General features: G+C 51.2%; 5 protein-coding genes across 7 annotated transcripts in view; 1 reads left to right on the top strand and 4 right to left on the bottom strand.

Annotated features, from left to right (window-relative positions):
- Nucleotides 1–29,068: 29,068 nt before the first annotated feature.
- LOC133339073 (E3 ubiquitin/ISG15 ligase TRIM25-like) lies at nucleotides 29,069–59,141 on the bottom strand. Its single transcript, XM_061547195.1, has 6 exons — nucleotides 58,575–59,141; nucleotides 54,461–54,556; nucleotides 32,568–32,801; nucleotides 31,436–31,458; nucleotides 30,930–31,024; nucleotides 29,069–29,633 (listed from the first exon to the last, which is right to left on the bottom strand). The coding sequence occupies exons 1-6, from the start codon at nucleotides 59,139–59,141 to the stop codon at nucleotides 29,083–29,085; spliced, it is 1,566 nt and encodes a 521-aa protein (XP_061403179.1). The 3' UTR covers nucleotides 29,069–29,082.
- A 6,641-nt stretch (nucleotides 59,142–65,782) lies between these two features.
- LOC133339123 (E3 ubiquitin/ISG15 ligase TRIM25-like) lies at nucleotides 65,783–87,494 on the bottom strand. The gene is made up of 6 exons (XM_061547250.1): nucleotides 86,886–87,494; nucleotides 70,209–70,304; nucleotides 69,154–69,387; nucleotides 67,982–68,004; nucleotides 67,538–67,632; nucleotides 65,783–66,404 (listed from the first exon to the last, which is right to left on the bottom strand). Exons 1-6 carry the CDS (start codon nucleotides 87,435–87,437, stop codon nucleotides 65,854–65,856), a joined length of 1,551 nt encoding a protein of 516 aa, XP_061403234.1. The 5' UTR covers nucleotides 87,438–87,494; the 3' UTR covers nucleotides 65,783–65,853.
- A 4,520-nt stretch (nucleotides 87,495–92,014) lies between these two features.
- LOC133339113 (E3 ubiquitin/ISG15 ligase TRIM25-like) lies at nucleotides 92,015–123,258 on the bottom strand. 3 transcript variants are annotated; one of them, XM_061547237.1, is made up of 8 exons: nucleotides 123,142–123,198; nucleotides 107,675–107,742; nucleotides 106,785–107,422; nucleotides 104,670–104,765; nucleotides 102,967–103,200; nucleotides 102,625–102,647; nucleotides 97,607–97,701; nucleotides 92,015–96,475 (listed from the first exon to the last, which is right to left on the bottom strand). In XM_061547237.1, exons 3-8 carry the CDS (start codon nucleotides 107,343–107,345, stop codon nucleotides 95,925–95,927), a joined length of 1,560 nt encoding a protein of 519 aa, XP_061403221.1. In that variant the 5' UTR covers nucleotides 107,346–107,422; nucleotides 107,675–107,742; nucleotides 123,142–123,198; the 3' UTR covers nucleotides 92,015–95,924. The 3 variants fall into 3 exon arrangements, with proteins under 3 accessions (XP_061403221.1, XP_061403222.1, XP_061403223.1); XM_061547238.1 differs by lacking the exon at nucleotides 107,675–107,742 and having other exon boundaries at nucleotides 123,142–123,258; XM_061547239.1 differs by lacking the exon at nucleotides 123,142–123,198 and having other exon boundaries at nucleotides 106,785–107,418; nucleotides 107,675–107,735.
- Nucleotides 123,259–123,640: 382 nt separating this feature from the next.
- On the bottom strand, nucleotides 123,641–126,017 carry LOC133339130 (zinc finger MYM-type protein 1-like). The gene is made up of 3 exons (XM_061547256.1): nucleotides 124,809–126,017; nucleotides 124,606–124,705; nucleotides 123,641–124,174 (listed from the first exon to the last, which is right to left on the bottom strand). The coding sequence occupies exons 1-3, from the start codon at nucleotides 125,630–125,632 to the stop codon at nucleotides 123,725–123,727; spliced, it is 1,374 nt and encodes a 457-aa protein (XP_061403240.1). The 5' UTR covers nucleotides 125,633–126,017; the 3' UTR covers nucleotides 123,641–123,724.
- Nucleotides 126,018–134,969: 8,952 nt separating this feature from the next.
- Nucleotides 134,970–143,535, top strand: part of LOC133339072 (E3 ubiquitin-protein ligase TRIM36-like) — a 20,777-nt gene continuing 12,211 nt past the window's right edge. Inside the window, exons 1-6 of the mRNA XM_061547194.1 lie at nucleotides 134,970–135,757; nucleotides 138,025–138,120; nucleotides 138,952–139,185; nucleotides 140,303–140,325; nucleotides 140,670–140,789; nucleotides 142,503–142,578. Of these exons, the coding sequence (XP_061403178.1) occupies nucleotides 135,191–135,757; nucleotides 138,025–138,120; nucleotides 138,952–139,185; nucleotides 140,303–140,325; nucleotides 140,670–140,789; nucleotides 142,503–142,578 (1,116 nt within the window). The 5' untranslated portion in view covers nucleotides 134,970–135,190. The remainder of the gene's footprint in view (nucleotides 135,758–138,024; nucleotides 138,121–138,951; nucleotides 139,186–140,302; nucleotides 140,326–140,669; nucleotides 140,790–142,502; nucleotides 142,579–143,535) is intronic.

Below are 143,535 nucleotides of genomic sequence, written 5' to 3'. Positions count from 1 at the left end.
GTAGTTGCGTATGGCAGCCGCGTCTTGTCCATCGCAGAACAGCGGTACGGTGTCACCTGCAGGGAACTCTTGGCCATGGTGTACTTTGTACAACAGTACAGGCCTTATCTCTATGCAGGGATTTTGTTAGTTTAACACGTAGGCTTTCGCGACCAATATTATTCAAAATACACGTTTTTGGGTTAGATCGCGTTATTTATAAAAGTGTCGTAAACCTCCCATTCTGGCGAATTGCCGGATGATGCTGGATGCAATTACAGTGAGGGAAAAAAGTATTTGATCCCCTGCTGATTTTGTACGTTTGCCCACTGACAAAGAAATCATCAGTCTATAATTTTAATGGTAGGTTTATTTGAACAGTGAGAGACAGAATAACAACAACAAAATCCAGAAAAACGCATGTCAAAAATGTTATAAATAGATATGCATTTTAATGAGGGAAATAAGTATTTATTCTAGATCTGAAGCTTTCGTGACTGCAAGGATTCATATTCTTAGGTTTTTTTGGTAAAGTCACGTAGGTAAAAAATTAAAATTAATAAAAGTGAAATAAATAAAAATCACGACGTTTCGGAGGCAACACAAGCTTCCGTCTTCAGGTGGAACCGTCACAGCCCCCAAGATTTGACGGTACATGGCCCCGTCCATCGTCCCTTTGATGCGGTGAAGTTGTCCTGTCCCCTTAGCAGAAAAACACCCCCAAAGCATAATGTTTCCACCTCCATGTTTGACGGTGGGGGATGGTGTTCTGGGGGTCATCGGCAGCATTCCTCCTCCAAACACCTCGAGTTGAGTTGATGCCAAAGAGCTCCATTTTGGTCTCATCTGACCACAACACTTTCACCCAGTTGCCCTCTGAATCATTCAGATGTTCATTGGCAAACTTCAGACGGGCATGTATATGTGCTTTCTTGAGCAGGGGGACCTTGCGGGCGCTGCAGGATTTCAGTCCTTCACGGCGTAGTGTGTTACCAACTGTTTTCTTGGTCACTATGGTCCCAGCTGCCTTGAGATCATTGACAAGATTCTCCCGTGTAGTTCTGGGCTGATTCCTCACCTTTCTCATGATCATTGCAACTCCACGAGGTGAGATCTTGCATGGAGCCCCAGGCCGAGGGAGATTGACAGTTCTTTTGTGTTTCTTCCATTTGCGGATAATCGCACCAACTGTTGTCACCTTCTCACCAAGCTGCTTGGCGATGGTCTTGTAGCCCATTCCAGCCTTGTGTAGGTCTAAAATCTTGTCCCTGACATCCTTGGAGAGCTCTTTGGTCTTGGCCATGGTGGAGAGTTTGGAATCTGATTGATTGATTGCGTCTGTGAACAGGTGTCTTTTATACAGGTAACAAGCTGAGATTAGGAGCACTCCCTTTAAGAGTGTGCTCCTAATCTCAGCTCGTTACCTGTATAAAAGACACCTGGGAGCCAGAAATCTTTCTGATTGAGAGGGGGTCAAACACTTATTTCCCTCATTAAAATGCTAATCAATTTATAACATTTTTGACATGCGTTTTTCTGGATGTTTTTGTTGTTATTCTGTCTCTCACTGTTCAAATAAACCTACCATTAAAATTATAGACTGATCATTTCTTTGTCAGTGGGCCAACGTACAAAATCAGCAGGGGATAAAATACTTTTTTCCCTCACTGTACCAGCAAAACGTCGTACTCAAAAATTGTAAATGTTGTGGTTTCACTCTTCAACACACTAGTGGGCTAAAGTAGTGAACTATTTGTCTTTTGTCAACGTGACGCTTTTTTGCTGATTGGCCGTGTCGGGTGGTGGAGGGTTACGACACATTTATAAAGAACGCGATCTAACCCAAAAACGTTTATTATGAAGAGATTTTGTTGTTCACACGGATCACGCGGCCCTTCAGTACTCCCTGCGAGTGGACCAACCTTCCGGCCAGCTCTTACGCTGGCTGGAAATACTTCTGTACTCATTTCGAGTGATATACTGTAAAGCGGTGCAACATTGTAAAGCTGACGCATTAATTCTAGATTTGAAGTTTTCGTGACTGCAAGGATTCATACTCTTTGGTTCTTTGGATAAAGTCACGCAAGTGGAAAAAAAAAGATGAAAAAACAACTAAATTACATCACGACGTTTCGGGCGCAACACAAGCGTCCGTCATTGTCTAGCCTGCCCCCGGGGGTGTGTTGTGCGTGACCGTCAGGCGCGGGCCAATATAAACCTCTGGTGGCGGGGTCTGCAGCCGTCATAGCAGCGCTCGATGATGGGGAGCCCGCCAAGGTGGTCGCACCGGGGGACAGCACTTTGAATCTCACGAGTGCCGAGTGGGGGCGGTTACAAATGGAGGATGTATCCCTTATGGCGTTGCGGCGTCACACTGGATAAGGGAGTCCCCGAGCAGCTTCTCACGGATCAGGGTCAGAATTTCTCATCGAAGCCGCTGCGCAAAGTGTGTGACGCGCTAGGCTCTAACAAAATTAGAACATCACCATACCACCCCCAAACGGATGGTATGGTGTAATGCCTGCACTGAACCCTGACATCCATGCTGTGTCAGGCGGTTTGTGGGGCTCAAACCGATTGGGATCCGCATGTTCTGGGGGACTTGGCGGCATACAGAATGGCTCCCCACGCTTCCACGGGATTCTCGCCATTTTTCCTCATGTATGGGAGAGAAAATGAACCCCCCATTGAGGTTCAATTGGCCCTGTCAGAGGGCAGGGGGAAAACGACCTTGCCCACGCCCCTGCAAGTTACACTAAATCACATGTTGGCAGCACGCAAAGCAGCCAAAGTAAACACTGCCAGAGCTTAGGCGGCTAGTGAAAAGAATGGGGGGAGGTATAACCATGTGCTGCCATGGGTCATAGGGTGCTGGGCATGGTAACACTGCCCGCAGGTACCACTGGGAACGTCTCCTAAATTGCATCGGCCATGGCAGAGTCCCGTGGAGGTAGTGGAAGTCAAACGGCCACAGTGCGTACGTAATCAGGTGGGCCGTCGCCGTTTTTTTGTCCATCAATCACGATTGAAACCATATGTTCCTCCCCATACTGACACCTCATCTCCAAGCACTATACAGCCGGTGTCTGATGTGTCCGACGAGCCGGGGGAATCGGCCACGGAGAGCATGGGTCAGAAGGATTGTGTTGTGCCGCCCACAGTTTCCGAGTCTCTGAAGACTGGGGAGTCACGAGATCCCGCCGAATGCGAGGGACGGCCGGCTACAACACGGCCCACATCATCGAAGGAGTTAGAGGGGGAACCGACCCCTTCCAGGCTTTTATGCGAGCCCACATCGCCTGGAAAGAAGATGAAGTTCGTCCCCAAAAATGGACCGGCATCGACGACCTGGTCAAAATGTGCTATATTCCGCTAATAGGAATCTCCCTGTGTGCGATATGTGTTGGGAATGTTTTTTAGCTTCTCTTTTTTCTCTTCTCTCTGCTCCCTACCTCTACCTTTCTGAGTTTTGGAAGTTGCGATTCTTTCTTTATTATTATATTTTTGACTGTCTTTTCCTTTGCGGATTGTTCCGCCCCAAGAAAAAACAAATGTTACTTTCGGGTTTGTATTTTAGAGTGTTCTTGATTGCGAAATTATTTTACCTGACTTCTATTGCTTTTGTTAGTATTAGCCGGGACGGCTATCTTGAACATGGTGGGGGGAGGAGGTGATGTAGTGACAGGGTGACCTCTGTTGACCATGAAGGGTAACTACGGGTATTGGTGCCCTATATAACAACCAACCATAAGGGGGGTGTAACTGGTCCAAGGGTCAGGGGCGGGGATCAGTCAGGAAGCTCCTGGAACCTGCATGAGAGATCTATAAACGGGGCGTGGCCAGAGGTGGGGCTTGGCCACGCTAAGGAGAATATAAAAGGGAGGTAACCGGAGGTTCGGGGCTGTCGTGGGGGTTCGGGTACTGGCTGCCATCGCTGTCTTCGCCGTCATCTCTTCATCATCGTTCGGCCGTATGGCCGATCCACTGTACGGTCCCCATCATCGTCATCGCTGTATTAGTCAGCCAGCTATATAGATAGATGCCAGCGATGTGGCTGTATGAGTGGGTAGTTGCTACTGTAGAGTCGGTAGATATTACTACAGTCAGTAGTCACTACTGTAGACTCAGTAGTTACGACTGTAGAGTCACTAGATACTACTATAGAATCACTAGATGATACTTAAGAGTCAGTAGATACTACTGTAGTGTCATTGGATACTACTACAGTCAGTAGATACTACTACAGTCAGTTTATACTCTTTGGTTCTTTCGGTAAAGTCACGTAGGTAGAATAATTAAATAAAAAATGATATATTATGACGTTTCGATCGCAACACAAGCGGTCGTCCTCAGGCGGAAAAAAAAATCCAGCAGTGGAACTGCTGAACCAGCGAGAAAACTGTTACAACAAGAGGCCTATTCTCGATCAAAACATCCAGGAATGGTAGCTTGCCATCATTTTCCACTTCCATGGTGAATTTAATGGATGGGTGTATGGAATTGATGTGGTTGAAAAATTGGTTCAGTGCTGGCTGGCCATGTGGCCAGATGACAAAAGTGTCATCCACGTATCTCTTCCACAGCGAATGAAGCCATCCAGATATATAAACACAGAGATCATTTCAACCGAGAAGATGGATATAAGCTGAGCAATCATTGGAAGGACGTTATTAACCAAGCAAAGTCGTAACTTGCTGTGGTGCTTCCATTCTCCCCTGCCGTTTGGCTGTTATCTCCGACTTTATGAGTTGCATTGCCCTGTTAGGTGCCTCTGCATTGACGGGCTGGGGTCTCACTAACATGACCACCTCTGCTCCCTTAGCTTCGATGTATCAATGGTTCCGGATGTGTAATGGGCTGTGAGTCTCACTGGCGGGACCACCGTTGCGGTGGTTCTCTTGCGTGGACGCGCTTGCCTCACAGCGCAGTTGGCAGCGCCACAGCTTGTGTTACACGTAGACATTACATTAACTTGCTAATCCCCCTAATCTCTCTGCCTAATCTCTCCCATCAACATAGTGCTAATCTCCAATTAACGCTGCTGTTGTGCACATATGCGCAGACGATACTCTTATGCGGCGACGGAAGCTCATTTCATGCTAATCTCTGTCCCTAATCTCTCTCTCCCTAAGCTCCCCCATTAACACAACTGACGTGCTTATGTCCGAGGATGGAATTCCTTTCCAGCTCAGACCCCACCTGCTTGCCCTTTGCCACATATTTAACCTCTTGTTGTAACAGCTCTCTCGCTGGTTCAGCAGTTCCACTGCTGGATTATTTTTTCTGCCTGAGGACGACCGCTTATGTTGCAATCGAAACGTCGTAATATATCATTTTTTATTTAATTTTACTACCTACGTGACTTTACCGAAAGAACCAAAGAGTATGGATTCCTGCAGTCACGAAAGCTTCAAATCAAGATTAGTCAGTAGATACTACTATACAGTCAGTAGATACGTCTGTAGTGTCAGTAGTTACAATTGATTAGTCGGAGATACTACTATAGGGTCGATCCATATTACTACAGTCAGTAGATACCACTATAGTCAGTATATACTGTTGCAGAGTCAGTAGATAAGACTAGAGAGTCATTAGACACTGCTATAACGGCAGCAGATACTACTATAGTTAATAGTTACTGCTATAGAGTTGGTAAATAATACCGCACAGTCTGTAGTTACGACTATAGAGTCAGTACTTCTATAGAGTCAGCAGATATTGCTATAGAGTCACAAGATACTGCTATAGAGTGAGTAGTTACTAGTGTAGTGGCGTAACGTGTGCAGGGTTTGCAAACAGCAGTTGCATTCATGTACGGGGTTGCAAACAGTGAGGTCAAGTTAGGACGAGCAGGTGCGAGCGTGTGGCCTCTGAGACAGCAGACAGAGAGAGGCCAGCAATTAGGGAAAGAGGCAGTGAATGGCTGGCTGCAAATGCAAACATAGGGTAGATGCCACAGAGGCAAGAGATAGAGGCGATAAGGGGGAGAATACGTGCAAGAGACGCCAGAAGGACGCCGGCTTAATGAGGGCCATCTGAGGGCACTTAATGAGGAGGGGGATATCAGGGGAACATGTGAAGCAATGTGGCGAGTTGGTTGGAGATGAAGCAGTGAGCAGTATTCAAGACAAGTCCGGGACATCGCCCTCCACACCTTGTCCTCCCCAGCGGTGATGGCTGATCCCCCGCTGGGGGCACGGGCGAGGTTGGAGGTGCGGGAATAGACACGCTAGCGGAGGAGAGGCTAGCGGAATCTTGAGTCTGACTGTTATAGGCTCGCGGGGTGAGAAGCTAGCGGAGTATACGGAGAGAGAGTCCGTGACAGGCTAGGAGAAAGGGGAGTAACAGGCGAGCGCAGCAAGAGAGGATAAGCTCGAAGTAGCAGGCTAACGGAGGAAGAGAGGAAGAGTTCGCGACAGGAGTACGTGGTGTTCAACGTGAGGAGCATCCATGTGGGATGCTGCGAATAAAGTGACACAGGAGAAATAGACGAAGTTGTCTGCGTGAATAAACACCATACTACACTATTATAGTCAGTGGATACTACTATACAGTCAGTAGATACTACAATAGAGTCAGTAGATACTACTACAGTCAGTAGATATCACAAGTCAGTAAATACTGCTGCAGAGTCAGTACATACGACTATAGAGTCAGTAGTTACTTCTTTTGAGTCAGCAGTTACTGCTTTAGAGTCAGCAGGTACTACTATAGAGTTAGTAGTTACTACTATCGTCAGTGGATACTACTGTAATAAAACACATCGACGACGATCTGTGACTTGTGTCTTCTTTTATTACTTATTTCTCGTCGGCTGGACAGCTCCGCGTTTCTCCCATGTAACTACCGTTCGCTCCGCGTTGCGCGGCGTGAGTTGATGTTGTCCCGCGTGCGGCTCGCTCACTCTTCCCGCTCCCGCGTACCGCTGGCAGACGGCGCGCAGGGAGACCGCCTCCGGACCGCCACGTGGCCGATGGCGTTCCGGAGGCGCGAGGCGTGGTCCCGCTTCCAGATTTCCCACACTGATGCCGAGTCCCTTCCTGCTTCCCCTTATAACCCCCTTCCACGTCACCAAGCCCCGCCTCTAGCCACGCTCCCTTACGAACCTTCCAAATGGTTCCGCATGAGCACCCTTGAGCTCCGCCCTTGAATTCTGGCCCAAGCGGCGAAGCCTATCCCACCGATCGGAGACCGTCGATGTACGCTCGCATTACACTATTATACAGTCAGTAGATACTACTATAGAGTGAGTACAAATTAATAATGTCAGTAGATACTACTACTGTCAGTAGATCCTCCTATACAGTCAATAGATAATACTGTAGAGTCAGCGGATACTACTATAGAGTCAGTCAGAGGTGTGGACTCGAGTCATGTGACTTGGACTCGAGTCAGACTCGAGTCATGAATTTGATGACTTCAGACTCGACTCGGCAAAATGTACAAAGACTTGCAACTCGACTTGGACTTGCATAACAATGACTTTGTCCCACCTCTGAGGTGTGGACTCGAGTCATGTGACTTGGACTCGAGTCAGACTCGAGTCATGAATTTGATGACTTCAGACTCGACTCGGCAAAATGTACAAAGACTTGCAACTCGACTTGGACTTGCATAACAATGACTTTGTCCCACCTCTGGAGTCAGTAGATACAACTGTAGCGCCAGATACTTCTGTAGCGTCCATATATATGACTGTAGAGTCAGTACATACTACCTTAGAGTCACTAGATACTACTGTACTGACATAGATGAAGTAGTGTAGCAGCATAGTGCTGGCTGCTGGCGGGGAAGGGGATCTGCGGCTTACAGCATCCCTGACATCTGCAAGCCAGGTGATACACCACAGGGAATATCTGGGGGAAAGTTTAAAGAAGGGGCACAGGGGATGCCCCGAGAAACTGCTGGTAGGTTCTAGAGAGGGGGCGTGGCTGGGGCGGAGCGAGGACATGCTGGGAGCAAAAGAGGAGTTCCTGAGTGAGAGCTCAGAGCTGTCGTATGGAGTGGGATCCCTGTCGTACTGTTGAAGATCGTCGCCATTGTCGCTATCGTCTCGTCGCTGTCGTCGTCACTCAATATTGCGCTGCTAGATGGTAGATGGCTGTCTCGGTTCAGCACCGTCAGTGTTAGACAGCTAGTGTTGTGTATAGGCTAGCAACCCAAGTAGAGTTGTGTATAAACGAGCGACAGAAGAGTGTGAATCAGCGTTGGGTGTGTATTGTGTAAAGGGTGCTCGGTTAAATAAAAGTGCCTCCAAGTCTTAGCGTCTCTGAGTTAAGTCACTACACTACTGTAGTGCTGAACTTTACGCGGACAACTTCTTCTTTTTCCGTCGTCACTTTATCTTACAAAAACTCAGCACATCCCACAACCAAGACTTCAGCGTGTTCTCTGCTCGCTCGCCGCGCTCTGCTGGCCTTGCTCGCTCCGTTCCCTCCCTCTCTCTCTCCGTCTCTCTCTCCCCGACTCTGCTCTCTGCTTTGCCCATCTCGGCTTCGACTGTCTCGCTCTCCCTCTCATCTCCGTCTCACTCCAACTGTCGCTCTCTCTCAGGTTCTCCGTCTCACTCCGACTGTCTCTCTCCCTCTCTCGTGTCTTCTCTGTTCCCGTTCCACTGCTATCCCATCCTATCTCTCATATCTTCTTCTTCTCCTGCTCCACTGCTAACCTAGTCTATCTCTCATATATTCTTCTTCTCCGTCTCTACTGCTAACGTATTCTATCTCTCATATCTTCTTCTCTATCTCTACTGCTAACCTATTCTATCTCTCATGTCTTCTTCTTCTCTATCTATACTGCTAACCTAGTATATCTCATATCTTCTTCTTCTCCGTCTCTACTGCTAACCTATTCTTCTTCTTCTGCTCCGACTGTCTCCGTCCAGCTCCCAGCACAACTCCCCATCTCACTCTCACGCTCCCGTATTTATCCCCGTCCTCATTTATTTCCAATTAATTAACCGGCGTCCCCACCGACGCCCCGTGCCCACGGCCCCCACCACCACCTGCTCCCATCCCCAGACTTGCTGGCGCCACCTTGTCCCTGACAACAACAACCGGCATCCCATAATCACCTAACGAGCCGTCTCTCTCCGGCCTTATCCCCCAGCAACACTGACTTGTCCTGATGCAACCCCACTGTCCATAACCCACAGGTGTTTACAATTTCTCCCCTTGGCACGCGTTAATCCACTACACTACTATAGAATCACTAGATGCTACTTTACAGTCAGTTGGTACTACTATAGAGTCACTAGGTACTACTGACTCTATTGTATGAGGGTGTGTAGGTATATATGCCTACAAAATAAAAATTTACTGGGGGGGGGTTAAAATATTTTTGAAGGGGGGGGGGTTGACAATTTTCAGAAACCTTGTAGATCAACTATTTACCCCCCACATACTATTACATTCAGGACTTCTGCAAACATCTTATAATTTTGTTGAAGGACAAATGGACATACAAACGGAACGCCGGGCTTTCACGATAGCTTAGTATTTGCCTATGTATATGTTGTGTTTTTTAAGATAAGACAAGTTTGAAATATATTTTTCCCCCGAGCAAAGATGGATACTTTCTTCTGGTAAGATATATACAATGTTACTTGAAATAATATCCAGGAATAACGAGACTTTAACTCTAACATATACATGATTGGATTAAGCTCATAGAGGTACTGTAAAGCGCACCTGCTCTTGGCACATCACATGACATGGGGATAACTCATGAACAGGGGGACACTGAGACTCAGAGGGACACATGGGCACACATGGAGACACTGAGACTCAGAGGGACACATGGGCACACATGGAGACACAGACTCAGAGGGATACATGGGGACACGTGGAGACAGTGGCGTAGCTAGGATATTTTGCGCCCGGGGACGAACTATAAAATTGGCGCCCCCCCCCCCCCCGTTTAATCACATACCAAAATGTAATTACATGACATGTAGGCTGTGTGTGTCGGGATATATAAACTTTTAGGTTGAGGTGTTAATTTGTGCAGTAGTTTCAGGCTGCCGCGCCCGCCGCAATAAGTTATAATGTAACGTTGTAAGCCGCATTTTAGCGCCTCTTTACCTTGGCGCCCGGGGACATATGTACCCCCCTGCCCCCCCGATCTACGCCTCTGCGTGGAGACACTGAGACTCAGAGGGACACGTGGGGACACTGCATTTATATGTAATGTCCAAGTACTATGAATCTACCCTTCAAACACTCGTTTTAAAAATAAATTGACGGTCATGTAAAATATTAAATCCACTTTAAAATGAGTCTGAGCCACTCGCTGTGGTTTCGTTATAATTAGATGTTGCTGTTGACAGCCAGTGAGAGTTCATCAGCTGATGCTGCGGTATTGTGGGTACTACTCGGTGACCGTGAGAACCTCCTCACCTTTCGTTTGTCGTGCTCCACCTTCAGAGTGACGAGCTCGTGCCCTCGATGATTCACAGTGACGGTGCAGTCTCTGCAGATGAGGCGTCCATCGTTAATGCAGTAGAAGCAGTACTCGTCTCCATGCTCCACGCACCGTCGATTCTCCAGGTTCACACCGGGTGACACCAGGACGTGGTCACTAAACTTTTCCAACTTTCGGTGGGGCGCGACGTGGGTCATACAGAACGACGTCTCACACTTGAGGCAAGTCTTCACTGCGGGCTTCCTGCAATGATCGCAGCAAACAGCAGAAGCAGCAGCATCGGCAGCCATGGGCTCAGCCACTCCCAGCTGCTCGATGAGGTTGGTGAGCGTCACGCTCTTGTTCAGCTTGGGCCTCCGAGGGAAAGTCACTCGGCACTGTGGGCAGGAGAAGGACTCGGCCGCATCCCAGGCGCCCTCCACGCACTTGAGGCAGAACGAGTGGCCGCAGCTGAGCGTGCAGGGGCAGCGAAAGGCGTCCAGGCAGATGGGGCAGGTCAACTCCCCTGGAGCCTCGCTACCACTGGGAGCCGCACTCGCCATGGCCCCGTGGCTTCACTCAGAGACAGGCGCTGGCTGGAGCTCAGGCAGTCTCTGTCTGTAGCTCAGGCAGTCTCTGTCTATATCTCAGTCAGTCTCTGTCTGTTTCACAGGCAGTCTCTGTCTGTAGCTCAGGCAGTCTCTGTCTGTTTCTCAGTCAGTCTCTGTATCTCAATCAGTCTCTGCCTGTATCTCAGACAGTCTTTGTCTGTAGCTCAGGCAGTCTCTGTCTATATCTCAGGCAGTCTCTGTAGCTCAGGCAGTCTCTGTCTATATCTCAGACAGTCGCTGGCTGCGTCTGAGACGCTAAACGAGGAACAAGCCACGTAAATGGGCAACAAGGAAGTAGAAAGTCTTTCAGTTTGATTTGCATATCACGAGGCGTGCCATGGAATGTGTTGACGTGTGAGCGAGTACAAACGTCTCCACTCCAGGGGTGCCTGAAAAAATAAAACTCAGATGACCTCGTCTCAAATTCTCATCCTCACCTCAACTCACCTCATCACAACTCACCTTACCTCATCACAACTCAACACAACTCACCTCAACTCACCTCACCAAGTCAACTCACCTCACTTCAACTCACCTCACCCCAACTTGCCTCACCTCAACTAACCTCACCCCAACTCACGTTATCTTAACTCACCTTAACTCACCTCACCTCAACTCACCTGAACTCAACTCACCTCAACTGACCTAATCTCAATCACCTCACCAACTCACCTCACCTCAATTCGTCCTCGACAGATGGCGCCTCAGCCAAAAACTCAGAAGGGGTGGATACTTCTGCCAATATTTGAGGCACTGCATCCCTGGCAGGGTCATCCCCACCTTGCCCCAAGATGTTGTCTGGGCTGAGATAATTCCCCAACCCTAAGACCTCACATAAATGCTCTGCAACCCTGCAGACATGTTTTTGAGGGTCTGAGATGGGATCACTGTTCTGTCCCCTAAGGATGGTGATAGGTGAGGCACTGCAAGTTACTTTTCTGATGGAATGAAATAGTGATTTGTGATTGCGGGGTACTGAAGCAGATTCCCACTCAGTAACCCGTGCCCACCACTCAACATTGCAGTACCGCACAGCTCTCTGAATGTCCGTGTGAAGGCTGCGCTAAGCTTCCTCAATTTCCGATGGTGGATGTTGTAGACGACAGGAGTGGGCCTGTCATTTTCTCTCACCCAGCGGGAACACGTCCTTCTTCAGCCAGGGTCTCTGGGGAGGTCTGGAGGTCGCATACACAATGCACTTATTACAGCTGCATGAGCCACAGTTCTGAATCTTACTTGTTTCCTATGGGCATCAGAAGAAGGTGGGAACGATGCCAACCGCAGCTTTAACTGATGTTGATATTCCTGCTTGCAACTATCCTCAGCTAGCTGGGACCAGGCCACTGTGGGTTTGAATGGGATCCTAGTTGAACACCCACCACTGGAGTGGAGGAATGGCAGGGGCATCTTATAGATGACAAGTCGATGGTCAGTGGGCAGATCCGCTCCATGGTACGTCTTGGTGTCAAGGACATGGCCCCGCATCCGCTGGTCCATAATTATATATTTCAGCAGATGTTCTTACTTAGACCCGGCGTGCATACATGATGTTGTATGGATGCGCTGATACCGGGGTTGCACAGAATTCTAGCAGCCCCCTCCTGTATTATTGAGTTAGTCTGGACCATGCCTTCCGATGACTCCAACCCAGGTGTATGCTTCATGACCCACTCGGGCATTAAAGTTACCCAACAGGATGACTCTATCCTGAGCGGCCACTTTAGCTACCACATGGGACAGCAGATAATAGAAGGCGTCTGACTCATCAGCCTTGTATGCATTCCTCCACTGATGTTCCTCTTCGGTGGGAGCTTAAGCGACCATCACCACCACCACCATTCCTCGCATCTTGTTGATGGGGAGGCAAGCCCACAGTAGCCTTGGCCTTACAGCTTCCCACACCTCACCGCCACACTCCCAAACCACCTTCGCTATTTTGCTAAAAATAAGTGCCACTCCCTGTTGTTTCCTGCCCCGAGTGGAGAACTGTCCACCCGTCATGATGACTGGAGCCAGAACCGGTCCACCGGACCTCCTGTATACCACAGAGGTCCAGGCATTACCGGTCCATCTTCCAGCAGTGCAGTGGCAGCCTCTCTCCCACAACGAGAGTCCGAACATTCCACGTAGCCAATCGCAGTGTTCTCCTGCTCCTGGAGAAACTCTGATGGGAGAGGGCGATGGGTTCAGTCTGGCTCTACCAGATTGGAGTGTCCCCCTGGTCTCTGGCATAAGCCTTTCGGTGTTTCCGTCGTGGTGCTTGATAGAAATAGTGTCAGGAGAAAGGGTTACCAGCCCCTCGCACGCAATAATCTAGCTACATACACAACCCCGCACTCATACCACTATGGCTCACACACACACAGCCTGCAGCACACTCACAACACATGACCCGCACTGTAAACACTGTAGTGCACTACATGCTGTGCTATACAAGCTACAATGGACCAGAGACTACAGTCAACCACTACAGTACGCCACGCTTCTCGAACACTGTACAGTAATCCACATGAAGGTGTATCGCACAATAATGTATAAAGTACACCACGTTAAAAAGGAAACCATGCACACGTAAACACACATATACACAAACACACATATACACAAACACAGGGACACACAAACACACAGATACACAACAACAACAACCACCATTCGCCACTAAGTGGCGGTGACGCCACCACGATGCTTGTGCCAGGGTATGTGCACCTTGAGGCCACGTGAAGTGTCGAACGCCCGCTGGCAGGAGGTCACGGGGCAGACCCGGGTGCCACGGGTCGACTTATTGGGATGACTGGATGATGCACCACCTGTGCCCCCTACTGTGCCAACTTGCTGTGCTTTAGCCAAACGGCGCTCCGCTCGTTCTTGTGAGCGTCGCCCCACTGCCCTCTGTTGTTATTGGAGTTCGACTGCTATCAACTGCCCAGTAGCGTTTTTCACGAGCCTCCTTCACAGAGACCGATCTTGACACCGCTGGTACCAATCATCGGCATGTCCACTCAGCTCCACATCCTCCTGTACCACATCATTCTATCTCTTCTCTAGTACGTGCCACGCCCGTTTAGCCCCCTCTATCCAGCCGAACAAAAGCTGTTTAGGCATGCGGTGACTGGGCATGCGGGCTACATGACCCAGCCAATGCAGCCTTGCCTGCCTGAGGAGCTCACCGATGGGACTTTGCCCAGATCTTTCAAGGATTTGTGAGCTCCTCACACAATCCAACCTGGTTAAACTCAGGATGGATAGTAGGCAGGCCAGCCTAAATGTTTCTAACCGGCGAAGACCTTACATTAGGGGGGGGGGGGTGGTCCACGTTTCGCAAGCGTAGAGAAGGGAAGGAATGACTGTGGCTGAGAAGACCTGAAGCTTCGTGCGGAGCGACAGACCAGATAGCTTCCACACATCGTTCCACAACTGATGAAAAGAAAATGCCACTCGACTGATTCGGAGTGAGACCTCTGCTGTCAAACCGGAGCCAGTCATGAGCACACTGCCCAGGTATGAAAAATTCTCCACTCTCTCCACAACTGCCCCCTCACCAATTGGGAGTTGTCGGGGTGGAGTGTCAGATGGTACAAAATACCCAGGCAGGTGCTTAGTTTTGGTGGGGCTGATGGTAAGGTCCCACCTCTTAGTGGCATGCTCCAGTCTCAGCAGCAGCGTCTCCATCTCCTCCTCTGAATGAGCAGCTATTACCAAATCATCGGCATACATAATGTGGTTGACCAATAGGGAGCCATCCCTTGACCGCACCCGGGCATCGATCTGCCTCCCATTATATCTGTACCAGATGGAAATTCTTCTGGTACAGCCATCGGAGGCTTCACGAACTACGTGGTCGAAAAAATTGTTAAATATTGTGGGAGTTAGAGGACATCCCTGTCACACCCTAAGGTGAACAGGGAATGGCTCCGACTTCCGGCCACATAGTTTTACCCGGGCAAATCATCTCTGCCCGGTGCCTTTCCTGGTCTCAGGCTGGATCACCTTTAGTACTTCCTCAACAGATGGCATCTCAGCCAGCTACTCACAGGGGGTGACTTCTTCTTCCAATATTTGAGACACCACAGCCTCAGCAGGGTCATCCCCACTTTGTCCCATGATGTTTTCCATGCCGAGGGATTTCGCCTCTCCCAGGACTTCAAAAAAATTCTCAGCAAATCTGCAAACCTGTTCCTGGGGGTCGGAGATTGGATCACCGTTTTTTTACCTGAATTATGGTAATAGGTGTGGCGCTGCAGGTAACTTTTTTGATGGAGTTAAATAGCAATTTGTGATCGCGGGCCATTGAGGCAGACTCCATCTCCTTGGTAACCCGCGACCACCACCCATACTTGCAGCGCCTCACAGCTCTCCGAACCTCGAAGGCTGCGGTAAGCCTCCTCATTCTCTGACGTGGGATGCTTTAGACGATGAGAGTGAGCCTATCGCTTTTTCTGAGCCAGCCTGAACACGTAGTCTGTCAGCCACGGTATCTGTGGAGGTCTGGACCATGTACCCAAAGCAGTCATTGCAGCTGCATGAGCCTCAGTCCTAAACCTCGCCCATTTCCCCTCGACATCTGGAGGAGTGGGGGACAATGCCAACCCCAACCGCACCCGATGATTAAATTCTCGCTTGCAATTTTCATCAGCTCGCTGAGACCAGGCCACCTTAGTTTTGAATGGGGCCCTGGGTGTACACCCACCACTGGAGTGGAAGAATGGCAGGCGCTTCTTACAGATCACAAGTTGATGGTCAGTGTTCAGATCAGCTCCATGGTACGTCCTGGTGTCAAGGACATGGGCCCACACCCGCTGTTCCGTCACTCTGTAGTCCAGCAGATGTTCTTGCTTGGACACGGCAGGCATTCCATGATGTTGTGTTTATGCACCAATGCCAGAACAGCGTGTTGGTAATTACAAGCCCATGGGCTGCACAAAAATCTAGCACCTTTATTATTAAGCTGATATGGCCCATGCCTTCAAATCACTCCAGACCAGGTGACAGCATCATGACCAACTCGGGCATTGAAGTCACCCAACAAGATGCCTCTCTCCCGAGGGGCCACTTTAGCTAGCACCTGTGACAGGAGGTCATAGAAGCCATCTGACTCATCGGCCTTGCCTGCATCCCTCCACGAATGTTCGCCTTTCGTGGGGGCATAAGTGACCATGACCTCGCCTCCAGTTGATGGGAAGGTGAGCCTAAAGTAGTCTTGGGTTTACTGCTTCCCACACCTCACTGCCACGTGCCCATGCCCCCTTCATTATTTTGTTCAGAAGAAGAGCCACTCCCTGTTGTTTGGTAGTCTCCTGCCCTGAATAAAGGACTGTCCATTCCTCATGGTGGCAGGAGCCAGAGCCGGTCCACTGGACCTCCTGAATACCACAGAGATCTAAGCAATACCAGTCCAGCTCCCGACAGAGGAGTGGCAGCCTCTCCTCTGTAGTGAGCGTTGGAACATTCCACGTGGCCACCCTCAGTGGTTTTTTTGTTGGTTCTGGAGGAGCCCCGAGGGTAAAGATTCAATCTCCTGGCTCCGCCAAATGGGGTTTGGCCAGGAGACGTCAGAGACGCCTGTGCCCCCGGGGCCTCTGGCACAAGCTTAATTAGATATTTTAGACGTGGGTGTGTGGCAATTAATTGAAGGTGGAGGGGTTACTAGCCCCTCGCACTCGTCCAGAGCTGCCATTTGGCCGCTGTGGTGGCTACAAATGCCATGAGGGGAATGGCCAATCTAAATTGGCCCTCCCCCCATTGCACTGCCCACCACAGCGTTGCCATCCGGAACCACGAGGGAGGGGGTTGTTTTTGCCAGACTGTACACCACATCAATATACACTACAATGTGTTACTTTGGTTCTTGCCTACTTCTCCAGGCTCACCTTTATCGCTGCCACTATAATATTTTTGGAAAACCAAGTCATGCCCGTGTATAGTGTGGGTCGAGTCTAGTGAGATCAAAATTTGATACCAAAACTTTGAGACAATTCTAGAGGGTTAATTTGTCTTTAATTCGTAGACCAGCGTTCATGCCGCAGTGGATCTCTTGGCAAACGCGGTGCGCTCACGACACACCACAGGATGACCCCTTCATCCCGACACTCACACCCGAGCCAGCGCGTTCCCCAACACTCACTCATCCTGAAGGCCTCAGATGTCGTTTACCGTCTGCTTTGGGCTACATTCACGAGCAACCCGACGTCAGTGTGAAGCTCGATGCCGCGCATCGTGCACCACCACCGGCCTGACACCGTCGTCGTCAGAAAGGAAGCGATCCGGCGCCTGCTGGCTCCTTTCCGCCATAGGGAGGTGTCAGAGGCAGCCTCCTTGTGCTCCTCTGCCCCTTCCCTGCTCCCCACTGGGTGTCCAAGCTGGAAACGTGGCAGGTTTCTGGGTACCACTCTCGTTCCACAGCACCAGCAACGTGTGCAGGGAAGCCGTCTCTAGCCCTGACCCACGATGGACGGAGGCCTCAACATCCCCGTGGAACGACATCAACAACAACCACAATAACAACTACAGCAACCACAACTACAGCAGCAGTGGCGGCATAACCGACTGTGGTTCTCTGTGTGAGTGTATATATCTCTTTGTGAGTCTATGGGTCTCTGTGTAAGGGAGTCTATGGGTCTCTGTCTGAGTCTATAGGTCTCTGTGTGACGGAGTCTATGCGTCCCTTTGTGTGAGTCTGTGTCTCTGTGCGGTGAGTCTATGGGTCTGAGTGAATCTATCAAAGTGCTAATGCATGAACTCTTTCATGTTCACCATGCAGCAGACTTGGCACATTTTTGTTAATAGACAGAACGAGCACTACAAAAGGATTTGTATTGAATCAGACAGCGAATACTGGTCTGGTCACACACAAACTCACGTCAAACTCGTCCGTGTCGCTGTACGTGTGTAGTGACATAGGACGTGACGACTGTGTCGGCCCGTACGAGGGCTGGGGGCCCCAAGGGGGTGCCTGGGGGGTCACGTGGTGGAGGGACCCAGACCTCCCGTGAGGTGGGGGAAGGGAGTCGTGGCCTGGGAAGAGAGGCGTGGCCTGGGCAGAGCCGGCCACGCCTGGGCGGAGCTGGCCACGCCAGAGCGGATATAAGCGTGGTGTGAACGCAGAGCGGGGCTGTTGAACTCCGAAGTGAAGACGATATCATCGGTCCTCAAGTCCCGGGTTGTCGTCCTGGACCAGCCAGCCCGTTGGCTGCCTGGTCCACTCTGTGTCGTGTTCCAGAGTGTTAGTGAGTTGAGGAAGTTAGTCATCACCTCATGTAAAGTGTTATATTACTTACCGTTTAATAAATAGTGTTGCCTCCAAGCTGTGTGTATGTGTGCACCTAATTCAAACCCACTACATTAGGCGTCAGAAGTGTTGGAAAAATAAATATTGCTAGGTGTTATCCTAGAGAAGTAAAATGGGCACACGAAAAACAAAAATAAAACTCACCTGGATGCCTTCGTACAACGGGGACGGCGTGACGACCATCCTTCGGACAGCCCCGGGGATGACAGCCCCGGTGACAGAGAGAGATGGTGCTGCATGCAGAGCGGCGGGAAGGGCATCACACCGCTGCTTCGCCGCCATCAGGAACGGAGCGACGGAGCCGCGGGGAAAGGACACCGTCGTCGCTGCGGGGGCTGGCGGGAGAGGCCCGGGCATGCGGGCCACGCGGTGGGGCCCCCATTTCGGCGGCTGGCCGTGGCGCTGTTCCCGCCAAAATCCCGCTCCCGCCAACTCGGCGGCTGGTCGTGGCGCTGTTCCTGCCAAAATCCCGCTCCCGTTTACTCGGCGGCTGGTCGTGGCGCTGTTCCCGCCAAAATCCCGCTCCCACCAACTCGGCGGCTGGTCGTAGCGCTGTTCCCGCCGGAATGCCGCTCCCACCAAATTGGTGGCTGGTCGTGGCGCTGTTCCCGTGGGAATTCCGCTCCCGCCAAATCGGCGGCTGCTCGTGGCACTGTTCCCGCCAAAATGCCGCTCCCGCCAAATCGGCGGCTGGTCAGGGCGCTGTTCCTGCTGCCGAAATGCCGTTCCCACCGACATCAATGCCTGCGGAGGGGGAGTTCCACACGTTCGGGTGGCGCCCCCATCTTCTGCTCGAGCGCGAGAGGTAGATGGGTTCGCAAAAGGAGGCCGTATTCACCATGCAAGATTCTTCGGGGCGTCCCAGTGCTCCACCTTGCCGCCCTCCACTATTCACAGTTTGCCAGGCGAGTCGTGACATAAGCACCCGGCCCCAAGAAAAATAATAATAATAATAACTTCACCCATCTTGCGGGCGCCGGGTTGCGAGTGTTTTTTTTTACTCGCTGGTTTGCGGAGCGTGTTCGTCCGGTTGTGTGCGTGAGAAATTTACGCGGCGTCCGCGCGGGTGTCTGCTTGTAACAGTGTTTGTTGTTAATTACGTCGTCGAGATCGTTATCTTCAGGGTGTAGTTAATGATTAAGTCGTTGTTGGGTGTCCCGAACTCCGTTGATATCCTGTGGGTTGCCGTGTTAATGACTCGTGTTGTTACATCCTTTTGTTGCGAAATCGCCATTGTTATTGTGTATTCTGTATGGAGTTTCGCTCGTGATTGTTCACGTGTAACTGTCAGAAACTTTGATCGTCATTGTTGCCAAGGTACAGACCGCATGGATCTTTGCTCGAGAGTGTTAACGGTGTATGGACTGTTGGGTACTTGCTTGTGATTATTTACTATGTACGGATTGTCTGGAGTATTGATTGTGTGCGTTGCCATGTAGGGACTGGATGGAGCATTGCTCCAAATGATTGACTGTACGAACTGCGTATACTGCATATACTGTATTAATCAATTCGGCGATTCTTGGGTTTTGTCTAGTTTTTTTTTGCTCTCAAAATTCGAATCCCCTGAGTCGCATGGTTAATGTTGAAAGGAATTTTGAAATGACAGGTTCGGTGTGTTTCAAACTCACTGGTTGGTTCCTGTCCGTTGTTGCGCAGATGATGTCTTTTGTGGGGGATTGCCCCTTGTGTTCCACATGGAATAGGGGGTGCGTTTCAGTTAATTTCCGCCAAATTGCGTTGCTCTCTCAACTCGGTTGGTACAGCTGCATGCTGCAATGCGAGTCTCGGAGATGATGTGTACGGATACGGGATGTGAGGTGTATTGTTGTGACCATTGAATATTCGGGATCGTCACAAATTGTGCCTACCTTTTCGGCATTGGATCAGTTCAGTGGGGGATCCTAATTCAAATTGTATGTGTTGTGATGGTGTTAAATTGCGATTGTGTGGGGGATGACTGCCTTGGTTTGTGGCTCTGCCGTCATTGGTATGGAGCATTTCAATTGCGATGGTGACATGCTGCCAGGGATTTGGAATTGTGGTGCTGGCTGTCACCTATCTTGGGGCGCAACTCCTGACCAGGGTGGCCCAATAAGTGTTGCGTGTCTGACACGAACGGTGTGGTCCCGTCATGCTGTGTCTAACGGCTTGACCTGACAGCCCGGAGATCGAGACACTCCGTGGCTTGTCTAGCCTATTGGGTTGTACGCTCACATGGCTCAGAGAGTGTGGTCCCATCATGCTATGGCTGACGGCTTGACCTGACGGCTCGGAGGTTGAGACCCTCCGTGGTGCGTTTGGAGCTGTAGGCTCGCCCTGACGGCCCAGAGATTGAGACACTCCGAGGCGGTTTAAAACAGTGGGCTAGAGATTCATAGTGTTCAGGTGTAGTTGTCCCATTACGTTGGGACTGTATCCCTTCAGTTGTTAGGGTGCATGTTGTGCAGTGAGTGAACGATGGGTCGTCTCAGCTCGGTCGGTACAGCTATATGCTGCGGTGCGAATCTTGGAGAGAGACTGGGTTAAAATTCCCCCGATACGGCCGACGCATGCTACTAGTTGTGATGCCGCGTCCGAAAGGCGGTGGGGTGGTAACATGGAAATTTCTCCCCCCCCGATATGGCCGACGTGCACGGTTTTGGGATGCCACGTTGGAAAGGCAGGGGGTGCTAAGGGATGACGTGTAATGTTTGTGGTGGTCCTCGGTGAGGGTTGCTGGGACGCAAGCACAGGTAGCCTTGGAGATGCCGTTCGCGCGTGCGGCCGCCATTTCTGGACAAGAGCAGGCAGATTTATTTTGTTTGTGTCATGTCAATTTTATATATATTTTTTCAAATGTAGATACTGGAGCAGCCCTGAAGTGCGACTTCTTTGCCCAGTACATGTGTAGTGGTGATACGCGCTGGGATTAGGGATCGTATGCCAGCGCGTAATGATTGGCTGTGTAGGTGGTGACGCGCGCTGACGGTGGAGGATCGGGGGTCAGCGCGGGGTTGTGGGTTACGGGGTAATGATTGGCTGTGGGCCGGTGACGCGCTGAGAGGGAGTGATCAGGTGGCAGCGCGGTGTGATTGGTGGAGTAATGTTAACACGCGCTGGGGAAAACGGATCGTAGAGAGAGTGCGTCGTGATTGGTTCACTAAGGAACGATGCTCACGTCGACGTCCGCATCAGCTCCGTCTCTCGTGAGCAGGGGCTATAAAAGGGGATGCACACAGGCGTGAGGGCAGTGTGTAACCAGCGAAGAATGAAGACGGGGATGAAGACCTAGGGCCCTGCGGTACCTAGCCCCGCTGTCCTAACGGGACCGGAACTCTGTGTAACCCAGAGGCGAGTGTAGTGTGTGTAGCCATAGGCATAAGGTCTACACGAGCCGAATGCATTGTGTGTAGCCAGGGCATAGGGTCTACACGAGTCGAGTGTATTGTGTAGCCAGAGGCATAGGGTTACACGAGTCGAGTATATTGTGTGTAGCCAGAGGCATAGGGTCTACACAAGTCAAGTGTATCGTGTGTAGCCAGAGGCCTAGAGTTTACACGAGATTAGTGGAGTGTGTAGTCGGAAGAAGGGAGACCACACGTTGTATTGTGACACGTAAAGATTTAATAAAAGTGTGTTACCCGTCAAGAAGTTCCTGCCGTCAATTCCAATACTTCAACTGGCGTCAGAAGTGAAACGGTCCTCCAAGCATGGATACAAGGAGGAGCCGTCGGACCCACAGGATTGACCACGGGGACAACCTCGACGACGCGGGCCAGCTGGCATCAGGGGGTGAGGAAGAGGAGTTGCCCACGGGGCAGGATCCGCCGACGGCGCCGGACGAGCGACGGGGGACTGACGCCGTGCTCCGCGAGGCGCACTCCCGTCTGGCGGAGCTGCTGCTCGCCGCCGCGTCCATCCTGGCGGAGATCAGCTCGTCGGGAGGAGCGGGGACGGCGGCCGACGTTCTACAGGGTCGCCCTGCAGATTCCCGCCAAAACGATTTGGCGATTCCCGCCATTTCATCTGCACCGACTTTTGGCAGGAACGGCCATCACCACGTGGCAGCGGTTTTCCATGCGCGCCCGCTGACGTCACCAACGCGCGCGGCGGGCCGCCATCACACACCCGCCACTGGGGCCGCCATCTTACACACCGACGGGGCGGCAGAGAGGAAGCACAAGGAGGAGGACGACTTCATCTTTCAGCAGCGCCTTCCCACGTTGTCAGCCTTCAAGGCGGAAGGCGGGGATTGGAGCCAATTTCAGCGCAGATTTTTGGCGCATCAGGAGATGTCCGCCTGGTCCGACGCTACAGCACTGCGGGCACTGCCTGCCATGCTGGACGACAACGCGCTCGCGGCCTTCACGTCCGCACGCAGGTCGGACCGCTCCACGCTCAAGGATGCGCTGGCTCTCATGGCCAAGGTCTATGGTCTTCCCTCGGTGTGCCGCCATCATTTTTATGCAAGACGGAAGGCGGACACGGAGACCGTGCTCGCCTACCGCACGGCGTTGCTTGCTCTCGCCGACGCCGCGTTCCCTCGTATGGACGAGGAGGGCCAAGATGCGATGGTTTTGGAGCAGCTGCTCAAGTTGGCGCAGGACCTGGGGGTCCCCATCAACACGGCCGACGAGACTGATATTTCTTCCTTACGGGTCGCCACGAGCATACAAGCGCACGAGGTCCTTCAACGTAAGCAGGGGGTCGTCTGCAACGCTGCCGTGGCCTCAACTCCGGGTCCGGTTGTCACCGTGCCCCAAGTCATCAGCCCACGAGAGGAGGCGTTCATCGCGGGACGACCGGGGGACTGGAGGTCGGGGGGTCGTTCGCCTCTGCGAGCGGCCCGCAAGCTGGAGCAACCGAGATCTCCGACAACTGTCATCACGTGCTATAACTGCGGCCTCCGGGGCCACGTGGCCTCCGGTTGCCGCGCCCCACGTCAGCGCGCCATGGGACCTCGGCTGGACGACGAACAAGGCCCCAAGTCATCCCTGCAAACCCCGGTGTCTCGGAACTGACAGCTGCCGACCACCGGCGGCCGGATCTTCACGGCGGGGCCGGTCCTTCCAGGCCCGATCCGCGCCGTCTAGAGCTGCCGGAGCCACCGGACGGTCGCCAACGTCCCGTCCCATACGACAGACCGGCCAGACGGACTCGCGCTAGGTCGCGCTACTTTGTGTAACCTACCACGTGAGGAGTCGAGGCAGCCGGAGCGCCTCGGCACTGTGTTTAGTCACAGTGACACTTGGCGCGTTCGTTTTACGGTGTTCGCTTTTATTGTGTTGTTCGTCGGGCTGTATATTGCTTCGTATTTAAGTGTTGTTGTTGTTGTGTTACGGGGCACACTGGGAAGTGGAGTTTCTTTGTTACTGCGTTGACGTTAGGTTGTGTTGTTGGTTAACAGCCGGGCCGGCTGCAAGCTATGTGGGAGGGGGTGATGTAGTGGTGATACGCGCTGGGAATAGGGATCGTATGCCAGCGCGTAATGATTGGCTGTGTAGGTGGTGACGCGCGCTGACGGTGGAGGATCGGGGGTCAGCGCGGGGTCGTGGGTTACGGGGTAATGATTGGCTGTGGGCCGGTGACGCGCTGAGAGGGAGTGATCAGGTGGCAGCGCGGTGTGATTGGTGGAGTAATGTTAACACGCGCTGGGGAAAACGGATCGTAGAGAGAGTGCGTCGTGATTGGTTCACTAAGGAACGATGCTCACGTCGACGTCCGCATCAGCTCCGTCTCTCGTGAGCAGGGGCTATAAAAGGGGATGCACACAGGCGTAAGGGCAGTGTGTAACCAGCGAAGAATGAAGACGGGGATGAAGACCTAGGGCCCTGCGGTACCTAGCCCCGCTGTCCTAACGGGACCGGGACTCTGTGTAACCCAGAGGCGAGTGTAGTGTGTGTAGCCATAGGCATAAGGTCTACACGAGCCGAATGCATTGTGTGTAGCCAGGGCATAGGGTCTACACGAGTCGAGTGTATTGTGTAGCCAGAGGCATAGGGTTACACGAGTCGAGTATATTGTGTGTAGCCAGAGGCATAGGGTCTACACAAGTCAAGTGTATCGTGTGTAGCCAGAGGCCTAGAGTTTACACGAGATTAGTGGAGTGTGTAGTCGGAAGAAGGGAGACCACACGTTGTATTGTGACACGTAAAGATTTAATAAAAGTGTGTTACCCGTCAAGAAGTTCCTGCCGTCAATTCCAATACTTCACATGGGTCGACCCTGAAGTACGACTTCTCGACCCGGGACGTAGACAGACGTCCAGAATATTAATTATTGTGTGTAGAGGGGTGCTAGACATGTTGGTCTTCACCTTCTCACCACCTGACGGATGGGACGGTGGTAGGGTGGTGTGGAACCCTGCCATCCATGGGGTGGTTGTGTTATTTCGGTTCGATTACCGGTGTTGGTTGTGCATCCAACGCGTCGGAATCTGTATATTTTTGTTTTATTTTCTCCCGCCGGTTAGTATACAATCATCTCCACTACCCTGGGCCCGGGTGACTGTCATGTCCGAAGAGCGGAGGCGAGTGTTCGTTGAGTGATGCCTCAGGAGGGTTTGTTTCTCATCACAGGAGGCAGTATCTACCTGGCACCTTGGAGTCGCCGGTTATGCCGACCGGCTATGGACTGGGGGGGGTGTGTGCACCTCCCCTGGGGGGCCGTGTGCACCTCCCCTGGGGGGCCCGGCCACATGGACTCGTGGAAGACTGGCTGCTCTACATAGTTCTCAGACGCCTTGCTCATTGCCTACGCCTTCGTTCCAATTGCCACACTCACATGTCGGTGCATGCGTGATTCTCACGGGGATGCTGTGCTGGAGCGTAAGTGGGTTAGCCAGTTTTCATGTATATTTGTTGTTAATTCCCCGTTTTCTATGCGGTTCCTTCCTTTTACCCTCGTCGATTCTGTGTATATTACGTGATTGTATTTCTTATCGGTCGCCGGTCATTTATTGATGTTGCTGGTTCGGAGGCACACCCTTTCGATGTTTCACAGTTGTGTTACAGCCGGGGACGGCTGTGTGTTTATACAGGGGGGGGGGGTGATGTAGTGACATAGGACGTCACTACTGTGTTGGCCCGTAAGAGGGCTGGGGGCCCCAAGGGGGTGCCTGGGAGGTCACGTGGTGGAGGGACCCAGACCTCCCGTGAGGTGGAGGAAGGGCGGCGTGGCCTGGGCAGAGCCGGCCACGCCTGGGCGGAGCCGGCCACGCCAAAGCGGATATAAGCGTGGTGTGAACGCAGAGCGGGGCTGTTGAACTCCGAAGTGAAGACGATATCATCGGTCCTCAAGTCCCGGGTCGTCGTCCTGGACCAGGCAGCCCGTTGGCTGCCTGGTCCACTCTGTGTCGTGTTCCAGAGTGTTAGTGAGTTGAGGAAGGTGGTCACCACCTCATGTACAGTGTTATATTACTTACCATTTAATAGTGTTGCCTCCAAGCTGTGTGTGTGTGCACCTAATTCGAACCCACTACACGTGTATTGCTTTCTATAGACTCTAGGTTAAAGTTGCTTTGTATAAAAAAATAATACTCAAGACAATAATACGTGCCGTGTTTTTTTTTTACCTTCGATTTTTAATTGAACATTTTTATTTTCTAATCAAACACGACCAGCCCGCATGGCCTTTGTACCTGACTGTCCGTCCCTCCATATCTCGCTCCAGCCATCCAACCAGAAAAAATCATTTTCCTAATGTAGTTTGCTAGTATGATGATCTGAATATGATATGATAACTTGATGACGCATTCCACTCATTTGCGTGGGATGAACGCTCTGGGGTGAATGGTGGATTGGGAGGGAGGGAGGTTGTGACGTCAGCACCACGCATGAACCCGGCTCAATGCTGTGGGGTGCGGTGGTGACGTCATCCCGCAGATGCGCGCCGTGACGTTACCACTTGCTCGCCCGCTCGCCAAGAAGCCAGGCAGGCAGCCATGAATTCAGTCATCAAAACTTATAAACATTTCCGTACAGTAATGGTTATAGTCCTATTGCAGGATTGAACAAAGACGGTCACGGTATTGTGTGGCGCTGTTAGAGGTGCTGCTTCTGCAGCCGTCTGGAACGCCTTTCCTTGCATAATTATGAAGCCACTGGAGCTCTTCACTATTAAATCATCTAAATTTACAAACTATTTATTTATTTATTTTTGTGTTTAGTTTGTTGTCCTTCCCCCGCACCTCCGATTAGCCCAGTTGGTTACATACATTGCAATATAATTTCAACATATATACAGTATATACAGGCAGGCGGCCAGGAATGCAGTCGGCAAAACTTTGTGAGCCTTGGTTTAAGCAACGACTGGCTTTGCTGCTGATGAGACACTGAATGTCGAAACCGACCCAGAGTGTTGCTTGCGTTGAACCAAATACAGCTTCAATTACGCACTCCCAGAAGGCCATGCCTGCGACTGATGGAATGAGTAAAACGTTATGTGGTGTGTATTATGTCTTTAATGTTTCATGTGGAGATAAGGGATTTGCGAAGGGGGGGGGGTGATGATGATAGTAATGGTGATGATGATGGTGATGATTGTGATGAAGGTGGTAGTGGTGGTAATAATGGTGAAATGGTGATGGTGGTTTTCACGGTGATGATAATGACAGTGTGATGCCGCCGCCACGAAGCCGTTCAGCAGGCGCCCCATCTACGACCTCGCCACCACCAAGCGACGGAGCCGACCCCGCGTCCCCCTCACCTCACCTCACATGAACACACCCGCACGCATTTCCCCCCCCCATAGAGCTCCGAGGGGAGGTCACCTGGCCGACCGGTTTTTATCCGAGAAGCCCTTATCGGGATGAAACTTTCACGGTTTCCGGCGACCAGGGAATTGGACGACCTCCCCGGACGCTACTTTGCACCGCGGCGCTGCGACCGGCCTTAAGATTGCAAGGTTGCAGCGAGGGGCCACTCGGCCACCGTGGGTGAAACGCATCCCACACACCCCACCCACGCAAGTATCGACGGGGCAGGCAGAGGGAATAAGCATTGTGATGGAGGAGCATCATTAGAAAACACGCAGCGCATCTGAATTGCATAATCAGGCACCCCCGCACAGGCAGCGGAGGGACGGCATAATTACGCTCGGGCACGCAGGCACCATTGTTAGGGGAGTTAAAGGATAAGGCTGTTAGTATGAATAATCGGGAGAGCGGGGTCACGCGGGGAGCCGTGCACAAATTCCCACGGCGCACCTTTGTAATGGACGCCGCCGCATAATCTGCAATAACAAAGGCATGCGTGAGAAAGGAATTTACTTGCGGAACGTCGCACTTGCGGAACATCCGATTAGCACATCGAAGACGCACGGTACGTGGGAAGGGGGTAGGGGCCTGAGTCCGGGAATTAGGATAAAAGGGAGCGTAGCGAGGTAGAGCTCTCTCTTACTCCGAGAAGCCAACGTCCAAGTCGGCCCCCAGCTCTGCCCTCCGGACGTCCGTGCGACGTGTCGAGGCAAGCAGCGAGGAAAACCCACGGAACGTCGAGTGCCTCAAACCGTGAGTAAGGAGGTAAAAGTTTTTCGTGAACGATAAATAGGGAATAGGTCCCGGGATAGTAGATTAGGCAGCCTCGTCGATTCATACTGACTCAACAACCAGTCCCAGGTAGCAGACAATAAATCATTAACAGCTGATCGTGGCCTCGTGTGATCTCGTATTATAAGTGTGAACGCGTGTGGTACTGTGTATGCGTAAGCTCGCGGCGTGCGTAATCGGCGTACCCCAGGTGCGCGATCATAACGTGAGCGGCCAGCGGGCGGCGAGCACTGCGCAGAGCGGCGCAAGAGTGGGTATCGCGTGTGGAGCTGTATGCGTGTGTGCGCGCACGTTCACTACGTGTATAATACAGGTGCGCGATCCTAACGTGAGTGGTCAGTGAGTGAGTGCCGCGCAGAGCTGTGTGTGGGTGTGCGCGTACGTAATTAACCATGCCTACTACGCGGACCCGCGGGGGAGGAGAATCCTCGAGCGACGGCCATCACCCCATGGGTGAAGAACCCAGCAGCGGTTCGCCTAGTAGCGAGGGGGCGAGTAATGAGGTTAACCCGGCCGTTAGCGGTACAGAGGGAGGGATCTCGGGGGCCAGCGACCCCCACAACAGTGTTGGTGGTGGTGATGATAGTGATCGTGGTGATGATGGTTATGGTCATGATGGTTATGGTGATGATGGTGGTGGTGGTGGTGATGATAGTGATGATTATGATGGATGTGATTATGGTGTTTTTTTGGGTGTTGATAGTGATGGTGGTGATGATGGTTGATGGTGGTGATCGTGGTGATGATGGGGATAATGATGTTAATGATGTTGGTGATGATGTTGATGATAGTGATGATGATGGGTTGGTGGTGATGATAGTGATGATAATGGAGTGATGGTAATGATGAAGATGATGATCATGATGATGGTAATGATTAAGGTGATGACAGTGGTGGGGATGGTGATGATGGTGATGATGGTGAATCGCAGGGATGAGGAGGCATGGTGACGCGAGCGCGCAACTGCAGGTGAATGAGCGGCCACACAGACTCTGGCACTGCGCTGATTCCCCACTCAGATTTCATTCAAATCCCTCAAACTTCCGCACCCGCGATTGGTACTGCATTGGTGACATCGCTCACGCACACCAACCTGAACCTCACCCTCCCCCCTCACCCTCCCCTTATCATGCTCACCTCACCCTTCCCTCAATTTTCACCTCGCCCTCCCCTCACCTTACCTCGCCCTCCATTCCACCTTCCCCTCACCCTCACTTTACCCTCTCCTCGCCATCCCCCCTCTCCGTTTCTTGGCTTTCTATCTCTCCTCATCCTCAGGATGCGCGACTCAGATCCACGATCTCCAATCGATCATTACAACTCCGCACCAACATTCCAGGGTAGAGAGGCTGCAAAAATCTCTGCCGAACCTCGCGGATCACCTCCATGGAGTCGGCGCGGTAAAACACCAGGAGCCCCCCCTCCCAGTACAGGTGAAGCCCGATTCTGCGGGGGGGCGGGGCCCCCCTCACCGACAGTGCAGTCTCCACTCCACCATGAAATACTGAGAAGTTTTCGCCAAATTTTTCTAAACACCAGGACGCGTCGTTCCCTCCCAGCTGCTGTGCAGCACGATCCCCTTTCCGTGGGGTCGTCCGGTACGCGACTCCAACCCGCCACCGCTGCGCGTCCCCCACGTCCACCTCCCAGTAGTGGTTGCCAGACGAGAAGCTCTCACAGCACAGAGCTTGAACACAGCAATCAAACCGGTGTGGGTGATGGGGGTGAAACTGGGAGACACCGGTCCACGTCATCGTCCTGAGATCCGAGGAGATCAGGAGTTTGTTATGAGCTGAGTTTATGTCGAGAGTCGGTGAGCGTCGGTCTGTGACAACAGCGATGACAACATTAATACAGAACACTGTTATCACCATTAGACACCATCACCACCATCAACATCACCATCACCAAGCATCCTCACCATCAATATCAATGACAACATAAACATCATCATCAACACTACGAACATCAACATCACTATCACAATAAGCAACATCACAACCATCATCACCACAACTAGCACCATCACAAACAATCACCACCACCATCACTACCATCACAACTATCCCCATCACCACCATCATCACCACTATGACCAACATCACCAACACGACCAGCATCATTATAACCATTACAACGACCATCAAAGCCAACATCACCACCATCACTACCATGACCACTATCACCACCAATATCATCACTACTACCATCAGCGCCATCAGCAAAACCATCACCACCTATATTATCACCAATGTCACCATCATTACCATCACCACGACCATCACTGCCATCACCACGACCAACACCATCACCAAACCCATTACCATTCCCATCACTCACATTATCACTAACATCAGCATCATTACCAACATCCTCATCACGACCACTATAAAAAATAATTACGACCATTACCAGCATCAGGAACTCATTTGAGGTTGAAACTGCCTAGCAGAGACCCAGGACTGGATCAGATATCACCTGCCACTGATGTTAGCCATGGCGCGTAATCAAACCCAGGTAAATGGGTTTGCAGTGCAGTGTGCTAACCACTATGCCACCGCTCCCCCCATGCACAAATGCACAGACACATTCACAGGCACACATTGCATCTCAACATCACAATTACCCCTGACTCGTAATGCTGATTATTTACCCAAGAACACCACACTAAGTTTCATGGCTCTTCAGTAGGGTCCTGGAATGGGATGTGAACAAAGACCAAGATTCCCTGTGTAGCCTTCACAGACTATTGGGACAAGTGCTGTTCGTGAGAGTCTATGAAGGCTGGCCTGGCACACGAGGTGGGTGGCCAGCACCACGCCCGACCACCTTTGTCTCGCTTGTGGCGATTATTTTTACACACCTCATCAGGTTTCAGGATGTATACAAAGACATATCCCCCGTGTAGCCTTGTCAGACTGTTGGGGCAAATCAGCACAGTTGAAGGCTGGCACGACACACGAGGGGGTGGGTGGCTTGTACTACGCCTGGCCGCCTTTGTCTCCCTAGTGGTGATGTTTATAAAACTCGAGGTAATTATTTGAGGGTGAGTCGATCTCGTGCACACACATTTTACTGTCAAGATGGCCCCATCACCCATGATTCACACTGAAGAACTCACACAAGAGTTTGACTGCAGGTGTCTCCAGGACTTGAAGCGAGGCAATGTCCTCTTGTCTGCGAGCTGAGGGTGGAGCTGCTGTAACCCTCCCTGTCCTGTGAAAGCAGAGCAGACATGGCTACTGTCTCACATAGAGCATCGTCACTCAGCTCCATCACATGGACACTCATCACAGCATCTTCATGCGTGGGATCGTCACAGCTCCATCACACAGGCACTCGTCAAGCAAAGCATCATCACTCGTCTCACAATTACAGCATCACCACACAGAATTACTATTACCACACAGTATCAACATGTAGCATAATCACACAGCACACAGCATCACCACACAGCATTACTATTACCACACATAGCATCATCACATACAGCACCATCACACAGCATCACCATCACACGGCATCACCACACAGCATCCCCACATACAGCCAATATCTCACTGCCCGCACCCCACACTCAGTTCCATGTTGTCGTGTGTCGAGTCGTGAGTGAAAGTCGTATTTTACCTGCGCGTCTCCTCCAGGTGCCCCTGTGGGAGAGAGAGATGCGTTACTGTGACTCTACCTCCAATCCCTTGTGATCAGTGGAGTTCCCACTGCAACACCGTGGAATATAAACACCAAAGTCTTGGCTTATCACCCTATGATCATCAACACTGACTTACGGGGCAAATATTTCAGTGAGACCGGTTGATAGTCAACCATAAACTATTTTTTATTTTTGCAGGTAAGGTCCACGGAGCTATTTAGCTCTTTTTCAGCAGCGACCTGGCCACAAATAATAGCTCAACGAAGTGGTTCTTCACGTGCAAATTTATAGCAGCCCCATACTCGAAACGCACGTTTACAAATGTGGAGTGAAAAACTGGAGGACCAGGAGAAAAATCCATGTGACCATGGAGAGAGACATGAAAACTCCAAATATATAAGGAAGTCAGGTTTGGGATCAAATCCACGACTTCCGGCATACCAGGCGAGGTAGTTAACATCTCGCCACCTTAATGAGGACCAACACTGATTTGCTGGGCAAATATTTCAGAGTGAGACCGGTTGATATTGATCTGTGTTGAGAGTAACTTCAGACTGGTAATATCTGGAGTTACCGATGCACATGGTGCAGGTCTTGTAGAAGTGATGTTCAAGACACAATGATATCATTAATACGCGTATGAGACCTCGTATTTATTTTATCATCCCTAATATGAACAATGCAGGTAGCGCATCCAAGTGGAGGTACACAAAGTAGGAAGCAGAGATGACATCGGCTCGTGAGCAGGCGCTGGTGGATTGTTGCATCGCGACATCATGAGATGTGGCAATGGCTTGAGGAGGCCTTCATCCATCCGTGGATAGATCATGGCTGATGATAATCATGACTTCCGTGTACATTGTTGTTGTATAGTTGATTTAAAAAGTTAAATTCCATTAAATTCACAATGAAACAAACTGAATGGGAATTAATTTAACTGAGAAAATATGAGCTGGCCTTCCACGTGGCAGCCACTGGAGCTGTGATGCGAATCTATGAGTGGAGCTGTGTTCTCAAGCCCAGTGGATGCCAGCTCTCATTCAGGAGCCTCCCTTTGCTGTTGGTGAGAGGGCTCTTTGCCAATAGCGACACTGGAGACTCATCGCTCACCTGCAGGAACGCGAGCGAGTCCCTCTCCTGCGCTAGGGCCTGCAGGCGAGTGGCTGCTGCCTGGAGCTCGCTGATCTCGCGCTGGTAGTGAGCGATCTTCTTCTTGATCTGGGACAGCAGGTCACGCCCTTTCTGCTCCGCTTGCTCTAAAGCCGCCTTTTCCTCCCCATCCAACGCTGCTCTCGCGCGGGCGAATCGGACCGAAATTGAGGCCTTTTCATCTGTCACGGTTCCCTGCAAAGAGAAAGAAATGCCACCTCTGTTCATTAAATGTCTAGTCCTTTGTGAAATTCAGGTCCGTGCGACCCGAGTGCAACTGTGAAGGTGCCCAGACAGTAATACGAGTCTGCAACACTGAGGCCTCCTTCTTCCTCTACCACTGATAACGCCACTGTGTATTTTCACTACCACACGACTCGCCATAAATGGCGGGGCCTGTGAGGCAATGAAATTATCAAATACCATCATGAGTACATTTAGCATCCGTGCCATTCTCATTGCTCAAGGCTATCAGGACAATGCTTTGTTTACCGTCGCATGAAGCGAAGGGAAATCTGTAATTCGCCTTCCACAATTTGAGCCTTAATGAATTGGGAAGTTAATCTAGAATCGAAGCTTTCGTGACTGCAGGAATATCATACTCTTTGGTTGTTTCGGTAAAGTCACGTAGGTAGAAATAAAATAAAACAAATCACGACGTTTCGACTGCAACACAAGCATCCGTCATCACCACACAAAGAGAAACAAAGAGCCATACACACAACCTAGAATATGGATGCAAAAACAATTTAGCAATCTATTAAAATACATCATCAACCAGTTTTAGTGTTTAATTGTGTTGTTGGCCGACTCTGGGTTGCATCGCATTATATTTATAAGTTCAGCTAGGTTCGCGTCTCCCATCTTCTTGCTGTCTTTACCTCCTTGCAGTTTGTCGTTCTCGGTGTGCTTTACCACCGTCCTCTTCCTCGATGTACATGTCTATTACTTTTCCCTGCCCCCTCTCCCCCTTCTCTACAGCCTATATAAGTTCCCCCCCTCAGTTTACGTGTTTCGCTCTCTCGCACACATGGCTTGCCTCTGTGTATCCCTGTATCTCCATGTGTGTATGTCTCTTTGCGTGGTGTCCCTCTGTGTGTTCCCTCTCTGCGTGATTCTCACCTGATGACGGCTGCTTGTGTTGCAGTCGAAACGTCGTGATTTGTTTTATTTTAATTTTATTTCTATCTACGTGACTTTACCGAAAAGAACAAAGAGTAAAGGCTAATTCCTCTTTAAATGAATGTTTTGCATGTGAGAGAAAACCACATATGTGTAGTGGTGATACGCGCTGGGGTGGGGATCGTATGCCAGCGCGTAGTGATTGGCTGTGTGTGTTGGTGACGCGCGCTGACGGTGAAGGATCAGGGGTCAGCGCGGGGTCGGGGGTTACGAGGCAGTGATTGGCTGGGTATCGGTGACGCGCGCTGACAGCGATGGGATCCTGGGGCAAGCGCGCGGGGATTGGTCAACTAAGGGGGGTGCTCACGTCGAGGTCCGCATACGCTCCGTCTCCCGAGAGCGGGGGCTATATAAGGTGGTGCGCACAGGCGCACGGGGAGTTGGTGACCAGCGAAGACTGAAGACGGAGGAGGAAGAGATAGGGCCCTGCGGCACCTAGTCCCGCTGTCCTTGTAAGGGCCGGGGCTCTGTGTGACCCAGAGGCGGGACCCTGGGATCCGGGGCCGAACGTCCGTGGGAGGGCCGGCCCTCGGGACCCAGAGGTTGTGACCCACGCCCAAGCTGGGGTGGGCCTGGAGTCTCCACGGACGTTACGGGGCTGGAGTGCAGTGCGAGCATGCAGTGTGAGCATGCAGCGTGAGCCATAGTAACTACACGTGTCAAGAGGAGTGTGTAGTGGAAAAGGTAGTAACTACACGTGTCAAGTGGAGTGTGTAGTGGGAAAGGTAGTGACCACACGTGTCAAGTGAAGTGTGTGTAGTTTGAGAAATAGTGACCACACGTGTCAAGTGAAGTGTGTGTAGTGTGAGGAATAGTGACCACACGTTGTATCGTGACAAGTCAAGGTTTAATAAAAAGTGTGCTACCCGTCAAGTGGTTTCCTGCCGTCATTCCGAAAACTTCAACTGGCGTCAGAAGTGAAACAGTCTTCCAGGCATGGATACAAGGAAGACCCGTCGGACTCACGGGATTGACCGCGAGGATAACCTCGACGACTCGGGCCAGCTGGCATCGGGGGGAGAGGACGAGGAAATGCCGATGCCGCAGGACCCGCCGAGTGCGTCGGACGAGCGACTGGGGACCGATGCCGTACTCCGCGAGGCGCACTCCCGTCTGGCAGAGCTGCTGCTCGCCGCCGCGTCCATCCTGGCAGAAATCAACACGTCAGGAGGAGCGGGGACGTCGGCGGACATTCAACAGGGTCGCCCCGCAGATTCCCGCCAAAATGACTTGGCGATTCCCGCCATTTCAACTGCGCGGACATCTTTTGGCGGGAACGGCGAGCGACACGTGGCGGCGGTTCTCCAAGCGCGCCCGCTTACGTCTTCAACGCGCGCTGCGGACCGCCATCAGCCATCCGCCATTGGGGCCGCCATCTTGCAGACCGACGGTGCGGCGGAGAGGAACCACGTGGCAGAGGACGACTTCATCTTCCAGCAGCGCCTTCCCACATTGTCAGCCTTCAAGGCGGAAGGCGGGGACTGGGGCGCATTCCAGCGCAGGTTTCTGGCGCATCAGGAAATGTCCGCCTGGTCCGACGCTACGGCGCTGCGGGCACTGCCTGCCATGTTGGACGACGACGCGCTCGCGGCCTTCAGGTCCGCACAGAGGTCGGACCGCTCCACGCTTAAGGCTGCGCTGGGTCTCATGGCCAAGGTCTACGGTCCTCCCTCGGCGTGTCGCCATCACTTTTACGCCCGACGGAAGGCGGACACAGAGACCGCGCTCGCCTACCGCACGGCGTTGTTGGCTCTCGCCGACGCCGCGTTCCCTCGTATGGACGAGGAGGGCCAGGACGCGATGGTCTTGGAGCAACTGCTCAAGTTGGCGCAGGACCTGGGGGTCCCCATCAACATGGCCGACGAGGTCGATATTTCTTCTTTGCGGGTCGCAACAAGTATACAGGTGCACGAGGTCCTCCAGCGTAAACAGGGGGTCGACTGCACTGCTGCCGTGGCCTCAGCTCCGGGCCCGGTGGTCACCGAGCCCCAAGTCGTCAGCCCACGAGAGGAGGCGTTCACCGCGGGACGACCGGGGGACTGGAGGTCGGGGGGTCGTTCGCCTCTGCGATCGGCCCGCAAGCTGGAGCAACCGAGACCTCCGACGTCCCTCATCACGAGTTACAACTGCGGCCTCCGGGGCCACGTGGCGTCCGGTTGCCGCGCTCCATGTCAGCGCGCCATGGGACCTCGGCTGGACGACGACCAAGGCCCCAAGTCATCCCTACTACCCCCGGCAAGTCGCGGCACTTCACATGCTCGGCCTACATGCACGACACACATGGGCCGTCGCGTTGCGGCGGAGGAAGGCCGGTTAGGGATCGGGGATTCGGTTCGGCGAGGGGGGTTCGTGCGGGACCGAGGGGACATTAAATGGTCTGAGTTGGGGCACAGGATAGTGGCTGCGTCGGCGGGATCATCGGTCGTTACGGGATTCATTGACGAGGTCGAGGTCAGGGTGTTAGTGGACACGGGGGCGTCGGCGACTATTATATCAGACCTCATTTACAACATTCTCCCCGTCCAATGTCGACCTTTCCTCCCGGTGGACGTGCCATTTTACGCGGCAAATGGGGGCTCGTTGGGCATTGTCGGCCAGATTAGGGCATCCATTTGCATTGGAGATATTAAATTGTCGGGACCCGTTTTCGTTTCTTCTTCCTTAGCGGTTACTTGTCTGTTGGGCACAGATTTTTTGGCTAAAATTCCCATTAAAATTCTCATCGATCAGCGTTGCATTGAGCTACCATCGGGTCGCCGTATTTCATTTTTGACGAATCCTACCGAAATTCGGACGGCGTGCGCTACGATACAAGCGCTGGCGACACAGACCGTGCACGTGCCCCCGGGTTCACAGATGTTAATTCCCCTCCGGTTGAGGAAACCATTGGTTGGGGAGACCTCGGAACAGGGCATGCTTTTGGGTCCTTCAAATAGGGCTGTCGGGGGTCTCGATTTGTCGGTGGCTCACACTTTGGTTCGGGCTGACAAGGACCCGTTCGTGATGGTTTTAAACGCTGGTTCGCGGACGGCCGTTATTCAGCAGGGCACTGTGCTAGCTCACACGGCACGGGTCCCTGCGAAAGAGCGCCTGGTTGCGCATGTTGATCCAAGCCCGACGCAGACCAATCCATCGAGGGAGGACCTTGAATGGGTCGATTCGCTGTGCGCGGACTCGAACGATTTGTCAACGGTACAGTTGGGTGCGCTGCGTGCGTTGCTGATAGAATTTTCTGACGCGTATCCGCTCCCCAGAATGGACAAGTCCCTCGATGCATTGTCTGGTGCGCGATATTTTCTACTCTTGATTTATTATCGGGATTCTGGCAGCTGCCACTCGACGACGAGTCTAGACCTAAGACAGCATTTCGGACTCCAGAGGGCCTGTTCCAGTTTAACCGGTTACCCATGGGACTTCACTCCGCTCCCGCGACGTTTCAGCGCCTTATGGAGTTGGTTATGTCGGGCTTGCAATGGGATACTTGCTTGATTTACCTAGACGATGTCATTGTTTTCAGTAAAACGTTTGAGGAACACCTCCAGCGGTTGAGAGGGGTGTTCTTGCGGATGCGATCGGCTAAATTAAAGTTTAAACCGGCCAAATGCCACCTTCTTCGTAAGTCCGTGAGATACTTGGGCCACATTGTCGATTCTTCGGGGATCTCCACCGATCCCGCGAAGACGAACTGTGTCAGTTCATGGCCAACGCCCATGTCGGTTTCGGACGTGCGCAGTTTCATCGGTTTTGCTTCTTACTACCGCCGATTCGTTGAGCATTTCGCCACCATTGCAAAACCCTTGCACGCTCTAATGGCAAAAGGAGTCAAGTTCCGATGGGGACCAGAGGAGGAGGCCGCGTTCTGCTCCCTCCGGGACGCCCGGGTGGGTGCCCCGCCCTTGCGTTATCCGGACTTTACAAGTCCCTTCTTGATAGACACGGATGCTAGCAACACGGGCATTGGGGGGGGTGCTCTCACAGGTCGTTGGGGGAGTCTAAAGGGTGGTCGCCTATGGTAGCAGGGTTTTATCGCCGGCGGAGCAGCGCTACTGCGTCACCCGTCGCGAGTTGCTGGCTATTGTTTTTTTTGTACAGCAATTTAGACCGTATCTCTATGGCCGTCACTTTACGATCCGGACGGACCACGCGGCGCTTCAGTATTCATTGAGGGTCGCCCAACCCTCAGGCCAATTGTCACGGTGGTTGGAAGTCCTCCAGGACTATCAGTTCACGACCACATACCATAAGGGGTTGCGCCACACTAACGCCGATGCCCTGTCGCGATTGTCGCTTTGTCACAAATGTGCGTGCTTAATGGGATTGGCGCGCTGTAAACCGCCAGCTGCGGAAAGTATGGGGGCGTTGGCCGCGACCGCGGATGCACCGATCGGTGATGTTCCCGCTACCCCTGAGGGAGAGGACTCGCTGTTCTCACTGTTGCTGATTGAGTGGGGCCGTCTCCAAATGGCTGACAGCTCCCTGCTAGCGTTGCGTCGCAGGGCGGGAGGTCCCGAGGAGGGCCGGGAGCGAACTGGCTCCTGGGTACTCAAGCAGGGCCTGTTAATGAGATGGGACAATTTGTCCCGGCGGCACGCACTCATGGTGCCTTCCGCTGTGCGGGGGAAAGTTGCCCTGGCCGCACATGAACGCCTCTTGCATTTGGGAGTAAACAAAACGCTTGCTCTGCTTCAGCGTGACTATTATTGGCCGGGGATGGGGAGTGATGTGGTGAATATTCTAAAGGGGTGTGTTGATTGCGCCAAACGAAAACCGCCGCCCGTGGCGTCGAATCCACCGCTGCAATCTATTCAGGTCTCGCGCACTAACGAGCTCATTGCGCTCGATATTTTGGGGCCTTTTCCAGTCACGCCTAGGGGAAATAAGTACCTGTTGGTTGGTGTCGAATACTTTACCCGGTGGCCTATGGCGTGGCCACTCGCCAACCAGTCGGCGGCGGCTGTGATGGACGCCTTTGTCCAGGGCTACGTTCTGGACAAGGGGGCTCCCGAACGCTTGCTGACCGACCAAGGGAAACATTTTTCTAGTAAATTGCTGCAAGAGGTGTGCGACCTATTGGGTACTAAGAAGGTGCGTACCTCCCCGTACCACCCACAGACAGACGGGATGGTGGAGCGACTCCACAGGACTTTGACTTCTATGCTGTGCCAGCAGGTGTGTGAGGCACATGTTGACTGGGACCTGCAGGTCCCGGGGGTCCTCGCCGCGTACAGAATGGCCCCCATGCAGCAACGGGATTTTCCCCATTCTATCTGATGTATGGTCGGGAAGCCGACCCGCCCATGGAAACGCAGCTGGGACTGTCCGCGCCACGAACGAATTCGAAATTGGCTGAACATATTAAATTTAACATTCATAAGCTGACCGAGGCACGGGAGGCCGCACGGCTTAATTCGCGGGCTCGCCAAATTGCCAACGAGCGCTTGCGTGCACGGAAGGTGTCCGTGCATAACTGGAAACCAAGCGATAGGGCCTGGCTGCACTGCCCTCAGGCACCAAGCCATGGCGGGGACCCATGGAGGTCGTGCGGGTTGCACACCCCCAGTGTGTTCAGATAAAATGGGGAAAGCGCCGTTGCTACGTCCACCCCTCCCGACTGAAACCGTTCTCGCCTCCATATGGCCTCCCTTTGTGTCGTGAGGGCGGAGCATGTGACGTGACCGACGACCCAAGGGGGGAAATGTCTCCGCCTGATCCTCACATGTCTCCGCCTGATCCGCTCCCAGGTGTCTCGGAAGTGACAGCTGCCGACCACCGGCGGCCGGATCCCAGCGGCGCGGCCAGTCCTTCCAGGCCCGATCCGCGCCTTCCAGGGCTGCCGGAGCCACCGGACGGTCGTCAGCGTCCCGTCCCATACGATGGACCGGCCAGGCGGACTCGCGCTAGGTCGCGCAACCTTTCATGACCAACCGAATGAGGGGCTGATGCGGCCGGAGCGCCTCGTCACTGCGTTCCTCATCCGCTCGACCGCTCTATCATCCCGGTGGAGGAGCGAGCGGAGGGGGGAGGATCGATAGTCACAGAGACACTGGACACGTTCTTTTTCTTGGACTTGCTTTTATTGTGTTGTTCGTCGGTTTGTACATAGCTTGTTGTCTAGGTGTTGTGTGTTGTTGTTGACTTTTATTGTGTTGGTTGTCGGTTTGTACATAGGTTGTTGTCGGGTGTTGTGTCGTTGTGTTGTTGTTGTTGCGTTACGGGGCACACTGGGGGGTGGGGTTTTGTTGTGTTGTTTAGCAGCCGGGCCGGCTGCGAGCTATGTGGGAGGGGGTGATGTAGTGGTGATACGCGCTGGGGTGGGGATCGTATGCCAGCGCGTAGTGATTGGCTGTGTGTGTTGGTGACGCGCGCTGACGGTGAAGGATCAGGGGTCAGCGCGGGGTCGGGGGTCATGAGGCAGTGATTGGCTGGGTATCGGTGACGCGCGCTGACAGCGATGGGATCCTGGGGCAAGCGCGCGGGGATTGGTCAACTAAGGGGGATGCTCACGTCGAGGTCCGCATACGCTCCGTCTCCCGTAAGCGGGGGCTATATAAGGTGGTGCGCACAGGCGCACGGGGAGTTGGTGACCAACGAAGACTGAAGACGGAGGAGGAAGAGATAGGGCCCTGCGGCACCTAGTCCCGCTGTCCTTGTAAGGGCCGGGGCTCTGTGTGACCCAGAGGCGGGACCCTGGGATCCGGGGCCGAACGTCCGTGGGAGGGCCGGCCCTCGGGACCCAGAGGTTGTGACCCACGCCCAAGCTGGGGTGGGCCTGGAGTCTCCACGGACGTTACGGGGCTGGAGTGCAGTGCGAGCATGCAGTGTGAGCATGCAGCGTGAGCCATAGTAACTACACGTGTCAAGAGGAGTGTGTAGTGGGAAAGGTAGTAACTACACGTGTCAAGTGGAGTGTGTAGTGGGAAAGGTAGTGACCACACGTGTCAAGTGAAGTGTGTGTAGTTTGAGAAATAGTGACCACACGTGTCAAGTGAAGTGTGTGTAGTGTGAGGAATAGTGACCACACGTTGTATCGTGACAAGTCAAGGTTTAATAAAAAGTGTGCTACCCGTCAAGTGGTTTCCTGCCGTCATTCCGAATACTTCAACTGGCGTCAGAAGTGAAACAGTCTTCCAGGCATGGATACAAGGAAGACCCGTCGGACTCACGGGATTGACCGCGAGGATAACCTCGACGACTCGGGCCAGCTGGCATCGGGGGGAGAGGACGAGGAAATGCCGATGCCGCAGGACCCGCCGAGGGCGTCGGACGAGCGACTGGGGACCGATGCCGTACTCCGCGAGGCGCACTCCCGTCTGGCAGAGCTGCTGCTCGCCGCCGCGTCCATCCTGGCAGAAATCAACACGTCAGGAGGAGCGGGGACGTCGGCGGACATTCAACAGGGTCGCCCTGCAGATTCCCGCCAAAATGACTTAGCGATTCCCGCCATTTCAAATGCGCGGACATCTTTTGGCGGGAACGGCGAGCGACACGTGGCGGCGGTTCTCCAAGCGCGCCCGCTTACGTCATCAACGCGCGCTGCGGACCGCCATCAGCCATCCGCCATTGGGGCCGCCATCTTGCAGACCGACGGTGCGGCGGAGAGGAACCACGTGGCAGAGGACGACTTCATCTTCCAGCAGCGCCTTCCCACATTGTCAGCCTTCAAGGCGGAAGGCGGGGACTGGGGCGCATTCCAGCGCAGGTTTCTGGCGCATCAGGAAATGTCCGCCTGGTCCGACGCTACGGCGCTGCGGGCACTGCCTGCCATGTTGGACGACGACGCGCTCGCGGCCTTCAGGTCCGCACAGAGGTCGGACCGCTCCAGGCTTAAGGCTGCGCTGGGTCTCATGGCCAAGGTCTACGGTCCTCCCTCGGCGTGTCGCCATCACTTTTACGCCCGACGGAAGGCGGACACGGAGACCGCGCTCGCCTACCGCACGGCGTTGTTGGCTCTCGCCGACGCCGCGTTCCCTCGTATGGACGAGGAGGGCCAGGACGCGATGGTCTTGGAGCAACTGCTCAAGTTGGCGCAGGACCTGGGGGTCCCCATCAACATGGCCGACGAGGTCGATATTTCTTCTTTGCGGGTCGCAACAAGTATACAGGTGCACGAGGTCCTCCAGCGTAAACAGGGGGTCGTCTGCAATGCTGCTGTGGCCTCAGCTCCGGGCCCGGTGGTCACCGAGCCCCAAGTCGTCAGCCCACGAGAGGAGGTGATCACCGCGGGACGACCGGGGGACTGGAGGTCGGGGGGTCGTTCGCCTCTGCGATTGGCCCGCAAGCTGGAGCAACCGAGACCTCCGACGTCCCTCATCACGAGTTACAACTGCGGCCTCCGGGGCCACGTGGCGTCCGGTTGCCGGGCTCCACGTCAGCGCGCCATGGGACCTCGGCTGGACGACGACCAAGGCCCCAAGTCATCCCTACTACCCCCGGCAAGTCGCGGCACTTCACATGCTCGGCCTACATGCACGACACACATGGGCCGTCGCGTTGCGGCGGAGGAAGGCCGGTTAGGGATCGGGGATTCGGTTCGGCGAGGGGGGTTCGTGCGGGACCGAGGGGACATTAAATGGTCTGAGTTGGGGCACAGGATAGTGGCTGCGTCGGCGGGATCATCGGTCGTTACGGGATTCATTGACGGGGTCGAGGTCAGGGTGTTAGTGGACACGGGGGCGTCGGCGACTATTATATCAGACCTCATTTACAACATTCTCCCCGTCCAATGTCGACCTTTCCTCCCGGTGGACGTGCCATTTTACGCGGCAAATGGGGGCTCGTTGGGCATTGTCGGCCAGATTAGGGCATCCATTTGCATTGGAGATATTAAATTGTCGGGACCCGTTTTCGTTTCTTCTTCCTTAGCGGTTACTTGTCTGTTGGGCACAGATTTTTTGGCTAAAATTCCCATTAAAATTCTCATCGATCAGCATTGCATTGAGCTACCATCGGGTCGCCGTATTTCATTTTTGACGAATCCTACCGAAATTCAGACGGCGTGCGCTATGATACAAGCGCTGGCGACACAGACCGTGCACGTGCCCCCGGGTTCACAGATGTTAATTCCCCTCCGGTTGAGGAAACCATTGGTTGGGGAGACCTCGGAACAGGGCATGCTTTTGGGTCCTTCAAATAGGGCTGTCGGGGGTCTCGATTTGTCGGTGGCTCACACTTTGGTTCGGGCTGACAAGGACCCGTTCGTGATGGTTTTAAACGCTGGTTCGCGGACGGCCGTTATTCAGCAGGGCACTGTGCTAGATCACACGGCACGGGTCCCTGCGAAAGAGCGCCTGGTTGCGCATGTTGATCCAAGCCCGACGCTGAACAATCCATCGAGGGAGGACCTTGAATGGGTCGATTCGCTGTGCGCGGACTCGAACGATTTGTCAACGGTACAGTTGGGTGCGCTGCGTGCGTTGCTGATAGAATTTTCTGATGTGTTCAGTAAGCATAAATATGACATTGGGTGCACGGACCTGTTGCGCCACCATATTGAAACAGGCGATGCGGCACCGGTCAGGCTAAACCCCTTCCGGCTGAGTCCTGCTGAGAAGGAACACGTTCAGTCGGCCGTCAACGATATGCTGGCGGCCGCCATTATTTCGCCTTCTTCCAGTCCTTGGGGAGCACCTATTGTGCTGGTTAAAAAGCAAGACGGGTCCTTGCGATTTTGCGTAGATTTCCTTCGCCTGAATAAAATATCCGTGGCTGACGCGTATCCGCTCCCCAGAATGGACGAGTCCCTCGATGCATTGTCTGGTACGCGATATTTTTCTACTCTTGATTTATTATCGGGATTCTGGCAGCTGCCACTCGACGACGAGTCTAGACCTAAGACAGCATTTCGGACTCCAGGGGGCCTGTTCCAGTTTAACCGGTTACCCATGGGACTTCACTCCGCTCCCGCGACGTTTCAGCCCCTTATGGAGTTGGTTATGTCGGGCTTGCAATGGGATACTTGCTTGATTTACCTAGACGATGTCATTGTTTTCAGTAAAACTTTGAGGAACACCTCCAGCGGTTGAGAGGGGTGTTCTTGCGGATGCGATCGGCTAAATTAAAGTTTAAACCGGCCAAATGCCACCTTCTTCGTAAGTCCGTGAGATACTTGGGCCACATTGTCGATTCTTCGGGGATCTCCACCGATCCCGCGAAGACGAACTGTGTCAGTTCATGGCCAACGCCCATGTCGGTTTCGGACGTGCGCAGTTTCATCGGTTTTGCTTCTTACTACCGCCGATTCGTTGAGCATTTCGCCACCATTGCACAACCCTTGCACGCTCTAACGGCAAAAGGAGTCAAGTTCCGATGGGGACCGGAGGAGGAGGCCGCGTTCTGCTCCCTCCGGGACGCCCGGGTGGGTGCCCCGCCCTTGCGTTATCCTGACTTTACAAGTCCCTTCTTGATAGACACGGATGCTAGCAACACGGGCATTGGGGGGGGGTGCTCTCACAGGTCGTTGGGGGAGTCTAAAGGGTGGTCGCCTATGGTAGCAGGGTTTTATCGCCGGCGGAGCAGCGCTACTGCGTCACCCGTCGCGAGTTGCTGGCTATTGTTTTTTTTGTACAGCAATTTAGACCGTATCTCTATGGCCGTCACTTTACGATCCGGACGGACCACGCGGCGCTTCAGTATTCATTGAGGGTCGCCCAACCCTCAGGCCAATTGTCACGGTGGTTGGAAGTCCTCCAGGACTATCAGTTCACGACCACATACCATAAGAGGTTGCGCCACACTAACGCCGATGCCCTGTCGCGATTGTCGCCTTGTCACAAATGTGCGTGCTTAATGGGATCGGCGCGCTGTAAACCGCCAGCTGCGGAAAGTATGGGGGCGTTGGCCGCGACCGCGGATGCACCGATCGGTGATGTTCCCGCTACCCCTGAGGGAGAGGACTTGCTGTTCTAACTGTTGCTGATTGAGTGGGGCCGTCTCCAAATGGCTGACAGCTCCCTGCTAGCGTTGCGTCGCAGGGCGGGAGGTCCCGAGGAGGGCCGGGAGCGAATTGGCTCCTGGGTACTCAAGCAGGGCCTGTTAATGAGATGGGACAATTTGTCCCGGCGGCACGCACTCGTGGTGCCTTCCGCTGTGTGGGGGAAAGTTGCCCTGGCCGCACATGAAGGCCATTTGCATTTGGGAGTAAACAAAACGCTTGCTCTGCTTCAGCGTGACTATTATTGGCCGGGGATGGGGAGTGATGTGGTGAATATTCTAAAGGGGTGTGTTGATTGCGCCAGACGAAAACCGCCGCCCGTGGCGTCGAATCCACCGCTGCAATCTATTCAGGTCTCGCGCACTAACGAGCTCATTGCGCTCGATATTTTGGGGCCTTTTCCAGTCACGCCTAGGGGAAATAAGTACCTGTTGGTTGGTGTCGAATACTTTACCCGGTGGCCTATGGTGTGGCCACTCGCCAACCAGTCGGCGGCGGCTATGATGGACGCCTTTGTCCAGGACTACGTTCTGGACAAGGGGGCTCCCGAACGCTTGCTGACCGACCAAAGGAAACATTTTTCTAGTAAATTGCTGCAAGAGGTGTGCGACCTATTGGGTACTAAGAAGGTGCGTACCTCCCCGTACCACCCACAGACAGACGGGATGGTGGAGCGACTCCACAGGACTTTGACTTCTATGCTGTGCCAGCAGGTGTGTGAGGCACATGTTGACTGGGACCTGCAGGTCCCGGGGGTCCTCGCCGCGTACAGAATGGCCCCCATGCAGCAACGGGATTTTCCCCATTCTATCTGATGTATGGTCGGGAAGCCGACCCGCCCATGGAAACGCAGCTGGGACTGTCCGCGCCACGAACGAATTCGAAATTGGCTGAACATATTAAATTTAACATTCATAAGCTGACCGAGGAACGGGAGGCCGCACGGCTTAATTCGCGGGCTCGCCAAATTGCCAACGAGCGCTTGCGTGCACGAAAGGTGTCCGTGCATAACTGGAAACCAGGCGATAGGGCCTGGCTGCACTGCCCTCAGGCACCTTTGGCTACGTCGCCTAAATTCTTGAAGCCATGGCGGGGACCCATGGAGGTCGTGCGGGTTGCACACCCCCAGTGTGTTCAGATAAAATGGGGAAAGCGCCGTTGCTACGTCCACCCCTCCCGACTGAAACCGTTCTCGCCTCCATATGGCCTCCCTTTGTGTCGTGAGGGCTGAGCATGTGACGTGACCGACGACCCAAGGGGGGAAATGTCTCCGCCTGATCCTCACATGTCTCCGCCTGATCCGCTCCCAGGTGTCTCGGAAGTGACAGCTGCCGACCACCGGCGGCCGGATCCCCGCGGCGAGGCCAGTCCTTCCAGGCCCGATCCGCGCCTTCCAGGGCTGCCGGAGCCACCGGACGGTCGTCAGCGTCCCGTCCCATACGATGGACCGGCCAGGCGGACTCGCGCTAGGTCGCGCAACTTTTCATGACCAACCGAATGAGGGGCCGATGCGGCCGGAGCGCCTCGTCACTGCGTTCCTCGTCCGCTCGACCGCTCTATCATCCCGGTGGAGGAGCGAGCGGAGGGGGGAGGATCGATAGTCACAGAGACACTGGACACGTTCTTTTTCTTGGACTTGCTTTTATTGTGTTGTTCGTCGGTTTGTACATAGCTTGTTGTCTAGGTGTTGTGTGTTGTTGTTGACTTTTATTGTGTTGGTTGTCGGTTTGTACATAGGTTTTTGTCGGGTGTTGTGTCGTTGTGTTGTTGTTGTTGCGTTACGGGGCACTCTGGGGGGTGGGGTTTTGTTGTGTTGTTTAGCAGCCGGGCCGACTGCGAGCTATGTGGGAGGGGGTGATGTAGTGGTGATACGCGCTGGGGTGGGGATCGTATGCCAGCGCGTAGTGATTGGCTGTGTGTGTTGGTGACGCGCGCTGACGGTGAAGGATCAGGGGTCAGCGTGGGGTCGGGGGTTATGAGGCAATGATTGGCTGGGTATCGGTGACGCGCGCTGACAGCGATGGGATCCTGGGGCAAGCGCGCGGGGATTGGTCAACTAAGGGGGATGCTCACGTCGAGGTCCGCATACGCTCCGTTTCCCGAGAGCGGGGGCTATATAAGGTGGTGCGCACAGGCGCACGGGGAGTTGGTGACCAGCGAAGACTGAAGACGGAGGAGGAAGAGATAGGGCCCTGCGGCACTTAGTCCCGCTGTCCTTGTAAGGGCCGGGGCTCTGTGTGACCCAGAGGCGGGACCCTGGGACCCGGGGCCGAACGTCCGTGGGAGGGCCGGCCCTCGGGACCCAGAGGTTGTGACCCACGCCTAAGCTGGGGTGGGCCTGGAGGCTCCACGGACGTTACGGGGCTGGAGTGCAGTGTGAGCATGCAGTGTGAGCATGCAGCGTGAGCCATAGTAACTACACGTGTCAAGAGGAGTGTGTAGTGGGAAAGGTAGTAACTACACGTGTCAAGTGGAGTGTGTAGTGGGAAAGGTAGTGACCACACGTGTCAAGTGAAGTGTGTGTAGTTTGAGAAATAGTGACCACACGTGTCAAGTGAAGTGTGTGTAGTGTGAGGAATAGTGACCACACGTTGTATCGTGACAAGTCAAGGTTTAATAAAAAGTGTGCTACCTGTCAAGTGGTTTCCTGCCGTCATTCCGAATACTTCATATGTATGTATGTGTAATAAAAGGACTCGGACACTTCCTTCTGTCTTCGTGTCTTTTATTGGGTTCTCGTCCTCACCCACACGGCACTCTGTTATAACTCTGCATTTGTAGCCCCCGGCTATTCACTGCTATTATAGCTCCTTCTTCCCTCTGACTCTCTGCTTCATCTACTGTAACCTCCTCCCTGCAGACTCGCTGCTACCTCTATGCAGACTCCCGCTGCTACCCCTATGTGCAGACCCTCTGGCTGCTACCGTATGCAGACCCGCTGCTGACTCTGTATGCAGCCCCGCTGCTGACTGCAGCCTCCTCGCTGCTTCGGGTCGGTCACCGCTGGCCAACGGTGCCGATCCTCGCTCCCCCGTGTTCGTGGCGATCTCGCCACCCTCCGCTTCGCCCTTCGTGGCCTCTCTCTGTTCCTGGTTCCCCGTCACTCCCCGTCCTCTTCCGGTTCCCCTCCTTCTATAGCCTAACCCCTCACCCCCCCACGTGACCTAACTCCTCCCCTCCTGACGTCACCTCCGGAGGGCCGTTTACGCCCGCATTACATCACCCTCCCCCATAAAGAAAATCCAGCCGACCTCGGCTGAATTGCAACCTGACAAGAAATGCGGGTGTAAAGGGCCAACACGTAAAAAGACACGAAGCATGCAACAACAATATAACCAGAACACAACACAACACAATCTAACGAAACGTGAGGGATTTCGAGCGAGTACGGGCAGCCGGGCCGTCCCGGACGGTCGGCAGACCACCCGCCGAGCGGGAACGTGGAAGGGTTTTAGGGGCGACGGGCGCAAGTTCTTCCGTCGCCATTGGAGGCCCGCCACTGTCCCGCTCGCGTCCAGAGACATCCCGTACTCGCGTCCGCGGAGGGATAGGAAGAGCTGCAGGTCCCGTGGGTTCTGCGGCTCCAGTCGACGTCCCACGAGCGGAACGTCCTCCCCCCTGCGCTGTCACGGCCGGCTTGTCTGTGAAGGGTACGACAGGCGCTCTCGCAAGGTCAGCAGACACAGGCAAGGGCGAGTCGGCAGCAACAGACCCCGGCAAGGCAACTTCGGGAGATGACGCATCCGGCCGCGGGGCAATGTATGGCTTCAACCGGGATGTATGCACGAACCAGCGCCGTGAACCAACCTGAACACGCGCCGACTGTGGGTTGGGAACCTCAATGAGGCGGACCGGACCCTGCCAAGGTCTATGTAATTTAGGAGAGGTACCTGGCCGCACCTGTGGGCAATGAAGCCAGGCCAGGTCCCCCTTTTTCCAGGGGCACTCCCCCTTTGATCGTCGGGCACACCGCTCATTCCTGGCCTGAGCCTTGGCAGTAGCCATGCGGGCACTTTCCCTCGCCTCAGCGACACGCCGAACGTTGTCCTTAATATACTCAGGAAGAGGCTTAACAGGCCCCCTCGCGCCGGTTCCCAACTGTTCATTAATCGGCGGCACATTCTCACGGCCGTACATAAGGAAGAACGGCGAGTATCCAGTAGCCGCGTGCGGCGTCATGCGATACGCCGAAAGCACCCCAGGGATATGCAAATCCCAATCAGATTGATTTTCCCCGACTGTATGGCACAGCATGGCGGACAGAGTCCGATTCAACCGTTCCACCATACCATCCGTTTGCGGGTGGTAGGGGGACGTCCGTATCTTTTTAGTTCCAAGAGCCGCACACACCTCCCCCAACAATTTGGACGAAAAGTTACGTCCTTGATCCGTAAGGAGCCTCTCCGGCGCCCCTTTGTCCATTACATACCCAAATAGAAAGGCGTCAGTGATAGACGCCGCTGACTGGTCAGGCAAAGGCCAGGCCATCGGCCAGCGAGAGAGGTACTCAACCCCCACCAGTAAATACTTATTTCCCTTAGCGGATGGCGGAAAGGGTCCCAAAATATCTAACGCCACCAGCTCATTAACCCGAGATACTTTAATCGATTGTATCGGCGGAACATATGGATGTTTAGGTGGTTTACGGCGGGCGCAATCGGGACACGCGCGAACGTGACCGACGACATCCGTCGTCATGCCGTGCCAATAATAGTCTCGTTGCAGCGTCAATAGGGTTTTCTGCACCCCCAGGTGTAAAAGTGTGTCACAGTGCAAAGATCTAATCAACTCATACCGCAATGACGCAGGCACAACGAGACGCCAGTGTTCCTGTATCCCTTCCCTCCACATCAGTAACCCATCTCGGAGAGCAGTTTCCGAAATACCACCCGCACCGACTTCCTTACCCGCCTTCTCCGTTCGTTTTCGCAACGACACCAAAGATTCGTCCAACATTTGCTCCCGAATCCACACAGACCTTGGAAGACGCAAAACCCCGTCAGCCGGTCCCCCATCAACCGGTCCCGGTGTAAGCGGAGTTTCGGGAACATCCACTGCCAGCGCGACAGGCTGAGGGGGGGGCTGAGTCGGTCCACACCTATGCGTCCCCGACGCACACGCACAAGGGGATCGTTGCGGCAACCTGGACAGTGCGTCCGCGTTAGCGTGACGCACACCCTTCCGATGGTGAATTTGGAAGGAGAATTCTTGCAACGTGTCCAGCCATCTCGCCAATTGTCCGGATGGCTGGTCCATCTTAAGAGCGTACTGCAAGGCCGCATGGTCCGTGCGGACAATAAACGACCGACCGTACAGATACGGTCGAAATTGTCGGAGAAAAAACACAATAGCCAAAAGTTCCCTGCGAGTGACGCAGTAACGGGTTTCCGCGGGAGATAAAACCCGACTCCCATACGCCACCACACGCTCAACACCACCTTTTGACTGGGACAACACCGCCCCAATACCAGTGTCACTCGCATCAGTATCCAGAATGAAGGGATGTTCAAAATCCGGATAATCCAACGTCGGCGCAGTAGCCAGTAAATCGCGCAGGCTCCGAAACGCCGCCTCCTCCGGCGGTCCCCACACAAATTTATGCCCCTTCCCAGTAAGGAGATGCAAAGGCCTGGCGATAGTAGCGAAATTCGGAACAAACCTCCGATAATATGAGGCGAACCCCAAAAACCGACGCACATCACCCACCGTGGCCGGGGTTGCCCAATCCCGGACACAAGCAGTTTTCTCTGGATCCGTGGCCACCCCGTCCGCACTAACAATATGTCCCAAGTATCGAACGGAGCGTTGCAGTAAATGACATTTCTTAGGCTTGAATTTCAATTTAGCAGAACGCATTCTGGCGAATACAGCCTCCAACCGCAGTAAATGCTCATCAAATGTGCGGCTGAAGACTATAATATCATCTAAATAAATGAGACATGTCTCCCACTGCAACCCCGTCAACACCAACTCCATCAACCTCTGAAAAGTGGCAGGGGCAGCATTCAACCCCATCGGAAGACAGTTAAATTGGAATAACTCCTGCGGCGTACGGAAAGCTGTCTTTTCTCGCGAGGGCTCGTCAAGGGGGAGCTGCCAGAAGCCCGAAGAGAGATCTAGCGTTGAAAAAAACTTAGCCCCTGACAAGGCGTCGAGAGAATCGTCCATACGCGGCAGGGGATACGCATCTGCCACCGACACTTTATTCAGCTTCCGAAAATCCACACAAAATCGCAATTTACCATCCTTCTTTTTAACCAACACAACAGGCGCGCCCCATGGGCTATTAGACGGAGATATAATATCCGCTTTCAACATGTCTTCCACTGCCCCTCGAACATGCTCACGCTCAGCCGGACTCATCCGACGCGAGTTCAACCGGATAGGGGCAGCGTCCCCCGTGTCGATATGATGAGAGAGAAGCGAGGTGCGTCCCAAGTCCAAATCGTCCGAGCTAAACACATCGGAATAGCTCGATAATAATTTATGAATCGCACAACGCTGCTCGGTGGAAAGGGCCGAATTTTCCCCACATAATTCGGCGATCCAACGATCATCAACCCCTCCATCGTGTGAAACACCACCCACAAGCCCCCCGTCCGGCAGGTCACTCTGGGCCGTAAACGCCGTAGTGGCATGTGCCACAACGGTACCAGCTGGCACACACACGCTTTCAGCACTCGCATTTAACACCTGCAAAAACGGGCGCTGATCTGGACGGACAATAGTTTGCGCCCCTACCAGCGCTAAGCCGCCCGTAACCGCGGCGGACGGCGACAGCAAAATCCCAAAAGCACCCTGCCGACCCGGAACCGGCTTCCGGTATCGTAAGGGAATGAGCATCTGAGAGCCAGGTGGAATATCAACCGAAACTTCCGATAGCGCCTGCACCTGGGCGACAGGAGCCGGTCGCCCCCAGGCGGACTGTAAAAATTCCAATTTCCGGCCCCCCGGTAGTTCTATGCAATTTTCATTGATTCTAATTAGAATGGGCATCTTAGCCAAAAAATCCGTACCCAACAGGCAAGGAACCGCCAGGGACCTCGAAATCAACACAACGCCCGAGGCCGAGACACCCCCGATAGAAATGTTAGCGTCCACCTGTCCCACGATGCCCATACTACCCCCGTTCGCAGCGATGCAGGAAGCGTAAGCCGGCCTCACGGCCCCCGGTGGGATGTTCAAAAGATGGAATATCACATCCGAAATAATGGTCGCGGACGCACCGGAATCCACCAAAATACGTACGTCCACCCCTTGGATGGACCCAGGTACAGTGGACGAACCGGTAGCGGCCGCGACAACCCGCCGAGCCAGCTTACGCCACTGCGTTATCGAGCGACAAGGCTCAGCTACTGGCCTCCCGTATTTTACAACATCCGCGTCGCATAACAACGGCGATGAGTGAGGTGTCAGGCCTTGCCGGGTGTCTGGTGCGCACCGACTTGCCTGTGCCGGAGGGTCTTTCTTTGGGGCGTCCGCTGTCGAGGCCTCCTGCTGGGGCGGCCCCGGAACCCGGGCCCAGCAGTCCCTGGCATAGTGGCCCCGACGGCCGCAGCGGAAGCAGTCGACGTCGGGGCGGCGCGCAGCGGGCACCCCGTCCCGACGCGGCCGCGCCGGCGGCGGAGCCCGCGGCCCTGGCCCGCTTCGAGCCGGCCACGGAGTGGAGGCGGCCGACAACTCCTTTGGGCCGGTCGCATCCGGCACGTACACGGCCTTCGTAGGGTCCCACCCTACGGCCCCCCCATCGACGACAGGACCGCCCGTCCACGCCGTCACCTGTTTCCAGCGGCGGAGATTGAACTGAGCGTCCAAACACTTGGCCGTGGTCCGGGACGTGAGTTTTTCGTGACCGCACGCCTGCATGGGAATGCCGAGATCTCGGGACAACTCCAACATCTTCCCCAAGATGATTGGTTCCAGCAGGTCAGGCTCCGTCTCCGGGTAAGCGGCCATAGCGAGTTCCAACACGGCGCCCCTGTACGCTACAGGTGACTCCTCAGGTGCGCGTTGCCGCTGCACGAATCGGCGATGGGCGTCATCGGGTGGCTCGTACGCGTCCGCCATTTCCTCGAACACCCCTCGCAGAGTTTTCTTCTTCGCAGCTTTTATAGAGCGAAAAAAACGAACGGACTCATCATCAAGAAGAGTCGGGAGCACCTCCAGTGCCTCAGCGTCCGTCCACCTTGCCGTACGTACCGCCGCCAAAAATCTGCAGGCGAACGCACTCCAATCGCCCCCGATGGAGAACTCTTTGACGGTTGTAAGGTGACGACTGCGACTCCTTGGCTTGCTTCCGTCCGTCGCTGACTCTTCCGGCGGTAAGTTCAGCAAGGCGTCGCAACGCTGTGTCGCCAAAATGGCGGACGATCCTCGCGGCGGCCCCAAAATGGCGGCTTCCCGCCTTCCGTGGTGCGCCACGCCCAAGATGGCGTCTTCACGCCGCGTGGCCGATGGCGGCGCCATCGAAGACGACCCGGGCTCCTGCCGATCACCACCATCACCTTCCAACGCCGCCCTTGGCGTGACAAGGTCACACAACTCTGTGATGACGGTTTTTAGGGTTGCCAGTTGCTCCGCCATCCGGATCCATCTTAAATCTTCGTCCTTCAACGCAGATGGGTCGGACGAAGGGGCCACCTCCTCGACGCCCGGGCCCTCACGGATCTCTCCCTCCGCCGAAGTGAAGCCGACCTCAGGAGGAAGATCGTCGTCGTCCGAAGATGAAGCCGACGCCGGGGATGGAATATTCTTTTTCCTCAGTTGTTTCGCCATGCCGTTTCACTTCTGACTCCAGTGTAATAAAAGGACTCGGACACTTCCTTCTGTCTTCGTGTCTTTTATTGGGTTCTCGTCCTCACCCACACGGCACTCTGTTATAACTCTGTATTTGTAGCCCCCGGCTATTCACTGCTATTATAGCTCCTTCTTCCCTCTGACTCTCTGCTTCATCTACTGTAACCTCCTCCCTGCAGACTCGCTGCTACCTCTATGCAGACTCCCGCTGCTACCCCTATGTGCAGACCCTCTGGCTGCTACCGTATGCAGACCCGCTGCTGACTCTGTATGCAGCCCCGCTGCTGACTGCAGCCTCCTCGCTGCTTCGGGTCGGTCACCGCTGGCCAACGGTGCCGATCCTCGCTCCCCCGTGTTCGTGGCGATCTCGGCACCCTCCGCTTCGCCCTTCGTGGCCTCTCTCTGTTCCTGGTTCCCCGTCACTCCCCGTCCTCTTCCGGTTCCCCTCCTTCTATAGCCTAACCCCTCACCCCCCCACGTGACCTAACTCCTCCCCTCCTGACGTCACCTCCGGAGGGCCGTTTACGCCCGCATTACATATGGATGAAGAGAGGGGATCATGAAACCACTTGATATACTGGCACCTTGGTACCCTAAAGCCTGATTGGTTTCAGTAAAATGGTGTACAACAGTCTGTGTGTGATCCACCAACTCTTCACCAGAGTATTGGATAAGAGGTACGTACCACCTCATCTGACCAATATAGTTAACAGTCGTTGAAGTGGTAAGTTGTATGGAGATATGGGAATGTGGAATTTCCACCACTGCTTCAGTTTCTCAGTGGAGATGAGAGCCACCTCTTTGCTCGTCCTGCTTATTGAGGCGCATTGACCGTTGTGTCTTTAGTCCCACAACGTGTTTAGAGCCAATGGAAGTCCACGTGAATGAAAGAAGTTGTTTTCCATCACAAGTCACAGGGTCACAGAGTCCGGTCCAGACGTGTTACCTGCACGTCCCTGCGAGCGGCCTCCATCCACCTCACGGACTCCTCCGCCTTCTTCCTCTTCTCCTCCACCGCCCGCGTCTCCTCTCCCACTTGTTTCTGTGAGAGACGTCACCAGGGGAGACTCCACTTACTCTCTGAGCGTCCCCTCTCATCCCCGCTCCACGTGAACCCCTCCACAGTGACGGGGACAGTAGCCCCAGTGCAGCGATGGAAGCTGGGGGAGCAAGCGCTGCAGCGAACTAATTTCACGAGGAGCTCAAACGTGCGCAGGGCTTCCTAAGTAGTGAGTGGAGCTACCTAAGTAGTGGGTGGAGCTACCTGAGTAGTGGGTGGAGCTATCTGAGTAGTGGGTGGACAGGGTACTGGAGTGGCGAGATGTGATCTGCCTTGCCCGCTATACAAGAGTTCGTGGGTTCGAACCCGACCCTGATGCCTGTATACAGTCGACCCTACAACATCGCGGGGTTTTGGGGCACAGGTCCCCCGTGATCTGGAAAAACCGCGTAAAATGTTTTGGTCCCCTCGGTCCCCTTGGCGAGCGAAGCGGTACAAAATATACGAAAAACGCGAGATACAAAGATCACTGTGAGATCACTGCGAGATATCAAGTGAAAGGTTGCCGTAAACACACTTGGCGTCCACCAAACCAGCGCATAAAACCGCAGTTGTTTTCGCAAACTAACTTTGTAAGAAATATAACTTTAAAAAAATGGTGTATATTTATGGTATACATATATATAAACACCTGTCAATCTGTCATGCTGTGACTGTGATTAACGCGGCACGGATTGGTTGAAGTGCATCAAGTGACTGCAAGAAAGCAGCCAACCAGAGGTGCGCCCCTCCCAAACATGTACGCCCCCGGATTGGTTGAAGTGCATCACGTGACCGCGAGCAAGAAACGGGTGAGTGACAGTGAGGAGACGGCTGAGTGAGAGTGAGGCAGAGCCGTGCTCGGTCCGCTGCTGCCCTGAGGGACCCCCGTGCTCTCCACTGCTGGCTTTAAGGAGAACCGCGCTCTCTCCACTGCTGCCCGGAGGGAGAGCCGTGCTCGGTCCACGGGTGAGTGAGATTGAGGAGACGGGCGAGTGAGAGTGAGGCAGAGCCGTGCTCCGTCCACTGCTGCCCTGAGGGACCCCCGTGCTCTCCACCCACTGCTGGCATGAGGGAGAGCCGCGCTCTCTCCACTGCTGCTCTGAGGGAGAGCCCCGCTATCTCCACTGCTCTCTCCACTGCTGCCCTGAGGGAGAGCCGTGCTCGGTCCACGGGTGAGTGAGAGTGAGGAGACGGGTGAGTGAGAGTGAGGAGACGGCTGAATAAGAGTGAGGCAGGGCCGTGCTCGGTCCGCTGCTGCCCTGAGGGAGATGGGTGAGTGACAGTGAGGCAGAGCCGTGCTCCGTCCACTGCTGCCCTGAGGGACCCCCGTGCTCTCCACTGTTGGCTTGAGGGAGAGCCGTGCTCTGTCCACTTCTGCCCTGAGGGAGAGCCGTTTTCTGTCCACTTCTGCCCTGAAGGAGAGCCGTGCTATCTCCACTGCTGCCCTGAGACAGAGCCGTGCTCGGTCCACGGGTGAGTGAGGGTGAGGAGACAGGTGAGTGAGAGTGAGGAGATGGTTGAGTGAGAGTGAGGCAGAGCCATGCTCCGTCCACTGCTGCCCTGAGGTGCCCCCGCACAACCTAATTTACTACTATAATGAGCCAAGAATGTTTGTGTGTCCTGCGCGTGATGTCACTCCACATGAAGTCAACCCCCTTTCATTAATATTCATGAACAGGTGGGGTCCTTACTTATTGGTTCTTTCGGTAAAGTCACGTAGGTATAAAATATTTTTTTTTCTAAGACCAAGGTATTCTGCAAACCTTCGGGCTACTATCAAAGGTTTGTTCATTAAGCCATCCAGATATATAAACATAGACATAACTTCAACCGAGACCATCGATACAAATTGAGCAATCTTTGGAAGGACGTTATTAACCAGGTAAAACATTAACGGCTTAACTGCTTTATGGTTGTTGCTTTCATATCCGCAACTCCAGTTTCTTCAGCCTCCCACTCCCAGCCCCGCCCACTTCCCCGCCCCCCGGCCTCACTTCTACAACGTCCCCTAAATGTTCTCGCAGCGCTCCACTCCCCCTACCCCACACCCCCTCTCTATCTCTAACCCCGTTGCTCCTCCCCCCTCTCTTACCTATACTGTATAGCCTCTTGTCACGGCGTGATTTAATTTATTTTAATTTATGTTATACCTATGTGACTTTACTGAAAGAACCAAAGAGTCACGAAAACTTCAAATCTAGATTAGGTGGGGTCCTCCACATGGATTCCCCCCGCCTCATTAATAATCATGAACGGGTGACGTCACTCCACATGCCGCACCCCTCCCCTCATTAATAATCATGAACGGGTAACGTCACTCCATATGCCGCACCCCTCCCCAATAACCATTAGCGGGTTATGTCACTCCACATGGGGCAAACCGCCCCCCCCCCCCTCCCCATTAATAATCATGAGCTGAACAATTTTTCTATTGAATATTTCAGATTTACTGCAATATACACCCGTCCCTGGACGGACAAACAAGCTCGTTAAAACATAAAATACATTAATATTATTCAGTACTGTACATATAATTTATGCATTTATGAGTTACTAAACTGTTTGCGTGTCATCTGCTGGCTTTCGCGTGTCGTCTACGGCTTTCTGTGGGCCATGGAAGCGAGGCGGTTGAGCTTTTCCATCAGAGCAACATATGACGTCCTTCCAACAACAGTTAATCTTCACCAATGGTATGGTGAAGATCCGGACTGTGCCCTCTGTTCCATGCCAGCCAACCTCAGGCACATTCTCACAGGGTGTAAAACAAGCCTCACCCAAGGACGCTACACTTGGCGTCACAACCAAGTCCTTAAAAACCTTGCATCCGCCCTGGAGGACAAGCGAACTGCCACCAACTCCCTACCACCCCCAGCAGCATCACACCCCTTACGGACGACCTTTGTCCGCGAAGGGGCTAAACCACCAAAGAGCGGCTCTACACCAATAGAGCGAGACCAGCTGCGCTTGGCCCGCGACTGGAAAATGCTAGCTGACATTGGCCGGCAACTTGTGTTTCCTCCGGAGATCGCAACCACCACCCTAAGACCTGACATGGTGCTCTGGTCCCGTTCGCTCAAGAAGGTCTTCATCATTGAGCTCACAGTACCCTGGGAGGACTCAGTAGATGAGGCTTATGAGCGAAAACATCTGCGCTATGCCGATCTAGCTGCCGAAGCACGGCATCATGGCTGGAACACAGAAGTCCGACCAGTGGAGGTTGGCTGCAGAGGTTTTGTGGCAACATCTACAACCAGACTGCTTAGAGACCTGGGAATTAAGGGCCAGAGCCAGCGTTCGGCAATCAGAGCTGTATCGGAGGCGGCAGAAGGCAGCAGTCAGTGGCTCTGGATGAAGAGGAAAGACCCCAGCTGGGCCCCAAAGTGAGAGGGCCAGGAGGTATGCAGTCAACAATGCTTGACTCAGGGAGGAGGACGCCCCTGCCATGCATAGTCCCATGGGATGTTGGCTATCAACAACAAGGCAACTCCTATGACTAATTGGGAATGGGACGCAAGCGTAGGATTGATCACCCTGTCGCTGGCCGCCTTTGGGGAGGGTGTATAGTATGAAAGGCCGAAACACCCTAGGACCCAAAGGTTCACTACTGACGATGCGCTCCCCAAATTTCACCAGGCTCACTGTTCATGAACTCTTGGAAGTGCTTGCACAAAGGATAATAACATCTCATCCTGTATTCTTTGGAATCCGCAAAATTCTCAAAAACAAAAAAAATCCCGATTTCATTTCTTATGCCAACCCCGTGATATATCAAAACCGCAATGGGGAAAGTCACGATGCAGAAGGGTCGACTGTACTATGAATCTACCCTTCAAACATTCGTTTGAAAAATAAATTTGCGGGCATGTAAAATATTAAATCCACTTTAAAATGAGTCTGAGCCACTCGCTGTGGTTTCGTTATCATTAGATGTTGTTGTTGAGAGCCAATGACAGAGTTCATCAGCTGATGCTGCGGTATCATGGGTACTATGCGGTGACCGTGAAAACCTCCTCCTCACCTTTCTTTTGTCGTGCTCCACCTTCAGAGTGACGAGTTTGTGCCCTCGATGATCCACAGTGACGGTGCAGTCCCTGCAGACGAGGCGTCCGTCGTTAACGCAGTAGAAGCGGTATTCGTCTCCGTGCTCCACGCACCGTCGATTCTCCAGGTTCACACCAGGCGACACCAGGACGTGGTCACTAAACTTTGCCAATTTCTGGTGGGGCACGACGTGGGTCATACAGAACGAGGTCTCACACTTGAGGCAAGTCTTCACTGCGGGCTTCCTGCAATGGTCGCAGCAAACAGCAGAAGCAGCAGCATCGGCAGCCATGGGCTCAGCCACTCGCAGCTGCTCGATGAGGTTGGTGAGCGCCACGTTCTTGTTCAGCTTGGGCCTCCGAGGGAAAGTCACTCGGCACTGCGGGCAAGAGAAGAACTCGGCCGCATTCCAGGCGTCCTCCACGCACTTGAGGCAGAACGAGTGGCCGCAGCTGAGTGTGCAAGGGTAGCAGAAGGTGTCCAGGCAGATGGGGCAGGTCAACTCCCCTGGAGCCTCGCTACCACTGGGAGCCCCACTCGCCATGGCCCCGTTGCTTCACTCAGAGACGGGCGCTGGCTGGAGCTCAGGCAGTCGCTGGCTGTAGCTCAGGAAGTCTCTGGCTGTAGCTCAGACAGTCACTGTCTGTAGCTCAGGCAGTCGCTGGCTACGTCTGAGATGCTAAACGAGGAACAAGCCACGTAAATAGGTTACAAGGAAGCAGGAAGTCTTTCAGTTTTATTGGCATATCACGAGGCGTGCCCTGGAATGTGTTGACGTGTGAGCGAGTACAGACGTCTCCACTCCAGGGGTGGCTTAAAAAAGAAGACTCGGATCACCTCGTCTCAAATACTCATCCTCATTCACCTCATCACAACTCAACTCACCTCTACGCACCTAAACTCACCTCACCTCAACTAATTTCAACTCACCTCACCAACTCACCTCACCTCAACTCACCTCAACTCGTCTCAGCTGAACTGTCAGGAGAACGCTGCTAGTAAACTCGTTGCTCCCTGCCACTCTACTCCACGACATTGTTGTTGTTGCTATCTTCGTCTTCCGGCTTCACTTTATTTCTTTTAAGTTTAACACTTTAAACTACTTCATGAAAATAATGTGTTCCTGTCTCAAAGTCGCGATGCAGTAGTCGAGCTGTGAGACACCGGTGGGAGTTGCCGTGTTTTACTCGGTCACGGGGCTGTGGCTCAGGGTCCAGTTTGTGGAGTCACAAACCACCGGGCGAGGCCCTTTGCTGAACCCGGCACCGTTAAACGCTCACGTGGGCGGGGGGCAGGCGCCTCAGGGGTAGTCTGCACCAATAAAGTGCTATTTTTTAAAAGTGGGGAAATGCTTTATTATACTTCGGAGATAATAGGATGTTTGCTAGACTAAGAATACGGGACTGCATGCTATAAGGTAACATTTATGAACACCTTTAGAATGTGACCGTTGCACCCTGCACAGCTACTGCTTCACTGGATGTGGGCAGTTTTGTTAGGGTGGACGTTGTAAGAATGAGTATAGACCAATCATTCTTCTTTAAACAGTTACTAAAACATTTGAAAAAAAAACTTTAATCACGAATAGACGTCGACCTAAAACTCACAATCTCCCGCACAGTAAGCAGTCTGGTTTCCATGAGGATTACTGCGCCACCACAGCTATTATGGATGTATTTAAATGTTTTTCTGTAACCTGCATGAAGGCCACTACTGCTGTGGACTATTCCTTGCCTCGTCTAAAGCCTTTTGAAACTCTTGGCCATGATATTCTACTCACAAGACGCAGTCAACTAGAATTGTCAGACAGTACGATAAAACGGTTTCAGAGATACATCTTAGACCATTATCAAAAAGGTCCATCGTGATAACATCTCGTCCACAAATTTTCAAATAACAAATGGCGTTCCACAAGGTGCGGTGGCTACTGTGATGCTGCATATAAATCAGCTACTAATCTAACACTTAACATACTAAATCCCTTCTTGGTTCTTTCGGTAAAGTCACGTAGAAGGGAAATAATAAAATAATAAAAATGAAGCATAATAAAATACAATTCTCACGACGTTTCGGCCACAACGCGTCTTCAGACGCTGTCTTTCTGACAGACCTGTTCTTCACCTGAGGACGGCTGCTTGCGTTGTGGCCGAAACGTCGTGAGAATTGTATTTTATTATGTTTCATTTTTATTATTTTATTATTTCCCTTCTACGTGACTTTACCGAAAGAACCAAGAAGATGAATCCCTGCAGTCACGAAAGCTTTAAATCGAAAAATACTAAACCCCATTTATCATTCTGATCTTCGATTTGTATTGGATGTACGATACAGCACCCACTAATGTGACCTCGACTTCAAATCCAATCTCACATAACTTGATGCAAAACGAAATCTACATTTGTCCCTGTTCATCCATAAAACCATTATTGGCAAATCTGTGCTTTAATTAGCTAAATCATAAACCCCACAGTTAAACCAAAGAAACCTAAGACGTACATATAATTGCATGTGAACTATCCCAATGAGAATTGGAATGGGTAACAAAGCCTTAGCCATCGCAGCACCAACGTTTTGGAACAACCTTGTTTCCTCCCTTAACATGATAAATCTTCCTTAAATAAATCTACTGAAGTAGAAGATTCATGCTGTACATAGCCTCATTTGCAAATGTGATTGTAACATTGATCCATACCCATGTATTGATAGTTCAATATTCATGTGCAGTTGTGTCCAGGGACTGCCGTGTTGTCTTGGTGTAATGTGGGACTGTCGTTGTGTTACTGCCTTGCCCACGTTTGCATTTAGTTTTGAAAAAATTGGTAGTAATAAAAAAACAATTGCAATTTGTAGTTATATACTTTTTTAATTAGTCATTTTCAAGTTTCAGTGATTTGCACACCTTTCCTATATTTTACCCTCTGATCGGTTGTTTGTACTTTTTGTTATTGTAACTTTCTGGACATCTCGAGAAAGAGCTTCATAACTCATTAAATGAAGATGCTGATTCAGATTATATGTACAGTGAGGGAAAAAAAGTATTTGATCCCCTGATGATTTTGTACGTTTGCCCACTGACAAAGAAATTATCAGTCTTTTATTTTAATGGTAGGTTTATTTGAACAGTGAGAGATAGAATAACAACATCCAGAAAAACGCATGTAAACATTTTTATAAATTGATTTGCATTTTAATGATTGAAATAAGTATTTGACCCCCTCTCAATCAGAAAGTGTTCTGGCTCCCAGGTGATCTTGTGCTCCGCTCCCGATGTAAACATGATGGCGGCAGTGCAGACACTCTGACACCAGTTGTAGAGACGTTCCCACGGACGCACTCGGAGACAGAGGTAAGTTAAGGGCTTTCGCCGAGGGTTTATTAAAGATTAACAATAACACACAAGGGTACACAACTCCCAGGGGCTAAGGATCCTACTCGGAGTCCAGATCCCTGCCGGCTAGCTCCTGTCTCTCTCGTGTCGGATCGTGGACTCTGCCGACTCCACCGAACGGAGAGAGAAGCAGCTCTACGGCTACCACCGGCTTCTCCCCAGACTCACTATTCAATCCCTCTCTACCCCTGGTTCCCTCTTCACCCTTCTTACTCTATCCGTTCCCAGAGTGACCCCGCTTACGTCACGGGGTCTCCCTTAAGTACCCTAGGAGACGTGATGTCATCGCACTGAACGGCACACCTGACGTCACCTCCCCATTTTACTCCTCTACACAGGTAACGAGCTGAGATTAGGAGCACACTCTTAAAATGAGTGCTCTTAATCTCAGCGTGTTACCTGCATAAAAGACACCTGTTCACATAAGCAATCAATCAATCAGATTCCAAACTCTCCACCATGGCCAAGACCAAAGAGCTCTCCAAGGATGTCAGGGATAAGATTGTAGACCTACACAAGGCTGGAATGGGCCACAAGACCATCGCCAAGCAGCTTGGTGAGAAGGTGACAACAGTTGGTGCGATTATTCGCAAATTGAAGAAACACAAAATAACTGTCAATCTCCCACGGCCTGGGGCTCCATGCAAGATCTCACCTCGTGGAGTTGCAATGATCATGAGAACGGTGAGGAATCAGCCCAGAACTACACGGGAGGATCTTGTCAATGATCTCAAGGCAGCTGGGACCATAGTCACCAAGAAAACAGTTGGTAACACACTACGCCGTGAAGGACTGCAATCCTGCATTACCCGCAAGGTCCCCCTTGCTCAAGAAAGCACAAATACATGCCCGTCTGAAGTTTGCCAATGAACATCTGAATGATTCAGAGGACAACTGGGTGAAAGTGTTATAGTCAGATGAGACCAAAATGGAGCTCTTTTCATCAACTCAACTCGCCGTGTTTGGAGGAGGAGGAATGCTTCCTATGACCCCAAGAACACCATCTTCACCGTCAAACATGGAGGTGGAAACATTATGCTTTGGGGGTGTTTTTCTGCTAAGGGGACAGGACAACTTTACCGCATCAAAGGGACGATGGATGTGGCCATGTACCATCAAATCTTGGGTGAGACCGTCCATCCCTCAGCCAGGGCATTGAAAATGGGTCGTGGATGGGTTTTCTAGCATGACAATGACCCAAAACACACGGCCAAGGCAACAAAGGAGTGGCTCAAGAAGAACCACATTAAGGTCCTGGAGTGGCCTAGCCAGTCTCCAGACCTTAATCCCATAGAAAATCTGTGAAGGGAGCTGAAGGTTTGAGTTGCCAAACGTCAGCCTCGAAACCTTAATGACTTGGAGAAGATCTGCAAAGAGGAGTGGGACAAAATCCCTCCTGAGATGTGTGCAAACCTGGTGACCAACTACAAGAAACGTCTGACCTCTGTGATTTCCAACAAGGGTTTTGCCACCAAGCACTGAGTCTTGTTTTGCAGAGGGGTCAAATACTTATTCCCTCATTAAAATGCAAATCAATGTATAGCCTTTTTTACATGCGTTTTTCTGGATTTTGATGTTGTTATTCTGTCTCTTACTGTTCAAATAAACCTACCATTAAAATTATAGACTGATAATTTCTTTGTCAGTGGGCAAACATACAAAATCAGCAGGGGATCAAATACTTTCTTCCCTCTTTGTATGTATGTTGAACTTATTTCGCACCGTAGATATCAACCGTGCTATTCGGAGGTGCGGGGTGAGGACAACAACCTATACACAACAATCAGTTCTAAAGAAATTAGTTTTCAATCTCCGTCAGATCCAGATGCCGCTATATCTGTTATTTCAGAATGCTTGTCTGAAGTCGCTGTTTGAACAAAGCAAATCTGACTGCAGCTAAACCTGGGCAAGACAGAGTACATGATAGTTGGCTCAGAGCAGCGTCTGCGAGCGTGGCAAGGCCACATCGATCCTCCACTGATTAGCAGAGCTCTCCCTCTCCGTGTGTCCAAAGTACGTTGTTGTTTTATTTTGGTAATTTATCTTCGCTTCGTTATTGTTCCCTGTGCTCACGTTGTCGTTTTTTATTATTTTGGAGATCCCCCAGCACCAGGTCACTCTTGCAAATTAGACTCCTGTCCCGGTCTCTCGAGTTCTACACCCGGTTACAGACGATACACTTGAACTCACTCACTCAATCATTTACCCACTCACCTACCCTCTAGCTCACTAACTTAACCACTGATGCACTCAGCCATTCACTCACACACCATCTCACTCACCCATGCACTCACTCGCCCACCATCTCACCCAATCAACCATGCACTCACTCAATCATTCAATCACCCACCATCTCTGTCACTTATCTCCTTACTCATCTACTCACTCACCTAAGCACTCACTCCCCATGCCACTCACTCTTACAAATGAGTCTTCTATACTGTTGTCTTGAGTTCTCGCCCCGGTTAAACACAATGAACAAAAATAACAGCCCGAACTACAAAGACGTTACCATGGTGATGGTGGTAGTGTTGGTAATGGTGGTGATGATGATGGTGGTGTTGTTGATCATGGTAGTAATGATGGTAGTGATAATGATGGTGGTGATGGTTGTGATGATAGTAAGAATGGTGATGGTGATAATCGTGGTGGTTATGTAGGCGGTAATGATGATGCTGCTGCTGCTGATGATGATGGTGATCATGGTGGTGGTGGTGATGATGACAGTGGTGGTGGTAATGATGGTGATGAGGGAGATGGTGGTAATGGTCTTGATGAGGGTAATGGTGGGAATGATGGTGATGGTGGTTTTCACGGTGAGGATAGTGATGATGATGGTGGTGATGATGGTCGTGATGGTGGATGTGATAATGGTGATGATTATGGCAGTTTTTGTGGTGTTTGATGTTCATGATGGTGATGATTGTGATGGTAAGCATGGTGATGTGGGTGCTGATAGTGATGATGATAATGATGGTGGTGATCATGGTGGTGATAATGATGATGGTAGTGATGATAGTAGTGGTGTTAATCGTGGTATTGATGGTGATGAGCTTGATGTTGGTGGTGATGATGCTGATGGTAGTTTTGACGGTGGTGATTATGTTGATGGTGGTGATGATGGTCATAATGATGATGATGATAGTGGTGATGTTAAGTAATGATTATGATGATGATGATGGGGTGATAGTGATAATAGTAATAATGGTGGTGACTGTGGTTGATAGTGATGCTGATGATGATGGTGGTGATGATGTTGGTGGTGCTGTTGGTAATCATGATGATGGCGATGATGGTGGTAGTGATGATTATGGTGATTATGATGATGGTGGTGATAATGACAGTGGTGATGACGATGATGGTGTGATGATGGTGGTGATGGTGGTGATGGTAGTGATGATGAGGAGATGATGGTGATGATTACAGTGATGATGATGGGGTGATGATGATGGTGCTGATGGTGGGGATGAGGAGGCGTGGTGACGTGAGCGCTCACTGCAGGCGAAGGAGCGGCCACACGAACCTCCAATTTGTGCTGCACCAGCGACATCGCTCACGCACGCCAACCTGAACCTCACCCTCTCCCCTCACCCTACCCCTCCATGCTCACCTCACCTCACCCTTTCCTCAATTTTCACCTCACCCTCCCATCACCTCACCCTCTCTCTACCCCCTCCTTCACATCCTCTCCTCACCCACTCCTCACCCTCTCCGTCACCTTACCCTCCATTCTGCCCTCACCATCACCGTACCTCACCCTCTGTTCCACCTTCCCCTCACCCTCACTTCACCCTCTCCTCACCATCCACCCTCTCCTCTGTTTCTTGGGTTCTGTCTTGGTTTCTTGGGTTTCTATCTCTCCTCATCCTCAGGATGCACGACTCAGATCGACAATCTTCAATGGTTCTTTCAAACACCCCACCCACATCGCAGGGTAGAGAGGCTGCAAGAATCTCTGCCGAACCTCGTGGATCACCTCCATAGAGTCGGCGCAGTAAAACGCCAGGAGCCCCCCCTCCCAGTACAGGTGAAGGCCGATTCTGCGGGGGGGGGAGGTCCTCCTCACCGACAGTGCAGTCTTAACTCCACCATGAACCACTGATAAGTTGTTGTTACATTTCTCTAAACACCAGGACGCATCGCTCCCTCCCAGCTGCTGTGCATCACCACTCCCTTTCCGTGGGATCGTCCCATGCGCAACTCCAACCCGACACAGCTGCGCGTCCCCCACGTCCACCTCCCAGTAGTGGTGGCCCGACGAGAAGCTCTCACAGCACAGTGCTTGTGCACAGCAATCAAACCGGTGTGGGTGATCGGGGCGACCCTGGGAGTCACGGTTCCGCGTCATCATCCTGAGATCCGCAGAGATCTGGAGTTGGTTATGAGCTGAGTTTGTGTCGAGAGTCGGTGTGCGTCCGTCTGTGACAACAGCGATGACAACACCACTACAGAACACCATCATCACCATCATCCACCATCATCAACATCACCATCACCAACCATCATCTTTACCATCAACATTAACATCACCACCATCACCATCACCAAACATCCTCACCATCAATATCATCAATGACAACATAAACATCACCATCACCACCATCATCAACACTACGAACATCAACATCACTTTCGCAATAAGCAACATCAAAACCATCATCACCACAACTAGCACCATCACAAACAATCACCACCACCATCACTACCATCAAAACTATCCCCATCACAACCATCTTCATCACTATCACCAACGTCACCAACAAGATCAGCATCATTATAACCATTACAACGACTATCAAAACCATCATCACCACCATCACCACCATCACCAATATTACTACTACCATCAGCGCCATCAGCAAAACCACGCCCATCACTGCCATCACCACGGCCAACACCATCACCAAACCCATTACCATTCCCATCACTCACATTATAACTAACATCAGCATCATTAGCACGATTCTTATCACGATCACTATCATAATTTGACCATTACCAGCATCAGGAACTCATTTGAGGTTGGAACTGCCTAGCAGAGGCCCAGGACTGGATCGGATATCACCTGCCACTGATGTTATCCATGGCGGGTAATCAAACCCAGGTAACTGGGTTCGTAGTGCAGTGTGCTAACCACGATGCCACCGCTCCCCCCACGCACAAATGCACAGACACACTCACAGGCAAAAACTGCATCTCAACATCACAATTACCTCTGACTCGTAATGCTGATTATTTACCCAAGAACACCACATTGAGTCTCATGGCTCTGTTCAGTAGGGTCCAGGAATGGCATGTGAACAAAGACTAAGATTCCCTATGAGGCCTTCACAGACTATTGGGACAAGTGCTGTTCATGAGTGTCGATGAAGGCTAGCATGGCACACGAGGTGGGTGGCCAGCACGACGCCTGGCCACCTTTGTCTCCCTAGTGGTAATGTTTATAAAACTCCAGGTAATAATTTGAGGCTAAGTCGACCTCGTGCACACACACGGGGATCATTTATTGTCAAGATGGCCCCATCACCCATGATTCACACTGAAGAACTCACACAGGATTTTGACTGCAGGTGTCACCATGACTTGAAGCGAGGCAATGTCCTCTTGGCTGCGAGTTGAGGGTGGAGCTTCTGGAGCCCTCCCTGTCCTGTGAAAGCAGAACAGACATGGCTGCTGTTTCACATAGAGCATCGTCACTCACAGCTCCATCACATAGACACTCATCACAGCATCATCACACGTGGGATCGTCACAGCTCCATCTCACAGGCACTCATCAAACAAAGCATCATCACTCATCTCAGAATTACAGCATCACACAGAATTACTATTACCACACACAGCATCACCACACACAGCATCATCACCACACAGCATTACTATTACCACACCCAGCATCATCACACAGCATCACCACACAGCCAGTGTCTCTGCCCGCGCCTCGCACTCAGTCCCATGTTGTCGTGTGTCGAGTCGTGAGTGATCGTCGTCTTTTACCTGCGCTTCTCCTCCAGATGCCCCTGTCGGAGAGAGATAGATGCGTTACTGTGACACTACCTCCAATCCCTTGTGATCAGTGGAGTTCCCACTGCAACACCGTGTGTGGAATATAAACCCCAAAGTCTTTGCTTATGACCCTATGATCACCACCAACAAAACGGGGCAAAGCTTTCAGAGTGAGACCACTTGATAGTCAACTAAAAACTACAATTAATATTTTTCAAGGTAAGGCCTAGGGAGCTTTGTAGCCCTTTTTTCAGAAGCGACCTGGCCACACATGATAGCTCAACGAAGTGGTTAATCACGTGGAAATGTATAGCAGCCCAATACTCTAAACGCACGTTTTCAAATGTGGAGTGAAAAACTGGAGGATCTGGATAAAAATCCACGTGACCATGGAGGGAGACATTAAAACTCCAAATATATTAGGAAGTCAGGGTTCGGATTAAATCAACGACCTCCGGTATAACAGGCGAAGTAGTTAACATCTCCCCCCCCCCCCCCCATGAGGACCAACACTGATTTGCAGGGCAACTATTTCAGAGTGAGACCGGTTGATATTGATCTGTGTTGAGATTAACTAAGGACTGACAATTTCTGGTGTTACCAATACACATGGTGCAGGTCTTGTAGAAGTGATGTTCAAGACACAATTATATCATTAATGAGTGTGAGACCCTATTTATTTCAGCATCCCTAATATGAACAATGAAGGTAGCGCATTCAAGTGGAGGTACACGAAGTAAGAAGCTGAGATGAAATCAGCTCGTGAGCAGGTAGATTGTTGCATCGTGTCATCATGAGATGTGGCAACAGCTTGGGGAAGCCTTCATCAATAAGTGGATAGATTATGTCTGATGATAATCATGACTACCGTGTACATTGTTGTATGGTTTATTTAAAAAGTGCAATTCCAATAACATTTAGTTTATATTCACAATGAAACACACTTAATGAGAATCTGTTAAAGGACGGGAGAGAGAAATAATTTAACTGAGAAAATACGAGCTGGCCTTCCAAATGGAAGCCACTGGAGGTGTGATACAAATCCATGAGTGGAGCTGAGTTCTCAAGCCCAGTGGATGCAAGCTCTTATTCAGGAGCCTCCCTCTGCTGCTGCTGGTGAGAGGGCTCTGTGCCAATAGCGACACTGGAGACTCATCGCTCACCTGCAGGAACGCGAGCGAGTCCCTCTCCTGCTCTAGAGCCTGCAGGCGAGTGGCTGCTGCCTGGAGCTCGCTGATCTCGCTCTGGTAGTGAGCGATCTTCTTCTCGATCTGGGACAGCAGGTCGCGCCCTTTTTGCCCCGCTTGCTCTAAAGCCGCCTTCTCCTCCGCATCCAACGCTGCTCTCGTGCGGGCGAATCTGACCGAGATTAAGGCCTTTTCATCTGTCATGGATCCCTGAAAAGAGAAAGAAATGCCACCTCTGTTCATTAAATATGTCTGATTCTTAGTGAAATGACATTCAGGTTGGTGTGACCCAAGTGCAACTGTGAATGTGTGCAGACAGTGATACGAGTCTGCAGCACTGAAGCCTCCTTCTTCCTCTGCCTCCGATAATGCCGCTGTGCATTTTCACTACAACACAATTCGCCATAACAGGTGGGGGCTGTGAGGCATTGAAATCAAAGACCATCGTGTGTACATTTAGCGTCTGTGCCATTCTCATTGCGCAAGGCAATGATGATTACGCTTTGTTTACCTTCGCATTAAGCAAAGGGAAATCTTTAATTTATTTGATGAAGGGAAATCTGTAATTTCCCATCAAATAAATACTCAATGAGTCTCTTTTCAATAAAATATTGAATTGGGACGATTGGCAATTCCTCATAAAATGTGTGTTTTGAATGTGAGAACAAACCCACCACAGATGTATAAATGAAAAGAAGAGATCATGAACCCACTTGCTATACTGCCACCTGGCCAACCCAATTCCAAACTGGTTTCACTATTATGGTGTACAACAGTCTATGTGTGATCCATCAAATCGGCCACCAGAGTACTGGATAAGAGGTATTTACTACCTCATCTGACCAATATTGCTAACGAACCCCTGAATCAGTTCCTTAATGGAGATGTGAGCATTGAGGCGCATTGACCGTTGTGTCTTTAGTCCCACGGTGTGTTCAAAGCCAATGGAAGTCCACGTTAATGAATGGAGTTGTTCTCCATTACAAACCCTACTCAGGGTGGAGTGACAGGGTCCAACCCTGACGCGGTACCTGCACGTCCCTACGAGCGACCTCCATCTGCCTCACGAACTCCTCCGCCTTCCTCCTCTTCTCCTCGACCGCCCGCGTCTCTTCTCCCACTTGTTTCTGTGAGAGACGTCACCAGGGGAGACTCTCACCCTCACTCCACTTGGACCCCTCCACAGTGCCGGTCCCAGCTCCAGGCAGAAGCGGCCCCGTGCAGTCATGGAGGCCAGGGGAGCGAGCGCTGTACGGAACTGATATCACGAAGAGCTCAAATGCCTCCTGGAACTGGGCTCAGAGATCATGGAGCTTGAGTCCAGGACCCACTCACTCTCCAGAGGTTCACTTCACGTACATTCACTACCATTGGAGATTCACTGTCATGGTACTGGTATTGTTCCTCCCATAATTTGACATGGTAGACTTGCTGATACAATGTGCATATTCTTAGTTAAGATTACATTTTAAGATCGTATGTGATTTAAATATATTTCTTGTTGAAATAAATGAAAATCCAGCCTTTATGTCAATCCACTGCTGGATAGAGTCTATCCACTCTGTATCCATCATGGATATTGTTTTACCATAAACTTACACCCACGTCATCGTTTTACAGCAACTCCTTCTGCAAGTTCCCAATGGATTAAGATTCACTCAGGGTCCAAGCACTAAATATCTCCTGCAGCATTCCCTACAACGTAGCCCTGAATGCTCGTTTGTCAAAACGTCAGGAGGTTGGATATACAAGGACCTCAGTAATAACTACTGCAGTCAGTAGTAATAACTACTGCAGTCAGTAGTAATAACTACTGCAGTCAGTAGTTATTACTGTAATTTCAGTAGCTACTACTGCAGAGTCAATAGATACTACTTTTAGTCAGCAAATACTAATGTAGAGTCTGTAGATACCACTGTAGACTCAGTAGATACTACCATAGAGTCAATAGATACTATTGTAGAGTCAAGAGTGACTGCTGTAGAGTCGGTAGTTTCTACTGTCCAGTCAGTAGTTACTACTATAGAGTCAATAGATACCACTATAGATTCAGCAGGTACTACTATAGTCATTATATATCACTGTAGATTCAATAGTTATACTATAGAGTCGGTGGATACTACCGTAGAGTCAGTAGATACGACTATCGAGTCAGTAGATACTGCTATAGAGTCAACAGATACTGCCATTGAGTTAGCAGTTACTACTATAGTCAGTGGATACTACTATAGAGTCAAAAGATACTACTATATATTCAGTAGATACAACTATAGTCATTAAATACTACTGTAGTCAGTAGTTACTACTATAGAGTCGGTTGATACTACTATAGAGTTGGTAGTTACTACTATTAATTCTAGATTTGAAGCTTTCGTGACTGCAAGGATTCATACTCTTAGTTTTTTCGGTAAAGTCACGTAGGTAAAAAATGAAATTTTTTATTTTATTTTATTATTTTTTTACCTACGTGACTTTACCGAAAAACTAAAAGTACTACTATTAAGTAATTAAATACTACTACAGTCAGTAGATACCACTGCAGTCAGTATATGCTACTGCAGAGTCAGTAGATACGACTATAGAGTCAATAGATACTGCTATAGAGTCAGCAGTTATGTGATGCCGCCGCCGCGAAGCCGTTCGGCAGGCGCCAAATCCCCGACCTCGCCACCACCAAGCAACGGAACCGACCCCGCGTCCCCCTCACCTCACCTCACACGAACACACCCGCACGCATTTCCCCCCCCCCCCCCCATAGAGCTCCGATGGGAGGTCACCTGGCCGACCGGTTTTTATCCGAGAAACCCTTATCGGGGTTAACTCTCACGGTTTCCGGCGATCAGGGAATTGGACGACCTCCCCCGTGCTACGTTGCGCCGCGGCGCTGCGACCAGCCTTAATATGGTCTGGTCGCGGCATGGGGCATTCGGCCACCGCGGTTGAGGCGCATTTCCCCCCCACACACACCCCCACGGGTCGACGGAGCAAGCAGGGGAGGGACGGGACAGCATGAATAGCGGGACCGCAGGAGCTGTTGCGCATAGTCATGGAGGGTTGGGATAATTACGCTTGAGCGCGCAGGCCCCATTGTTAGGAAGGGTAAGGGAGTAATTAGGATGTACGCCGCCAACGCAGCTCACTGATTAGCAGATCAAAAGCGCCCGGAACCGCCGTGCGCGGGCTCGAGGTGCACGAGCCCATTGTTCAGCGCAGCCTCCCCTTTGGGGTAGGGAGGATAAATAGAGGGGCGCAGAGGGGAAATCGCTCTCTTCTCTCCAGGCCAGCAGACCAGCAGCAGCTCCAGCCAGCGACCCGGACGTCCGTGCGACGCATCGAGGTACACTGTTGGCGCAGAGAGCAGCGAACCTCCGCGGGCGCCAAACAGTGAGTGGGGAGGTGAAATAGAATCATAGCAGATAAATCGGGAATAGGTATAGAGGTATCAGCGTAGGCCAGCCTCGTCGACTCACTGATTTAACATCTAGTTCCAGGTAGCGGATAATAAATCATTAATAGCTGATCGTGGCCTCGTGTGATCTCGTGTTATAAGTGTGAACGCGTGTGGCACGGTGTATGCGTAAGCTCTTGGCGTGCGTAATCGGCGTACCCCAGGTGCGCGATCATAACGTGAGTGGCCAGCGCGGCGCAGAGCGGCGCAAGAGTGGGTATCGCGTGTGGAGCTGTATGTGTGTGCGCGCGCGTTCACGACGTGTATGATACAGGTGTGCGATCATAACTTGCGTAGTCGGTGTGGAGTTGGAGTGCACGGAGCGGTGTGTGTGTGTGTGCATACGTTCGTTACGTGTCGGATACGGATGCGCATTGGTAACGTGCCGCACAGGGCTATACTGCGAGCACGGCGTTTGATTGACGATGATGTGCGCACGTATGCTCGCAGCGTGGGAGCGCGGCGCGAGGCTGTAACAGTAGGGGCGTCGCGTTCGAATGCCGGCGAAACCGTAGCGGGTAATAGGGAGGTGGGGTAACGTAAACGGAATAGGGGATGCAGGCGGGAGGGACCCCGGGGGCCAACAGCCCCCACAAAATGGTGTCGGAAGCGGTACGGACCCCCGTGTTACCTCACGCTAAAATAAGACTAATATTTACCGGCCGGGGGGCCCCTTCGTGGAAGGCATTCGCCCGCAATCTCTTAGGGGCCAAGGAAATTAATGGATGGACGGACGCGCAGGCAGTACGTCAGCTTAATATGAATCTTGATGGGCGGGCAGCCGATTTTGTAGAAGCGTTACCCGCGAGCGCACAGACACAGCTAGAGGAGCTGATGCGCCGACTCGATCAGCGTTTTGGCACGCGTGACGTGGAGGAAGCAAAATCGGCCTTAGAGGCGCGCCGTCGCCAACCTGGCGAAGATCTACGTGATTACGCCGAGGATGTGCGCGAGTTAACAAAGATCGCATGCCCGGGGTACGCAACTGATGTTATTGAGGAACTGGCCGCCGAGAAAATCCAGCGGTACCTGTCTCGCACGGCGTGGTGGCAGCCAGACATGAGCTGCCCACGTCTTCCCTTTAATGCCCTTGTCGAGCGCGCATGTAAGTGTGAAAGAATTCACAGCGAACGCGCGCAGCTCCGGGGGCTGGGACGAGAGCGCGCCATTGCGAGCCTGCTCTCGGAAGACGAGGAGGAGGAACAGGAGCTCGCGAGGACGGTAAGGGGCCGGGAAAGAGAGCCTCCAGTGTCCCGCGAGACAACCCCGGGATGGGTTGCCGGTATACAAACGGGTATAAATGATGTCTCCGGCCAGGTAACCCAGATAGACAACAAGGTAACCCAGGTAGGCGACAGGGTAACCCAGGTAGGTGACAGGGTAACCCAAGTAGACAACAAGGTAACCCAAGTACGGGCACACATGACTGCGCTGGAGACGATGGTAGAGACGGTCCAGGCCTAGGTAGGAGGATTAACTGGGAGAGTGGCTCGACTAGAGGCAGAGTCGGGGCAGCGGCGTGCCGGAGGGGGGATAGGGAACGGACGGGGGGGCTCCTACGGGACGGCCCCCCGTGCGTGTTACCTGTGTGACCGGCGAGGGCATCTCGTGAGAGACTGTCCGCAGATTGCCCGCACTAGAAACGCGCCGAGGTCAAACACTAAGGCCCCCCTAGAGAGGGGACCACCGGGGGGTGAAATCGACGTAGCCCCGACACAAACAAGCTGTGAGAATAATGGCGAGCGAGTGATCTCCACACAGGTTCCAGCAACAACGCCCACAGAAACGGTGACTCCTGGCGACTGGCTACAGGAGCTGGTGGTGGGGATCACGGGGGCCACGTCGCTGGTGGTAGGAGAGGTAAACGGAGTGCGTACCCGAATCCTGCTGGACACGGGGGCGGTGGCCTCGCTCGTGAGCGCAGCGCACTGCAGCGCGATCGGGGTCGACGTGCGTCACATGCAGGCACCGGACCGCGCGCTGCACACGGCGAGCGGAGCCGGAATGGGGCTGCTGGGGAGAGCCACCCTAGAGGTCCGCATAGGCAGTGAGGTGTGCACCCAGGTGTTCTACATGTCGAGTGCGTTGTGTCACGAGTGTATCGCAGGTACCGACCTCTTAGAACGGCTGGGACTCAACGTGCAACCCCGCCAGCGATGCGCCACCATGGAAAGCAACGGCGAGCGGATACCGTTCTTGGGACGAGAACCGACGCGCCCCCGCTTCGCACCTGTGGCCGCTATCCTGGCGACGGCAGTCACCATCGGCCCGCTCACCGAGATGCTGGTGCCGGTGGCAACATCCCCCACCGACCCCGCGCTCCGACCATCAGGAGAGGTAATGCTAACTCCTCACCCGGAGTTGGCAAAACGGTATGGGATAGTGGGATCCGCCACGTTGGTAAACGCAGATGGGGACCGATTGTTTATGCGGATGTTTAACCCCCACAATACCCCAGCGACACTGCGACGGCGCACCCCGATAGCCACCGTACACCCCCTGCACGCACGCCACTCTAACGACTTGGTGTTCGCACTCTGGGCTGAAGACCCCGGTCGTCCTGAGGGTGACCAGGACCTGGCCTGGCGAGTCGGCCCGACTCCCCGAGCCGAGGTCGTTCCCCTGCTCGACGCGTTACATGTACCATGGGCGGATTTACCTAAGGGAGAGGGCGATCGGCTGCGCGAGTTACTGCGGGAGTATGCCGACGTATTCAGTGAACACGACTCGGACGTGGGTCGGACCGATCTTGTTAAGCACCAAATTGACACCGGTGCAGCCCGACCCATCAAACTTCCTGCGTACCGAGTGGGCGCACCTGAACGCGCCCAAATCAAAGAGGCAGTTGGGGACATGCTTCGCGATAACATAATTCAGCCCTCGGCGAGCCCCTGGTCAGCCCCAGTGGTACTAGTAACGAAAAAAGATGGGTCAACCCGGTTCTGCGTCGATTACCGTAAACTAAATGCAGTCACGCTCGGCGATGCCTTCCCCATACTCCGCATCGACGACACCTTCGACAGCCTCGCCGGAGCGCGATATTTTTCCACCCTCGATCTCGCGTCCGGGTACTGGCAGGTGGAGATGGCGGAGGAGGATCGGCCGAAAACCGCATTCACCACCCCGATGGGGCTATTCGAGTTTCGAGTACTCCCGTTCGGACTCACCAATGCGCCAGCGACGTTCTAGCGGCTGATGGAGTTGGTGATGCGGGGCTTGCAATGGGAACAGTGCCTGATTTACTTGGACGATGTGATAGTGTTCAGTAGATCTTTGTCTGAGCATTGGTCCAGGCTTCGAGAGGTGTTCCAGCGACTGCGAGCGGCTCATCTCAAGCTCAAGCCACGTAAGTGTTACATCGCACAACGCGAGGTGGGGTACCTCGGGCATCGCGTCAGCGAGGCAGGCGTGCACACCGATCCGGAGAAGGTACGCGCCGTAGTGGAGTGGCCACGGCCAAGGAATCTGACGGAGATCAGATCATTTTTGGGGCTCGCCACCTATTATCGTCGATTTGTAAAGGGATTCAGCGAGATTGCACGCCCTCTCACCCAACTCACCTCCCCTAAGCACCCCTACCAGTGGACGGGGGCCTGCCAGACGGCCTTCACCACTCTCAAAGATCACCTCACCCACGCCCCCACCCTCGCTTTCCCCGATTTTACCACCGATTTTATTTTGGACACCGACGCCTGCAGCAGCGGGCTGGACGCGGTGTTGTCACAGGTACAGGATGGGACGGAACGAGTCATCGCGTACGCCAGCCGGACCTTGAGTGGGGCCGAGCTGAACTATTGTGTGACCCGCCAAGAGTTGTACGCCGTGATTTTCGCATGCAAACAGTTCCGGCCGTATTTGTACAGCAGGAGATGTCGCGTACGCACTGACCATTATGCTCTGCAGTTTCTTCTTACATTCAAGGAGCCGCGGGGGCAGATGGCCCGGTGGTTGGCGCAGTTGCAGGAGTACAACCTGCAAATCGAGTATCGTGCTGGCCGGACGCATGCAAACGCGGACGCCTTGTCGAGGTGACCCACGGTGTACGCCGAGACGAGGGCGGAGGAGGCCTGCCCGTGTTTCATGGGGGGACGCTGCCGGCAGGCAACGAACCCCCGAGAGGCCGCGGCCACTGACCCCCCCCCAGCGAGAGAGAGTGCAGTGTGTGCCACAGAGACCCTCACAGGTGGCACTGAGGATCCCGTCGACCGCCCGGCAAGCGCGGGACCCGCGGCTCGGGACCCGATCGGACGGATCCAGGAGGACGTCGGCTGCGCCTTCCCGGGCCTAAACGACGAGCAGCTGAGACAGACCCAGCAGCGAGATCCGGATCTGGCGGCAGTGGAGGCGCCCTACCAGGACCCTGGAGAGGTTTGTATGCCCGGTTGTGTGTGCAGAACGGAGTGGTACGGGAGTTAACCGAGGCCGGCCAGCCGGGGTGCATCTGTGTTCCTGCCCAGGTGCGACCCCAGCTGCTACGGCTGGTGCATGACCACCCACTCGGGGGCCACGATGGGGAACGACGTACTCGAGAGACCCTGCGTCGCCAGTATCTCTGGCCCAAATTGGCACAAGACGTGGCGGCCTGGGTACAGGGCTGCCGCGCCTGTCAGCAGTGCGGGCCGAAACCGGCACGATACCAGGTACCCCTAAGGCCGTTCCGCATCAGCCGCATGAATCAGCTGGTTGGGATCAACCTACAGGGGCCATTCCCGCGATCCCATCGAGGCAACCGATATATCCTAGTCGCAGTACAGTATTTCACCCGCTACCCCATGGCAGTGGCCATCCCTGATAAAACGGCCTTGGTGGTGGCCCGGGCATTTGTGGAACACTACGTACTTAAGCACGGGATCCCAGAACGAGTCCTCACCGACCAGGGTAGCGAGTTCGAGGCCGAGTTGTTCCAGGCACTGTGCCGAGAGTTCGGAATCCAGAAGGACCGAACCACAGCGTACCACCCCCAGGCGAACGGTATGGTGGAGCGCATGAATCAGACCTTAGCGGGGAAACTCAAACGTATGGCGGCCGCAAATCAACGGGATTGGGATGAACACCTCCCCTACGCCCTTTTCGCCTACGCCACCACCGTACACACGTCGACGGGACAAACCCCGTTTTAAATGATGTTCGGCCGCGAGTCTCGTTTACCTGCAGATCTGCTATTCGGCGTCCCTTCCCCCCAGCCGGAGGAGGGAAGCCGCCCTGTGGAACACCTGTTGGAGACCCTGCGAGAAGCCCGAGGCCGAGCATACCCGCAAGGGGAAGCCGTGCATCGGCGGCAGGAACAGGGCACCCGACCCCGCATGGAACCCCCCTTATTCCTGACAGGTGCTAAGGTGTGGCTACACACCCCTCGCGTCGGGGCCGGGCAGGTGGGGAAACTGACGACCTACTGGCGGGGACCCTGGACCGTGGTGCGGCAGATATCCCCCTGGACGGTACTAATTTATGGCGGGTAGGGGGGTCGAGAGACGGTGGTCAATGTCCGCCGCTTAAAACCATGGAAAGCGGCCCCGGCGAGAGAGAACCCCGTCACCCGAAGGCCCCGAAATCCCGGAGTACCCGCACCCCTCGTGTTGGGGGGCCTCGCACACTACATGGGCCCCGCCGGGCCCCCGAGACGCCCCGATCCAGTCCGGAGACGGCGCGGACGACGGCCGCTAAACCCTTCCGCTGCTGAGTTTGTGCCCCAGCCCACAGGTGCCGGAGGACGGGGATTGCCGCTGGAGTGGAGGAGGAGACCGCCGCAGGAGCTACAGAGGACGGAACCACCCGCCCCGAGGCCAGCCACCAGGTCCGGACGGATCCCCCGGACCCCGCAACGTTTCCTTGTGGGTGCGGCCCAAGCGAGGTGCTCCAGTCAACCCGGGATGGGGAGTGGCACCTCGGGGGGCTATGTGATGCCGCCGCCACGAAGCCGTTCGGCAGGCGCCAAATCCCCGACCTCGCCACCACCAAGCAACGGAGCCGACCCCGCGTCCCCCTCACCTCACCTCACATGAACACACCCGCACGCATTTCCCCCCCCCCCCCCATAGAGCTCCGAGGGGAGGTCACCTGGCCGACCGGTTTTTATCCGAGAAACCCTTATCGGGGTTAACTCTCACGGTTTCCGGCGATCAGGGAATTGGACGACCTCCCCCGTGCTACGGTGCGCCGCGGCGCTGCGACCAGCCTTAATATGGTGTGGTCGCGGCATGGGGCATTCGGCCACCGTGGTTGAGGCGCATTTCCCCCCCACACACACCCCCACGGGTCGACGGGGCAAGCAGGGGAGGGACGGGACAGCATGAATAGCGGGACCGCAGGAGCTGTTGCGCATAGTCATGGAGGGTTGGGATAATTACGCTTGAGCGCGCAGGCCCCATTGTTAGGAAGGGTAAGGGAGTAATTAGGATGTACGCCGCCAACGCAGCTCACTGATTAGCAGATCAAAAGCGCCCGGAACCGCCGTGCGCGGGCTCGAGGTGCACGAGCCCATTGTTCAGCGCAGCCTCCCCTTTGAGGTAGGGAGGATAAATAGAGGGGCGCAGAGGGGAAATCGCTCTCTTCTCTCCAGGCCAGCGGACCAGCAGCAGCTCCAGCCAGCGACCCGGACGTCCGTGCGACGCATCGAGGTACGCTGTTGGCGCAGAGAGCAGCGAACCTCCGCGGGCGCCAAACAGTGAGTGGGGAGGTGAAATAGAATCATAGCAGATAAATCGGGAATAGGTATAGAGGTATCAGCGTAGGCCAGCCTCGTCGACTCACTGATTTAACATCTAGTTCCAGGTAGCGGATAATAAATCATTAATAGCTGATCGTGGCCTCGTGTGATCTCGTGTTATAAGTGTGAACGCGTGTGGCACGGTGTATGCGTAAGCTCTCGGCGTGCGTAATCGGCGTACCCCAGGTGCGCGATCATAACGTGAGTGGCCAGCGCGGCGCAGAGCGGCGCAAGAGTGGGTATCGCGTGTGGAGCTGTATGTGTGTGTGCGCGCGTTCACGACGTGTATGATACAGGTGTGCGATCATAACTTGCGTAGTCGGTGTGGAGTTGGAGTGCACGGAGCGGTGTGTGTGTGTGTGCATACGTTCGTTACGTGTCGGATACGGATGCGCATTGGTAACGTGCCGCACAGGGCTATACTGCGAGCACGGCGTTTGATTGACGATGATGTGCGCACGTATGCTCACAGCGTGGGAGCGCGGCGCGAGGCTGTAACAGTAGGGGCGTCGCGTTCGAATGCCGGCGAAACCGTAGCGGGTAATAGGGAGGTGGGGTAACGTAAACGGAATAGGGGATGCAGGCGGGAGGGACCCCGGGGGCCAACGGCCCCCACAGTTACTGCTACACAGTCAGCAGATACTACTATAGAGTTAGTAGTTACTACTATAGTCATTGGCTACCGTTATACAGTTAGTACTCACATCGCGGACATCACATATTTAGCGACATCGTGTATGTAACTGTGTAATACCAGCTCTATCGAGGCACGGTGGGTGATGCATTGTCATCGCGGATGCATTGTAGGTGGGTGTAGTACCAGCCCTCGTGTGAGCTCGGTGAGCGCTGGGATAGCGCAGTGGCACCACGCGTGGCGTGCAGTGCTGACTCCTACAGGAGGGAGTGTGGGAGTGTCAGCCATGGGATAAGGTTACCCTAGGCCATGGCACTCTGGTTGGCCCTGGAAGGCACGTGACCAGTAAGATCTACACAAGGGCCCCAGGAGGGGGCTTCGGGGTGGTCACGTGTCAGGGTGAAATTCTATGGGAATGGTCGAGACATGACCCAAGGCTTCTCGAAGGTGGTCGTGGCCAAGGGCGGGCCAGCCACGACCCAGCAGCATATAACCCGGGTCCCCACAGGGATCCGGGGTTCAGCGTTGCTGCTGTCATCTGAAGATCTACGATCTACATTCAATGAAGTCGGCAACACGTGGATGAGGACTCCAGCTCGGGTGCTGTCCGTTATAGCTACTCTGAATAACTAGCATAGTAGCATAGTTAGCCTGGTGGTCCACCACCATAGCTTATCTGGTGAAGGGGCAGTAATCCCTTTGTGTTATGTTTTGGTATTAATAAATGTTTTTCCTCCAAGAAATACGTCAGCGACTCAGTTGAATCCACTTCAACTGGTGTCGGAAGTGGCTGTACTCTAAATTTGCTTTACTTAGCTAGCTGTAGACTATGTCTACGTGCAGCAGACTACATATTAGGACGTTGGACGATTGAAGACGAAGATCTCATCCCCGTAAACAGCCCCGGAGGAGCGAGGTGAAATGTTGCCCATGGAGCAGAGCACCAACCGTCTATGCGACTGCTCCATGCCGATGAAAAAGATGCTCCAAGCTGCACATGGTCGCCTCACAGAGCTCCTCCATGCCGCGGTGTCCATCCTCACAGAGCTCCACGGCGCAGCTCGCGCTAGCAGCCATCATCTCCTCAGAGGAGTGGAGCGCGGGACCCGCCAAATCCGAAGTTGCGTCGAAATCGCCGGTGGACGTTCATATTTCTCTAATGTCGACTTCCCTTCATAAAATAATTTACAGCCACCGGGAGTGACTGGGTGGTCTTCAAGCGGCGGTTCCTGACGAACGCCGACTTGGCGGGCTGGATAGAGGCGGAGGCTCTGAGAGCGCTGCCCTTGATGACGACGCCCTGGTAGCGTTCCTCATCATCCCGCCGTCGGAGAGAGCCATGTTGACGCAAGCCTTCGACCAGATGCCAGCCATTTACGAGCCGCCATCCAACGTGCACCACAAGTTCACTACTTACAAGATAGGGAAAACCGAGACGCCCCTTGCCTTCCTTAGCGCAATTTTGGCGCTGGCAAAGGCTGCCTTTCCAAGGATGGACCACGGAGTTAGTATTAGCTGGGATGGCTAATACTAACTAATACTAACTGGCGCGAACACCATTGCGGTGGTTCTCTTGCATGGATGCACTTGCCTCTCACAGCACAGTTGGCAGCACCGCAGCTTGAGTTACACATAGACATGATATTAACTTGCTAATCCCCCTAATTTCTCTGCTTATTCTCTCCCATAAACATAGTGCTAATCTCCCATTAACACTGCTGTAATGCGCATATGCAGAGGCGATACACTTATGCGGCGAGGGCATCTCATTTCATGCTAATCTCTCTCCCTAATCTCTCTCCCCATAAGCTCCCCTATTAACATAACTGACATGCTTGCGTCCAGGGTTGGAATTCCTTTCCAGCTCAGATCCCGCCTACTTGCGCTTCACCACATTTAACCCCTTGTTGGAACAGCTCTCTCGCTGGTTCAGCAGTTTCACTGCTATCGAAAGGTGGTAATATATCATTCTTTTTTTTATTTTTCTACCTACGTGACTTTACTGAAAGAACCAAAGAGTATGGATTCCTGCAGTTACGAAAGCTTCAAATCAAGATTAGTCAGTAGGTACTACTATACATTCAGTAGATTCGACTGTAGTGTCAGTAGAGTCGGCGATGCTACTAAAGGATCGGTACATACTACTACAGTCAGTAGATACCACTAAAGCCAGTATATACTGTAATAAACGACTCAGTCAGGCTTTTTTGGTCTCTGCTGTGTCGTTTATTTAGGTTCTTTGTATCGCACCCCGCTGGTCCTCGGCCGGACCTGCACAGACTCCACGCGCGCCCCGCGCACGCTCCGTGTGGCCGCTCCACTCTCTCCGTGTGCCCCGCACACGCCGCCAGCCACACCGCTCGCTCCGTGTGCCCCACACAGTCCGCTAGTCACTCACTAGCCACGTGTGCCCCGCACACTCTGCTAGTCACTCACTAGCCACGTGTGCCCCGCACACTCGGCTAGTCACTCACTAGCCACGTGTGCCCCGCACACCCTGCTAGCCCTCACACTCTGCTAGCCCCGTCTACCCCACGCACCCCACGTGGCAGATGGCGCCGCTCCACCACGTGGCAGATGGCGCCATCTCCCCCACTGCCCGGCGTGGCTTCCCCTATTCTCGCTCTGTTCCCACTCCCGATTTCTTCCGGCTCTCTCCCTATATCCTTCCCATCACGTGACCCTGACTCCTCCTTCCCATACTGCCCCCGTCTCCGCCCCCCGTTCACCTCGTCTCCCATTGGAGCCGAGGTGAGCAGTGGCTCCTCCCACACGCTCCGTGTGATTGGCACAGGGGCCTGTAACCACCCTGTTTATGCTCACATCACAATGCTGCGACTATAGAGTCAGGAGATACTGATTTAGAGTTAGCAGACACTGCTATAACGTCAGCAGATACTACTATAGTTAGTAGTTACTACTATGGAGTCAGTAAATAATACCATACAGTCGGTAGATACGACTCTAGAGTCAGTACTTCTATAGAGTCAGCAGATAGTGCTATAGAGTCAGAAGGTACTACTATAGAGTGAGTAGTTACTAGTGTAGTGGCATAATGCGTGCAGGGTTTGCAAACAGCAGTTGCATTCATGTATGGGGTTGCAAACAGTGAGATCATGTCAGGACAAGCAGGTGCGAGCGTTTGGCATCGGAGACAGCAGACAGAGAGACGCCAGCAATCAGGAAAAGAGGCAGTGATTGGTTGGCTGCAAATTAAAACATGGGGTAGGCACCACAGAGGCAAGAGATAGAGGCGATAAGGGGAAGAAGACGTGCAAGAGATGCTGGAAGGACGCTGGCTTAATGAGGGTCATCTGAGGGCACTTAATGAGAAGGGGGATGTAAGGGGAACATGTGAAGCATTGGAGCGCGTTAGTTGGAGATGAAGCAGTGAGCAGTATTCAAGACAAGTCCGGGACCTCGCCCTCCACACCACGTCCTCCCCAGCGGTGATGGCTGATCCCCTGCTGGGGGCACGGGCAAGGTTGGAGGTGCGGGAGTAGACAGGCTAGCGGAGGAGAGGCTAGCAGAATCTTGAGTCTGAGTGTGATAGACTAGCGGAGTGAAAATCTAACGGAATATACGGAGAGAGAGTCCGTGACAGGCTAGTAGAAAGGCGAGTAACAGGCTAGCAGAGCAAGAAAGAGTAAGTTCTAAGTAGCAGGCTAGCGGAGGAAGAGAGGAAGAGTTCGCGACAGAAGTACATGGTGATGAACTTGAGTAGCATCCGTGTGGGATGCTGCAAATAAAGTGACACAGTAGAAAAAGACAAAGTTGTCCGCGTGAATAAACACCACACTACACTATTATAGTCAGTGGATACTGCTATACAGTCAGTAGATACTACTAATGTCAGTAGATACTACTGTAGAGTCAGCAGATACTACTATAGAGTCAGTAGATACAACTGTAGAGCTATATACTACTGTAGCGCCAATATATATTACTGTAGAGTCAGTTCATACTACTGTCGAGTCACTAGATACTACTGTACTGACATAGAATAAGCAGTGTAGCAGCATAGCGCTGGCTGCTGGCAGGGAAGGGGATCTGCAGCTTACAGCAGCCCTGACATCTGCAGGCCAGGTGATACACCATAAGGAACATCTGGGGGAAAGTTTAAAGAAGGGGCACGGAGGATGCCCCGGGAAACTGCTGGTAGGTTCTAGAGAGGGGTCGTGGCTGGGGCAGTGTGAGGCCACGCTGGGAGCATAAAAGGGGGCCATGAGGGAGAGCTCGGGGCTGTCATATGGAGTGGGATCCCCGTCGTGCTGTTGAAGATCGTCGCCATCGTCGCTATCGTCTTGTCGCTGTCGTCTTCGCTTGATATTGCGCTGCTAGATGGCAGTTGGCTGTCTCGGTTCAGCGCCGTCAGTGTAAGACGGCAATTGTTGTGTATAGGCTAGCAACATCAGCGTTGGGTGTTTATTGTGCAAAGGATGCTCGGTTAAAAATATATGTTTAAAACTACTTTTTTTTAAACACGCTTTTATGAAATGATCATAAACATGAATGAACTGTAGTAATGGAAGAACTCCACGACTCCAGGAAGTGGACCCGAAGCTTGCCATAATGTAAGGAACCATGGGCAATCTTAATTTTGGAGCTTTCGTGACTGCAGGAATTATTCTTTGGTTTTTTCGGTAAAGTCACGTATAAAAATAAAATAATAAATTAAATAATAGCATACGACGTTTCGATTGCAACACAAGCAATCATCATCAGGTATAATGAAATAGCGACATAGAATATAACCAGAAAACTATAGACAGACATATAAGCAGACAGATATCACCAAGATACATAGAGAGAGCAACCCAGGTACAGAGAGAGGTGATCGTCTCTGTGGGGTGGCCTTAAATAGACAGAGGGGGGCGGAGGCAGAGAGAGGGAGGGGGTAGGGAAAACATTTACATGTCAATGAGTACGAAGGGAGGGGAGTAAGGTAAGCAGGCTTAGAGGGAGACAGAACACACTAAATTAAATAACCTAGCAAAGTATCGAAATGTTATGTAAAACGACACAGAGAGTCGGTCAACACACAATTAACTTAGCAATCTTTGAAATACGTAATCGATCAGGCAATGCGTTAATTGTGTGTTGACCGACTCTCTGTGTCGTTTTACATAACATTTCGATACTTTGCTAGGTTATTTAATTTAGTGTGTTCTGTCTCCCTCTAAGCCTGCTTACCTTACTCCCCTCCCTTCGTACTCATTGACATGTAAATGTTTTCCCTACCCCCTCCCTCTCTCTGCCTCCGCCCCCCTCTGTCTATTTAAGGCCACCCCACAGAGACGATCACCTCTCTCTGTACCTGGGTTGCTCTCTCTATGTATCTTGGTGATATCTGTCTGCTTATATGTCTGTCTATAGTTTTCTGGTTATATTCTATGTCGCTATTTCATTATACCTGATGATGATTGCTTGTGTTGCAATCGAAACGTCGTATGCTATTATTTAATTTATTATTTTATTTTTATACGTGACTTTACCGAAAAAACCAAAGAATAGAACCATGGGCAATTACAGCCAACGATAGTTGACCATGGACAATAAGTCCCAAGCCGAAACATAACATAAAAAAAAGAATGTTTAAAATATATATATATATTATAATAGAATATAGTATTGTTATCAGTATGACATAAATATACCAAGTTATTAGTCGATACCACATTGGGAAGTGGGTTAAAATTGAGTTACAAGATTTGAGGATACAACAACAACGACAGACAGAGTGAGTTAAATAAAAGCGTGTAAAATAAAACTTCACGTAAGTTAAGTACCTTTAAAACCCAAGCAATAATTTTCGCGCAAACTTGAGTTAAATACTGTAAAAGCGTGTAATAAAATAAGTGCCTCCAAGTCTTAGCGTCTCCAAGTTAAGTCACTACACTACTATATAATCACTAGATGCTACTTTCGAGTCAGTTGGTACTACTATAGAGGCACTAGATACTGCTGACTCTATTGTATGAGGGTGTGTAGGTTTATATGCCTACTATATAAAAAATTGGCTTGGCAGGGTTAAAATATTTTTGGAGGAAGGAAGGGCGACAATTTTCGGAAACCTTTTAGATCAACTATTCATCCCCCACATACTATTACTTCTTGATTCAGGACTCCTGCAAGCTTCTTATAATTTTGTTGATGGACAAATGGACAGACAAATGGAACGCCTGGATTTCACAATAGCTTAGTATTTGCTTATGTAAATGTTGTGTTTTTTTAAGAAAAGACAAGTTTGAAATATATATTTTCCCCCGGGCAAAGCTGGGTACTTCCTTCTAGTAAGATATACACAACGTTTTTTAAAAATAATATGTACAAGTAACGCGACTTCAACTCGAACATAAAAATTATTGGATTAAGCTCATAGAGGTACTGTAAAGCGCACCTGCTCTTGACACATCATAGGACAAGGGGATAACTCATGAACAGGGGGACACTGAGACTCAGAGTGACGCATGGACACACATGGAGACACTGAGAATCAGGGAGACACGTGGGGATACATGGAGACACTGAGTCTCAGAGGGACACGTGGGGACACATGGAGATACTGAGACTCAGGGAGACACGTGGGGACCCTCATTTATGTGGAATGTTGTCCATGTACTATGAATCTACCCTTCAAACACTCGTTTGAAAAATAAATTGATGGTCATGTAAAATATAAAATCCAAACTTGATTTGTAGCTTTTGTGACTGCAAGAATTACTCTTTGGTTCTTTCGGTAAAGTCACGTAGAAATAAAATAAATTAAATAATAGAGTACGACTTTAAAATTTGTCTGAGCCACTGACTGTGGTTTCATTATAATTAGATGTTGCTGTTGAGAGCCAATTACAGAGTTCATCAGCTGATGCTGCGATATCGTGGGTACTACTCAGTGACCATGAGAACCTCCTCCTCACCTTTCGTTTGTCGTGCTCCACATTCAGAGTGACGAGCTCGTGCCCTCTATGATCCACAGTGACGGTGCAGTCCCTGCAGACGAGGCTTCCGTCGTTAACGCAGTAGAAGCGGTACTCGTCTCCATGCTCCACGCACTGTCGATTCTCCAGGTTCACACCGGGCGACACCAGGACGTGGTCACTAACCGTTGCCAACTGTGGGTAGGGTGCGACGTGGGTCATACAGAACGACATCTCACAATTGGGGCAAGTCTTCACTGCGGGCTTCCTGCAATGATCGCAGCAAACAGTAGAAGCAGCAGCATCGGCAGCCATGGGCTGCTTGATGAGGTTGGTGAGCGTCACGCTCTTGTTCAGCTTGGGCCTCCGAGGGAAAGTCACCCGGCACTGCGGGCAGGAGAAGGACTCCGCTGGATCCCAGTTGTCCTCCAGGCACTTGAGGCAGAACGAGTGGCCGCAGCTGAGCGTGCAGGGGCAGCAGAAGTTGTCCAGGCAGATGGGGCAGGTCAACTCTCCTGGAGCCTCGCTACCACTGGGAGCCACACTCGCCATGGCCCTGTGGCTCCACTCAAAGACGGGCGCTGGATGTTGCTCAGGCAATCTCTGGCTGTAGCTCAGGCAGTCGCTGGCTGCGTCTGAGACGCTAAACGTGGAACAAGCCACGTAAATAGGTGACAAGGAAGTAGGAAATCTTTCAGTTTGATTTGCATATCAATAGATCTGCACTGGAATGTGTTGACGTGTAAGAGAGTACAGACGTCTCCACTCCAGGGGTGGCTTAAAAAAGAAGACTCGGATCACCTCGTCTCAAATACTCATCCTCATTCACCTCATTACAACTCAACTCACCTCTACGCACCTAAACTCACCTCACCTCAACTCACCTCAACTCGTCTCAGCTGAACTGTCAGGGGAACTCTGCTAGTAAACTCGTTGCTCCATGCCGCTCTACTCCACGACATTGTTGTTGCTATCTTCGTCTTCTGGCTTCACTTTATTTATTTTAAGATTAACACTTTAAACTACTTCATGAAAATAATTTGTTCCTGTCTTAAAGTCGCGTTCCAGTAGTCGAGCTGTGAGACACCGGTGCGAGTTGCCGTATTTAACTCGGTCACGTGGCTGGGGCTCAGGGTCCAGCTGGTGGAGCCACAAACCACCGGGCGAGGCCCTTTGCTGAACCCGGCACCGTGACCCGCTCATGTGGGCGGGGGGCAGGCGCCCCAGGGGTAGTCCGGCCGTAACATATCTACAATCTAAGTACGACGTTTCGCCAGTAATTACAACTAGCTTGCGTCAGGCGACAGCCAGATTTGTAGAGAAGTCTAACTGTTTCGCTCCTTATTTAGAGGCGTAGATGTGGTGACCACACTTCTGCGCTCTTGCACAACGTGGGGGGGGGGGGGGGATTAATGAGTCAGCGTAAGCTCGTGTGTCACACTGTTGGATGGTTTCAGGAGAATTGCCGCATCTGGGTCGGCCGAATGCAACTGCTTCCGGTACCGCAAGGGAACCGACATCTGTATGCCCGGCGGGATCTCTACCGACTCCCTCACCAATGCCTGAATGGCGACATTGCACCCGCCTCCCCTCCAAAGGGATCCATAAAAAATATCCGCTGCCCTGACGGCATCCCTTACACTTCTACTCCGTCAATTTCTGAGGGCATTCTATTCGAAAAGTCGTTGTCCCACAAGCATGGGATAGCCCGCGTTTTATAAATCACAACGGGCCCTTAAAATAACCCAATTCTTCATTTCATTTATCATGCAGTATACAATTTTATAATGGCTGTAAAGCGCTTTCGTAAAGGTGCTATATAAATGTCATTAAGATAAGAACCGTGATTGGAACAGCCAAACATCTCCCAACTATCTATTTTGATTGAGAGGCCCTTGAATATGGGGAGTATTTCCCTCTTGACACCTCCTTATCTTATGCATCCTGCTGTATGTGAGCGCATGCCAGCGTTATTGTTTCGTGCTTTCATAAATCGTGAGTTAAGTTTGTCTGCCTTGAGCAGGGGATGTACTGTAAGGTAGAAGTGACAGATGTCTCGAGGTACACCACAATCAGCTGTCGCTTAAATTAACCACATATAAGCATTTCCTGCTTCTACCGTGGTATTGTATCAAGGTAACGTGTTACTGATCCTACATGTTTCAATGGTAAGGACGATGCTGATGATTATGGACACGGATTGAATGATACAATTTGGAAAATGACAAAACTGATTGTCTCACATTTTCTTAATCAAAATTAGAGATGAGTTGCGCAACCAAATCACTAGAAATTGTGCGTTTTAGTAACCTGCAGCTACTTTGCCAAAATCTGTGCGAGTAGTTGCAAAACATAAGACAAGTCTCAGTGACTAAAATGTCTGCCCCCTGTTCTGGTTAACACGACTCCTCACCTGCATTTGGATTGTAGCTGTTTATCACAATTCAGAACTGTGCAGCGCGTGATGATGCAATACGTTGCTATGATTCGCTAAGGAGATGCTTGAAGTAGTCTCGTTACAATGCGAGCAACATGTTGCAGAGACGTCCATGTAGAAGCGAATTCAGTTACATACACCCGAGTTGCCAAGTTACACGCAACTGATAGATCGGGTATCGACGCAACTTAACTTACATCAAGTATTTTTTTTTCCACAGAGCACAATTCGTACCGATTTGGACAGTTGGCTATGTTCGGTGCGAAACAAGTTGAACACACGTTCGTGAATTATTGATCCTGTATCCTAACCACAATGCAATGCGCTGTCCGTGTACAGCCCTTTTGTTAATCCATTTCGGGATGAAGACCGCCACACGCTGTGCGGGTTGTGGGGATTATTTGACTACGTTTCGGGACATATAAATAGAACGGTCGTGTGGTACGGGTAATCATTTGAGGAATTACCTCTCCGCTTAAGGATTGGAACGGTAACACAAAGTTGGGACATAATGAGGATTTTTATTGAAATGTTTATGGTACACCGTCACGTGTCTGACTAACTAGGGACTGAATCATTGGTGGATATGTGAAAAGTCGGATGTTATGTTAACTTTTTAGTAACAGCCAGTTGCATTTTTTACGCAAAAATAGGTTACTCGGCATCAATAAAGTGCAATTTTTTAAAAGTGGGGAAATGCTATATTATACTTCGGAGATAATAGGCTGTTTGCTAGACTAAGAATACGGGACTGCATGCAATAAGGTAACATTTATGAACACGTTTAGAATGTGACCGTTGCACCCTGCACAGCTACTGCTTCACTGTATGTGGGCAGTTTTGTTAGGGTGGACGTTGTAAGAATGAGTATAGACCAATCGTTATTCTTTAAACAGTTACTAAAACATTTGAAAAAAAAACTTTAATCACGAATAGACGTCGACCTAAAACTCACAATCTCCCGCACAGTAAACAGTCTGGTTTCCATGAGGATTACTGCGCCACCACAGCTATTATGGATGTATTTAAATGTTTTTCAGTAACCTGCATGAAGGCCACTACTGCTGTGGACTATTCCTTTCCTCTTTTAAAGCCTTTTGAAACTCTTGGCCATGATATTCTACTCACAAGACGCAGTCAACTAGAATTGTCAGACAGTACGATAAAACGGTTTCAGAGATACATCTTAGACAATTATCAAAAAGGTCCATCGTGATAACATCTCGTCCACAAATTTTCAAATAACAAATGGCGTTCCACAAGGTGCGGTGGCTACTGTGATGCTGCATATAAATCAGCTACTAATCTAACACTTAACATACTAAACCCCTTCTTGGTTCTTTCGGTAAAGTCACATAGAAGGGAAATAATAAAATAATAAAAATAAAACATTATACAATTCTCACGACGTTTTGGCCACAACGCGTCTTCAGACGCTGTCTTTCTGACAGACCTGTTATTCACCTGAGGACGGCTGCTTGCGTTGTGGCTGAAACGTCGTGAGAATTGTATTTTATTATGTTTTATTTTTATTATTTTATTATTTCCCTTCTATGTGACTTTACCGAAAGAACCAAGAAGATGAATCCCTGCAGTCACGAAAGCTGTCAATCGAAAAATACTAAATCCCATTTATCATTCTGATCTTCGATTTGTATTGGATGTACGATACAGCACCCACTAATGTGACCTCGACTTCAAGTCCAATCTCACATAACTTGATGCAAAACGAAATCTACATTTGTCCCTGTTCATGCATAAAACCATTATTGGCAAATCTGTGCTTTAATTAGCTAAATCATAAACCCCACAGTTAAACCAAAGAAACCTAAGACGTACATATAATTGCCTGTGAACTATCCCAATAATGAGAATTTGAATGGGTAACAAAGCCTTAGCCATTGCAGCACCAACGTTTTGGAACAACCTTGTTTCCTCCCTTAACATCATAAATCTTCCTTCAATAAATGTCCGAAGCAGAAGATTCATGCTGTACACAGCCTCATTTGTAAATGTGATTGGAACGTTGATCCATACCCATGTATTGATAGTTCAATATTCATGTGCAGTTGTGTCCAGGGACTGCCGTGTTGTCTTGGTGTGATCTGGGACTGTTGTTGTGTTACTGCCTTGCCCACGTTTGCATTTAGTGTTGAAAAAATCGGTAATAATAAAAAAAAATTGCAATTTGTAGTTATATACTTTTTAATTAGTCATTATCAAGTTTCAGTGATTTGCACATCTTTCCTATATTTTACCCTCTGATCGGTTGTTTGTACTTTTTGTTATTGTAACTTTCTGGACATCTCGAGAAAGAGCTTCATAACTCATTAAATGAAGATGCTGATTCAGATTATATGTACAGTGAGGGAAAAAAGTATTTGATCCCCTGCTGATTTTGTACGTTTGCCCACTGACAAAGAAATTATCAGTCTTTTATTTTAATGGTAGGTTTATTTGAACAGTGAGAGATAGAATAACAACAACATCCAGAAAAACGCATGTAAAAAATGTTATAAATTGATTTGCATTTCAATGATTGAAATAAGAATTTGACCCCCTCTCAATCAGAAAGTGTTCTGGCTCCCAGGTGTTCTTGCCCTCCGCTCCCGATGTAAACATGATGGCGGCAGTGCAGACACTCTGACACCAGTTGTAGAGACGTTCCCACGGACGCACTCGGAGACAGAGGTAAGTTAAGGGCTTTCGCCGAGGGTTTATTAAAGATTAACAATAACACACAAGGGTACACAACTCCCAGGGGCTAAGGATCCTACTCGGAGTCCAGATCCCTGCCGGCTAGCTCCTGTCTCTCTCGTGTCGGATCGTGGACTCTGCCGACTCCACCGAACGGAGAGAGAAGCACCTCTACGGCTACCACCGGCTTCTCCCCAGACTCACTATTCAATCCCTCTCTACCCCTGGTTCCCTCTTCACCCTTCTTACTCTATCCGTTCCCAGAGTGACCCCGCTTACGTCACGGGGTCTCCCTTAAGTACCCTAGGAGACGTGATGTCATCGCACTGAACGGCACACCTGACGTCACCTCCCCATTTTACTCCTCTACACAGGTAACGAGCTGAGATTAGGAGCACACTCTTAAAACGAGTGCTCTTAATCTCAGCGTGTTACCTGCATAAAAGACACCTGTTCACAGAAGCAATCAATCAATCAGATTCCAAACTCTCCACCATGGCCAAGACCAAAGAGCTCTCCAAGGATGTCAGGGACAAGATTGTAGACCTACACAAGGCTGGAATGGGCCACAAGACCATCGCCAAGCAGCTTGGTGAGAAGGTGACAACAGTTGGTGCGATTATTCGCAAATGGAAGAAACACAAAATAACTGTCAATCTCCCACGGCCTGGGGCTCCATGCAAGATCTCACCTCGTGGAGTTGCAATGATCATGAGAACGGTGAGGAATCAGCCCAGAACTACACGGGAGGATCTTGTCAATGATCTCAAGGCAGCTGGGACCATAGTCACCAAGAAAACAGTTGGTAACACACTACGCCGTGAAGGACTGCAATCCTGCAGCACCCGCAAGGTCCCCCCTGCTCAAGAAAGCACAAATACATGCCCGTCTGAAGTTTGCCAATGAACATCTGAATGATTCAGAGGACAACTGGGTGAAAGTGTTGTAGTCAGATGAGACCAAAATGGAGCTCTTTGGCATCAACTCAACTCGCCGTGTTTGGAGGAGGAATGCTTCCTATGACCCCAAGAACACCATCTTCACCGTCAAACATGGAGGTGGAAACATTATGCTTTGGGGGTGTTTTTCTGCTAAGGGGACAGGACAACTTTACCGCATCAAAGGGACGATGGATGTGGCCATGTACCATCAAATCTTGGGTGAGACCGTCCTTCCCTCAGCCAGGGCATTGAAAATGGGTCGTGGATGGGTTTTCTAGCATGACAATGACCCAAAACACACGGCCAAGGCAACAAAGGAGTGGCTCAAGAAGAACCACATTAAGGTCCTGGAGTGGCCTAGCCAGTCTCCAGACCTTAATCCCATAGAAAATATGTGGAGGGAGCTGAAGGTTTGAGTTGCCAAACGTCAGCCTCAAAACCTTAATGACTTGGAGAAGATCTGCAAAGAGGAGTGGGACAAAATCCCTCCTGAGATGTGTGCAAACCTGGTGACCAACTACAAGAAACGTCTGACCTCTGTGATTTCCAACAAGGGTTTTGCCACCAAGCACTAAGTCATGTTTTGCAGAGGGGTCAAATACTTATTCCCTCATTAAAATGCAAATCAATGTATAGCCTTTTTTATATGCGTTTTTCTGGATTTTGATGTTGTTATTCTGTCTCTTACTGTTCAAATAAACCTACCATTAAAATTATAGACTGATCATTTCTTTGTCAGTAGGCAAACATACAAAATCAGCAGGGGATCAAATACTGTCTTCCCTCACTGTATGTATGTTGAACTTATTTCGCACCGTAGATATCAACCGTGCTATTCGGAGGTGCGGGGTGAGGACAACAACCTATACACAACAATCAGTTCTAAAGAAATTAGTTTTCAATCTCCGTCAGATCCAGATGCCGCTATATCTGTTATTTCAGAATGCTTGTCTGAAGTCGCTGTTTGAACAAAGCAAATCTGACTGCAGCTAAACCTGGGCAAGACAGAGTACATGATAGTTGGCTCAGAGCAGCGTCTGCGAGCGTGGCAAGGCCACATCGATCCTCCACTGATTAGCAGAGCTCTCCCTCTCCGTGTGTCCAAAGTACGTTGTTGTTTTATTTTGGTAATTATCTTCGCTTCGTTATTGTTCCCTGTGCTCACGTTGTCGTTTTTATTATTTTGGAGATCCCCCAGCACCAGGTCACTCTTGCAAATGAGACTCCTGTCCCGGTCTCTCGAGTTCTACACCCGGTTACAGACGATACACTTGAACTCACTCACTCAATCATTTACCCACTCACCTACCCTCTAGCTCACTAACTTAACCACTGATGCACTCAGCCATTCACTCACACACCATCTCACTCACCCATGCACTCACTCGCCCACCATCTCACCCAATCAACCATGCACTCACTCAATCATTCAATCACCCACCATCTCTGTCACTTATCTCCTTACTCATCTACTCACTCACCTAAGCACTCACTCCCCATGCCACTCACTCTTACAAATGAGTCTTCTATACTGTTGTCTTGAGTTCTCGCCCCGGTTAAACACAATGAACAAAAATAACAGCCCGAACTACAAAGACGTTACCATGGTGATGGTGGTAGTGTTGGTAATGGTGGTGATGATGATGGTGGTGTTGTTGATCATGGTAGTAATGATGGTAGTGATAATGATGGTGGTGATGGTTGTGATGATAGTAAGAGTGGTGATGGTGATAATCGTGGTGGTTATGTAGGCGGTAATGATGATGCTGCTGCTGCTGATGATGATGGTGATCATGGTGGTGGTGGTGATGATGACAGTGGTGGTGGTAATGATGGTGATGAGGGAGATGGTGGTAATGGTCGTGATGAGGGTAATGGTGGGAATGATGGTGATGGTGGTTTTCACGGTGAGGATAGTGATGATGATGGTGGTGATGATGGTCGTGATGGTGGATGTGATAATGGTGATGATTATGGCAGTTTTTGTGGTGTTTGATGTTCATTATGGTGATGATTGTGATGGTAAGCATGGTGATGTGGGTGCTGATAGTGATGATGATAATGATGGTGGTGATCATGGTGGTGATAATGATGATGGTAGTGATGATAGTAGTGGTGTTAATCGTGGAATTGATGGTGATGAGCTTGATATTGGTGGTGATGATGCTGATGGTAGTTTTGACGGTGGTGATTATGTTGATGGTGGTGATGATGGTCATAATGATGATGATGATAGTGGTGATGTTAAGTAATGATTATGATGATGATGTGGTGATAGTGATAATAGTAATAATGGTGGTGATTGTGGTTGATAGTGATGCTGATGATGATGGTGGTGATGATGTTGGTGGTGCTGTTGGTAATCATGATGATGGCGATGATGGTGGTAGTGATGATTATGGTGTTTATGATGATGGTGGTGATAATGACAGTGGTGATGACGATGATGGTGTGATGATGGTGGTGATGGTGGTGATGGTAGTGATGATGAGGAGATGATGGTGATGATTAAAGTGATGATGATGGGGTGATGATGATGGTGCTGATGGTGAATCGTAGGGATGAGGAGGCGTGGTGACGCGAGTGCACACTGCAGGCGAAGGAGCGACCACACGAACCTCCGATTTGTGCTGCACCGGCGACATCGCTCACGCACGCCAACCTGAACCTCACCCTCTCCCCTCACCCTACCCCTCCATGCTCACCTCACCTCACCCTTTCCTCAATTTTCACCTCACCCTCCCATCACCTCACCCTCTCTCTACCCCCTCCTTCACATCCTCTCCTCACCCACTCCTCACCCTCTCCGTCACCTTACCCTCCATTCTGCCCTCACCATCACCGTACCTCACCCTCTGTTCCACCTTCCCCTCACCCTCACTTCACCCTCTCCTCACCATCCACCCTCTCCTCCGTTTATTGGGTTTCTGTCTCGGTTTCTTAAGTTTCTATCTCTCCTCATCCTCAGGATGCACGACTCAGATCCACGATCTTCAATGGTTCTTTCAAACACCCCATCCACATCACAGGGTAGAGAGGCTGCAAGAATCTCCGCCGAACCTCGTGGATCACCTCCATGGAGTCGGCGCGGTAAAACGCCAGGAGTTCACCCTCCAAGTGCAGGTGAAGGCCGATTCTGCGGGGGGAGGGGGCCCCCTTCACCGACAGTGCAGTCTTCACTCCACCATGAACCACTGATAAGTTGTTGTTACATTTCTCTAAACACCAGGACGCGTCGCTCCCTCCCAGCTGCTGTGCCTCACCACTCCCTTTCCGCGGGATCGTCCCGTACGCGACTCCAACCCGCCACCACCTCGTGTCCCCCACGTCCACCTCCCAGTAGTGGAGGCCCGACGAGAAGCTCTCACAGCACAGGGCTTGTGCACAGCAATCAAACCGGTGTGGGTGATCGGGGCGACCCTGGGAGTCACCGGTCCACGTCATCGTCCTGAGATCCGAGGAGATCTGGAGTTGGTTATTAGCCGAGTTTGTGTCCAGAGTCGGTGAGCGTCGGTCTGTGACAACAGCGATGACAACATCACTACAGAACAGCATCATCACCATCATCCACCATCACCACCATCAACATCACCAACCATCATTTTCACCATCAACAAAAACATCACAAACATCACCAGCCATCCTCGCCATGAATATCAATGAAAACAACATAAACATCACCATTACCACCATCATCAACACTATGAACATCAACATCATTATCGCATTGAGCAACAGTACCACCATCATTATCACCACCACTAGCACCATCATTACCATCACCACGACCATCACCACTATCCCCATCACCATCTTGATCACTATCACCAATATCACCAACATGACCAGCATCATGACCATCACAAAGACCATCAAAATCATCATCACCATCACTACCATGATCACCATAACCAATACCATCAGCAAAACCATCACAACCATCACCACCTATATTATCACCAATGTCACCTTCTTTATAATCACCACGACCATCACTCCCATCACCATTCCCATAACTCACATTATCACTAACAGCATCATTACCACCACCCTCATCATGACGACTATCACCATCATTATGACCATTATCAGCATCAGGAACTCATTTGAGGTTGAAACTGCCTAGTAGAGACCCAGGACTTGATAAGATATCACCTGCCACTGATGTTAGCCATGGCGGGTAATCAAACCCAGGTAACTGGGTTCGTAGTGCAGTGTGCTAACCACTAAACCACCGCTCCCCCCCACACACACATGCATATACATTCACAGGCACAAACTGCATCTCAACATCACAATTACCCCTGACTCGTAATGCTGATTATTTACCCAAGAACACCACACTTAGTCTCATGGCTGTGTTCAGTAGGGTCCTGGAATGGGCTGTGAACAAAAACAAAGATCCTCTGTGTAGCCTCAACAGACCATTGGGGCAAGTGCTGCTAGCAAGTGTCTATGAAGACCGGCAAGGCACACGAGGAGGTGGGTGGCCAGAACCACACCCGACCACCTTTGTCTCCCTAGTGGTGATGTTTACACAAAACTAGGTAATCATTTGAGGCTGAATCGACCTTGTGCATACACACACGGTGATAATTTATTGTGAAGATGGCCCCATCACCCATGTTTCACACTGAAGAACTCACACAGGAGTTTGGCCACAGTTCCCTCGGTGCCTTTAAGCGAGGCAATGTCCTCTTGGTTGGGAGCTGAGGGTGGAGCTTCTCTAGGCCGCCCTATCCTGTGAAAGCAGATCAGACACGGCCATCACTCACAGGATCATCACAGTTCCATCACATAGACACACATCACACAAAGCATCACGACTCACATCACAATCATTCACAGCATCACCACGTACAGAATTAATTCTAGATTTTAAGCTTTCGTGACTGCAAGGATTCATACTCTTAGGTTTTGTCGGTAAAGTCACGTAGGTAAAAATAATAAAATAATAAATGAAAATAAATCAATTAAATCACGACGTTTCGGAGGCAACACAAGCTTCCGTCTTCAGGTGGATCCGTCACAGCACGATTGCTGTATCAAGTAAAGAAAATTCCAAGAGACCCGACCTTGTATATATACTGGTTGAGGGGGGAGGAGCCAGGGTGGGCAGCGGGAGAGGCTGCGGCGACTGCTGCTGGGACTGTGCCTTTGTCATGTAGATGGCAGAAGCAGAAAAGCATTTCAGGACAAAGCAACCCCCTGCTATGTTGCTGGGTGGGTAAAACTTAAAGTAGGAAACCAGCGTGTGAAAAAATAAGGTAAAACATGATAAAAAAACTAAACTGGCTGTCTATCAGTAAACTGTACGTTAACTAAAGAATAGTGCCTGTTAAATAAGATGGTTCAAATGTGTAATTAAATCTTTTTTTGTATGGGGAATGACATCTTTCCAATGATTACTCAGTTTGTACCCATCATCACGGTGTTTGTATATCTGGATGGCTTCGTGTACAAACCTTTGATGGTAGCCAGGAGGTTTGCAGAGCACCTTGGTCTCGGAAAAGACAATCTCATGAGAGCCCACAGCGTTGTAGCAATGATTGGCAATGGCGGATGACTCAATTTTGCCGTGTTTCAGATCTGACTTGTGCTCGCGGACACGATCAGAGATATGACGTTTCGTTTCTCCAATGTAACAATCACCACAGCTGCAACTCAGTTTGTAGACTCCAGGGTATTGTAATTCAGGAATGACATCCTTCACAGATGGAATTAGATCACGGATTTTATGTACTGTACTGAATCGGACTTGGATCTTATGTTTGTTTAGAATTTTAGAGATCTCTTTGGTCACGCCTGCTATGTATGGCAACGTGATAGTTTTGATCGGAGTTTCAAGTGGCTGTTTCTGTATGGTGGGAGAAACAGCCTGGCGTATGGTGCGGTCAGAGTCTCCGTTCATCCTGAGGGCCCGATGTACATGTCTTAATTCACTGGCCAGGTGGTGTTGGTCAGAAATGCCATGAGCTCTGTGGTATAGTGTTTTGATGAGAGAATTATTTTGAGACGGGTGGTGGTAGGAATCAGGTTCCAAGTAGGAATCTGTGTGGGTGACTTTCCTGTAGACAGAATGTCCCAAGGATCCGTCAGGTCTCCTCTAAAACAGAATATCTAAGAATGATAGTTTGCCATCTTTCTCCACTTCCATGGTAAATCTAATGGATGGGTGTCTGGAATTGATGTGGTCCAAAAAGTGGTTCAATGCTGGGAGGCCATGTGGCCAAATGACGAAAGTACCATCCACATCAGTGGCGGCTCGTCAATAGAGGGCGCAGGGGCGCCGCCCCAATCAATATTCAAGAAATATACATATACAAAATTTATATAAAAATACATAAATAAAATATTTTTTTCATACGATGTGCCGGCTGGTAGTAAGAAAAGCATCAGCATTTAATAAAAACTGGCTTTAATCGGTCAAATATTTTCTATGTTTTTCAATGTGTTTCATGCGGGGCGCCGGACAAATGGATGTCTATGTGAGACTTTAAATTTTAGGACAGCATGTGACCTGAAGCTGGTCTCTAATTGGTTTCTTAAAGATTCTCCTCGGGGCGCAAGTCGTTGCGTCCCTGGCCAATCAGAATTGGATACATGTTATTTTATCCAATCTGATTGGTTCTCGTCACCTGTCATTCAAATTTACGCTCTGGGCCACTACTGCGAGTGCGCAGGCGACACCACTTTGACACTTGCTAGGCTGATCAAATTTTTTGTGTAAACAATGGCAGCAGTTCATCCAAATTCTGTAATTTATTTACAAAAAAACCCTTTCACAAGGCTTTCGCTGGAAGAAATAAAAAATATAAAGGATCTCGGACCGGACCAACCCGATTTACAAATCCAGCAGCAGGCCAGTGACAGAGGACGAAGCTACACACGAAGCTTCACCCGCGCTTGTTATGAGAAACGGAGGTGGCTGGCTGGATGTGATGTTAGCAATTCTCTTTTTTGTTTTCCCTGTCTTTTATTTCAAAGTGTCGGCACTGAAGTTTTGTGGACAACGACGGGGGTAAGAGACCTCAAACATCTCTCTGACAAATGCAAACGTCATGAAAGTAGCCGCAGCCATATTGATAATAGCATGAAACTAACGTTTTTATGTTCAAGTAGGAAACATGCTTTTTGGTACTTTGGTCTGAAATGTATATAAAAGAGAAACATTTATGTTCAAGTAGGAAACATGCTTTTTGGTACTTCTTTTGGTCTGAAATGTAAATAAAGATCATCAAAATTTATATTCAAGTAGTCAAAATGGTTTTTGGTACTGCTTTATATTTATTTGCCCCCCTCAATAAAATAAAAAAAATGCGCCCCCCCAAAAATAAATATCACCAGCCGCCACTGATCCACATACCTCTTCCACAGGGAAGGACGCAAGGTGGACGTCTGGATGGCGTCTGATTCAAACTTTTCCATGAACACATTGGCTATTACTGGTGACAAGGGGGAGCCCATAGGGGTACCCTCATTCTGTTTGTAGAAGGAGCCATTCCAGGTAAAATAAGTGTTGGTGAGGCAATGCCTAACCAACGCAGGTACATCTGACGTTTGGTCAACTTCCCTAATCGAACCAACCAAACGTCCCTCCTTAAAACCCTCGGCTGCTATACCTCCCAGATTATATGGTCTTCCCAAGATCCATAAATAAGGCACCCCACTACGTCCCATAGTGCCCACGATCAACTATCCTACCTACAAACTAGACCGTTTTCTATCAGATACTCTACTTCCCTTCACTGGCAAGACCGCTTCAGCAGTACTTAACTCAACCCAATTGTTCTCTATGGTCAAGAACATGGTACTGTCTCCTGACGATATCCTCGTCAGTTATAATGTTGTATCTCTGTTTACCAAAGTTCCAGTGCCTGACACCTTAACAATTATTGAAGACTTGGTCAACATGGATTGAATTTGGATGTACCTGCGTTGGTTAGGCATTGCCTCACCAACACTTATTTTACCTGGAATGGCTCCTTCTACAAACAGAATGAGGGTACCCCTATGGGCTCCCCCTTGTCACCAGTAATAGCCAATGTGTTCATGGAAAAGTTTGAATCAGACGCCATCCAGACGTCCACCTTGCGTCCTTCCCTGTGGAAGAGGTATGTGGATGAAACTTTCGTCATTTGGCCACATGGCCTCCCAGCATTGAACCACTTTTTGGACCACATCAATTCCAGACACCCATCCATTAGATTTTACCATGGAAGTGGAGAAAGATGGCAAACTACCATTCTTAGATATTCTGTTTGAGAGGAGACCTGACGGATCCTTGGGACATTCTTTCTACAAGAAAGTCACCCACACAGATGCCTGCTTGAAACCTGATTCCCACCACCACCCGTCTCAGAATAATTCTCTCATCAAAACACTATACCACAGAGCTCATGGCATTTCTGACCAACACCACCTGGCCAGTGAATTAAGACATGTACATCGTGCCCTCAGGATGAACGGAGACTCTGACCGCACCATCCGCCAGGCTGTTTCTCCCACCATACAGAAACAGCCACTTGAAACTCCGATCAAAACTATCACGTTGCCATACATAGCAGGCGTGACCAAAAAGATGTCTAAAATTCTAAACAAACATAAGATCCAAGTCCGATTCAGTACAGTACATAAAATCCGTGATCTAATTCCATCTGTGAAAGATGTCATTCCTGAATTACAATACCCTGGAGTCTACAAACTGAGTTGCAGCTGTGGTGATTGTTACAATGGAGAAACGAAACGTCATATCTCTGATCGTGTCCGCGAGCACAAGTCAGATCTGAAATACGGCTAAATTGAGTCATCCGTCATTGCCGATCATTGCTACAACGCTGTGGGCTCTCATGAGATTGTCTTTTCCGAGACCAAGGAGCTCTGCAAACCTCCTGGCTACCATCAAAGGTTTGTACACGAAGCCATCCAGATATACAAACACAGACATAACTTCAACCGTGATGATGGGTACAAACTGAGTAATCATTGGAAAGATGTCATTAACCATACAAAAAAAGATTTAACTACACATTTAAACCATCTTATTTAACAGGCACTATTCTTTAGTTAACGTACAGTTTACTGATAGACAGCCAGTTTGGTTTTGTATCATGTTTTACCTTATTTTTTACACGCTGGTTTCCTGCTTTAAGTTTTACCCACCCAGCAACATAGCAGGGGGTTGCTTTGTCCTGAAATGCTTTTCTGCTTCTGCCATCTACATAACAAAGGCACAGTCCCAGCAGCAGCAGCCGCAGTCTCTCCCGCGGCCCATCCTGGCTCCTCCCCCCTCAACCAGTATATATACAAGGTCGGGTCTCTTGGAATTTTCTTTACTTGATACAGCAATCGTGCTGTGACGGATCCACCTGAAGACGGAAGCTTGTATTGCCTCCGAAACGTCATGATTTAATTGATTTATTTTCATTTATTATTATTATTATTACTTTATTTCATTATTTTTTCCTACGTGACTTTACGGAAAAACCTAAGAGTACACATACAGCATGATCACTCGCAGCATCATCACAATCAACACAACCACTCACAGTTTCACCACTGACAGCATCATCACACAGCATCCCCACACACAGCCAGTGTCTCACTGCCCGTGCTCGATACTCAGTCCCATGTTGTCGTGTTGCGAGTGATAGTGGTCTTTTACCTGCACGTCTCCTCCAGGTGCCCCTATGGCAAAGAGAGAGAGAGAGGGAGAGGTGCATGACTGTGACTCTGCCTCGATTCCCATGGGATCAGCGGATTTCCCACTCCAACACCGCGGGTGGAATTTACACCACAAAGTCTTGGCTTATGACCTCATGAGCATCAACACTGACTTACATTGCAAACATCGTCGTGAATGGGGATGACGGCACGCAAGGACCGAGCAAAATTTCCGGCCGTGCGTGACAAAGCACAGTCGATGTGAAAACCTCATTCACGATCCTCAACTCTGACGCTGCCGAGGGCTCTGTGCAAATAGCGACACCAGAGACTCATCGCTCACCTGCAGGAAGGCGAGCGAGTCTCTCTCCTGCGCTAGGCCCTCCAGACGAGCGGCTGCTGCCTGGAGCTCGCCGATCTCGCGCTGGTAGTGAGCGATGTTCTTCTCGATCTGGGTCAGCAGCTCGCGCTGCTTCTTGGACGCACGAGCCAGAGCCGCCTTCTCGTCCTCGTCCAGAGCTGCTCTCATGCGGGCGAACTCGACTTTGATTCGCTGTCTCACCCTGGTCATCGATCCCTGCCAGGGCGTGTGATATGTTTTTATTAACTAATTCACGAAGGAGTTCATCTCGCAATGGTTGATCTATGTCTTATGGAGGTGGCGTTGACACCACTCTTTCCTGAATCATAAATGGAAAAACAACTGTGGCCACACAATGCAAACTATTGGCAATAAAGTAAACTTATAGAGACCCATAGATATACCTCGCGATCCATAGAGATACATAAAGACTCAGATATAGAGACCCGTAGAGAAACACAGAGACACATGAAGACAAATAGAGATGCATATAGGCTCAAATATTTGAGTCAATATAGGGCAGTGTGACTGTGGTCATACAACCCAAACTATGGATGTATACTAAACCCATGGCGACACTCAGAGATACACCGAGACCCATTGAGATGCATTAACGTCAATCCACACTCGTGCCACTGTGGGTATGCAACCCACACTATGGGAGACGTTTTGACCTGTAACCCCGGTGACCTGATGGAGGATGAACCCCTCCTGTGCATCACGGCCTCAGTAGCCAATTAACAATTCAATTGTCACCTATAACCCTGCAAATTACACAGGACTCAATCGCAAAAATTACATCACAATTCTGAGAAAAATAAGGAATTTAAATAATAATTAAATATGAACCCCACCTTTTCGGAGAGTTGCGCAAGGTGTGTGTAATGCGAGCAGAGTTACAAAGCAAAAGGTCATAATTAAAGCTTCCTGATCAGCAACGCCTCCAAGCTGTATTCCTACCACAAAACAAGCCCAGCTGGGACTAGACACGAGAGCTGGGTTTCGTGACTGGGCAGTGATAAGATCGGTGCACCGGTGAGAACTGGACATGCAATTTGGTAACCGTACCTCGAAGTGTCTCTGTGCTGTCGAATACGCCTTTTAAATTAAAATGAACTTTAATGCTCACATAGCCAATTTCAATATACTGAAGGGGAGTGTACTACGTGAATAGGTTACGTGAATATGCACATCGTATAAAGCACACTGCGTGCATTCAGTGTATTGTGCGGTTGTGGCTTTACAGATATTACTCATTACTGATGTTTGTCATCGCTGGGAGTTGATCTCAGGTGACTTGAGTTCATAGCACAATGCGATACATATTGTAAACATATATATATATAATGTGAACCCTGCCACCAATGTACTGGATAACAGGTATGTGCCACCTCATCTGGCCAGAATAGATATATAACAGAAGATGAAGTGGCAGTTGACATGGGGATATCAGGCTCCCATCCTAAGAATGTGGAATTTCCACGACTAATTCAGTTCCTCATTGCAGATGAGAACCACTTCTTTGCTTGTCCTGGGTATTGAGGCGCATTGACCGTTGTGTCTTTAGTCCCACGATGTGTTCAGAGCCAATGGAAGTCCACGTGAATGAATGGAGTTCTCCTCCATCACAAACCCTACTCAGGGTGGAGTTACGAGGGTCACAGAGTCCGTTCCAGATGCGGTACCTGCACGTCCCTGTGAGCGGCCTCCATCTGCTTTATGGACTCCTCCGCCTCCCTCCTCTTCTCCTCCACCGCCCGTGTCTCCTCTCCCACTTGTTTCTGTGAGAGACGTCACCAGGGAAGATTACACTCACTCTCTGACCGCCCCCTCTCACCCCCGCTCCACACGGACCCCTCCACAGTGACGGTTCCATCTCCAGGCTGCAGCGACCCCTGTGCAGCAATGGAGGCTGGGGGAGCGAGCACTGCAGGAAACCGATTTCACGAGGAGCTCACACGACTGCTGGAGCATTTTGTGTTTAGTTGTCATTCCCCCGCACCTCCGATAAGCACGGTTGGCTATGCTTGGTGCACTCTCTGTTCCAGCTACTTCCCTCCGGCAGAAGGCTGCGGTCCATCAGGACCAAAACCTCACGTCATAAAAACTGTTTCTTCCCATCCGCTGTTGGCCTCTTCAGCAAGGCCAAGGGTTTAAAATGACTTTTACACTTACTTTAACATTTTATCTACAAAATTACACCTTGCCATATTTACAACATGTTACCCTATTTGTATTCTAAGATTGTATATTACGGCTAGTTTACATTTTATATTGTATACTTATTAAAATTTTTACATACTTTAGCCCCTTAGTATTAGTTAGACTTTGTCATGTTAGTATAGTTAGACTGTATACCACTTATTTAAGTTTTAAGATTCCTACATGTTGAATGTATGCACCTTCCTGCCATAGTAAATTCCTTGTCTGTGCAAACTTTCATGGCGAATAAAACCCTTTCTGATTCTGATTATTGCTGGGCTCACATAGCACACGCAGGAGCCTAAGCCTGTGGACCCAATCACTCTCCACTGGTACCTGAGTCGTGGGCGGGGCTACATGAGCAGTGGGTGGGGCTCTGAGTAGTGAGTAGGGCTCTGAGTAATGGGTGGAAAAGGCGCCGCGAAATGTTAATCTGAGTTGCCACGTATACAGGAGGTCGTGGTTTCGATCCCGACCCTGACACCTGTATATTTGGAATTTGTTCTTCCCATGGTCGCATGGATTTTTGTCCAGGTCCTCCAGTTTTCCCTCTACATTTAGAAACGTGCATTTAGAGTATTTGGCTGCTATGAATTTCGACGTCATAAGCCACTTCTTGGAGCTGTCATTTGTGGCCAGGTTTGCCTCTGAAAAAGAGCTACATAGCACTGTGAGCTTCACCTGGTAAAATAAAAAAAATAGTTTTAGTTACGTTTTACATGGTACAAGGAGGGACTGCCATGTCTCAGTTGAGTGTTGGAGAAATTCGGTGAAGAGAATCTTGATGAAAATATAAATACGGTCACGAAATACTTGGTCTGTCAAGTCCAGTGACCCGGTAGCTGCTGTAGAGTGCGGCGCTAAACTGGGACAGACCGGCACGAGGCTTCCAAGCGGTGAGCACTGCGACTCACGCAGTCCCAGTCGTTTTACATTTCGTTTACATTTTGGGGAATGCTCCTCTATTCCACAAACCACTTTTTAGTATTCAAACCACGGTCTATGCACTCACGTCATTTTGAGAAAATATTGTATCCATTAAAGTCCTTCAGTTTTATAAAATATACTAAGAGCACATTTATAAATTTGTCAGATAACAGGATTGATAATAACATGTTTTCGTACTCTTAGGTTTTTTCGGTAAAGTCACGTAGGTAAAAAATTCACTAAAAATTAATAAAAGTAAAATAAAAATCACGACGTTTCGGAGGCAACACAAGCTTCCGTCTTCATGTGGAACCATCACAGCACGCTTGCAAGCGGCACAGCACGTTTGCAAGCGTCGTGATTTTAATTTTACTTTTATAAATTGTTATTTAATTTTTTACCTACGTGACTTTACCGAAAAAACCTAAGAGTATGAATCCTTGCAGTCACGAAAGCTTCAAATCTAGAAAGAACATGTTTTCTTATTATTCTGCACTATAACAACCTCAGCATACTTTATATTAAATCAAGGTTGTTAAAATTTGAAGAAACAATGGGAAGCTGAGAGAGGAATAATATAATATTTAGTTGGATATTATTGTTCAGTTAGTACTTGAAAATAATGACTTCACACAAGAGAGGTTCCAGCTCACACACGCAGACCGTCTCACCTCCCGTGTCTTGTGCTCATCCTCTAGCGTAGCCACATCGTGACCCTTGTGGTCTCCTGCAATGGTGCAGGTTGTGCAGACCAAGCTCTTGTCCTGTCGGCAGTAAAACTTGATCTTCTTTCTGTGTTTCTTGCATTTGCGTTCTTCAGGATTCGTACCTGGATCCACCAGAATGTGGCTACTTAACTTCGCGTTCTCCTGATGAGGCTTTACATGAGTCGCACAGTAGGATATATCACACTTGAGGCAGGTGTTGGAGGCAGCAGTCGTGCCATCGTTGCAAAAGTCACACAAGACCACGGTGGCCAATTCATCTGCGGCACTGCGCTGCTCCACCAGGTTGGCGAGCGTCACGCTCTTGTTTAGCTTGGGCCTCTGAGGGAAGGTCACTCGGCACTGCGGGCAGGAGAAGGACTCGGCCGCATCCCAGGCGCCCTCCACGCACTCGAGGCAGAACGAGTGGCCGCAGCTGAGCGTGCAGGGGCAGCGGAAGGCGTCCAGGCAGATGGTGCAGGTCAACTCCCCTGGGGCATCGATACTGCTGGAAGCTGCACTCGCCATGGCCCCGTGGCTTCACTCAGAGATGGACACTGGTTGGAGCTCAGGCAGTCTCTGGCTGTAGCTCAGGCAGTGGCTAGCTGTGTATGAGACGAAAACACAGGAACACGCCTTCTGAATGTGAGGGAGGGAAGTACAAACACTGCCGGTTTTATTTCCATATCACGTGATACGCCCTGGATTGTGCTGACAGACAAACCGGTAAGAGTCCTCTGCTCCAGGGGTGGCTGAATAAAGACTCCGGTGACGTCGCCTCGTCTCAAATCCTCATCCTCACACACCTCACCTCATCTCACCTCATCTGAACTCACCTCAATATCTCCTCAACTCACCTCAACTGAACTTGGAGGGGAACGCTGCTCGTAAACTCGTTGAGCCATCATTTGTGGCCAGGTCGCGTCTGAAAAAATATGTAATAGTTCAGTGGGGTCTTATCTCGTATGATACAACAAAATATTTTTAGTTTATTTTTATGTCTCTAACTGATTTGTCTACCTTTCCTACACTTTGCACTCCTGTCGTGTTTTTGTATTGCTTGTTTGTTGTTATAACGTTCTGACCTGCCCCGACTGGACATCTGTGAAAAAGAGCTTTATAGCTCATCGGATTCCACCAGTATGAATACTTGTTCTCATTCGGTTGCCTCTACCCTCTCTGCGCCACGATATTTTATATTTCAGCTTCACTTTTCTTGCTTATTTAAATCCTTAAACTACTTAATAAAACAATAAAAATTTGACTGAAAACTTTCGTGATTGAATGATTTCAAATTCTATGGTTCTTTCGGTGAAGTCACATAGTGACTTTAGTGACAATACCTAAAGAACCAAAGATTATGGATTCCTGCTGACACGAAAGCTTTAAATCAAGATTTATTCACTTTATTTTCATTATTTTATTGTTATAATTTTTTCTTTGATCTACGTGACTTTATTGAAAGAACCATAGACAATTAAACAATGTGTCGGGTGTCTAGTTCTCGAGCTGTGAGACGCCTGTGGAGTTGCTCGCCTTCAACTCAGTCATGTGGCTGCGGCTCACTGCTCTGTGTCGTGCAGAGACAAAGCTCCCCTGTGTTGGAGGTGCGGGTGTAGACAGGCTAGTGGAGAGGCGAGCGTAATCTTTAGTCTGAGTGTGATAGGCTAGTGGGGTGAGAAGCTAGTGGAGATACAGCGCGAGCGAGAGTCCATGACAGCTTAGAAAAGTGGGGAGTAACAGGCTAGCGGAGCGAGAGAGAATAAGCTCGAAGTAGCAGGCTAGCCGAGGAAGAGAGGAAGAAATTGCGACAGGAGTACGTGGTGTTGAACGTGAGGAGCATCCGTGTGGGATGCTGCAAATAAAGTGACACAGGAGAAAGAGACGAAGTTGTCCGTGTGAATAAACACCACACTACATATGTGTAGTGCTTGAGATACGCGTCACGCGCTGGGTCGGTGTGTGCGCACACGGCGGACAGTGAGGGCAAGTGAGGACACAGGGCGCTGATTGGCTGGTCGTTGTTGTTGTCCAAATTAAGGTGGCGTGATGGTTAAGGGTGCTAGCAGGTGGCAGGGGATAATTAAGGGTGCAGTGCGCTGATTGGGCGAGAGGGGTTGTTGTCGGAGAGAGGCGCCGGTGTGTCTGGAAAAGCAACGCCACGTGGCAGCGGGGGCTGGGGGCGAGTGGCGTCGCCTGATTAATTAGGAGTTAATTGGTTTAGGGATAAAGTGAGGGGTTGTAGAGTGAGACAGGAGTTCGTGCCTGGGAGGAGAGACAGATTGAGAGACGAAGCAGCAGAGTGAGTATAGCATAGGGTAGCAGTGGAGAAGTATAGGGTAGCAGTGGAGAAGTAGGGTAGCAGTGGAGAAGTGTAGGGTAGCAGTGGAGTAGCGTAGAGCAACATAGAGACGACGGAGAATAGGAAGCGGCTAGAGCGTGGCAGGAGAACCAGTGTAGTTACGACGGAGTAGGACGGCGGAGCTGATACAGAGCAGCCGAGTTGGAGAGAGAGAGCGGAGAGGAGAGTCGACTGAGGAGTAGAGGGGAGCGAGCAAGGCCAACGGAACGCGGCGAGCGAGTGGGGAGAAGAGTTGTGGGTCGGTGTCAGCGGAGGAACATTGAGCGGTGTTGATGAAGAGTTGTGAGTCGGTGTGAGCGGAGGAACATTCAGCGGCGTTAACGGGAGAGATGTGGAACAATGTACGCGGAATAAAGTAATGAGGAAAGACAAGAAGCTGTCGTGTCGGTTTGAGAACTACAACTGGTGTCAGAGGTGATTAAAGAACCGTGCCGACATGTCAAAGAAAGTTACGAAGAGGAAGAACGTACCGGTGGGCTCGTCGGCCGACAGCAGCGATGCAGACGTGATACCCCCATCGGGGCTGGAAGCTCCCGCTCCCCCGACGGACCTGGCTGATGGGGCGCCTCCGCAGGAGGAGGGCGACCCGGACGACGATGACGAACCAAGCCCGCCTCACGTATGGAAAGCTGCGATGGCTGAGTGGGAGGCCAGGATGGCGGCGCTTGCGAAGGAGTTAGAACAATTCATGCTAACGATACGGGAGGCGCCGACGGGATTGGATCAGCCTCCGCATGAGCTCGCCACACCTGCGGAGGCCGGCGGCAATGCTGTGTCTCTCGATATGCCTGAAGCGGAGCTGGACGTCGATGAGGCACCAGGGTTGCCGACTCAGAGCTCATGACGCCGGCTGCATGTGGAACGTTTCGATGTGAAAGTTGGCGACTGGACGGCATTTACACGACGGTTTCGAGCGACGTACGAGTCGCTTGGGTGACGCTTTACGGGCCCTGCCAACGGCCCTGGACGACGATGCGCTGGCGGCGTTCTACGGCTTCTCTGTGCAAGTTCGCTCGTCATTGACGAAGACAGTCGCGGCAATGCAGGACATTTACGAGCCACAATCGGTCGCCAAGCGCAAGTTTCAGTTGAGACGGCGGGTGGAGACGGAATCTCCCCTCGCGTACCGCAGTGCGCTGTTGACCCATGGCCAAGCGGCTTACCCGGCAATGGACCATGCCGCCCTTGACTCCTTGGCCCAGGAGAAACTGTTGCTGATGGCGAAGGAGCTACGGGTTGTCCTTTCACTTCCCAGCAACAGCGACGACGACGGGTCGTCTTTGCAGATCGCCAGGAACATCCAAACCAACCTGGATCTTCACGACGAACCAGCGGCGGTGACGGCACAGCCTTCGGTATGCGCCGGCGCAGCCGGGGGCCCGTCGGAGTTGGAGGAGCCGGGGTCGCTGGTGGCAGCGGCCACACGGCCGTTCGCGAGCCTGCCTCGCTGCCCCGGGACGTACGGACGTGGCGCCCCGCTGACATGCTACGAGTGCGGGCGTCGAGGACACTTCGCACGGGACTGCTGGAGACGGAAAGGCGTCTTGCCGAGGACGTCGGGAGACTATAACCACGGATTCTCCCCATTCCAGGACGAACAGGCGAGTCGTGACACATTTAATACATGGCCGTCTCCTTCACCTCACCCATCCGCGACACCACACACTGTAAATCACCCTTCGTATGATTCACACGGAAATGCTGTATGGGGTGCGTTGGCTCATCGTGTTTTGGGAGCTGCGCCGGGTTCGTCGGATGTAATGGCGCTTGTTCAAGGGGTACAGGTTAGAGTTATTGTCGATACAGGGGCTTCTGCGACCCTCATTTCCTTGCAAACTTTTCGGCTATTGCCAACCTCACCCCAGGCTTTGGAACCAGTGGATGGCCCGTGGATAGCGGCAAATGGGGGCAGTTTGGGAATTTTGGGTCGCGTGCTTGCAACGATTCAAGTTGGGGAGGTGTGTGTAACATGATACATTTTGGTTTCAACTGTTCTGACCGTGCCATGTTTGTTGGGCACAGATTTTTTGCAAAAGATGCCCATTAAGATCTCAATTAAGAGGGGATGTTTGGAATTGCCATCGGGGAAGTGCCTTAAATTTCTGGGAACTCCATCTAAATTTGCTCATGTTAACGCCGTGGTGCAGGCGGTGGTTAGTCGCACAGTGCACAATCCGCCTGCGATGTAGATGCTTGTGCCGTTACGCTTGAAAAAGGGCCTGCCATTGGATAACCTGGGGGAAGGTATTTTGTTGACGCCGTCGAACGCCGTGGCACGAACGTCCTCCTTGGTCGGAGCTTTTACGATGGTGCCGGCAAATTGCGAACCATTAATTCAGATTGTTTATACGGGGCACAAGTCGGTTGTTATTCAGGAAAGGACTACGTTAGCGCACGCATCGGCGCCGCGGAACTCAGATGGGGATGCGTGCTTGGCAGCAGGGGAAGGAAGTGCGCTGCCACGGGATGATGAGGAACCGGGCTGGTTCCCGGGTTTGTACGAATGTAATGATGATTTGACACCCGAGCAGTGGTCGCGTTTTCGGAGTCTGGTTTTGGAGTTTAAGGACGTTTTTAGCTCGAGGAAATATGATGTCGGTCGCACGTCCCTATTGAGGCATCACATTGATACTAGAGATGCACCTCCGATTCGCTTAAATTCTCACCGTGTGAGCCCGCTGGAGAAGGATTGTATTCGGAAAACGGTGGGGGGCTCCAATTGTATTGATTAAGAAACAAGATGGTTCCCTGCGATTTTGTGTCGATTATCGTAAACTAAATAAGATTTTGGTGGCGGATGCATACCCGCTCCCGCGCATTGATGACTCGTTGGACGCCTTGTCCGGTGCAAATTTTTTTTCCACTCTTGACCTCTTATCGGGCTTTTGGCAATTGCCCATGGACGAGGAATCTAAACCGAAGACAGCATTTCGATCGCCGCAGGGGTTGTTCCATTTTAAAGTGCTTCCGATGGGGCTGCACTCCGCGCCAGCCACCTTTCAATGATTAATGGAACGCGTATTGTCCGGATTGCAGTAGGAGTCATGTTTGATATACCTTGACGACGTCATTGTGTTCAGTAAGGATTTTGACGGGCATTTGCAACGACTGCGAGCTGTGTTTGGCCAGGTACGGGACGCCAATTTGAAATTTAAACCCCAAAAATGACATTTGTTGAGAACGTCTGTCAAATATTTGGGTCATGTTGTCAGCGAGGCGGGAGTCGCCACTGACCCGGAGAAAACGAGTTGTGTACGCACGTGGCCAGTGCCGAAAACAGTGTCGGAGGTGCGTAGCTTCGTGGGATTTGCGTCGTACTATCGTCGATTTGTCAAGGATTTTGCCACGATTGCGAGGCCACTGCATACACTGACCGCTAAAGGTAAAAAGTTCCTATGGGCTGACGAGGAACAGCGTTCGTTTGAAACGCTTCAGGACACTTTAGCAGACGCACCGCCGCTCGGATATCCAAATTTTGGAGAGATGTTATTTCTGGATACTGATGCCAGTGATACGGGCATCGAGGGGGTAGAAAAAGTCGTTGCATACGGCAGCCGTGTGCTGTCTCCGGCGGAGCAGAGATATTGTGTAACGCGCAGGGAATTGTTGGCGATTGTACACTTCGTGCAGTTGTATCGGCCGTATTTGTACGGAAGGGAATTCTTGGTCCGCACTGACCACGCGGCGCTGCAGTACTCCTTGCGGATCGATCAACCCTCAGGGCAAATGGCCCGATGGCTTGAGGTCCTGCAGGGATACTCCTTTACGGTCCAGCACAGGAAAGGGACACGTCATGTCAATGCGGACGCTCTGTCCCGATTGTCTCAGCTGTCAGGCTCGTGTAGATGTACCGAAGGATCGCTGCGCTGCGGTCCACCTCTGCAGGGCATTCCGGCCATGTCCGCTGCAGCCGATTCGGGCCCAGTTGACGGGGCACCTGCTAAAGAGCCCGGGTTGCTTGGATTGTCACGGGATTGTTGGGCGCGCTTACAGGCGAACGATTCTACGCTTACCAGAATGAGGCTTCGGGCCTCCCGTTCCAAAGAGTCGGAGGATCGGGCCTTCCTTCGGCTCATAGATGACCTCCTAGTGAGGTGGGATGTCGTGGTGCAGAAATTGTGTATTGTTGTGCCACTGTGCTTGAGGGGAAAACTTATTCGTGACGCACACGAGCGGTTGATGCACTTGGGTGAAAAGAAAACCGGGCTGGCCTTGAGAAACGATTTTTACTGGCCGGGGTTGCAGAACGATGTTCATTTGTACGTTAAGGCCTGTCACGAGTGCGCACGGCGGAAGGCACCGGCGCAACCATATCGAGTACCGTTGCAATCGATACGGGTTTCACAGGTAAACAAAATTGTCGCCCTGGATATTTTGGGACCGTTTCCCGTTACCCCGCGGGGTCACAAATATTGCTGGTGGGGGTTGAGTACCTCACTCGGTGGCCTATGGCATGACCGCAAGTGGACCAATCGGCAGGATCGATCGCGGAGGCCTTTCTGCAGGGTTACGTTTTTAATAAGGGTGCTCCGGAGCACCTGCTTACTGATCAGGGCAAAACATTTTCTTCCCGCCTGTTGAAGGAAGTGTGTGACACATTGGGTACGAGGAAAATTCAGACGTCCCCGTACCACCCGCAAACAGACGGGATGGTTGAGCGTCTTCATAGGACGTTGACGTCTATGTTGTGCCAGCAGGTTAATTCGGCTCAAACAGATTGGGATCTACATGTTCCGGCGGCCCTGGCCACTTATAGATTAGCCCCGCATGCCTCAACGGGGTATTCACCCTTCTATTTGATGTATGGTCGTGAACCGTAGGCCCCGGCCCTGGTCAAGCTAGCGGTAAAAACTAAAGGAAAGTTATCAGCGGTGCCTGTCCCCATGAAAGAGGCATTGGACTGTCTGAAAGAGGCTAGGGAGGCCTCACTGGGAAATACGGAGCGGAGGCAGGCAGCTAATGAGCGCTTGCACGGTACACAGCCTCCGCAGGAGCCATGACAAGTGGGAGACAGGGCTTGGTTGCATTGTCCTATGGTGCCAGTGGACACATCACCGAAATTCCATCGGCCCTGTTAGGGTCCCGTTGATATTGTGGAGGTTCGAACAGACTAGAGTGTATGGATTTGGTGCGGTCGCCGATTGTGGCATGTTCACCCGTCGCGGTTGAAGAAATATGTGTTGCCTTATGATGCGTCATCTCCCATCCCGGATTGGATGTGTATTGGATGTGTCCGACGAGCGTACTGTGCGGCGACGGGAGAACGCACCTCAGCAGTATCACCATTTTTGAGTCAGGGGCCGCCCCGGGACGCAGGCGAACGGAATGTCGTCTCGCCGGGGAGTGGCCGGTGCGACGAGGAGAGGCGCACGTTTCAGGCAGGACGCTGCCCCACGCCCACGGAGAGATGCCCCCAGCCCTTGTCCCCTGTTCACCCGGGCCGGGGTGATGGGCCGGCTGCGGGAACCCGCTTCCGAAAAGTGACTTTTTCATGACATTATGTAGCATAGAAATTGTGTTGCCTTGTCAAGGGGGGGGATTGTGTAAGGGTTGTTGTGTTGCCGCATGACGCGTTATGCTTAGACGGGACGGCTAATTCTTTAAACATGGGGGGGGGGGGGGGAGGGGGGAGGGGTGATGTAGTGCGGCGGACAGTAAGGGCAAGTGAGGACACAGGACGCTGATTGGCTGGTCGTTGTTGTCCAAATTAAGGTGGCGTGATGGTTAAGGGTGCTAGCAGGTGGCAGGGGGTAATAAAGGGTGCAGAGCGCTGATTGGGCGAGAGGGGTTGTTGTCGGAGAGTGGCGCCGGTGTGTCTGGAAAAACAACGCCACGTGGCAGCGGGGGCTGGGGGCGAGTGGCGTCGCGGGGGATGGCTTGATTAATTAGGTGTTAATTGGTTTAGGGATAAAGTGAGGGGTTGTGGAGTGAGACGGGAGTTCGTGCCTGGGAGGAGAGACAGATGGAGAGACGGAGCAGCAAAGTGAGTATAGCGTAGGGTAGCAGTGAAGTGTAGGGTAGCAGTGGAGAAGTGTAGGGTAGCAGTGGAGAAGTGTAGGGTAGCAGTGGAGTAGCGTAGAGCAACAGAGAGACGACGGAGAGTAGGAAGCGGCTGGAGCATGGAAGGAGAACTGGTGTAGTTACGACTGAGTGGAACGGCGGAGCTGATAAAGAGCAGCCGAGTTGGAAAGAGAGAGAGCAGAGAGGAGAGTTGACGGAGGAGTAGAGGGGAGCGAGCGAGGCCAACGGAACGCAGCGAGCGAGCGAGCGAGGAGAAGAGTTGTGGGTCGGTGTGAGCGGAGGAACATTGAGCGGTGTTGATGAAGAGTTGTGGGTCGGTGTGAGCGGAGGAACATTGAGCGGCATTGACGGGCGAGATGTGGAACAATATATGCGGAATAAAGTAACGAGGAAAGACAAGAAACTGTCGTGTCGGTTCGAGCACTACATATGTATGGGTCTCTGAATATGGGTCTCTATGGGACTCTGCGGGTCTATGTGTAGCGGTGATACGTGCTGGCGGGGAGGATCGTGAGACAGCGCGTGGTGGGTGGCTACATCACGTCCGCAGGCGGGTGCCCACATCGCGGTCCGCATAGGCCCCGCCACCTGGAGCGGAGGGCTATGTAAGGCGATGCGCGGGGGCACTCGGGGAGTTGGTAACCGGTGAAGACAGAAGACAGAGGAAAAGATAGGCCCTGAGACCCCTAGCTCCGCTGCCCTTGTAAGGGCCGGGGCTCTGTGAGGCTCAGAGGCGAGGCCTTGGGATTCACGGCCCGACGTCCTTGTAAGGGCCGGGCTGTGTAACTCAGTGGTCGAGACCCGTGGCCTGGCAAGGCGGGTCTGATAGCTCCCCGTGGGGAGAGCGTAGCCGGAGAGCCTGAGTGCAAGGCAGAGTTAGGCACGTGTACCCTACGGGAGAGACTCAGTGCGTGGCCGAGCTAGGCACGCGTAGCGTAGGCGTTATCTAGGTTGTGCCTGTTACTATGCAGCCATTGTTAATAAATAAATGCTGCCCCGTCAACTCGTGTCCCGCCATTATTGAGATATTACAACTGGCGTTAGAAGTGAAACTGTCTTCGAGATATGGATACCAGGAAGACTAATCGGACTCACGAGCGAGACCGGGAGGACGACCACGACGAATCGGGACAGCGAGCTTCGGGAGGAGAGGAAGAGGAGATGCCGACGCCACAGAACCTTTCGGGGACGCCCGACGCTCCGCTGGGGTCCGACACCGGACTCCAGGACGCGCACTCTCGACTGGCGGAGCTGCTACTCGCCGCGGCGTCCATTTTGGCGGAGATCACCGCATCGGGAGGAGGAAGGACGACGGCGAGCGTCGAGAAGGGCCGCGGGGGAGATTCCCGCCAAAATGCGCTTCGCACCTCTGACTTTGGAAATGGCGCCATTTTTACGGAGCGCCCGTCAATTGGCGGGAATCGCGAGCAACACGTGACTGGGGACCTCCACTCTCCGCCGCTCACGTCATCGGCGCGCGCCACGGGCGGCCATGAACCACCCATGGAAGGGGCCGCCATTTCCCATACCGACGGTGCAGCGCGGGAAAATCACTTATCGGAGGACGACCTGGTGTTTCAACAGCGACTTCCCGCGTTGACGGCCTTCAAAGCTGAGGGGGGTGACTGGGGCGCCTTCCAGCGGAGATTCCTCGCCCATCAAGAAATGTCGGGGTGGTCCGACACTACGGCGCTACGGGCTCTGCCTGCAATGCTGGACGACGACGTGCTCGCGGCCTTCAGGTCCACCCCGAAATCGGGCCGCTCCACACTCAAGGCCGCGCTGGGCCTTATGGCCAAAGTGTATGGACCACCCTCGGCCTGCCACCACCAATTCTACGGGCGACGAAAGGGGGACACGGAGACTGCGCTCGCCTACCGCACAGCGTTGCTTGCTCTCGCGGACGCCGCCTTTCCCCGCATGGACGAGGAGGGGCAACACGCCATGGTGATGGAACAGCTGCTGGCGTTAGCACAGGACCTGGGGGTCCCCATCAACACGGCGGACGAGGTGGACATTTGTTCGTTGCGGGTTGCAACGAGCATCCAGGCGCATGAGGTCCTGAAACGGAAGCGGACGGTTGTCTGCGCTTCTGCCGCGGTCTCAACTCCTGCCCCGGTGGACACCGACCCCCAAGTCGTTCTGCCTCGGGAGGAGGCATTCGCTACAGCGCGACCGGGGGATTGGAGGTCGGGGGGTCGTTCGCCTCTGCGATCGACCCGCAAGCTGGAGCAACCGAAACCTGCGACGTCCCTCGTCACGTGCTACAACTGCGGCCTTCGCGGCCACGTGGCGTCCGGGTGCCGCGCTCCGCGTCAGCGCGCCACGGGACCTCGGCCGGACGACGACCAAAGCCCAAAGTCGTCCCAACTACCCCCGGCAAGTCGCGGCACTACACATGCTCGGTCCACATACACATCACACGTGGGCCGCCGCTTCGCGGCGGAGGAGGTGCGCATGGGGGCCGGGGATTCAGTTCGGCAAGGGGGGTTCGTACGGGGGCCAGGAGCAATCAAATGGTCCGAGTTGGGCCACAGGATGGTGGCTGCGTCGGCCGGCTCGTCTGTGGTTACGGGATTTATAGATGGTATTGAAGTCAGGGTGCTGGTTGACACGGGTGCGTCGGCAACTATCATTTCTGATCTTATTTACAACATTCTCCCAGTCCAATGTCGGCCCCTGCTCCCGGTAGACGTGCCATGTTATGCGGCGAACGGGGGCTCGTTGGGTATTGTCGGCCAGATTCGGGCGAGCATTTGTATAGGGGATATTAAATTGGCGGGACCTGTTTTGGTCTCTTCTTCATTGGCGGTTCCATGTCTGTTGGGTACAGACTTTTTGGCTAAAATGCCGATTAAAATTCTCGTTGATCAGGGTTGTATCGAGCTGCCGTCAAGTCGCCGTATTTCTTTTTTGTCTAACCCTACAAAACTGCGCACGGCTTGTGCGACGGTCCAAGCGCTGGCGACCCATACGGTGCACGTACCCCCGGGTTCGCAGATGCTGGTACCCCTCCGGTTACGGAAGCCATTGGGTGGGGAGACTGCGGGGCAGGGCGTGTTGTTGGCTCCGTCGAACAGAGCTGTTGGGGGTCTGGACTTGGCGGTGGCTCAGACGTTGGTACGGGCGGACAGGGACCCATCATGGTTTTGAACGCTGGGTCGCGGCCGGCCGTCATTCCACAGGGCACCGTGCTTGCTCACGCGGCGCCGGTCCCTGAGGAAGAGCGGCTCATTGCGCACGTTTATCCCGCTCCGGCGCCGAAATTTCAATCGGGGGAAGATCAACAGTGGTTGGACTCGCTATGTGCGGGCTCCAGTAACTTGTCGGGTGTGCAATTGGGGGCGCTGCGCGCCCTGCTAATTGAATTCTCGGACGTGTTCAGCAAGCACAAATATGATATTGGGTGCACGGACGTGTTACGCCACCACATTGAAACGGGTGACCCGGCCCCGGTTCGGCAGAATCCCTTCCGGTTAAGCCCAACCGAGAAGGAACACGTTCAATCGGCCGTCAATGACATGCTGACCGCCGACATCATTTCGCCTTCATCCAGTCCATGGGGAGCACCCATCGTGCTTGTTAAAAAACAAGACGGGTCCTTGCGATTGTGTAGATTTCCGCCGCCTCAATAAGATCTCCGTGGCTGACGCGTATCCGCTCCCCAGAATGGATGAATCTCTGGATGCATTAGCAGGGGCGCGTTATTTTTCTACGCTAGACCTACTGCCGGGATTCTGGCAATTGCCGCTCGATGAGGAGTCGAAACCTAAGACCGCATTCCGGACCCCGGTAGGCCTGTTTCAGTTTAATCGCTTGCCCATGGGACTCCATTCTGCTCCCGCGACGTTTCAGAGGCTTATGGAATTGGTTTTGTCGGGTCTCCAATGGGACACCTGCTTGATTTACATTGACGACGTCATTGTTTACAGTAGAACTTTCGAGGAGCACCTCCAACGCTTAAGGGGAGTGTTCCTGAGGATGCGATCGGCTAAGTTAAAGTTTAAACCGGCGAAATGCCACCTACTTCGGGAATCCGTACGGTACTTGGGGCACATTGTCGGCCGTTCGGGGATCTCCACCGATCCCGCGAAGACACACTGCGTCAGTTCATGGCCGACACCTACGTCGGTTACTGAGGTCCGCAGCTTCATTGGGTTTGCTTCCTACTACCGTCGGTTCTTGGAGCACTTCGCCACCATAGCCAAACCCCTGCATGCTCTGACAGCTAAAGGGGTCAGGTTTCGCTGGGGGCCGGAGGAGGAGGCCGCGTTTTGCTCCCTTCGGGATGCCTTGGTGAGTGCCCTGCCCTTGTGTTACCCTGATTTTACGAAACCCTTCCTGCTGGATACGGATGCCAGTAACACAGGCATTGGGGGGGTGCTCTCACAGGTGGTCGGGGGAGTCGAACAGGTGGTCGCCTACGGTAGCAGGGTTTTGTCACCAGCGGAACAGCGCTACTGTGTGACCCGTCGCGAGTTGCTGGCTATCGTTTTTTTTGTACAGCAATTCAGACCGTATCTCTACGGCCGTCATTTTACGGTCCGTACGGACCACGCGGCGCTTCAATACGCATTGCGGGTCGCCCAACCCTCGGGACAATTATCACGATGGTTGGAGGTCCTCCAGGACTACCAATTTACGACCACTTACCGTAAGGGGTTGCGCCACACCAACGCGGATGCCCTGTCGCGGTTGTCGCCTCGTTCCGAATGTGCGTGTTTTCTGGGGTCGGTGCGCTGTAAGCCGCATGTCGCTGTCCCCGGGGGTGAGTTGGTCGCGGCCGCGAATGCACCGCGGGTCGACGTTCCCGCTACTCCCGCGGGTGGGGACTCGCTACTTTCGTTGTCCCTCGTTGAGTGGGGCCGACTCCAGATGGCTGACAGCTCCCTACTTGCGTTGCGTCGTAGGGCAGGGGGTCCCGAAGAAGGGCAGAAGGGAGCCGGCTCCTGGGTGCTTAAACAGGGCCTACTCATGAGATGGGACAGTATGTCCCGGCGACACGCGCTTGTCGTGCCTTCTGCTATGTGGGGCAGAGTTGTTCTGGCCGCACACGAACGCCTCTTGCATCTGAGAGTTAACAAAACGCTCGCTCTGCTCCAGCGGGACTATTATTGGCCGGGGATGGGGAGCGATGTGGTGAACATACTCAAGGGGTGTGTAGGGTGCGCTCAACGGAAACCACCGCCCATTGCGGCTAATCCACCGCTACAGTCCATTCAGGTCTCGCGCACGAACGAGCTCGTTGCGCTGGATATCTTGGGGCCTTTTCCGGTGACGCCTAGGGGTAACAAGTACCTGCTGGTTGGTGTGGAATACTTCACTCGATGGCCCATGGCATGGCCGCTTGCCAACCAGTCGGCAGCGGCCGTGGCGGACGCCTTGTCCAGGGCTATGTCTTGGACAAGGGTGCTCCCGAAAGCTTGCTGACCGACCAGGGAAAAGATTTTTCGAGCATTTTACTGCATGAGGTGTGCGACCTTTTGGATACAAAAAAAGTGCGTACCTCCCCGTACCACCCACAGACTGATGGGATGGTGGAGCGACTCCACAGAACGATTACTTCCATGTTATGCCAACAGGTATGCGAGGCACAGGTTGACTGGGACTTGCAGGTCCCTGGTGTCCTCGCCGCGTACAGGATGGCCCCCCATGTGGCTACGGGGTTTTCCCCATTTTATCTCATGTACGGTCGGGAGGCCGATCCGCCCATGGAGGCCCAGCTGGGGATTCCCGAGCCGCGGCCTAGATCTAAGTTGGCCGACCATATTAAATTTAACATAGCGAAACTGGCCGAAGCACGGGAGGCTGCAAGGCTGAATTCGAGGTCTCGCCAAATTGCTAACGAGCGGTTCCGTGCACGAAAGGTGTACGTGCACGAATGGAAACCGGGCGATAGGGCCTGGCTGCACTGCCCGCATGCGCCGTTGGCTACATCCCCTAAACTACTGAGGCCATGGCGGGGACCCGTGGAAGTCGTGCGGGTTGCACGACCCCAGTGCATTCAGATAAAATGGGGAAAGCGCCGTTGGTACGTTCACCCCTCCCGGCTGAAACCGTTCTCGGCACCATATGGCCTTCCTTTATGTCGTGATGACCGAGCATGTGATGTGGCCGTCGACTCGGGGAGGGAAATGTCTCCGCCTGATCCTCACATGTCTCCGCCTGATCCGCTCCCAGGTGTCTCGGAACTGACGGCTGCCGACCGTCGGCGACCGGATCCCCAAGGCACGTGCGGTTCTTCCAAGCCTGCTCCGTGCCTTCCTGGGCTGCCGGAGCAACCGGACGGTCAACCACGTCCTGTCCCGTACGATGGACCGGCCAGGCGGACTCGCGCTAGGTCGCGCCACTTTTCCTGACTAAAAAGGGGGGGGGGGGGGCACGGGACGGTTCCGCCGGATCGTCTCGTCACAGCGTTCCCCGTCCGACCGTTCTAATGTTCCGTTCAAGGGGCGAGCGGGGGGACCAGGGGGTCGAGGGGACGCTGAACACGTCATTCTTGTAAATATTTTATTCGGTTTACTCGTCGGTGTGTACATATGTTCGTTCTTATTACTGTTTAATGTTCTGATTTATTGCGGTTGTGTTGTTGGGTTGTGTTGTGTTGTCGCACATGCGGAGAGGGTTTTTTTTGCAGCCGGGCCGGCTGCGAGCTATGTGGGAGGGGGTGATGTAGCGGTGATACGTGCTGGCGGGGAGGATCGTGAGACAGCGCGTGGTGGGTGGCTACATCACGGTCCGCAGGCGGGTGCCCACATCGCGGTCCGCATAGGCCCCGCCCCCTGGAGCGGAGGGCTATGTAAGGCGATGCGCGGGGGCACTCGGGGAGTTGGTAACCGGTGAAGACAGAAGACGGAGGAAAAGATAGGCCCTGAGACCCCTAGCTCCGCTGCCCTTGTAAGGGCCGGGGCTCTGTGAGGCTCAGAGGCGAGGCCTTGGGATTCACGGCCCGACGTCCTTGTAAGGGCCGGGCTGTGTAACTCAGTGGTCGAGACCCGTGGCCTGGCAAGGCGGGTCTGATAGCTCCCCGTGGGGAGAGCGTAGCCGGAGAGCCTGAGTGCAAGGCAGAGTTAGGCACGCGTACCCTACGGGAGAGACTGAGTGCGTGGCCGAGCTAGGCACGCGTAGCGTAGGCGTTATCTAGGTTGTGCCTGTTACTGTGCAACCATTGTTAATAAATAAGTGCTGCCCCGTCAACTCGTCTCCCGCCATTATTGAGATATTACATATGTATGGATATGTGGGTATCTATGGGACTGAGTATGGGTCTCTGTGGGTCTCTGTATGTGTCTATGTATGGGTCTCTAAGCACCAGAATCTGCATTTATACTGAAGGAGGAATCCGAAAAGCTCTGAAACTCTTTCATCACAGGTGTCCAGTCGGGGGCCACTGGGGTCAGAACGTTACAATAACAAACACACAACGCGCACACAAGACACGACGGCAGGGGCAGCGTACAGGACAAGTAAACAAATAACTCAACAGATTGTCTACAACAGCAACAAGCTGTGTGTATAGAGCGCAGCAGTGCACGCGTGTGGATCACTCGCACACAGCGCCTCACTCTCACCACACCACTCCGTCAGTCGCGAGCCGCTTAAACTCCCCCCCACCACCACCAACTCAACGTCGCGACTTAAAGACACAAATATAAATAGGAGGAGATATTAATTGAAATGTTATTAAAGTTGTTTTTAATTTCCCTCCCCACCGCCGCCGACCGCGCGTGACCGGCATCGGCCTAGGCCGGCCTACCGAGCACCTCGCGCCTCGGCCGGTACGGATTCTATCCGAGGGGCGGTGTCTCTCGAGGCATCGCCTCAGAGGGGTGGTTTAACGCCTCGGCATTTTGACGGGGGGGGGGGCTTCTTTGTCTGTCGCTCTCTCTCGGGAGGGGGGAAGACAAAGACGGCTGGGAGGGGGGTGAGGGGGGAACTCACGGTGATGAGGAGTTGCAGGACTCGAGGCGACTCAGTCAACAACTGGGAACGGAGAACTCGATCCGAATCGATTAGTAGTTATAACTTAGTTGAGGCATCGATTCCGATTCCTCAAGCGACGTCGTTGAGTTGGGAGGGAGTGTCGTTCTCGATTCAGACATCCTTTTACATCGCGATTCGATTTCCAGTTAAGTTGTATAAGCTGCAAACACGATCGGAGTCGTGGTTCAAATTTTGGTGGCTCGATCCACCAATTACATTCAGAATCTTTATTGCGACTGCAGTGCAGTCGGGGTCACGGGGTCAGCAAGTTACTGTGTCACTGTAGTGTATAGTGTAGTGTATAAATCAGTGGCGGCTGGTGATATTTATTTTTGGAGGGGCGCATTTTTTTTATTTTATTGAGGGGGGCAAATAAATATAAAGCAGTACCAAAAACCATTTTGACTACTTGATTATAAATTTTGATGATCTTTATTTACATTTCAGACCAAAAGAAGTACCAAAAAGCATGTTTCCTACTTGAACATAAATGTTTCTCTTTTATATACATTTCAGACCAAAGTACCAAAAAGCATGTTTCCTACTTGAACATAAATTTTGCTCTTCTTTCTTTCTGGCCAGCAAATTTCTCAACTACTCTCTGATTAAAGTCAGTCATCTCCGTAACAAGTCTCTTTTCCATGGACAGCAATGCCAGTGCATTCAGCCTCTCCTGGGTCATGGTGTTTCTGAGAAAAGTTTTTATTCGTTTCAAGGTTGAGAAGCACCTCTCAGCTTCAGCCGTGGTCATGGGTGTGGTAATGATAACTTTTAGGAGAGTCACAGTTTCGGAAAAGACTTCTTCGAGATTATTCTCCATAAACAGCTGGAATAGGTCCACAGCACCACGGCAGGCTCTGAACTCTTCCTTGCTGTAGATGAGACTGAGCTCCGTCTTCAGCTTGCTTCCACTGAGCATCGGGTACGCTTTCATGGTGCTGCTCAATGCATCTTCAGGAAAGGTATCCTTGTACTCATCAAACCTGTCCCCCTGCAACAAGGTGGCACAGACAAGGTGGTGTGTGAAGGAGAAACGCTCCCTAGTGTGTCCCAGGATTGTGTCACAGACCTATAGAGATAATTAAACAAATAGATATATAAATGTAAGGTAGTAGCCTGGAGTAGACCACTAATTGTCACAGTTGCAATAACTTTCAAAAGAAAAATAGAGCCATTTGAGTTTTTGTCCCATACAAGACTAGTTTTTGGTGGCTTCAAATTTCATTTGATCATTTATTTTTATGTTGCCAATTTATTATTTTTGGGATGCTATTGTATATTAAAATTAAGATTTTTGTTAGGATTTATACCAAACTAAAAATGTTTTCTTGAGTCTGTAAAATATTATATGTAGGCAGGACATCTCTGCAGCACAACAATAATGTAAAATGGTATTTTGACTGATTTCTATAACAAACTCACCTCTGCTGCAATCCTTTCACGGTCTTCCGAACTGAGCGCCCGGCGCCTCTTTGTTGGACGAGAACCACTGCTTTGCTCACCAATGGAGTGGAGAGAGTTTCTGCAAAGGACAAAGATAATTTATTATAATTTTGGCAAAGGATAAAGAGAGTTAAAAATGAAAGAGAAAGCAAATAATGATCATATTACAGGAATAAAGTTACCTGATCTTTTGTATTTCTTGTTGGAACTGTTGGATGCTCACTTTGATATGGACTGAATCAATGTTCTTTTTCTGGAGCTTGGCATAGAGGAAGTCTACATGTGGCATGGTGTGGTGATAAAGTTCCAGAAAGAACTTAAAATCCTCATCCTCCAGTAGCATGGCCAGGGCTCCTGCTTCTCTGACAGTATTGGGGTCGAAGTCACCTGAGTCTTGTATGCTCTCAAAACAGTGAATGAGATCCTCTCTGTGCTCAAAAACAGTATTAATGGCACGGCTATGAAAGTTCCATCTGATGTTGCTGGATCTTGGCAGTCTATGGGCAACCACTTTATCCAGAAAACATGTCCGCTTGGGTGACTTAGAAAAAAAGCTGGCAAATCCACCAATGTTAGAAAAAAATATTCTCGTCTTGGATATGTGAGACGTGGCCTGTTGCATTATCAGGTTGAGCTGATGTGCGTAGCAGCGGATGTAGTGGGCATTTGGGTACACATCTTGTATTTTTCTCTGAACACCTGCAGTGGCACCCCTCATCACGCTGGCCCCATCATATGCCTGGCAGATGAGCTTACTTTTCTGATCCTTAGGAAGGATAGAAGCAAGACGCTCTTTTAGTGCAGTAGCAATGGACTCAGCTGTAGCTGACTGCAGAGGGATGAACTCAAAAAATCTTTCCTGCACGTTATTTTTGTCGTCGATGTAGCGCAGCACAAGCACAAGTTGGGACTGTGTGGCAATATCTGTTGTTTCATCTGCCTGGATTGATAAAAAACTACTTGTCTGGACTTCTTTGATTATTTCTTCTCTTGTAACAGACAACATACAGTCCAGTAGCTCGTTCTGTATAGTTTTCGACGTTCCTTTAAATACAGTAGCACTGTCAAGGTGCTCTTTCAATGCTCCATCAAGAGAGGCAACAAAATCCACCAACCCGCGAAATATACCGGGGTTATCTGAGCTCTCACTCTCATCATGGCCACGTAACGCTAACTCAAATGCTCCACAAAATTTCACAGTCTATTATCCTGGACAGTATGTGTCGATTTTTTGTCACCTCTTCGTTGTGCCTTCTAATGCCAATCCTGTAGCCTTCATCTAGTTGTTCAGCAATGCTAACTCTGCCCAAAAACGTTAGTTTCATGCTATTATCAATATGGCTGCGGCTACTTTCATGACGTTTGCATTTGTCAGAGAGATGTTTGAGGTCTCTTACCCCCGTCGTTGTCCACAAAATTTCAGTGCCGACACTTTGAAATAAAAGACAGGGAAAACAAAAAAGAGAATTGCTAACATCACATCCAGCCAGCCACCTCCGTTTCTCATAACAAGCGCGGGTGAAGCTTCGTGTGTAGCTTCGTCCTCTGTCACTGGCCTGCTGCTGGATTTGTAAATCGGGTTGGTCCGGTCCGAGATCCTTTATTTTTTTTATTTCTTCCAGCGAAAGCCTTGTGAAAGGGTTTTTTTGTAAATAAATTACAGAATTTGGATGAACTGCTGCCATTGTTTACACAAAAAATTTGATCAGCCTAGCAAGTGTCGAAGTGGTGTCGCCTGCGCACTCGCAGTAGTGGCCCAGAGCGTAAAGTTGAATGACAGGTGACGAGAACCAATCAGATTGGATAAAATAACATGTATCCAATTCTGATTGGCCAGGGACGCAACGACTTGCGCCCTGAGGAGAATCTTTAAGAAACCAATTAGAGACCAGCTTCAGGTCACATGCTGTCCGAAAATTTAAAGTCTCACATAGACATCCATTGAAAAACATAGAAAATAGTTGACCGATTAAAGCCAGTTTTTATTAAATGCTGATGCTTTTCTTACTACCAGCCGGCACATCGTATGAAAAAAATATTTTATTTATGTATTTTTATATAATTTTTGTATATGTATATTTCTTGAATCTTGATGGGGGCGGCGCCCCAGCGCCCTCTATTGACAAGCCGCCACTGGTATAAATGTGTATAGTGTAGTGTATAATATAGTGTATAGGGTAGTGTACAGTAGTGTATATTGTAGTGTATAGTTATGTATAGTGTAATGTATAGTGTCGTGTATAGTAGTGTTTCCTATAGTGTATGGTGTAGTGTAATGTATAGTAGTGTATAGTATTGTGTAGTGTATAGTGTCGTTTATAGTGTAGTAAGTATATATGGAGGCTTGACGACAGGATCGGAGGCACACTTATTTATTACACCAACACAGTTATTACAGGTCACTTGGCTACAGGGATTTCTCGACAGCTAACCCCTCTAACCTATACCAATTCCTCCACTACGGGACTAGGGGAGGCTATCTGTCCCAGCTTGGTTAAGCTGGGATCCCGGCTCCCTGAGTCACCAGACCAGCTTCGTCTGGGCTCTCGGGGCCACGCTACCGGCTTGCCCTGGTCGGCCCTTATAAGGACAGCGAGCCAGGGGAGCTCTGGGGCCTACACTAGCTGGTCTTCCGTCTTCTCTGGTTAAAGCTGAGTCCCGACCTCGAGCCCTCGAGCTCATCACCTTTTATAGGACTCGCCCCCGAGGGGGGGCCCGTGGGGGATACACATGCGGACGTCGGTGCGAGCGCCACCCTTGTGTACAGCCGTAACCCCGCCCCTTGTGTTTGTTGGCCATCCGTGGCCATGCATAATCACACCTCAACATTCGTAGCCATGCGCAATTACACCTCTACAATAGTAATGCATAGTGTAGTCTATTGTAGTGTATTGTGTAGTGTATAGTAGTGTCGTGTATTGTAGAGTATTGTGTAGTATTCAGTGAAGTGTATTGCGTAGTGTATACCAGTGTATATTGGAGTGTATAATACTATAGTGTATAGGAGTCTATAGTAGTGTACAGTATAGTAGTGTATAATAGTGCAGTATAGTAGTCTAGAGTAGTGTAGTGTCTAGTAGTGTATAGTATAGTAGTGTAGTGTATTGTGTCACATCGTACAAATAAGTGACAAACGAAAATACAATGGAGGGTGGGGTCCACCTGCATAGGGAAAGCGGGTGGTTGAAAATTAGAACCACCTGCAGCAAACAAAGTGTCAGTCACCACCAGAGACTAGAGGGTGAATGGAGGAAGACCCCAGGCTTCTCCGCTCTTGAGCTCCAGCCAGCAGGGAACGAGAGCGGTACCCAGAAACCGGCCACGCTTCCAGCTTGGACACCCGGTGGGGAGCAGGGAAGGGGCAGTGGAGCACAAGGAGGCTGCCTCTGACACCTCCCGATGGCAGAAAGGAGCCAGCAGGCGCCGGCTCGCTTCCTCTACTCTGATGATGACGGTGTCAGGCCGGCGGTGGTGCACGACGCGCGGTGTCGAGCTTCACCCTGACGTCGGGTTGCTTGTGAATGTAGCCCAAAGCAGATGGTAAACGCCATCTGAGCCTCAAAGTGCCTTAAGGGTGTGTGAGCATAGGCTCAGATGTGAGTGTCGGGATGAAGGGGTCATCCTGTGTATCGTGAGCGCACCGCGTTTGCCCAGAGATCTTCTATGGCGTGAAAGTCGGCAGGGTGGCTGGGCTACTAACACTGGTCAACAAAAAAAACACATTTTTTTTTCTGGCCTGGACTTTTGCAGCTGTGTTAGACTAATTTGAGGGTGCTGATTCCAAATCTGATCTCAGATTTGCTCTATCACATCTCATTTTTATGCTATCGGCATACTCCATTTTCATTGATTTTACCCGAAATTAACTGTCACTTATGATTGGAAGTTGTTGCGAGTCATTGACTGCTTTAGTGTTAAAATATGGTGCTGTATTTTTAGGATAGTGTGTTTATAATATCATTTTATGTAGATATCCGCATTTATTTAATATTTTTCTTCTGCAGTTTTTATTGAAAATGCAATATTTGATATCTCAAAAACCTGATGCGATAGACAAAAACTGATGCCAGATTTGGAATCAGCACCCCAAAATTACATCAAAACCGTTGGAATACCTTATGCCAAAAAAGTGTGTTGACCAGTGTTATAATTCAAGACAAACCAACCCTCTCGAATCGCCTCAGTTTTGGTATCAATTGATCTCTCGCTAGACTCGACCCACACTATACACGGGCGTCACTTGGCTTACCAAAAATATAGTGGCCGCGATACAGGCGAGCCTGGAGAAGTAGGCAAGAACCAAAGTATCACACTGTAGTGTATAGTGGTGTAGTGTATAGTGTAGTAGTGTGTTATATTGTAGTGTGTGTGGTGGTGCTGTGTGAGGTGGTGGGGAGTGCGTGTGAAAGTGAGTGTGTGTAAAGTTAGGTACTCATACTCTGTTCTGGACTATACAGAGGGATCATCATCTGTGGGTTTATGTGTAGTGACTGACTCTTAGAGTAGGAGGCACTTTATTAACACGGCCGTAACAGTTCACACTTGGTAACTACGGTTCCCAGTCAGGACAGCTGGTAGACTGCCTGACTGGCGACGCCGAGATGGTGAAGACGATGGTGAAGACTCCAGCAGCATGACGAGATCCCACTCCAAACGACAGCCCCGAGGTCCCCTCTCTGGGCCCCTCTTATACAGATAGTCCCCGAGTTACGATGGTCCGACTTACGATATTTCGATCTTACGATGGCGATAGCGATACGACAAAATTGTAAAATATTTTAAATTTCGCGCGGCAGGCAAACGCAGCAACATACGAGGAACGATACTGTACGTTGGGACGCTGCCGGGACGTACGCATCTCCCACCTTGTGTGATGCCTCTCACTCTCACCAGCGGTTGACGGAGTTAAGTTGTCTCGGTGTCAGCGTGTTCATAGGATTGTTTCCTGAAAAAACTTTCCATTAAATTGCAGTTCATATAGGTAGGCTAAGAATTTACCTTGGTTTTTTTCCTTAACATTTTACTGTGCAATACAGTATTGTAATTAATAAATACATACAGTGTATAGTTTATACAGTACGGTACTGTAAATTGCTCTGTTTTGCTAAATTACCACTATTCTTTAAGACTCCTGGGTAGGCTAGGCCATCTTCGACTTACGATATTTTTGACTTACGATGGGGTCGTCGTAACGCATCTCCATCGTAAGTAGAGGACTACCTGTACTGCCAGTGTGGCCTGGCTCCAGCCCCGGCCACGCCCCTTTCTGGAACCTAATAACGGGTTCTAGATTTGCAGCTTTCGTGACTGCAAGGATTAATATTCTTAGGTTTTTTCGGTAAAGTCACGTAGGTAAAAAAATTAAATTAATAAAAGTAAAATAAAAATAAAACTCACGACGTTTCGGAGGCAACACAAACTTCCGTCTGTGACGGTTCCACCTGAAGACGGAAGCTTGTGTTGCCTCCGAAACGTCGTGATTTTTATTTTACTTTTATTAATTTTATTTCTTTACCTACGTCACTTTACCGAAAAAACCTAAGAATCTAATAACGGGTTCTCGATGTGCCCCTTCCATAACCTTTCCCTTAGATCCAACTCTGGTCTATCATGTGACCTGCTGTCAGTCAGGGCTGCTGTGAGCTGCAGATCCCTTTCCCTGTCAGCAGCCAGCGCTATGCTGCTATGTGACCGATTCTATGTCACTACACTAGTGTAGTGTATAGTAGTGTAGTGTATAGTAGTGTATAGTAGTGTAGTGTAGAACCCCTCCACAATGATCACCTATGTTAACGACTAATCGCTTAACGACGGGTCTCCATTGACCATTCCCCTGTTGACGATGGGCTGTTGTCGGTATTTGTTTATAATATTGTTAGTATCTTCATGTATTCATATCCATTTTTTAAATACTATGAAGTGCGTTTTTGGGTGAAAAAGGGTAACTTTCGAAGCTATCAGAACAAAGTAATCCTTTAACGGGTATTTAATAGACACACTTAACGACCAAATCACTTAACGACCGGTTTCGTGGGACAAATTAACATCGTTAAGAGGAGGGGTTCTACTGCACGAGGGGCTGGGGTGGTCGTCGTTCACTGGGGCCGGGTGGCGGGGGGGTGGGGGGCTCCTGCAGAGGAGCGGCTGCTGTGGTGTGGGCGAGTCGGTGCCCGGTGATGCTGGTGCGTGGAGCAGCTGTGTGCGGTGCTGCCGTGCGGGCGTGGCAGTGACCAAGACTGCGGCTGAGTAGAGGCGCTCAGAGCGCTGTTGAGAGCAACCAACCAAGTCACGAGGCTGCGGCTGCGTGGATCCATTAAAGGGCACCGTTGTGTGTGCGAGCCAAGGTTGAGGTTTATGCTGCTTTGAAACTTTGGAGTGCTGCACTACCGTTGGGTCCTGGGGGGGATCCATGAGTTTGCCCGCGATCTCGTGAGTGAATGTTGGGCACCAAGATGGTGGGCTTCTGCCGCGTTGCCTCGTCACCCGGGAGCGGAGCGCGCGTCAGGGTTGTGGTGCGACCGGTCGCCGCGGAGTTCTGCGATCGTCGACGCGCTGTGGGGTCGCCGTGTTAAGCCGGTGGACTTACGGGGTTATGTAAATGTGCGCTGTTACTGTTGCCGAGACTTTTGAAGAGTTGGTTGCAACTTGGTTGTCAATAAATTATTATCCGCCACATTTGGTTTGCGTCCTTGAGCAAAGTGTTTCAATAGTGCATGACAAATCGAGATATGGTTATCAAATCTTGTTAAGTTTCTCTGTATTCCTGAGCCAGCTAATTTCCTTGTTTTTGTCGCCATTAAAGCAATGTTGAAAAATCCGTGTTTGGTGCCCTCGAAGAAAATGTATGGGAATTGCAGGGCAAAGCAAATGGATCCTAACTGCTTTCTCTTGCCTTTGTACTGACCGTGTTTTAGTGTTCTCTGGTCTACAAACATTGGTGGTGAGACTAGGCCATAAATAAGGCTGCCGTCTCTGGTGTAGGCCAATCAGTTACAAATACAATCTATATATATAAAATCGTGCATGTCTGTCTGTGTGTGTGTGTGTGTGGATTTCGGACCATACGCACTTTCATTGGACGGCGGTTGCCCCTGGCAACGGCTAGCGACGCCTTCGCCGCTTTCATTGGACCTGGCAACGGCTAGCGACGCCTTCGCCAAGGGCTGCAGTTTCATTGGACGGCGGTTGCCCCTGCCAACGGCTAGCCACGCCTTCGCCACTTTCATAGGCTCCGTAAATAATTAAATAATAGCCATTACACAGTATTGTTGGAGCGCTAGGGGGGGGGGGAAGGAACGCCACCCGTACCCTGCCTCTGCCGGGTGGACAATTTTGGCGAGGCCGCAGGCTCTGCACGCTACTAGGCCTCGACACCCACCACGCCACACTGAGGTAAATTCATCAAAGTTTTTCCTACTCTTCACTCCACCCCCACCACAATGTGTGCAATTTATATTACTTTTAAACCCAACGCGCCAACAATCGATTACTTAAATGTTCACTGTACAAAGTCATTAAGCTGGGTCAGCGTACTGCCAGTCTATCATGTAGACTGTAGCCTGCTTATTAAACTCGGTGAGCGTACTGCCACTCTATCATATACACTCTAGCCTGCTTATGAAGCTGAGTGCGTGTACTGCCAGTATATAATGTGGACTGTAGCCTGGTTATTATAATCGATTCTTTATATGTTCTTTGTACAAATAGTCATTAAGCTGGTTGAGCGACCCCAGTTCCATTCCAACTCACGCCCACCACCGCTGACGATTATTTGAAACGGACCTGGGCCTCCCCTAGGTCGACTCAGCCTCAAACGCGTAACTGCTGTCGTGTGTGAACATCGTCACTGGGGAGACAAAGGCGGCCGGCCATCGTGGATCCAAGTCCCGGGCGAAGCCGGGTCATGTGTATGTGTGTATGTGTTTATGTGTATGTCTGTGTGTCTCTATGTATGTGTGTATGTATGTGTGTGTATGTGTTTGTGTGTATGTGTGTGTGTATGTCGGTTTTTTTGTATGTCTTTATGTGTATGTCTGCGTGTCTGTATGTATGTGTGTATGTACGTGTGTGCATGTGTTTGTGTGCATGTATGTGTGTGTGTATGTATGTGTGTGTATGTGTTTCTGTGTATGTATGCGTGTGTATGTATGTGTGTTATGTGTGTGTCTGTGTGTCTGCATGTATGCGTGTGTGTATTGTGTATGTGTTTGTGTGTATGTATGTGTGTGTTTGTGTGTATGTGTTTGTTTCTGTGTATGTATGTGTGTATGTATGTGTGTGTATGTGTTTGTGTGTATGTCTGTGTGTATGTATGTGGGTTTTTTTGTATGTGTTTATGTATATGTCTGTGTGTCTGTATGTATGTGTGTATGTACGTGTGTGTATGTGTTTGTGTGTATGTATGTGTGTGTATGTATGTGTGTATGTGTTTCTGTGTATGTATGTGTGTGTATGTATGTGTGTTATGTGTGTCTCTGTGTGTCTGCATGTATGTCTGTGTGTATTGTGTATGTGTTTGTGTGTATGTATGTGTGTGTTTGTGTGTATTTGTATGTCTGTGTGTATGTATGTGTGTGTATGTGTGTGTATGTGTTTGTGTGTATGTGTGTGTATGTATGTGTGTGTATGTGTTTGTATGTGTTTGTGTGTTTACGCTCGCATTACACAAATGTGTTGCAGGTCTAAGGCGTTCCTCGCGCAGCATTGCCGCTTTATTATTGCAGTCGTTTACTGCCGTGCGCACCCTGAAAGTCGTGTGTGTCTGCAGCAAGCGCGTGTATGTGTACCTATGGACGCGCGCGCGTGTGTTGTGTAGGGGGAACGGTAGTGTAGTGCTTAGCGTGCTGTCTGTGTCGGTGTGTGTGTGTCTGTGTGTGTCTGTGTGTGTGCGTGTGTGGTGTGTGGGGAGCGGTAGTGTAGTGCTTAGCGTGCTGTCTGTGTGTCTGTGTGTGTGTCTGTCTGTGTCTGTCTGTGTGTGTCTGTGTGCGTCTGTGTGTGTGTCTGTGTGTGTGTCTGTGCGTGTGTGGTGTGTGAGGAGCGGTGGGTGTAGTGCTTAACGCTACGCTGCGCTACCAACCCGGCGAACCGAGTTCGATTCCCGCTCACGGCCACCACCGGTGACGATTATTTGAACCTCCCCTAGGTCGACTCAGCCTCAAACGAGTAACTGGTGTGGCGTATTAACATCGGCACTGGGGAGACAAAGGCGGCCGGGCGTGGTGGATCCAAGTCCCGGGCGAAGCCGGGTAGTACAGCTAGTGCCTATATATTATCAGAGCATGTTTTGTTTGCATATTCACCACAAGTACTGTGTGTGGTTAATGCAGACATTATTCCTTGCTAAAGTTTCTGTTTGGTGTTTTAACATCTTAACACAACTCCTGTTTAATTTCCAGAAAGGGTTAAACCTATTCTTATATTTTGATACTGGCAAGTCCCATGAGATGTTAAGATGTTCGAACACAAAATTGATGCCTTTTGCAAGGAATAAAGTCTGCATTAACCACACAAACTTACTTGGTGTTTGAACATCTGAACACAACTCACGTTGTATTGCCAGAAAGGGTGAAACCTATCATTATTATCTTCTCACACTTTGATACCGGAATAAAAAATGTACTATTTAGTTTTTTTTTACGCGCTGATGTTGATGTGTTACGGCCGCACTACCCCTGGGGCACCTGCCCTCCGCCCACATGAGCGGGTCACGGTGCCGGGTTCAGCAAGGGGCCTCGCCCAGTGGTTTGTGGCTCCACAAACTGGATCCTGAGCCACAGCCCCGTGACCGAGATAAACGCGACAACTCCCACCGGTGTCTCACAGCTCGACTACTGGAACGTGACTTTGAGACAGGAACAAATTGTTTTCATGAAGTAGTTTAAAGTGTTAAACTTAAAACTAGAGAATGAGGCTGAACGACGAAGATATCAACAGCAATCTTGTGGAGTAGAGCGGCAAGGAGCAACGAGTGTACTAGCAGCGTTCCCCTGCCAGTTCAGCTGAAACGAGTTGCGATGAGTTGAGATGAGGTGAGATTAGGTGAGTTGAGGTGAGTTGAAGTGAGTTGAAGTGAGTTTAGGTGAGTTGAGGTGAAGTGAGTTTTGTTGAGGTGAGATGAGGTGAGTTGAGTTACGATGGGGTGAGGTGAGTTGAGGTGAGATGAGTTGAGATGAGGTGAGTAGAGGTGAGTTGAATTGTGATGAGGTGAGTGAGGATGAAGATTTGAGACGAGGTAATCCGAGTCTTCTTTTTTAAACCACCCCTGGAATGGAGACGTCTGTACTCGCTCACACGTCAACACATTCCAGGGCATATCTCGAGATATGCAAATCAAACTGAAGGACTTCCTACTTCCTTGTCACCTATTTACGTGGCTTGTTCCTCGTTTAGCGTCTCAGACGCAGCCAGCGACTGCCTGAGAAACAGCCAGAGACTGCCTGAGCTACAGAAACTGACTGAGCTTCAGCCAGCGACTACCTGAGATACATCAAGCGACTGCCTGAGCTACAGCCAGCGACTACCTGAGCTACAGTCAGTGTCCGTCTCTGAGTGAAGCCACAGGGCCATGGCGAGTGCGGCTCCCAGTGGTAGCGAGGCTCCAGGGGAGTTGACCTGCCCCATCTGCCTGGACGCCTTCCGCTGCCCCTGCACGCTCAGCTGCGGCCACTCGTTCTGCCTCAAGTGCGTGGAAGACGCTTGGGATGCGGCCGAGTTCTTCTCCTGCCCGCAGTGCCGAGTGACCTTCCCTCGGAGGCCCAAGCTGAGCAAGAACGTGACGCTCACTAACCTCATCGAGCAGCTGCGAGTGGCTGAGCCCATGGCTGCCGATTCTGCTGCTTCTGCTGTTTGCTGCGATCATTGCAGGGAGCCCGCAGTGAAGACTTGTCTCAAGTGTGAGACGTCGTTCTGTATGACCCACGTCGCGCCCCACCGGGAGTTGGCAAAGTTTAGTGACCACGTCCTGGTGTCGCCCGGTGTGAACCTGGAGAATCGACGGTGCGCGGAGCACGGAGACGAGTACCGCTTCTACTGCGTTAACGACGGACGCCTTGTCTGCAGGGACTGCACCGTCACTGTGGATCATCGAGGCCACGAGCTCGTCACTCTCAAGGTGGAGCACGACAAACGAAAGGTGAGGAGGAGGTTCTCATGGTCACCGAGTAGTACCCACGATACCGCAGCATCAGCTGATGAACTCTGTCATTGGCTCTCAACAGCAACATCTAATTATAACGAAACCACAGTGAGTGGCTCAGCCTCATTTTAAAGTGGATTTAATATTTTACATGCCCGTCAATTTATTTTTCAAACGAGTGTTTGAACGGTAGATTCCTAGTACAGTCGACCCTTCTGCATCGCGACTTTCCCCATTGCGGTTTCGATATATCGCGGGGTCGGCATAAGAAATTAAATGAGCATTTTTGGGAGTTTTGCGAAAGGCGCAGTCGATACGCGAAGGCCAGCAGATGACACACAAAAAGTTTAGTAACTCATAAATGCATAAATTATATGTACGGTACTGTATAATATTCATGTATTTAATATTTTAGCTAACTTGTTTGTCCGTCCAATGATGGGTGTATATTGCAGTAAATCTGAAATATTCAGAAAAAAAAATGTTCAACTCATGATTAATGTGGAGTGATGTAACCCGCTAATGGTTATTGGGGAGGGGTGCGGTATGTGGAGTGACGTCACCCGTTCATGATTATTAATGAGGTGGGGGGAGTCCATGTGGAGGACCCCACCTGTTCATGAATATTAATGAGGGGGGTTGGCCTCATTTGGAGTGACGTCACGCGCGGGACACACGGACCATAAATATACACAATTTTTTTAAAGTTAAATTTTTTTTAAAGTTAGTTTGCGAAAATAACTGCGGTTCTATGCGCTGGTTTGGAGGGCACCAAGCGTGTTTACGGCAGCCGCTCACTTGATTTCTCGCAGTGATCTCGCAGTGATCTTTGTATCTCGCCTTTCTCGTATCTTTTTGTACCGCTTCGCTCGCCAAGGGGACCAAAACATTTTACGCATTTTTCCAGATCATGGGCGGCCTGCGCCCCTAACCCCCACGAGGTGGAAGGGTCGACTGTATACAGGTGTAGTGGGTTAAATTCAGGCGCACACTGGAACTTTGGAGGCAATTCTATTTATAAGGTAACATAACAATTAACACTTACCATAACGACTTAAGGTGGTAGCCACCTTTCCTAACTTAACCAACACGGGGATACAACATCACTGGACCAGGACAGCCCAACACGCTGCCTGGTCCACTAGCGGAGACCGGAGAGCTTCATCCCAGAGATGACCCAGAAGAACATCACAGAACAGTCCAGAACAGCTCAGAACAGACCAGCTCTCCATCCACACCCCGCTTATAACCACTCCGGCATGGCTGGCTCTGCCCCAGGCCACGCCCCCCCCCCCTGGGGCCCCTGGCCCGCTTTTATCCGGTCACGTGTCCTGTTGGGTTCACGCAAAGTGTCACGGCCCGACACGACCTCCGTGACAACTGCCGACAGCCCCCATACGGAGCCAATACAGTAGTGTCGTTCTACTACACTACACATGCATCCGGGTCTGGTTCGAACCCACGACCTCCTGTTTAATAGGCAAGGCAGATAACATCTCACCACTATGGTGCCCTGTCCACCCACTACTCAGATAGCCCCGTCCACGACTCGGATAGGCCCGCCCACTACTCATGTAGCCCCAACCACCACTCGAGTAGCCCCGCCCACCACTCTGATAACCACTCATTACTCAGGTAGCCCCGCCCACTACTCCAGTAGCCCTGCTCACTACTCCATTAGCCCTGCCCACTGCTGAGGCAACTCCACCCACTACTCAGGTAGCTCCACCCACTACTTAGGTAGCCCCGCCCACTGCCCAGATAGCTCCAGTAGCCACACCTAATACTTAGGTAGCTCCACCCACTGCTCAGGTAGCCCCACCCACTACTCAGGTAGCCACACCCACTACTCAGGTAGCCACACCCTCTGCTCAGGTAGCCCTTCCCAATGCTCAGGTATCCCCACCCACTGCTTAGGTAGCTCCACCCACTACTCAGCACCACTCACTACTCACGCAGCCCCAACCACTACGCAGGTAGCCCAATCCACTACGCAGGTAGCCCAATCCACTACGCATGTAGCTCCACCCAATACGCAGGTAGCTCTGCCCACTGCTGAGGCAGATCCACCAACAACTTAGGTAGCCCCACCCACTACTTTGGTAGCCCTGCGCACGTTTGAGCTCTTCGAAAAATGAGTTCCCTTCTGCGCGTGCTCCTCCGGGGCTACTGCCCCAATCATTTTGGAGGGGTTCGCGTGGAGCGGGGGAAAGAGGGGACGCTCATGGAGTAAGTGGAGTCTCCCCTGGTGACGTCTCTCACAGAAACAAGTGGGAGAGGAGACGCGGGCTGTGGAGGAGAAAAGGAAGGAGGCGGAGGAGTCCGTGAGGCAGATGGAGGCCGATCGTAGGGATGTGCAGGTACCGCGTCTGGGCCGGACTCTGTGACCCCGTGACTCCACCCTGAGTAGAGTTTATGATGGAGAACAACTCCATTCATTCACGTGGACTTCCATTGGCTCTAAACACATTGTGGGACTAAAGAAACAACGGTTAATGCGCCTTAATAATCAGGACGATCAAAGAGGTGGTTCTCATCTCCACTGAGAAACTGAAGCAGTGGTGGAAATTCCACATTCCCATATCTCCATACAACTAACCACTTCAACGACTGTTAACTATATTGGTCAGATGAGGTGGTACATACCTCTTATCCAATACTCTGGTGGAAGAGTTGGTGGATCACACACAGACTGTTGTACACCATCATACTGACATCACTCAAGCTTTGGGGTGGCCAATTGGCAGTATAGCAAGTGGTTTCATGATCCCCTCTCTTCAGCCGTACATGTGGTTTTCTCTCACATTCAAAACATTAATTTAAGGAGGAATTGGCCTAACTTCCCATTTCATTAAGGCTCTTTACAGATTTCCCTTCGCTTCATGCGAAGGTAAACAAAGCATCGTCCTGATAACCTTGCACAAGGATAATGGCATGGATGCTAAATGTACTCATGATGGTATTTGATGATTTCATTGCCTCACAGCCCCCGCCAGTTTTGGCGAATTGTGTTGTAGTGAAAATGCAAAGTGGCGTTATCAGAGGCAGAGGAAGAAGGAGGACTCAGTGCTTCAGACTCGTATCACTGTCTGGACACCTTGGAGTTGCACTCGGGTCACACTGATCTGAACGTCATTTAACAAAGGACCAGACATTTAATGAACAGAGGTGGCATTTATGTCTCTTTGCAGGGATCCATGACAGATGAAAAGGTCTCAATCTCGGTCAGATTCACCCGCGCGAGAGCAGCGTTGGATGCAGAGGAGAAGGCGGCTTTAGAGCAAGCGGAGCAGAAAGGGCGTGAGCTGCTGTCCCAGATCGAGAAGAAGATCGCTCGCTACCAGCGCGAGATCAGCGAACTCCAGGCAGCAGCCACTCGTCTGCAGGCCCTAGCGCAGGAGAGGGACTCGCTCGCGTTCCTGCAGGTGAGCGATGAGTTTCCAGTGTCGCTATTGGCACAGAGCCCTCTCACCAGCAGCAGCAGCAGAGGGAGGCTCCTGGGCTTGAGAACACAGCTCCACTCATGGACTCGCATCGCAGCTCCAGTGGCTGCCATTTGGAAGGCCAGCTCAGATTTTCTCAGTTAAATTAATTATCTCTCCCGTCCTTAAACAGATTCCCATTAAGTTTGTTTCATTGTTAATTTAACTAACTGTTAATGGAATTTAACTTTTTAAATCAACCATAGAACAACAATGTACATGGTATTCATGATCATCATCAGCCATAATCTATCTACTTATTGATGAAGGCCTCCCCAAAACATTGCCACATCTCATGATGCCGCGATGCAACAATCCACCAGCTCCTGCTCACGACCAGATGTCATCTCTGTTTTTTACTTTGTGTACCTCCACGTGGATGCGCTACCTTAATTGTTCATATCTGGGATGCTAAAATAAATACGGTCTCATATACTTATTAATGATATCATTGTGTATTGAACATCACTTCTACAAGATCTGCACCATGTGCATTGATAACTCCAGAAACTTCTAGTCATACGTTACTCTCAACACAGATCAATATCAAGCGGTCTAACTCTGAAATATTTGCCCTGCAAATCAGTGTTGGTCCTCATGGGGGCGGCGAGATGTTAACTACCTCGCCTGGATACCAGAGGTCGTGGATTTAATCCCAAACCTGACGTCCTTATATATTTGTAGTTTTCATGTCTCTCTCCATGGTCACATGGATTTTTATCCGGGTCCTCCAGTTTTTCATTCCACATTTGATAACGTGCGGTTAGAGTATTGGGCTGCTATAAATTTCCACGTAATGAAGCACTTCATTGAGCTATTATTTGTGACCAGGTCGCTTCTGAAAAAGAGCTCTATAGCTCCGTGGGACTTACGTGGAAAAATCTAAATAGTGGTTTATAGTTGACTATCAACCGGTCTCACTCTGAAATATTGGTGATCATAGGGTCATAAGCCAAGACTTTGGGGTGTATTTTCCACCCACGGTGTTGCAGTGGGAACTCCACTGATCACAAGGGATTGGAGGTAGAGTCACAGTAACGCATCTCTCTCTCTCCCATAGGGGCACCTGGAGGAGACGCGCAGGTAAAAGACGACTATCACTCACGACTCGACACACGACAACATGGGACTGAGTGTGGGGTGCGGGCAGTGAGACACTGGCTGTGTGTGGGGATGCTGTGTGGGGTGATGCTGTGTGGTGATGATGCTGTGTGATGAGGCTGTGTGTGGTGATGCTGTGTTATGAAGCTGTATCTGGTGAAGCTGTGTGAAGATGCTTTGTGTGGTGATGCTGTCTGATGGTGCTGTGTGTGATGATGTTATGTGTGATGAGTCTCGATATGATGGAGCTGTGATGATCCTGAGTGATGATCCTGAGTGACGATGCTCTATGTGAGACAGTAGCCATGTCTGTTCTGCTTTCACAGGGCAGGGAGGGTTACAGCAGATCCACACTCAGCTCCCAGCCAAGAGGACATTGTCTCGCTTAAAGTCAACGAGGGAACTGTGGCCAAATACCTGTGTGAGTTCTTCAGTGTGAAACATGGGTGATGGGGCCATCTTCACGATAAATTATCATCATGTGTGTGTGTGCACGAGGTCGACTCAGCTTGAAATGCTTACCTAGTTTTGTGTGTAAACATCACCACTAGAGAGACAAAGGTGGCCAGGCGTCGTGCTGGCCACTAAGCCCCTCATGTGCTGTGCCAGCTTTCAAATGTGCTGATTTGCCCCGACAGTCTGTTAAGGCAACACGGGGAATATTTATCTTTGTTAACATCATGGAACTTGATGCGGTGTTTGAACATAATCGCCACTAGGGAGACAAAGGTGGTCGGGCGTGGTGCTGGCCACCCACGTTTTTGTGTGCCGTGCCGGTCTTCGTAGACGCTCGCTAAAAGCACTTGCCCCAATGGTCTGTTTAGGCTACACAGGGGATCTTACACATCCCAATGCAGGACCCTACTTAACAACACCATGAGACTCAGTGTGGCGTTCTTGTATAAATAATCAGCATTACGAGTCAGGGGTAATTGTGATGTTGAGATGGAGTGTGTGCCTGTGAATGTGTCTGTGCATTTGTGTGTGGGGGGAGTGGTGGCATAGTGGTTAGCACACTGCACTACGAACCCAGTTACCTGGGTTTGATTACCCGCCATGTCTAATATCAGTAGCAGGTGATATCTTATCCAGTCCAGGGCCTCTACTGGGCAGTTTCAACCTCATATGAGTTCCTGATGCTGGTAATGGTCATAATAATGGTGATAGTGGTCGTGATGATGGTGGTACTGATGCTGATGTTAGTGATGTGAGTGATGGGAATGGTGATAGCATTGGTGATGGTGTTGGTTGTGGTGATGTCAGTGACGGTCGTGGTGATGGTAATGATGGTGACATTGGCGATAATATAGGTGGTGAAGGTTGTGATGGTTTTGCTGATCGCGCTGATGGTAGTAGTGATGATATTGGTTATGGTGGTCATGGTAGTGATGGTGGTGATGATGATTTTGATGGTCGTTGTGATGGTTATGATGATGTTGGTCGTGTTGGTGATTTTGGTGATAGTGATGAAGATTGTGGTGATGGAAATAATGGGGATGGTAATGATGGTGGTGATTGTTTGTGATGGTGCTCGTGGTGGTGATGATGGTTGTGATGTTGCTTATTGCGATAGTGATGTTGATGTGCGTAGTGTTGATGATGGTGGTGATGGTGATGTTTATGTTGTCATCGATGATATTGATGGCAAGGATGCTTGGTGATGTGTATGTTTGTGATGTTATTGCTGATGGTAAAGATAATGGTTGGTGATGGTAATGTTGATGGTGGATGATGGTGATGACGGTGTTGTGTAGTGATGTTGGCATCGCTGTTGTCACAGACGGACGCTCACCAACTCTGGACACAAATTCAGCTGATGTCCGACTCCAGATCTCCTCGGATCTCAGGACAATGACAGCAGTCCTTGCCTCCCAGGGTCGCCCTAATCACCCACATCGGTTTGATTACTGTCCACAAGCCCTGTGCTGTGAGAGCTTCTCGTCGGGCCACCAATATTGGGAGGTGGACGTGGGGGACGCGCGGCTGTGTCGGGTTGGAGTCGCGTACGGGACAATCCCACGGAGAGGGGTTCGTGCTGCACAGCAGCTGGGAGGGAGCGACGCGTCCTGGTGTTTAGAGAAATATGACGACAACTTCTCAGTGGTTCATGGTGGAGTGAAGACTGCACTGGCGGTAAGGGGGGCCCCCTCCCCCCGCAGAATCGGGCTTCACCTGCACTGGGACGGGGGGCTCCTGGCGTTTTACCGTGCAGACTCCATGGAGGTGATCTACGAGGTTCGGCAGAGATTCTCGCAGCCTCTCTACCCTGGGATGTGGGTGGGGCGTTGTAATGATCGATTGGAGATCGTGGATCTGAGTCGTGCATCCTGAGGATGAGGAGAGACAGAAACCCAATTAACGGTGGAGAGGGGGGATGGTGAGGAGAGGGTGAAGTGAGGGTGAGGGGAAGGTGGAACGGAGGGTGAGGTTAGGTTCAAGTTCAAGTTCATTTATTTTGTATAGCTCTGTGAGCCATTCGGCTCTTGAATCGGGTGCAACCGCAACAAAAAAAATGAACAAAACATCTTAAAGTGAATATGTGACTGAGTGCAAACAGAAATCCGAGAAAAGACAGCAAAACATTGCAGAAAAAAAATCACCGTACACCAACGCTGTGTGCAAAAATCGCAGTGGGATGCAAGTCAAACAACCAACAACAACCACAAGACAACTTAGATTAAGGCCATCAGTCTAACTCTGTACTACAACAACACAAACATGGCCAAACCAATATACTTTTCGAAATCACCAAAATAAAGCCATGAAAGCAATGAAACAGTGATCATAGGAACTGTGACGGAATTTTCACAATAAATGGCATAAACAACATGTAACCCAATAAACGGTGGAGAGGGGGGATGGTGAGGAGAGGGTGAGGGGAAGGTGGAACGGAGGGTGAGGTTAGGTGAGGGTGAGGGGAGGGTGAGGTGAAAATTGAGGGAAGGGAGTGGTGAGCATGGAGGGGTAGGGTGAGGGGGGATGGTGAGGTTCAGGTTGGCGGACATGAGAGGTGTCGCCGGTGCAGAACAAATCGCAGGTTCGTGTGTCCGCTCCTTTGACTGCAGTGAGCGCTCACGTCACCACGCCTCCTCATCCCTGCGATTCACCATCAGCACCATCGTCACCATCACCAACATCATCATCAATTGACGAAGATGCTCCATCAGGGGGGTCCACGCTTCGCAAGCATAG

The sequence above is a fragment of the Lethenteron reissneri genome, unplaced genomic scaffold (assembly GCF_015708825.2).
Source record: "Lethenteron reissneri isolate LAM-NWPU_2019-01 unplaced genomic scaffold, ASM1570882v1 scaffold_1640, whole genome shotgun sequence".
Taxonomy (NCBI): Eukaryota; Metazoa; Chordata; class Hyperoartia; order Petromyzontiformes; family Petromyzontidae; genus Lethenteron; species Lethenteron reissneri.
This window is presented reverse-complemented; position numbering and strand designations above follow the sequence as displayed.

Excerpts from the sequence above, each read along its gene's own strand:
- LOC133339073 (XM_061547195.1), bottom strand. The coding sequence starts at position 59,141 with ATGGCGAGTGGGGCTCCCAGTGGTAGCGAGGCTCCAGGGGAGTTGACC. Across the intron at positions 54,557-58,574 it reads TGGAGCACGACAAAAGAAAG|AAACAAGTGGGAGAGGAGAC; the intron begins GTGAGGAGGAGG and ends CGTCTCTCACAG. Across the intron at positions 32,802-54,460 it reads CCGCTCGCAGGGACGTGCAG|GGAACCGTGACAGATGAAAA; the intron begins GTAACACGTCTG and ends TTCTCTTTGCAG.
- LOC133339123 (XM_061547250.1), bottom strand. The coding sequence starts at position 87,437 with ATGGCGAGTGTGGCTCCCAGTGGTAGCGAGGCTCCAGGAGAGTTGACC. Across the intron at positions 70,305-86,885 it reads TGGAGCACGACAAACGAAAG|AAACAAGTGGGAGAAGAGAC; the intron begins GTGAGGAGGAGG and ends CGTCTCTCACAG. Across the intron at positions 67,633-67,981 it reads CATCTGGAGGAGAAGCGCAG|GACAGGGAGGGCTCCAGAAG; the intron begins GTAAAAGACGAC and ends CTGCTTTCACAG.
- LOC133339113 (XM_061547238.1), bottom strand. The coding sequence starts at position 107,345 with ATGGCGAGTGCAGCTTCCAGCAGTATCGATGCCCCAGGGGAGTTGACC. Across the intron at positions 103,201-104,669 it reads CCGCTCACAGGGACGTGCAG|GGATCGATGACCAGGGTGAG; the intron begins GTACCGCATCTG and ends ACGCCCTGGCAG. Across the intron at positions 96,476-97,606 it reads AACTGTGGCCAAACTCCTGT|ACCGACGCTCACCGACTCTG; the intron begins GTGAGTTCTTCA and ends CTGTTGTCACAG.
- LOC133339130 (XM_061547256.1), bottom strand. The coding sequence starts at position 125,632 with ATGTTGTCTGTTACAAGAGAAGAAATAATCAAAGAAGTCCAGACAAGT. Across the intron at positions 124,706-124,808 it reads CAAGAAATACAAAAGATCAG|AAACTCTCTCCACTCCATTG; the intron begins GTAACTTTATTC and ends TGTCCTTTGCAG. Across the intron at positions 124,175-124,605 it reads GTGAAAGGATTGCAGCAGAG|GGGGACAGGTTTGATGAGTA; the intron begins GTGAGTTTGTTA and ends ACCTTGTTGCAG.